Source organism: Rhipicephalus microplus, chromosome 2, assembly GCF_043290135.1.
Source record: "Rhipicephalus microplus isolate Deutch F79 chromosome 2, USDA_Rmic, whole genome shotgun sequence".
NCBI classification, from domain to species: domain Eukaryota; kingdom Metazoa; phylum Arthropoda; class Arachnida; order Ixodida; family Ixodidae; genus Rhipicephalus; species Rhipicephalus microplus.
Window position 1 is genome coordinate 197,681,272 of NC_134701.1, and position 124,245 is coordinate 197,805,516.

Below are 124,245 nucleotides of genomic sequence, written 5' to 3' on the forward strand. Positions count from 1 at the left end.
AAATTGTGGTCTCATGTTGAGTTTTTTTCTTTCATTTTCTTAATTTTGTTGGCTGGCTTGCAGAACGCAGGCAAAAAAAGCTTAGAACACGTCATCAGTCTCTGTGTGCCGGCAGGGTAATTAGAACCCTAATGCTCTCGTAATGAGTTTCGCTCGACACGTTTGCGTTGTCGGCGTCTAGACATGGATGGCATTATACGTGCTTGCACACTGGTGCACAGTCTAGCTCATGGCCCCTTTCGAGAATCCCACGCCCCGCATCCCCTCCACTACAAGGTTGTTCGACACGCCCTGAGGCTGCATGCATGGCGCAAGAACTCCGCAGTGCACCATTTGTTTGGCGCGACATTGACGTGGTAAAGCTTTCGTGCTAACAAATATGCTTCTGCGTACAATGAACGGAGAGTGAGAGGTGTTGTGTCACGCACAGACTAAGTAACACACGGATAGTTTCAGGCCGCATGGTACAAGGGTGGTAAGTGTTGTGCATGCGGTGAACATGGTAGGAGACAGGGCTATCTCGTACGTACAGTCCATGCAGACGCTTCGGACATCGTTAGGAAAAGCGCACGTACAAGGTAAACTACTCCATCGGGTATGGTTATTTCATGACATATATGTTCGCAGCACGGCACTGTTATATAAAAAGTACTTTGCATTAAAAAAACATCAGTAAAAATTGGCAATGTATACACTTATGTATACAGTGTAGCATACATACCTAGTGCGCATTCATGTATGGACACCAGACAGTGAGATAATGTCAGTGTCTCTTTTTGCGACAGGCACCGGTTTCACCCAATACTGTCCGTTTCTTTTGTAGATTCACGGCTGTCCCCAATCATCCTCACAGATTTATTTATTTATTATTTCTATTCTTTTCTATTTTTTCCTATGTGTTTCCCATGTTCAGTAGTATTCTTCTACAATTCTATAGTTAGTCAGATCATGATTGAACTGCTTTGTTTTTCACAATTTCATTAGTTCTTGTAAAGGTGGCTGTCACATTTACTCGCAATTACGTTTGTCGCGTTGGATGTAACCACTCAGCTATAACCACCAATAATGCGTTTCGGGCGTGGAAGTAAGCTAAAATTAATGAGAATAGCATACGCGACAAATTACACACAAAAAAGGCTTCCCAGGATGTACATACATGCAAGCAAAGAGAGAGAGAGATCTATAAATCTAATGCCAAAAAATTGGCACATCCCACGTACAGTGTGAATCAATAATTTGCGAAGCACAAATTAGAAAAGTTTATCTGTCACTTTAAAATCACCACAACGTTACCGAGTGGAGGTAAATTATAGGTCCGTTCGATTCATCTGCACCAGTCGGAACTGGTTCACGGCTGTGCACGCGAAGTTCAGGAATTGTACAGCGTGAGTTCAACGGTGCAGGCACAGCACTACACCCGAAACGAATGGCGATGTGCCGACAAGGTGCAGGCCTTATTTCTTTTCGCTTAATTTACACCTTTCAGCTAACACTGAATGATGATGAACCCCACATGCGGACAATTTATGAGGCGCGAACATCTTGGCAAAACACACAGTGTTGGTAAAGGCAGATACGGCGCATACGCCCAAGTGCTGCGTCGTCTGCTCAGTTGCATGCACGGCTGCACTAAGCCGGCACTATCATAGTAGGTGGTGCACGAAAATCGTGAACCAGTGCTGCACCTCTTCTGCACCTTTTGAAACGAATGACAGAATTTAGAGGTCGTCGATGCTGCACCACTGAAACGAATGGCAAAGTGCAGCACCCCATGAACTGGTTCACGTGGTGCAGGCGAATCGAACGGACCTTATGCCGTACACGACTTACGTGTCATGATTAGAATCTTTGAATGCATCGTTTACCTTCGTCATCTATTCACGTCACGAGATGACAAACTTAGTATATGTGAAGCTATCGAAACGGCCACGAGAACGCTATGAACGTGGTATGTTGTCATGTTTTTGCATGACACGCGTGTCATGATTATCATGTTTGCACCAGTCGTACACCTTCGTCATACATTGACGTCACGTAACACCAAATTTGGTACATGTGCAGCTAGCGAAACGGCCGCGAGTGCATCATGAAGGGCCCATTATACTCCAACGTGACGTTGACGCGCGTGCACGCTGGGCACAGCGACGCCATATGTTAGCAAAACGCACACGGGAGAGAGAAGCAACATTATTTATCACATCTTAAGGAGAGGGTCTGCGAGAAGGCTAGAGATCCTACTCGCGGTAGGCCTCTTCTACCACCTCAGTTCACCTCAGGATAGCCTCCTGGAGGTCGGGGTTGTAGCTGCGCATGGCCACCTTACCCACAGAACTCTGTAGTGTCACGCCAGGCGCGACCGACGCGACCAGCGTCCATCAGCGCGGCCCAGTGGCAACCGGCGCGAAATGCGACATGCTGAATTTTGCAACGATGCGTTACCCATACAGCACCGCGTCTACCTCTTTTCATGACGGAGGAACGCTGGGCGCGCTGGAACGCGCATGCGTCAAAGCAATGGAGTGCGGCGGGGCACGCGCCTGCAATTATAAGGAAGGACCGGCGCCTAGTGTGGCAACGCCGGCGTGACGTAGTGAAATGAACGCTGGCGAGCATGCGCACCGTGCCATGTCGAAATATATTAGCGTCTTGACTGTGCCATGTAGCGATGTTCTCACATGACACGCATCTCATGGTTGTAATGTTTTTTTTTTTTTTTTATTGATTTAATTTCAGACAACCCGTGTACACAGTTTGCCTAGGGGATCGGCGTAAAGGCAAAGAAAGCCTGACAAAGCGCCAACCCCCTATGTACACACATACATAAACAGGTTATATATAGCAGTACAAAAATTGAGAAATTGAGATACATACAATATCAAAAAACATTTACAATTTTTTTTTTTTACATCAAGCCAGTATTAACAAAGAAATGAACAGCAATTATGAATTAGCACATACCTTCGTGTATGTATGTGTAGCACATACCTTCGTGACGAAGGTATGTGACTGGTTTGCACCAGTCACATACCTTCGTCATCCATTGGCGTCGTGTAATACCAAATTTGGCATATGTGAAGCTAGCGAAACGGCCGCGAGCGCATCATGAGTGTGGCATGTAGTCATGTTGTTACATGACACGCATGTCGTGATTATCATGCTTGGATGTGTTATTTACCTATGTCGTCCGTTCGCATCACGTGATACCGAGTTTGGTACATGTGAAGCTCGCGAAACGGCCGCGAGCGCATCATGAGCCAGCATGTAGTCAAGTTGTTACTTGACACGCACCTCATGTTTATCATGTTTGCACCCGTATCATACCTTCATTGTTTATTCTTGTCCCGTTATACCAAATGTGGTACACGTGAACCTAGTGAAACGGCTGCCAGCGCATCATGAGCGTGGCATGTAGTCATGTTGTTACATGACCCACATCTGATGAATATCGTATTTGCACAAGTCACATATCTTCATCATCCATTCACGTACCGTAATACTAAATTTTGTATATGTGACGCTAGCGAAATTGCCGCGAGTGCATCATGAGCGTGGCATATAGTCATGTTAATAAATGACCCGCATGTCATAATTTTCATGTTAGGGCCTGTCGCTTGTTTTTACCATGCAATCATGTCATACCATACTAGTTTTGCAACATGCCATGTGAACGAAACCACTGCAAGAGCAGCAAGACCATAAAATTTAAATAATGACAATAATGACATGCATATCATGATTTTCATCTTATGAATAGTCAAATATGCTCGTCATACAGTCATGCTATACCATACAAAGTTCGGTATATATACCATTATCTAAACGTCCAGGAAAGTTAAAAGCCGTAGGCAGATAGATAGATAGATAGATAGATAGATAGATAGATAGATAGATAGATAGATAGATAGATAGATAGATAGATAGATAGATAGATAGATGGATAGATAGATAGATAGATAGATAGACAGACAGACAGACAGACAGACAGACAGACAGACAGACAGACAGACAGACAGACAGACAGACAGACAGACAGACAGATAGATAGATAGATAGATAGATAGATAGATAGATAGATAGATAGATAGATAGATAGATAGATAGATAGATAGATAGATAGATAGATAGATAGATAGATAGATAGATAGATAGATAGATAGATAGATAGATAGATAGATAGATAGATAGATAGATAGACAGACAGACAGACAGACAGACAGACAGACAGACAGACAGACAGACAGACAGACAGACAGACAGACAGACAGACAGATAGACAGATAGATAGATAGATAGATAGATAGATAGATAGATAGATAGATAGATAGATAGATAGATAGATAGATAGATAGATAGATAGATAGATAGATAGATAGATAGATAGATAGATAGATAGATAGATAGATACGCTCAAAGTCGCCGAAGTTCGCTAAGAAATGTTTCGCATTTAAAAGGCAAACAAGAATACAAACATTTGATTCGCTACCCTGCTCTGAAGATGTGTGAGGTGAAGCAAGAAGTATAAAAGGAATGGGAGAAAGGGAGAAAATAGATGAAGGGAGGAGCAAAACTAAGACACCTTTGTGCTAGGAGTGCCAAGCCCGATGAAAGTGCGGAGCTTAATGGCCTTTTTTTTATTTCACTTCTGTTTTTCATTTCTTTATTTCTTGCCTTTTCTCTTTTCCTTTTTCCTTTTTTCTGTCTTTTTCTCGTTTTTTTAAATTTTATTCCTTTCCCTCTGTTTATATATTTCCTTGTCTTTTTTGCTATTTTTATCGTCCTCGTATTTTCTTTCCTCTCTTTTTCTATTTCACATTTGCTTCCTATTTTTTGTAGTTTTATGCGTGGTTTTGTCTGCCTTACGCCATGCGCACCATATCTTTTTTGCTAAATATAATAAGTGATGATCATCAAGGCGATCAAAGAAAAAGAAGGAGCAGACTTCTCTTTGGCGCGAGCATGCGCTCAATATGCTACACGCGGGGCGTTATGCGAAATGACGACATACGACAGCATGCGCCCCTTAAATGCTCTGCACTCAGAAATGAGGAGATAGCGAATGGGACGAATAGAAACACACACACGCATGGCAGTGTCGTACTCGCTCAACAAGGCTGGTCACTCACAGGAATCGCCGCAGCGATAAAGCAGAGATAAATATAGTGAGGGAGAGAGCAAGAAAGGCAGGGGCTTTAACCGGTGTCGAGCTTCTAGTTTGCTACCATGCACTCGGAAATATGGGGAAAAGAAACAGGGAGAGATAGCATAGAGTTTCCTAAATATACACTATAGCGAACTCTGGCGCTAGTGTTTATGGCAGCTGCAACGCACGGCGCTTCAGCGAGCATGGAAATGATGAGTTGTACACGGATCTGTCTAATCTTCGTACTTCTGGCTCCGTGTGTGTTCGTGGGGCTTAGAGCTGTTTTCTCACGAAACAAAAATCAACATATGTTCAGCGGTTGCGCTTCACCACCTTATTATTTAAGGCTTATCATTTTAAACTGGGTCACGAAGATGGAAAGAGTTCGTTCTTTCCTTCTAAACGAAGCTGGAAGACTGCAATAAACGAAGCTACAAGTGCGATTCGCCCCCCGCAAGGACGAAGACTAGGCAAATGCATGTACTACTAGTCATTTCCATGGTCGATGAACGGTCGCAGCGCCACAGTCCGCTCTAGTTATTTTTAGGAAACTCATAGAAGAGAAAAGACGAAGTTCTGCACGCACACAGGAATGCTATCAGTCACCAAGGCCGTAGTTTATCTCCAGCCTCTTATCTACACAACTACCACCCTCTGGCACTCTATTGGGAAATAGCGGCCTTCAAGTGAGCCATGGTGGTTACTCGAGCACCGAACACACTCGATTAAGAAGCTGCAGCAGTAGCTAAACAGCTCTTAAAGCAGATAGTTCGAGACCGTTCGTCTCGTCGAGAAGCTCGTACGGTCGTCAGAAAGCGACACCCATGGCGCCGGCACAGCTCAAAGAATTCTGTGGAACATAGTTCATAGATGACACGTACTCCTCTGTTTCCTGAACCAGACGCGTTCTAGTCGACGTTTGAGGACTACAGCTCACCAAAACACGCGGGCATCATAGTGTCGCCGCAGTTTGCAAAGCTAAAGCAAAAACCATAGACGAAGTCACAAGAAATTCACTCCGCGAGTTTCAATAGTTTATAATACAAGTACAACGTGACTCCGGTTGCAGTGGGCAGTGTCGGAGTCAAACGCCGCACCGGCTTCCAAAGCCTTGCCCGAGTAAGACCACGCCATTGCTACAAAGGTTGACAACAGAACAAAAGGCCAGATTTTTCAAGAGTCTATATAGGAAATATTATTTTATTTATATACGGAGGTGCCGCCACCAAGACTCCCAGTTCATAGAGAACGGAATATCGCTCTTGATTTGACTAGGAGTGCTGGGAATCCCTTACAAAAGGAGCAGACAGCTCTCGCAGTAATTATTAAAGTAAGTTTATTATTTTCTTTTTTTTTCTCTACTGCAGATAACCCACCAGAAGTGAGTATAGGCGGGTTAAAAACAGCGTTCGGTGGAGTGACGTTTTCAAACCTCTTCTCACGGTTCCTCGGCGTTCTCGTGAATACGCTCGAGCTACGGATTCTGCGAACCGGGCCAGCTGGAGGAGAGCGCTGCAAGTCACCGTGCCGATTAAGAAGAGCAGAAATAGGGGGGTATAAGAAACGAAGATGTAGGGAGGCGTCCCGCAAAGTTCTCTCGAGGCGCACTTTATATCGCGGGACTTGTTCAGAAGCGAGGCACTGAAGCGAGCAAGCGCCATATGGCACGAGCACGCGTGGGGGCGCTGCAGCCGTAGCGAGATTCAGCCCGCCACTGAGCGCCCAATAAGCCTCACTAGTGGAGGAGGCAGTTAGGCTAAAGAGCGTTCTTTGGAGAAAAAAAAGCCATAAGAAGGAACACACACTGAAATAGGAATAAGCAAAAATAGCGGAAGCGAAATCATTGATTCGCGTTAAATTAAAATGACGAAAAATATGTGGACAGATGAAGCCATTCCTATTAAGAAAGCTGAACTTAATATGAACACACGTAGCGGGAAGGAGAAGATTAGACAAATAAAGCATGCACCAAGAATTCTTATTGGATAAAAGCGCGACCGCCATCTGTCATTATGTGTAGAACGTATTTATTAATTTGCTTACCTTTAATTTTTTCTATTACTTCGATTTAAATTTATTTACTATCTACAATCTAATTGTTAGCAATTTTAGTTATTCTTGTTTTATTTTATAAATATTGCATAACGGATGGTAGGTACGCTCAAATAATCTGACAATGCAGTACACGTTGCCAAGAAAGGAGGTGGTTCCACTGGGCGCTTGTCTCAGCCATAGAATAGTTCAAAACTATATATACTTTCATCAAACAAACCGATGAAGAAAAAGTTGGACACTTTGGAAATTCTAAATTGTGTTCGGCAGAAACCTGTGCATGCCTGAAGGAGCGTTGCTGGGCGCGCCACTGTGCCATCACGTGATTGGTTAGAGAAGATGAGGGCGCACGGACGAATGGATGGTCGGACGCCGCCATTGTGTCATTTCGCTACTGCCGAGAGAGCAAAAGGGGGAGAAGTCACATCTGGTACCGTTTCAGGGCACAAATGGACGGTCCTTTGGACGCCGCTAGTATGAGCCACTAAAGGCTTCGACCTTAGATCTTCAACGCTATCTCTAAGCTGAGGTCACATGTTGGAAGGAATAACGTTAATAAACTGGGGCACTTTAAAATTAAATTGCAGTTGTTGAGCACTTGAATGCGCTTGTGCACGACACAGTGTTAACTAAAGGCACCTTCACACCGAGCGTAATAAGGTGCCTCGCTGAACACGTGCTGCGTTAAGCCGACCACGCATGTGTGGCTCCTATGCCATGGACCACGGTGCAAGTTACCATGGCTGAATGAACAACCCTGAACGCTCCAACGGCAGCCGAGAACGTCGATAAGTCTAACAACGCCCAGGGCTGACGCGGCAGGCTTAACGTAGGAGACACAATGTTAGCGCCTGACGCATAGTTCAAGCCCTAATAGGAGGGGAGTGCTAGCTCTTCCTGATACACGACTCCTAATGCAATACCTCAGAAAAGCGCACATGAGCTGCGCTGTGGTCTCATATCATTGCTCCACGCTAAGGGAGCAGGAAACTTCGCGCTAGGCCGACAGATTTGCATTGGTCACCATGGAACATCGCTTTTTTTTGTGCTACATCACAAAACGAAAATAAAAGATTGAGGAAGGATGCTGCGAGGTTCGTGTTCTTGTTAGTGCAGTGCGCTTTAGTGAGTAGGTACGTGTCAAGTCATTACAAAATACTAATGTCTTTTACATACACAAACTGTACTCACGAGCTTTGTTCTCAATATAAACAGAACGACGACATGGGTGCACTTATCGTCGCCGCCCTAGACAAGCTGAGATCAAAATATGAAAAGGTTGTTTACTCACAATGATTGCTCTCGCGAAACTAAACAAGGCCAGCTGTTGCGGCTTCGCACTTCGGTGAAAAATTGTTTGTCGCCTTTATCATTACGCCTTTGATTTCACATACTTTTATTTGTGTGTATGCGCTATGCACGGCTTACCGCTGATCAGTATGCCAGGTCCCGATTTCAGCACCGAACCTTAGTTGCTAAAGCAATAACGCGATGCCTTCTCCAGAGCAACCTCTTTTCCAAACAAGCTGAGCGGATTTTCACTGCACGAAAACAAGTAAATTAAATGTCTTGGAAGTGTAGCCTAATCGACTTTAAATAAGGCTACGGAAAAAAATGAACACTTGAGCAATGAGTACAGACGCTTAACCAGCGAAATTGAAACGTGAGGCGGCAGTGTTTATCGCAGAGCTAATCCAGGTTGTATTAAAGTATTTCTCCGTTTTTAGTAAAGACTGCACAGAAATCGCAACTGATGTTCCCCGCTCATGTGTTCCCATCACATTTAATGGACCAGTGATCAGTAGTGATTGTATTCTCCCAATATTCGGGGGCACTTACGTTTCTGCCACGGACGACTTCTCCAGTTTTAATGGACCGAGGGTGAGGAGCGGCACTTGCTCACTAGCTTGGCACATAGTCACTTGGAGTTTTGTACTCGTATGGCGGACGAATATCGCTTTCACTTAGATATACACTGTGGTTCTGACAAAAAAAAATATATCGCTTATGACGGCGGTGTCCAATCAAAATCATGCTACAACCTCTATCGTTACAAACTGCAATTTCGACACTTTAAATCACAATGACACTTCACCGAAGGTGGCATCCCCACAAACAATAGATGATCATCATGGTGTAATTATGTCATTAGCGTCTCGACAATGTTTATTCAATTATTTATTTAGAAGTACTGCAGGCCCTACCTGAGTCAAAGAAAGAAGGGGAACATCATTGCACATAAGCAGTAAAACCAAGAGTAATTACAACTGTCGCTAACCTATGTGGTAGAATATATGTAGACTAGAATCAACAAACAAAGAAAAAAATTAGCTTGTCAAATTCAAACACGTACTATAACAGGGATAAACTAATAATACTTGAAATTACAACAATTCAACACATGAGGTTCTTTGCACACTATGCGTCAAAAGCTATTGTGTATATTATGTCAGTAATCAAACAAACGGTTCTCTCCCCGCGCCAGTCTATAAAGTGATGTTTCGTAAGCAACTTAATGCAAGCCCTATATCGAGCTGAAGAAAGCTACAGGAGCTATTTCCCGGATACTATAAGAGTCGATGCACACAGCACTGCCACAGGTGTGGTGTCAGTTTAAGTACAAATCAGTGACTATTTCTCAATAATGGTGAACACTGGGCACATATCAATATCAGTGGCCTATAGGGAACGCTAATACGTATCTACATACTAAAACCCTAACGCGCCCGGAATTCAAACCAAGTCACCCTACTGTCCCTACTCTCCAACCTGCGACACTTAGCTAGCCTCTCGTGATAATACATTGCCTTCTATATGTATCATTGACTATACTCAGCAAGACAACCGAAGCAAACATGAAACAGCAGGATTATGAAGACATAATTGATGCACACGGGGAAACAAAGAATTGGTCAGCTCAGAGGCCATCAGTTAACATACAGAAAGTATTCATCAGAGCTCACGTCAGTTGCGTCTAGTTAAACAGTCCACCTTTTTTCACTACTACTTGCAGCAAACGGATGACTGGCAAGTCATCCGTTTCGAAAATGCGGGCCACGCGTGACGTATGCCGTTGAATGTTATAACTATGTCAGTGAATAATAGAAAAAAAGTGCATTTCCACATTTTACGAGACAGATGATAGAGTAAGACGCATCAACTTAATATCGAAGATAATCTATGCGTGGTTGCGTTTATGCGAAACCTTTTGTGAAGGGAATAGATGAATGAAGAAGCAAGGACTATTGGAAAGGTCCAATAGTCGTCGTGAAAATTCGCAGGCATGAATACAATGCCTTCAAATAAGGCAAAGCAGAACAACTGAAAACAGGTTGCTCACGCTGATGAACATTTTCTCTACCGCAGGCGTAATTGTGAGGTACGGTTTGCCGAATTTCAATAGCCACGCATCTTCAAAATTCAGGTCATCGGTCACCACAACAGCTAGAAATTTCGCGACAAATGCGACCAGGGTTAATCAACACATGTAGCTATGGAACTGAGGATTTTATATAAGTTCAATATAAGGCACTGGCGATAGCTAAAAACCATAGAGGGGCATTTTGAACAAATCTCTCAAACAATTTCATCAATTTAATTAATCGAAGCTGAGGACATTGGAAAAGTCCACGATAAGGCACTGGTGGTAACTCGAAAACCATACAGTCCACAACTCGGCTAATGTGGTTTGTTGCGGAACACGATTCGTTCGTAATATGCTTCAATTAAAGCCGGGAACTCCGGAGTCATGAACACCTGCCACGATGTGCGTAAACAAAGCCGCCCCGGGAAAAGCGGCCACGCTTTGGCCCTCAGCGAGCGTGCGAGCTAGATTACTTTTCGTGGAAAGCCGGAGAACCGCAACACAGCTTGACGTAGTGGTCGGCTGATGCCACGGGAAAGGATGCAGTGGGCTGTCCAGCTGGGAGAGCATGATTACCCCTTCGCGGTGAGTAATTAACCTTTTTTGGTGATTAGGTGAGTCTGCATGTGCAAGCTTCGCGTTAAGCGAGGGCTAGGAGCTCGTGCGCGTGTGAGAGTGTGAAAGAGAGCTTTCCTTCTGCGAAAACAGTACGGGTATTCCCCGAGCATAATATTGCTTGCCACAGAAATCTTCTCAGAGAATACGAAAAGGTCAATTTTCCGTGGTATTGTACAACCGGTGAGAAATGACGTCGCTAATAATGTGTAGTGGGAGGTAACCGTAATAGGACGTGGTCGAATCCTAATGGCGAAGTTAAGAATGAAATAGACTTCATTCTGGGTCCACACCAAGACATTGTACTGTGTGTAGAAGTAGTTGGAAAAGTTCAATGCAGTCACCATCTATTGGTAAGAGCTCGAATTCACCGCCATTTTAAAAAGCAAGGGTATAAACAGATACGCAAGAAGCCAATAAGTGAGCAAGCGATGAGATGAAAAGCACAGAAATTCAGAGTTTCGCTTCAGAATAGACTCAAGGCTCTAAACGAGGCAAGCGACATTAGCGTTGACACAATGAATGATAATCTGGCCAGTATCATCAAAGAGTCTGTAATTCAAAACCGAGGTATACAGTGAGTCATTAGACACGGCACTGGTGAGCTATCTCAAGGGGGGAAAAATCTCATTAGGAGACGACAAATCATCAAATCCTCAAATGTAACCAGCAAAGTGGAACTAGTGGAGCTTTCTAAGTAAATGAATAGGCGTAAGGTAGCCGATATTAGATGGTATAACAAGGAGAGGATTCAGCAGGTTGTAAAAAAATGACACAAGCCTGAAAACTGTTAGGGCAAACTTGTGCATAGGCAAAACCAATATGAATATGATAATAGCTGTAAGAAACTGAAACAACCAGGATGATATCGTAAGATGCAATAAAAGCCCAGAGGAATTCAACATCCTACCAGTAACGATTGGCGAAGCTCTAGAAGTAATGTAAGGAGGCAAAGCCGCTGGTGAGAATAAGGTAACAACGGACCTGCTGAAAATGGCGGAGAAATTGTGTTAGAAAAACTGACCATTCTATATAAGAAGTGTCCCTTGACGGGAAGGGTACCAGAATCATGGAAGAACGCCAACAGCCCCTTAATCCATAAGGAAGGAGACATCAAAGACTTGAAAATTAAAAGGCCGATAACCTCACTGTCCATTATCTACAAACTATTTACAAAATAATAGCTAATATAGTTAGGGCGAAGTAGAGTTCAATCAACCGAAAGAACAAGCAGGATTTCATACAAGCTACTCCACAATAGACCATATTTATGCTATCAATCAGGTGATAGAGAAATGCGCAGAATACAACCAATTTTTTTAAATAGCCTTCATATATTACGAGAAAGCGTTTGACTCAGTGTAGACATCAGCAGTGATGCAGGCAGTACAAACAAACCGTACTACCACAAACATATTGGGAAGCAATCTACAGCGAATTCACAACGACCACCATCCTCCAGAATGCAAGCAGCAGAATCCGAATAAAGAAGGGTGTAAAGCAGGGACACACGATCTCTCCAAGGCTGTTCACGGAGTGCTTACAGGAGGGTTTCAAGGCCCTAGGTTGGGAAGAGTTAGGGATAAGTGTTAATGGAGAATATATTAGTGTGAACTGGAAACAGAATGGAAAAAGTACATCTGAGAATTATTATGCACAAAAATGAAGTGATGTTCAACAGTCTCGGCAGAAAAACAGTGTTCTGCGATAGGTGGAGATACGCTGTAAGTTGTAAAGGATCATGCCTACTTAGGACAGGTGGTAATCACGGAGCCGAACCTTGAAGGTGAATTAACAAGAATAAAGATGGGGTAAATTCCATTTGGCAAGCATTCTCAAATCATAAATGGTAATCTACCACTAACCCACAAGAGGAAGGTATATAACAGCTGCATCTTACTGGTACTTACCTATGGAGCTGAAACCTGGAAGCCCACAAAGAGGGTTCAGCTTAAATTGAGGACGACACAGTGAGCCGTAGAAAGGAAAATGATAGGTGTAACCTTAAGAGACAAGAAGAGAGCAGAGTTGGTCAGAAAACCAACCGGGGTTAAGGATATCGTAGCTGAAATCAAAAAAGAAATAGACATGGGCCGGTCACGTAGCGCGTTGGCAGAATAGCCACTGGTCATTAAGGGTAACTGACTGGATTTCCAGAGAAGGCAAGTGTACGAGGTGCGGACAGGAAGTAGACCAATGAGACTAAAGGTAAGTTCACAGGTGCAACGTGGCAGCCGATGGCACAAGACCGGGTTGATTGGCGGAGCGTAAAAGAAGCCTTTGATCGGCAGTGGCCATAGTCAAGCTTATTATTATTATTATTATTATTATTATTATTATTATTATTATTATTATTATTATTATTATTATTATTATTATTATTATTATTATTATTATTATTATTATTATTATTATTATTATTATTATGTGCAGTGGAGCTGAGCACGTGTATTAAAACCGGTAAATGAGGCAGCACTTCGTAGCATAACGTACAGTTACTCTTCATATACATAGCGGATAACTGTCATACTGAACAATTAAGGGAGTCAATGCAGTCTAGCTGGTACCTAATCGGAAGGTCTGGTTGCAAAACCAGCTGACGACGGAAAATTCCTTGAACTCTCCTAACGCCCTACAACCACAGTTCCTCTACGCAGTAAGTTTCAGCCACGGTCCACCAGTGATTTAGCTTTACGTGCGTGAATTTATTAAAAATGTACTTGACATTTCTTGCGATGCGTACGAAAAGATTTGTCACCAAATACTTTCGCGTGTTGACCGTGTTAACTGGCTGAACAATGGAGAGGCCTTTGTCTTGCAGTGGACGTAGTTAAGCTGATTATGATGATGATGATGATGATGATGATGATGATGTTGTTGTTGTTGCTGTTGTTGATAATGATGATGATAATGGTGGTGATGATGATGATGATGATGATAATATTCGCAATATTAACTTTAAAATCTATCAATGAAATAGCAACACTTTTCCTCTGTAGGATTTTGTGCGTGTCTCTAAAATTTCTATGCATTGGCCTCCATAGCATTATTTGTCTAAGAAGAAGTTACCGTCACTTGTTTTGCCGCTTCTTATTTGTTTGCTGTTAGCATAAAGTGATTATTGATATTTGTTTCCATGGTATGATGTGCTGTACCACGTAAATATCTGGGGCCGAATTCACGAAACTTCTATTTATTTAATGCATTTTACCATTGGTTAGCCGGCTTCGCTAATGATGTGTGTCGTACCGTGATTTGCTGAAATATTTTTTTCAAAAGATTTTAGCTTGAGACATTTTATGAACGTGTGCCTTGTTCTTACAAGAATGCATGCATGACAACTGATATAAAAAACGTCTAATTCTTCAGGTTGCAGGTAGAATTACTTGCACGGAATATTGGAATACTGGAACCTAAAGGATAATTGAGCTTTGTCCTCAAGTGTAAAACGCGACAGCGCAATCGGGCCCTGTTCTAATCATCCTCTGAATTGCTAGCCTGATTTCTCTCTTGTCAGTGACTACCATAAAATTGTCGCAATAAAACGAAAGTCTATGCTCGTGAGTTTGGCTCCTTAGAACCATTCAGAATCACTACTCCAAGTATAGTTTTGAACTGAAAACTACGCCGTAATTCTTCTCTTTTCGAGTGGATTCAAACACCACCTTTAGAAACCCTGGTTCAAACACGAGCCCCGGAAAAAAGTTATTTATTGTTTCTTTGATGAGTGGCAGCTGTAGGTGTGGAGGGTGTTTTAGAACACTGCCCAGACGAGCATTGGGAAGTCGGGTGATACAAGCTTCTATTGAATAATTCTGGGGTTTCATAAAGACAGCATTTGATGAGGAGCCGCTGTAATGTGGTATACGGATTAATTCTGACCTCCTCGTTTTGTTGAACCTTCACCTACATCTTGTGAAGAGGTGGAGGTGCAATCACCTTTGGTTCTTCATATCGTACCCATGAATCTATGTACGAGACCTTTTTTTTTTAATTCGGCCAAATCGAAGTCCAACGGCCGCAGCCAGCAGTGAAAACCCGCGTCCATCAGATTAGCAGAGCAGCACGTTCGTTTCTACGCTACAGCAAGTCCTTTCAACAGACAGTCTTGACTGATTTGACCGAGTGCAGAGATCAACTGCGTGAATGCTCGAAATGTGAAGACCGTCGTCACAGTACATTCTTCTCACCAGTAACAGCTTTAGAGACCGCTCAGCTGAGTACCTTATAAAGAGGGTGGTGAACAAAAGCCGACTCATGTTGCGGGTTGACCGACGGTTGCTTTGAAGTCAGTAGACAATGAGGAGCTCGGGCTCCAAGCGCTAGTTGTAACAATAAACCTGCTTTGAAGCCCTGCATTTCGTTCCTCATTTTCCTAATCCTTTCCACCATCCCAAAGAGCAGTAGGCCGCTAATGTTTACTGAGTAGCTCGACACTTGTGTCGAATTCATTTGACGGAATAGACCGCTATAAATAAGGAAACCATTCGTGTTGTTGTAGGAACGTGAAGCGTGTTGGAGTTTGATGCGATTCTATTACGCATAACACGGAAACCTATAACAGGAGCTAAAAGCTATGCTTCTTCATTTAAAAGCTCGTCGTATCTAGGTAAATGAAACTCTGTCGACGAGAGACCGCTGCTCCTATAGACGATCAAGACGTCGTTCTTCCAGAGAGAGAGAGAGAGATAAAGATGCAAAGAAAGGCAAGGAGGTTAACCAGACGCACATCTGGTTTGCTACCCTGCACTGGGGAAGGGATGAAGGGGAGAAAAGAGGTTGCAGAGAGATGAGAAGGTACACACAGTCACGAGCACACTCGGGGAGCACACACAGTCTACAGGCGGTCGCTCAGGTTTGTTGACTTTAAGTAGAGTAGCAGTGCTTTAGTCGCTTTCTGCGCAACTGAGGCAGATGCCCAAGGTCCTAGTATCTTCTGCACACAAAATGGTCCGGGGTCAAGTTGATTCAAAACCATCCGGAGCTGGCATCGCTGTGTGTCGTAGTAAGCGCAGCTGCACAGGACGTCTTCGATGGTCTCTTCAGCCCCGCAGTAGTCGCATGTAGGAGTGTCTGCCATACCAATGCGAAAGGAGTACACCTTTGTAAATGCAACACCCAACTAAAGGCGGCATAACAGTGTCGCATCGGAGCGGGAAAGTTGTGATGGTAGCTTTAGCTTGAGTGAAGGACCCAGTTCATAAAACTGACACCTTTGGAAGCTGGTAGACAACCAGAACGTGCGTGTGAGATCTCAAGCCAGCAGGTAAAGTTGTCTTGCTGCATCATTCCTTGATAGAGGAATCGGGACTACACGGGTTCCTTCATGGGCTGAGCGGGCTGCATCATCGGCTAATTGATTTCCGGTAATACCGATATGTCCAGGCAGCCATTGATATATAATATCATGCCCTCGTGCTAGAGCTTCATGATGGCAATGTCTTATTTCTTGTACCAATTGTTCATGACTCCTCCTACGCATGGCAGACTGCAAACTCTGAAGCGCTGCCTTCGAATCACAAAATATGACCCATTTTCCTGGACGTTCTTGAACGAGATATTGTAAAGCAGCCCTTATAGCAGCAAGCTCTGATGCCGTGGATGTAGTCATATGCGACAACTCAAATTTGATTGTCATTGCTGCAGCCGGAATTACAGCGGCACCTGATGAGCTGCTGGACGAGACGGACCCATCAGTGTATATCTTCGTTCGGTCTAAGTACAACTCATGTAATAATAGCAGTGTAGCTTGCTTCAATGCCACTCTGGAGTGATTGCTTTTCTTTTTGATTCCCGGAAATTCTAGACATACATGCGGCTGGTCGAGGCACCACAAAAGACATGCCATTCTCGCAGCTGGCGTATATCCTGAAGGAATGCTGTTTAGGTGCTTGGCTATGACGTCTGAAAACGTAGCACGTGGTCTTCCGGGGGGTAGAAGGGCCAAGTGGTGGTCGGAGACACCGCTAGCATGTCGAATGTGCGCTCTGAGGCAATCCACAACTCTATATGTCCTGACCGGCGGGTCTTTGGCAAGCATGATTGTGGCATAAGTAGAAGCGCATCGGTGCAGTCCTAGGCAGATCCGCAGTGCCTGACCCTGAAAACTCTCCAATGAATCAGTATTGGATTTGCAAGTGTTAGTCAGTACCGACAAGCTGTAGCGCAACAGACCCAGAAATAGGGCCCTGTACAGCTGTAGCATGGAGGCAACAGAAGTTCCCCATGCTTTCCCACACATGAATTTCATTATATGCACAATAGATAGCAGTCTCTTCTTCAAGTACGCACAATGCGGGCTCCACGAAAGACTTCTGTTGATTATTGTGCCCAGGAAACGATGCGTCCACGCATATTTGACACTCTGCCCATTGATGTAAACAGGGTATGGCGTCATTGGTTTGCGTGTAAACGCCATCAACGCGCACTTCACAGTTGATATATTTAGGCCTTGTTTCTGAAGGTAGGCTGTTGTGAGGGTTGCTGCCCGCTGTATTCGTGCACGCACCTGAGGGCGAGTAACTGCAGCACTCCAGAGGCAAATATCATCGGCGTATATGGATAGGCACACCGACTTTGGCAGAACCTTCACCAGACCAATGAGGGCAAAATTGAACAATGTGGGGCTTAAAACACCTCCCTGAGGTACTCCGCAGTAGGTGTAATGTTCAGCAGTTGTACTCTCATATGTTTGCACAAAGAAACCCCTGCCAGTTATATAATCTTTTATCCATTCAAACATTCGTCCACCAATGCCCATTGCTGCGAGAGAAGTGAGGATGGCATCGTGAGCTACATTATCGTATGCACCCTTCACGTCAAGAAAGAGTGCCACTGATATGCGCTTGCTTGCTGAACAAATGTCGATAAGTCAAGGACACAGTCGATAGAGGAGCGGCCCCGACGAAAGCCTGCCATGCAAGAAGGGTATTTGGTGTATCGTTCCAAGTACCACTCGAGACGAAATAGAACCATTCTTTCCATCACTTTTCCGAGGCAGCTTGCGAGGGCAATAGGGCGATACGCTGTCAAGTCCAATGGTGATTTTCCCGATTTCAAAAGTGGTATTAATCGACTTATTTTCCATTCTCGGGGAACACTGCCGCTGAGCCAGGAGTTGTTGAAGCTTGTTAAAAGTTCTTTTCTGGCTTTTTGTCCAAGGTGTCCCAACGCACTATAAGTAATACCATCAGGACCTGGCGATGACATGCGTTTAGAAGCAACTAACGCACCTTCCAGTTCTTCCATGGTGAATGGAATGTCCATTTCTGGTAATCGCGTCTCAGGAACGATCACGGCGTCGATGCTCTCGTTCATAATATTCCCGGCAACTCTCGTGCAAAATTCTTCAGCCACCTCGAGTTCTGTTTTTCCATGATGGAGTGCCAAAGCTTTAAAAGGGTGCCGTTGTTGTGTAGAGGAGCGAAGACCACGAACTGCTCTCCAGATATATGACAGCGGTTTATGAGGGTCTAGAGATTCGCAGAATGCTTTCCAGCGTTCGCTCTCCAGCTTGTAAATGCGTCGTTGAATCTTTTTCTGGAGCCGTCTTGCTTTCCTCAGATCGTAAATTGATCTTGTGCGTCTGTATCGTCGTTCAGCACGCCTTTGTATAGCTTGTAATCTTTCCAGTTCGATTTCAAACTGTGTTATTTTAGGCGAAAATGGTAATTTACATTTGGACGCTTGCATAGCTTCCGTTATGGTATTTTCCAGGCTGCAGGCAAGGCCTTTTTGGCAAGCGTTCTCAACACGCGATGTAAACAATGACCAGTCAGTGCCAATTGCAACAACGGAAGAGAATTTTTTTATGATACCATCGATCGTCACGTAGGTGGGTATGTGATCACTCCAATGAGTCTCAATATCGCAAAACCATTTAACTTTGTGAAAGAAGCACCGTGACACCGATGTCAGGTCAAGGCAACTGCCATACGAGAGACCCTGCAGATATGTGGGGGTACCATCGTTCATGATGGAAAGGTCGTAATCGGAAGCGAATGTAACAATGTTCCGGACCCTGGCATTCATCATAGTGCTCCCCCAAAGCATGTGATGGGCGTTGAAGTCACCGGTGATGATCCAAGGCCCATCGGTCCCCATTAGAATGTCTTTTCATCTGTCGCAGTCAAATCGCGATGACGGAGATATATATCCACCAATAAGCGTGAACGAAACTGCATTCTTGTTTACACGAAGACACACGTACTGATTCTCGTCATTTGAACTTATTTGGTGCGAAAGATAAGTCAAATCTGTGCGAATGTAAACAATTACTTTGCTTCGTTCTTCGCAAGCGGCTGAACAAAAAGCTTCATAACCGGACAATCTATAAGGCGTTGATACGTTTGGTTCACATATGACAAGTATAGGGAATTGATTGGCCCGAACAAATTGGCGAAAGTCCGAGATACGGGACTTCATGCCTCCGGCATTCCACTGAAAAATTGACGCACTTTTAACTTCAGTGTGGAAGATGAGATTTTGTTGAGCCATTGTGCTTATACGACGTTAGCAAGAACTGGATTCAGTGCATCCAGTATTTGCAGTGCACTCTTAGCAGACGAAGATTGTATGCTGCTCAGTAGCGTGCGAATCGTGGCAATTATTGATTGCACGATTGCAGTCACTTGCCTGTCTTGGTTGGAAAGATCTCGAACCGGGATCGCGGACTGGCCGTCATGAAACTGCTTCGGTTCGCTTGATGCTGCTTACCTTTGAAGTGCAGGCCACTCTGTCGCAGTTAGGGTATGCTCACAGGCTTTGTCCTTTACAGCCTTTCCCACGGCATGTAGTCTGGGAAACAAAGGAAGTGGTACTGATGAGGGATCTGGCAAACGTGTCGAGGAGGTAGCAGGCGTCCTTGAAGACTGACGTCGACGTTACCGACGCCTTCTGACTTTAGCTGCGGCTTCTCGATGAGATGAGTGATCGCGCACCATCTCCTTCAAGATGGCAATTTCCTTCTGAATCTGCGGGCAGTCCTTCGATGTGGCTTCATGAGATCCATTGCAATTAGAGCACTTCTTGACAGTTTCGACGCACTTATCCGCTTCATGGGGCTCGGCGCAGCGGTGGCGTACCACCGAATTCTCGCAGACGCTGCTCACATGTCCAAGTTTCATGCATTTACGGCACTGGAGAGGCTTTGGAATGAAAGGCCGCACAGCATGTCTGAAGTACCCAACCTTCACATGAGAGGGGAGTGATGTGATCTTAAACGCAATCTTCACACAGCGAGACTTGCCTAGCCGGGTGACATCAACAATTGGAGTATCAGTTGTTGACTTGACAAGAAATTGTAAGTCATTATTGGAAATAGCCACATCTATGTCGTAGATCACGCCGGTTACTACATCACATCCCAAGGGAACATGAGAGCGCACCTGGTTGCCGTCCAAGTCAGTTACACTGCGCAGAACGCCCAACGCACTTGCGTGCAAAACGTCAACAGCCAGTATATTCTTTCTGGCGTTCACTCTTATGCCCGTGATTTCATTTGGCACGAGCGTTTCCAGAGACCTCGACACAGACTGTCTGTTAAGGCGTTTCATGCTGACGGTAGGAAAAACAGGCAGAAACAGGATGGTATAAGTGTTCGATTTTGGCGCTTCACTTACAGTTTGAATAGTTGAGGATGAGGATGTCCTCATGTTCCTCCTCTTCGCTTTGCCGCTCAGCACAGGTTGGAAACCGTCATCTGAAAAGTCCTCACTGCTGAGATAGTAAGCATGAGTATCTTCACTGTCGCTGTCACTCGCTTGTCCCATCCGCTTCCTGGAGGCGGCCGCCGCTGACGCCGCTGGTGCCGGCAGGCGCCCGGGGTGGTCTACATCCATCCCCTCCAAGGGAGCAGCGAAAACCGATCAACAGACTTAAATTGCCACTGAAATACGCCGTAGTTAGCAAAAGTAGCTCCTGTTCAAAACACATTTCTTCGTCTTCATGAAGGAGGCTTCTAACTTACTGACTCACTCGCCTCGGTGATGAGGTGGCTACGGTTCTCAGTTGCTCACTCAGAATTCCTAGCTTCGATCTCGCCCATGCCGTGTTTACATGGAGCCGATATGCTTGAGGCTTGTGTACTGTACGCTGTCAGTACCGAAGAAAGGACACCAGGTGTTTTAAATTTCTCGACCTCCCCCACTACGGCATACCTCACAATCCTATCGTAGTTTCGGCAAGTAAAACTGTGGCGGTCATCGTTAATAATAATATTAGTATTAGTATTACTATTCATTAACCAGGGCTGTGTCATGTGTTCTCATTTTATACAAACCAAAAAATATAACTGAAGCATAGCTCCCGCAAGTGTGTAACAAAAAATTCGGCATATTCGAAGTATTCAGGGAATCAATGTAATGCGAAGTGTGTTGAAAGAATGTGACCTTGCTGCAATTTTTAGCTCTGAACAAAATATTATGAAATTATGCTAATCATGCTAACAAATGTTATACGCACATACATGCAGGTTATAGAGTCGCGTATGTGATATATAACCAGTTGTTTACAGCTGCATGACGATGCCAAGAGCAACGTGTGCATTACCAGTATCAGATGCGATAAGCTTAAGTGAAGCACTTGTGCTTGGGAGAATGGTAACCCTGGCTAGCGCTACGTATACCAGCTTAAGTAGATGGCGCTTGAGTAATAATTGACTTGAGCCTGACGGGACGCCTCTATTATTGCTATACCCTACATATGTTGTGTTTACAACATTGGGATTGCAACCACAATAGACGGTTCACCAACATTATAAAGTCTGCATAGGGTCTTTTTTCAAGGCATTCCCGAGACATGGCGTGTCTGTAATAGAATACTTGATTGCCACGCAGAAGGCTTAGATTTGATTCCTGCTGGGAGAGAGAGAGAGAGAGAGAGAGAGAGAAGTAAAGGTTTATTTTCGAAACAGTGCCCCGAGTTATGCCCGGTGTGACCCTGAGGTGGGAGGGCTCCTTAGTCCAGGAACCCTCTGGCTTTCACTGCACTCTTGGCCCTGGCGACGAGTTGTCGTTGCTTTTCCAGGCTCTCGAGGGCGAGCTTCGCCTCCAACGTTTCAGTTAGATCTTCGTTCGTCCGTCCTGCTTCATTATCACTCGTGTGTTGTTGCAGATTACGTCTGGCAATACACTGGCATGCAAGAAGCAAGTTTGCCAGAGGGTCCAGTACGTTGCAGAGCGGGCATATAGAGCTATATCTCGTTTGGTAGAGACGGTGTATTAGGGCCCCATGTATTAACTTTTTTTTTCCCTTTCTTTTGTCGGTTCAATTCTGCCGAAGTTTTTCTCAACGCTCTCACATTTAACCTATCAATGTCTGTTGTTTTTTTTTTCTTAACGCTCTCGCATTTAACTTATCAATTTCTGTTCTCGCCGCTCATTAAGAGATATAAACTGTCATACTTCTGTTACGCATGCCTGCATACCGAGGCCCATGGTATTTGGGTGTGTGCCATACTTGTACGAAGGGAAGGGTTTCACGTCGTACGCCACGGTATTTTCCCATTCAATCCTTCCAGTCGTGTTCGTCAAGTCCTCTCACCAATCGTCCAACCTTTTCTCCATGTCATACAAATTTTGGTGAACCCCAAGTTAAGAACGTGATCGCGAGTGCACCTAGACGTAGGCAGCAAGATAGATGCGTCAATAGAAACGCTGAAAGTGTTTGCAGTATGCAAAGAAATCGTTCGCATTAAAAATATACAAATGAGCCCGCAAAGTCATGACTGGTCACAGTATAACATATTTTAAACCATCACTTAAATACGCTACGGTGCAGTACAGCCGCTCGATCCAATGTTGAACATCCATCCCTCCCTCTCCTCTTTTCGTTATGTTTCTACATTCAGCAGTTTCATCCAGTTCGCACGTACCCAGCACATCAGTCATGCGACCTATGCGAAAGGCTTCCAGCGACCGTTTCGGTGCTAAAATGCCCCCGGTTTACAAGTCCGTGTGAGACCCTGTTGCCCTCTTGGTTTCAGTGAGATGGTCGTGTTATCTTTTTCTTTGTTTTCTGAATGGGTCGACCGAAACGGGATGGTCGTGGAAGAGTCATGCCCTTACTCCTTACGTATTGCCTAGAAACATCACCTTTTTACCCCCAAAAGCTCCTGCGTCGAAGTCAGTTTTGCTCACACGCATAAAAAAGTGTTTGCATGATCTCAATAAGTATCTGTAGTGGAGCATCCATTTTGTGCTCTTTATTGCAAAAAGTCGGCCGTCTCCCTTGGCAGGCAGCCTGCGTAACGAAACGGGAAATTAAAAAGATTTATCTGACGCCTCCCGAGCCCCACGTGGCCACGTTATTTCTTTTCACTCGCATAAGTTCGCGGCTGTTTTTCATGTCGGCTACGATTTATGAGACTCGGGCTGCTGGTGCCTTCAATGTTTCCACGCCCCCCTGAAATGGTTGCACGAGGACGACGAACAGGCTCGAGAGGAGAACGCAGCATCTTTAAGAAAATGCTTTTGCTGCGTAACGTTTTCAGATAAATAGCATGCAGAACTAAAACAAGAGCGAATGAAGCTTTACGGCGTAAGAAAAGCAACGGGAAGAAAAAATAAATAAATCATGCGTGACAATGGCGACGATGGGCACTGCCAGCGTTTACGGTGATAGTGCTGCTCTCTCTCTCTCTTTTTTTTTTTGTCTCCTTCCGCTCCTTCTTTTAGCAAACCAACATTCATCTTCAGCATGTTTTACCGCTTCTTCTGTTTAGTCTGTCGGAATACATTATAAGTCTCCACGCGGCCCTGAGCTTTCTCAACGCCTTAACTCGCACGCCACGCTAGTCGGCCTATGTACGAAAGGGCCTTCCTTCAAAGCGTGAATGTATGTGCTACACACGTCCACGCAGCATCCGCTCCGGACGTACGCCTCACGGATGCGTACATAACGTAAATGGCACAGGCGAGCGTTTTTCTGTAGCATTTTAACCTGGTATCATCCATCTTCTTCACAACCAGCTGGCGCAACAGTCCACAATGAACGAAGAAGGGCATTGAATCAAGCACTTGTTTCTTTTCTTAGACCTAATTTAAACAAACATACACTGAATCTAAAGGAAGTACAGGGATTATTATTCACAAATATTAACTGTGGTCTAGGAATTGTGACCTAACCGCAAAGAAATTTGAAATTTGAAAAATAACAAAAAGATAACTTTTCGCCAAACATGATCAAACCTACAACCTCCAGATTTGTTTACATTTGTATTATAGCCACTATGCTCTAGTTCAAAACCACAAGGAATGTCCTCGACACCTTTTTTGGCTTCAGTGCCCGTTTCATTCTTTTTCTTGTTGCGTTAGTTTGCCCGAACGGCATCAATACACATTACACAATATTGTCTGTTTCCTCCAGAAGCCCAGAAAAAAGTGATAACTCGGACCTGTCGGACGTCTATGCAAGTACCACTGTCTCGTGTGCTGAAGTTCCGCACGCCGTAAGTAACGTCGTAGAGCCGCTTGTAGCCCAGGGCATGAACATAAGAGCTAATTCAGGTCTACTATCCCGCAACGGTGCAGGACGAAGAGGGATTCTCGAAAGAATCACAGCCGAATAATCATGAATTCTTCAGATCGATACCTTCTCTTCACGAGTATGTCTATTCTGGCGGCCCCCACCACGCGAAGGTATGATCGTCTGATATGAAGAACGTCTTCGTGTTATCGGGTTGTCTTGAGTGCGTCCGATGACCTGGGCCCATTGAGTAAACCCCTTACTCACCACACTCCTGTAGTGAGAAGATGCTCTTTGTAAATGTCCGCAGTGCCTGAAAATTGCAGCAGGGGCTGAGGTAAGTGGTGCATGACCGTTACGCGATGGTAAGCGGCACTTGCTACGGCATGAGACAGGACACCAGATCGGTCACGAATAGCTGACACGAATAAGCCGCAGCACAACAGTGAAATTGCACTGCCATGCCCTCAAAAAGGTCCACGCGGCAGAGTGCGCAAACAACATGCGTTGAGTGCATGTAACAGAGGATCATGCTTAATGTGATTGTACGATGCCGCCTAATAATGTAAGTATGGACGTGTTTAGCGTGAACTTTTTCCGGCTACTGAAGACGCTATTTACCTGCGTCTCTCTAAGCTGCATTCAGCAAGTGGGAATGCTGTTCAGCAACGCAGTATGATGGTTTCAGCCCAATACAATGGCGATACTGTGCGCAACGTTGTTACAACACAATATAGTTATGTGAACAATTTAATAAAGAGGCTAATAAGCGGGGATGTGGAAAAAAACAACATTTCACATACTTTAAAATTAGTGTAAATAATGTGATTTGTTTGTCATGTCTTGAGGTTTCTTCGTCATGTGACAAAGTATATGGGGGCCAGTCTGGGAGCTGTGTCGGTGAGTGCCTTATAGAACGTTAGCAGTCTGTGTCGACTGTTGCGAACTATCATTTAGCTCAACTCTGTAAACAATGAAGGTGCTAAGCTATGTTTCATCAGACTATTGCGAAAATAAAGAAAAAAAACCACTTACTCAGCGCTTTCAGAAGCAGTTTTTTATACAGTCGGGTGGTTTCCAGTCCGCCAGTGTTCCTACAGTGCTCCCACAATAACTTTATTCAGAACAGAATTTTCTTTCGTACATTCTGCTTGATTACAGAACTGCGTTTATAAACGGTACTTGAGCTTAGAACTTTGGCCTATTGTTAGGACATGCCAGAACCTGACATGCGCGTCACGCACCAGGAAAACGCCGTTGACGATCTTGCGGGTCACAAGCCTTAAAGAAACTTGGTAAATAGTGTAACCTATCTGTCTATGAGGGCGGGGGGCAGTATGAGTTACGTGTTTTCATTGTGCACACTGTAATCATCATTCAGCACCTGGAGTACCGTGTCAGACGAAGAGCCAGGATAACATCCCCAGCGCTTTGCGAAAGCATTGCACTCTCTGTCCCTCTCTCTCTCAATGCCCTGGTGGTCAGTTCAAATAGTTCCTTCTTTGATCTTTCACGATGGTAATGTTTATTTCCTGTACGATATCAGAGCCTAAGTACCTTTATTCTTCATTATTGTAACGGGCGGACGAGCTTGACATAACATCATTGGTGTAGGTGCGGGGTACTGACTTCACGCGAGGCAGAGCTTCGTAGCGGGCGCCTAGTGGTCTCCCCCATGGCTACTGAAGTCAACAATGCCAACCCTTCCACGACTACCGTGAATTTTCCAGCCACTTCTGTGCTTTCTCCAACTGGCCCGTCAACCCTCATCTTGCAGCTCCCGAGAGATCCAGGTACCTTTCCCGGCGCAGATGCTACTGGAACACCGTCATCGCCTTTCGACGGCTCAAAAAGCAGTCAAAGCTGTCTTGTGCTTTTTGAGGACTACAGGCCTACGTGACCACCTTTAACTTTTGTGTAGTGCCACCACTGCATACGCGCCAGCCGATTGACTGACAATCCTTCTTTTTTCTCTCTCTCTTTCTCTTCTCTTTCCTCTCTCTCTCTCTCTCATCTTTATGGCCCCTTCCTATTCCCCCAGAGTAGGTTAGCAAACCGGGCATGTGCCTGGGTAACCTCCCTGCCTTCCCTCTTGTTGTTTATCCCCCCCCCCCCTTTCCCGGCACCGATGGCGTTGACGTAGAAGCCTGGCTGAAGTCATACGAGCGAGTGGGTGTACGTACGTCATGGGACCCAACACTCATGCTGGCCAACGTGATTTTTTACCTCAGAGGCACCACAAAGGTCTGGTATGAAACACACGAGGAAGAGCTGACCAGCTGGGAGTTTTGCAAGCAAAAGCTCCGGGAGCTATTCAGCAGGCCTGTGGGAAGTCAACGGGCCGCCCAAAACGAGCGCGCACGTCGGGATCAGACGTGCACCGAATCCTGCCTCACGTACATTCAGGACGTGCTCGCTTTGTGCCGCAAGGTGAACTCGCAGATGTCCGAAGCCGATAAAGTTGGTCATGTTTTAAAGGGCATAGCAGATAACGCCTTTCACATTCTTGTGTTCAAAAATTCATCTACGGTCCAGGACATTATTTCTGAGTACCGGCGCTTGGAAGAAGCCAAGAGCCGCCGTGTTCTTCACCTTTTTGCCCGGATTCCAAACACGGTTGCAACATCCACATGCGAAAACCCTCGCCTGCCTTCTACGGAAAGTCCCGGTGACGTTGTCTGTATTGTCCGTCGGGAAGTCGAAGCCGCAGCTCTACTCGCATCAGCCTCCCCTAACTCCGACAACTATCACGCCACCATCTCCTTCAACCAGACCGTTGTGAGGCGAAAAGTGGCCAGTGCTGGCTTGAACATCTGCTCCATTCATCGTCCAGACTACGCCCCACCAAGTCCACCCGTGACTGTTGCGCCCAACCGACGTTTCTCTGCAAGCCCACGTTATCGCAACCCGACGGAATGGCACACCCCAGACGACCGGCCGATATGCTTCGATTGCTGTCGTATAGGCCACATTTTGCGTCACTGCCGTGTTTGGTCCAACTGTGCTCAGTCGCCTCACCCTCCACCCAATCACTAGCCTGCCTGGAATTCACGCTCGTCACCACAAACAGAGCCGCTAACGCCTGGCGATTCCTCGCCCCCCTCGATCACCGCTCCCCTTCGCCACAGCGCCGTTTCTCCCGCTCGCTCCCATCTCGCCGATGGCCGCCCTCAAGACACGGAATTAAGGATTGAGCAGGTCTTAAGAAACTTTTAGCGCTAACAATGACAGGGACCAAGAGAAAGAAAACGAAGCCAGCCCCACTATGAACTCTGACGCTATTCTACTATCAACTCTGACACCGTCAAACAGTTTAAGCACCATCATTGCACGTCACGGAAACTTGCAGGGGAAGGAAGGAAAGAAAACGAGTGATTACGAATTACGAGTGAAAACATACAATAGGAACTTGCAAAAGCATTTTCCATTCACATTAGAAGGTCATCTTGTATAAGTCACCCGTCATTAAAGATTTCCAGCAAAAAGATGTCACTCCTCAACGAAAGCGGTTAGCAATAGATACGTTGTGATGTGCCTAATATTGCATCTTGAGCCTTGGCATGTGCAGCGTTTGCTCGTTCCAGGTATATTTATTTATTTATTTATTTATTTATTTATTTATTTATTTATTTGATTGATTGTTTGTTTGCTTGTTGAGCATTTTTACAAAATGCCTACGAAGAGAGCAAAGAGAGAGTGTATCCTGACTTGGCCCACTCTTCGTGAGGCACCTCGGGCAGGTACAGCAAAACAGTACACAAAAATATTTGATACCATACATACAAATATTATAAAAACGAAAAACACTACAACAATCAGAAAAACTTCAGTTAAATCTTCTAAAAAGCTGTTTCTTAGCGAAAAAAGCGACAAAAGGCATTATCTGCCCTAATAACGCATATTGAAATAGGTGAAAATTGAGTATAACACAAAAAATATAATGAAAAACAATGATTACAATAAATATATTACCTAAATTACTCATCTTCAGCACATGCACCTTGCAATGCCGTTTGACATTACCTAAAGAAGCTTTTAGTTGAGAATAGCATTTGTATCGTTGGCTCCCGCTTTGTCCCTGACATATTGCACGTTTTCAAAGTTTCAGGGTGTGTATGTACTAACTATACCAAGCAGATTCGGTCTGAGTCAAGACGCCTGCCACTTTTTCTTTTTCTTTTGCTGTATGCTTAGTGTATGCTTTCTGCATCGTACGGGCATGCGAAACCTATCGAGGGAAAAGGGAAAAGTACTCATTTTGCCTTCAACCGTTCTCGTGGTATCATGTTTTATTACGATTAGTTCTTAGTAAAAAAGAGAGTTAAATTAAATTTCGCAATCTTAGTGCTATTCTAGTTGTGCAATATGACGTGAAAAAATGTGAGTTATGCAGGGCTAATCGTAGCCTCTTAAGAGCAAAACTTCTTTCAACGTTGCTGCTCTGTAAACATCTTGTGAGGTTATACAGCGCTAAATTCTTTTTGTCATATACTCGCACACCTTTGAAATCTGGATTCCTTCGTAAAACGACTGCCTATATTTGAGCCCGATCATACCTACTTCATTAGCAGGATATATAAAATTGCTGCTTTGTCATGTCAAAAACACATTTAATGATAGAAACCATTTCCCAATTTTTCACAGTGGATTCAGACATTTTTCGAGAGTGTGCCGAAAGCAATCTGGGCTAATACAAGACGCCATAAAAGCTGCGAAAAGAATTCCTCTTTTCGTGACAGTTGGTTTTGTGGGTATTTATCTATACGAACAGTTCGTTTCACAACACCACAGTTTGGAGTTCGTTTCACAGATTACGTTGTACCACGTTTGGCATAAGCAGGCGGTCCATCGAAGGCTCGTTTCTAACGTGCACAGCAAGCGTAGTTTCGTCTTAGTATTCCCAATTTGAAGTTTTGTGTAATAGTAGCGCCGAAAACCTCTTCGTAATGTTCCGGCATCGCGGAGTCGTGGGCAACGAAGCAAGCTAGCTTACACTTTACCCTTTGATAAACGAGCAATGTCATCAAGCTGAAGGGGTGTCGTCGCCACGCTCCGAGTATGCGGCGCGAAATGAGCAGCGCGGCCGTGTGCGGCGTCGCACGCGACGCTTGAGTTAACTGTACTCAGTGTTGCCGAGAAACCGAGGAAATTTTCGTTCGGAGTAAATAACATACCCGATACCGCGCCAGACACACGCGACCACCACGAAGCCGACATTAGTAGCCGTGTTTCGCTCCGAGTTCCCACATTTTTCAGAACACTATAGCGGGAAATTCAGGCTCACGAAGCCTGTTTTTCTTCTTCCGTTTACGTCATTAATTGGAGCAGAAAACTTTATCAAAGTATGCGTGTCTCTTATTACCCCTGCGTACATATATAGGTGCAAACGCTACGCAGTGGAGTTGGGTGGTGTGACACGGAGCTTCACTTGTATCTCCTGCTTTGAAATTCATATTGCGAGAAATAGAGAAGAAAGAAAAACTAAGATATTAACTACGATAGCACGCGTGTTTTGTATATAAATGTAGTTTTTATTGGAAAAATAACTCGTTTTCTCATCAGACGTAAATTATCGTAATAAATAATATTGGTGGTTTAATTGGTTTTGATACTTTGAATCCTCGGCTCCTCCTGCTTTACTTTTAATGTTTCATGAAACTGCAATGTACTTCTTTAGGCAACCAGTACTTTTTTTATATAGAATAAAAATATATATACAGGTTTTTATACGTGCTAAACGTTTGGTATGATATGAAGCATTCCGTAGGAAATGGCTCCAAAATTCGAATCCTGTGGCGCTTTTTCTAACATTCGCTGGCATCGGCCAGTACACGAGCTTCAAGCATGTCGCCTCCCTCGAAATGGGACCGCGATGACCGGGATCGAACTCTCAACCTTCGCTCAGCATTCGTGCTCCACAAGCGCAACGCTGCCGCGGCGTACAACTAATATTTATGCTATACCACGAATATTAAAATGCAGAGTGTCCCAGATTATCATTCTAGAAAATCCAATTGAGCGGTTACAGTTTCTGTGATTAGAAAAGGCTGACATAAGCGGGCGATACGCGAGTTTTCACGAACCTCGTCATTATTGAGGTAAGAGCTTTCCCGTAATCTTGTTTCTATAGTCAGTTCTATATTTGTACTGAGAGAGAGAGAGAGAGAGAGAGAGAGAGAGAGGGAAATAAACGTTTATTTAGAAACAGTGTTCCGAGCGAGTCCTGATGTGACCCTAAGGTGGGAGGGTTCTTTAGTCCAGAAACCCTCTGGCTTCGACTGCAATTTTGGCCCTGGCGACGAGTTGTCGCTGGTATTCCAGGTCCTCGAGGATGAGCTTGGCCTCCCACGTTTACATTAGGTGGCCGTCTGTACAGAACATTAGAAAAAATAACAGCTGTTGCGTATGATGCGCCAGAAAGGACAACTAGCTGGTGTGATTCACTCGAAATGTGCATGTTATATATCATGACGTTACTCTAAAATTTACAAACTTACGCAAGCGTGAACCCACAAGGTGGTCTGTGCTGATTCTTGTGGATGCGCTCAGTCGGCTTTAAGAACAATCAAAAGACACGGAAACAAAAGACTATTGTGCTCAAAGCCCTAGACATCTCTCTCATCACGCCTTGTAATTACTTATAGACCTGATTCAGCGCAAGCTTACGCAAAACCTTGATACCGTGAACATTATCCAATGACGACGTGAATATGTGCCTCGTTATTGACAAACGTCTCGCGCTAAGATTGTTCACAAAGGAGGAAAAGCAACCCCTCCATTATCTGGACACTTCGGTGTAGGTACCCAAGCAATGCAAAAGAGCTTTCACGAGCAAAAAAAAAGTTTAAAATTCGATCACATCTTTCGCGCATCCGCTATGCTCATTTATGAAACCTATATTGTTTTATGGCCGAAGCAAAAAGCAACACACCTGCTTCTCTTCGAAGCACTTAAGGCGGACCTCTTTTTTTTTTTGTTTCACGAATGCTCAGAACATGTGCTTTAAAAAATGACAATGGTACGGGATCTGTGGCCTTCTTCAGATTCAGAGTTATATATCGCTTATAATATACGAGCATGAGTTTATTTTGGAACCAAATAACTGTCAGAATATTTTATGGAAGTTATTCAAAAAATAAAGTAAAACAGCACCGTGCTAGGACAAACACAAAGGACGAGATAAAGTTGGCACGTGCACTGCCCCGTCATCATCTTGTCCTTTGTATTTATTCTAGCACAGCCTCGTTTTGCTTTACCATGAAACCAAACCAACTCGCCCACCTATCTGCGGTCCTGCAACTTATTTAATTGAGTTCACCAAAAGAGCAGACGCTTAAACAGGAGCACCTGGTATCGTTAAGGTACCTGGTAAAGTAGATCCAACCAACGCTCTTTGCCCAACTACGCCTCTTTAATCAGCAGCACAAATATAGAGTTTTATACAATAGTATACCTAGAGAGGAATCTGGCGTTTCGATCGTGTACCCCCCCCCCCTTCCGAGAATTATGGGAAGTGCAGGCTTCGGATTGGATCGCGTTAGCTAGCGAACTGCCTACGGATATTTTTTCTCCAGTTTCAGTTTCGTTCTTCACGCAGAAAGGGTAGTGAGGTGCAGTGCAAAGCACTGAGTCCGCGCCTTTGTTGTTCAAAGAAGCTGAAGACCACTAGGTCTCTTGATTTGCTCCGGCATTGCAATGCAGGAAATTCCATCGCGTTCGTGTTTTTTCATAGTCGCTTCTTGCCAGAATTCGTTTAAATGAACTGCGAAACGAGGATGAAGCTGAGTAAACTCGTCGTCACGCTCTTGTGACTCAATTTCACAACAAAACGAGAGGTGCGTTCGAGACAGACCGCTTGGACAGACGCACCTGTCATCGCAATGGGCGATACGGTAAGTGTTTCTCACTTATTATTGCACTGTTGTTTCCATAAGTAGGTAATGCGCACTTTCGAGGAGCAAACAAGCATGTTTGTTTCAAGTGTTGTAAAAAATACTTCATTAAATTATTCATTTTTTACAACACCGCGCATAAAGTTTGACAAGACTAAAAATTTTATTTACACGGAAGCGGATAACTTAGGAGTTTCATTATAACTAAAATGGCAACCCCACTTCATTAGTGAAAGAATTTAAATATTCAGGAATATTCTTAAAATAAACTTCATCTTTGGATTGTCATATTCACTACGTAACAGTTAAAGGTTGCAAAGTATTGGGCTTTCTGTGGAAAACCGCAGAACACTTCCCAACAAAAACAAAAAACTGCTTTGAAGAACGCCCGGTCTGTACTAGAATATGCTTCCACAGGGTAGGACCCATGGTTAAAAAATTCCATCGTCAGTAGAAAAAAATAGAGAACTTAGCGGTGCGCTTGTTCTCTATATGATAAATGGCTGTTTAACATACCCCTTGCAAATGAGAGTTTAGGGTGAAATACACCGTAAAAACTGAGGAAAAATTGAAGACTAGAAATGCTGCATAACATATTTCATGCAATAACAGGTATAGATAAGGATAAGTACATATTTCAATCACACTACATCTCATCACGCAATTATCATAATAACAAGATCAAAGAATACAAGGGCAGAACCACGACGTTCAAAAATGCATTTTTTCCACGCACAATTTCGGAATAGAATCGCCTAACCAGTGGTGTTGCGAACACGAACTCTAACGCTGCCTTCGCCATGTTATCATAATATCTGTCTGTGTTGTCATCACGACTATCGAGTAAGTGTCAAATGCTTGTATATTCTACTTCATTACTCTACTTGATTCTTGAATATGTCTTTACCGATCATATACTGTGTAACCCCCTCTGTAAAGCCTTATGACGCTGAGGGTACTGTGATAAATAAATAAATAAATAAATTTATCTTGATGCCAAATTTTCAATTCAACGGCAGAGCAATGCATACCTTGGTGGTTAAAATTGTCCAGCTTTCCCTTCCATCTCATGGTCACGGGAACGTTTTGCAATAGATTTTACGTACGAGGTAATGTAGAAGGTTTGGATAGAAAATAACTTCATATCACTTTGTTTTACACTCAGCGAACAAGCGTCGTGAATCAAAAGAACGTGATCTACCCGAAGCAAATTCGAAGCCTGTACTTCCCATAATTTCCATGAAGGTACAAGCGCTGCTGAAAAAGTCCGCGTGGGCACTGTATTCCTCTAAGCATCATTTTACGAAATTCCATGAGCGCAACCAAACACGAAGTTAACCCGACGAAGACGTCAAGATACAGGAACACTGACGTCCAAGCACCACACTTACTTCAAGGATTATAGCCATATTGGTGCATATAGCATAAGCGGTACCAATCCATGAAAATATATTACCCAAACTTTGAACTATCCAAAACACTTATACTACGTACATGTTCGGTGTTCTGCAAAAAAAGTTTTGTATCAGATTCGCACACCTCCGAATGAGTGTAGCCTTCTGAGTGGTTCACTTAAAAAAATAGCGCCAATAACGAGGGACAAGAAAAAGAAGGAGACAGACAGCGGCACTGCCTTCTTCTCCTTCTTTCTCTTGTCCCTCGTTATGGGCGCTGTTTTTTTTAAGTGAATCATGTCGTACCAACTCGCCCAAGCAACCACGTTAGCTTCCGAGTGGGTCTGTTCGTTGTCTTGCAAGAGGCCACCACTGATCCATGATCCACATAAAACTGGACACTCGTTCGCCGTTCCTCAAATGGCAGACAAACCTTCGGTTCCCTCTGCAAGCACAAGGTAAAACTTGGCGTGTTTACATAGATAAACTTTCACACTGAGACACTGCCTTAACTAGGTTACGAGAGGCGCATTGTCCCTTTGGTACACAAACAATGGGGCAAGTCTCGCCTAAATGGAAGGAAGCCTACTGTTCATTCCTTATTCCCATGGCGTAAAACTACTTTCCTACCGAGCAAGGCTGGTTGCTAGTTTTCGATTTTGTCCGCACCGAACTTCTGAGATACTAAATCAATGTACTTAATGTTTCATCAATTATTGACGTCCCCCGCAACAACATTGCACACTCTCTCAGACAGTTATTTGCACGCTCGGACAGGACGATCATCACGAATAGGGAAAAAAATGAAATCATAATAAGAAATATGGGTACTGGAACAGCGCTGCCCCTACATTGCAGATCACAATGTTTTTACAGCGCCTCGTTGTCCGTGCTTGTTTCAAGTTTATGTGCTTGTGTTAACATTGAAGCACCGTAATATATATTCACAATCATATAATGGGCAGTGCCGGAACTTAAACTTCAGAATAGAACCTAAAGTATTTCGCTTGGCGAAACTGTGATGTGGCCATGAGACACACCGTGGTGGGTGACCACAGATTTATTTTGACCACCTGTGGGTTTTGATTACCCAAATCTATAAGATAGAAGACATAAAAATTATAAAAAGCCATATTGCACGGGGGGATCGTTTCTTCGTTAAACACAGCTAACGAATACAACAGGGAATCTCAGTTAATATTATTTGTTGCTTCCTTAACTGTAGGACAGTAACCTTGACTTCAACTGAAAGGAATTAAAGTGGATGAAAAGCGCTCTTTCCGCCGTTAGGATTCGAATCCACTACCTTCGAATGCCGCGTCCGAAAAAGTGCTGTTTGGAAGCATTTGTAACATTTTTTACGGTAAAAGCCACTTTGTAAGAGCGTCCAGGTCGAGCAACCATCAAGCATGAACATCTTTCTGACCTGGGTATTAAGAAGAGAGCTTTAAAGGCCTCTACAAACGGGAAATTTTACCCTCGGCCGCTACCGTCCTGCGGCGGCGGGGACGAGTTACAAAGAGTTATCATCACGTGATGACGTCACTACATGTCGTCGGCACGGCGTCGCAGATTAAAATGTGACCTCGCATATTCTGGCATGACGTCATGTGGCGTAACGCCCCACGCTGTTGTTGGAGGCCCTCCTGGAGAGCGCATGATTTCGAGAAACGAAAATGAAGACGGCGTTTGGCACTGGCACTTGTAGGCACCGTTTATGTTACCTGCTTCCTTATACATCGAATGACCCCGCCGCGGTGTTCTAATGGCTAAGGTACTCGGATGCTGACTTGGAGGTCACAAATTGAACCCCTGCTGAGGCGGCTGCATTTCCGGTGGAGGTGAAAATGCTGTAGGCCCGTGTGCTCAGACTTGGGTGCACGTTAAAGAACCCCGGGTGTTCTTAATTTCCATAACCTTCTACTTTGATAATTACATGGTAGTTTTGGGACGTAAAACAACACATATCAATCAATACACCGACTGAGAAACAAAGAAAGAAAATGATTTGCACCTTCAAGAGGGGACCCTGTGGCTTGTTCAAGAAGTGCACTTGGACAAGAAAGGAGGATTTGCTAGTATCGACTTCATCGCAGTACATAATTGAGGGATGTAAACTGTTTGGATAAAGCGGAAAAGGAGGACTTGAACAAGAATCCACTACTCTACACTCACAGTGGCACGAAAGTTGGGTCCGCGCAATAGACAAAGGCAGTGAAAGAAGCCAAACGAGGATATCTTAGATATTGAATAAATAGACATATGAGCATTCGGCGCTTGCAATCGCGCCAACATCTGCGATAAACCGTATCTGTAAAACAATCCCTCAGTTCTTACTGATTCTGTTCAATCTGCTTTTTTCCAAGAACACATGAATCTTTTCGTAATCGAATCACAAATAAAGAATATTGGATTCACTATTAAAACATGTAAAATTTTGCGCATACTCCTGTTTGCTATAAATGTTGGTCGAATGCGGGAGCAACTCAAAACAGCTTTGCAGGAACTGAGAAGAGATGCACTCCGGGTGGCCTCTTTTGGTGCCGTGTAAGACGATACAGGCGTGAATATGAAAATCAAGCACGTGAATTCATGACTGTGAGACGCGAGGCACAGCTTTCAGCAGTTTGAGGCAACAGCGGGCCCAACCATGAGAAAAAGACAGAAATACGTGTAACAGGACACTACCGATCCGACGTGCGTGCTTTGTTGCATCTTCTTGTCTCTTCTTTTTCCTGCTATCTCTTTTTAAAATCGCTCGCGCCTGAATATTGTTCTTCTATGAATAACTGCACTGTTTTCGCCACTTGTCAGCTTGTCTTTGCTTTCGTTTCCACGAAGTTGAGTGCACCAGAGATTTGAGCTTTCTCTTTCGAGTCAGTGTCACATTGCTAGGAGTTCTCCGAAATAGAGCGCGTAGCGTGAAACGCTATAGCCATACATACGCTCGCGTTACGAGTCCTTGTTAGGTGCCAGTGACATCTCAAAGCGAAGCGAATGTGACACCGTCGCACAGAAAAGCCGTGGACTTGGGCGCATTGTTTCGACAACTTGGTCCCTAACGTTGTCGGTGCCACATTTCATCCTACTCGGAAAGCTTTCTTTAACGTTACTGGACACGGCTATCGTATCGAGAATGCAGATTTTCGTTTAAATATTTGGAAAAAACGTTTCGTGGAATTCGAGGCCTTTCGGAGAGACAGCAGCGAATTGCTGGGCGGGCACGATTCGTGAGTGAGGCAAGAACAGATTTTATGACATGAGAAACTGTGCAGAGACAAACAAAAAGAAAAAAAGGAAGAAAAAGAACAAAAAAACACAATTGTTGACGTTATTCCTGTCGTAAAAATACCACATTTTCGCACACGATCACTGATAGTAGAGCTATTGGTAACAGCTGTCAGTATAATACTACAGTTTTCCTGTTGAGTCTCATCACCTTCTGCGTCATCAATGCCATTTCATACACAAACCAAAGCGATCTAAGCCGCATGAACAGGAGTAATCGCTGTGGTGCTCTCAAAGAGATGATTTCTTCGATGCATGGTGACCGCGTATGCTTAACACTAAGAGCACGATGTGTGTGCGCTGCTAAAGCCAAGGCCGTTAGTGACGGCATTGGCTAACACTCCCAGAACAAGTCTTAGACTTCTACCACCGAAAATTCTTTGAGCATGTAACTTTCGATCTACCCAACGCCTTTCTCTGTATGCTTAGGTCGCTCTCAGCTGGTTAGTAACTCTGCCGTTTCCCTCTACCATGTTTCCTTTTGAGTGCGCTGAAGTTCTCATAAAGTTGCTCGAGGAAACGGTGCTGCGGTAACAGAAGGCTAAGGGCGAGGCACTCAAACAGTTAAGGCATGAGCTTATCGGCCCCCTGCACCCTGCTGTTTCTTCATCCGCTTATGTTTCTTTTTTTATTGCAAGGTTATATATATTAATTGTAACTTACGGCAAGAGGAAACAAGGTAAAGTTACAAACAATTACGATAGCGCACAACGCAAATTCTTAGCACAGCTCTTTTTGGTGTTTTTTTAGGCGATCACTTGTTCGCATGATAACAATACGATATTGTATTTCTGTTCTGAGCATACAGCAGTAGCCATGTATACGTGGGAGAAAGAATCCTTGTGAAGCCGTAATCGAGTAGCTTCTTTTTTTTTTCACATGTCCTCAGCCGTGTATCTGTGTATGCATCTGTTAAATAAACACCGAGAATCAAACATGAGGCAAATGATTTTGCATTGGTGGCCCACACTTCTGAATTCTGGCATTGGCGGCGTTGTGTCTCCGCTCGGGCAGCTCGTTTAGCAGCAGTGATGGACGACGCACCTCCATCAGTGCCGGCGCTCAGCGTTCAGGAAACATCTGGCTCCAGCTATTTTGTACGCAAGTACACGGTTTGCACTAAGAGGGGAACGCCGTGAATAGCGTGACCAGCGCGATCAATTTCGTGAGGCTCGTTTCACATCAACCGCCACCGACAGAACGCAGCGCGACTGCATCGCTAACCAAGAGACCACGCGGAGGACCGCGCGTAGACACGTTGGACAATGGCCGACGCACGACGGCACATACTGTCGTGGCACCGCAAAACCTGCCTTCGCCTCACTGTTGTTCTCTCCTCACCTTATGTTTGCTATCATTGTCTTTCATACTCCACTGCGCACGACCTTAGCTCTCTTTCATCCTCATGCACTTCATCTGTTACGTCGACGGCGACACTATATATACTTCACGCATAAACGAACGGCTAAGTGCTGCGTTATAAAAGAGCAAGAGAGAGACGGCAGGAACGTTAACCAGTCTAGATTAACAGGTATTCTACCCTTCACTAGGTTGAGAAATGGGGCAAATTAAAATACTTAGGCCCACAGAATAAGAATGAGATGAAAATGAAGCGCACAGAGTTACAGTCAACCCTGCCCCAATATCGCTTTCTGTTTATAGCCGCCCGTGCGCGTCTTTCCTTTTCAATAATCTTCAGAGGGCTTTCGTCGCCTTGTTCTGGTATAACATCTCAACCTACATTCCAGGACCATTGTACGTCTATGTCTCATGAATTTGATTGTCATTTGTCTGCACTAGGATTGTTAAGAATATTTATTGGTGAAGTAGAAAGGATGCGACAACCGCACGAACTAGTCAGGGAAACTGTTAATAGGGACGTACCAACAAGCGGATGTTATGTTGTAGGAAAAATAGTCGCAGTACGCTTCGGTTGATGGAGTGAGAATCAGGGCAACAAAAACAAGAAGGAAAGCGCGCGGGGGAGTCAATGCACCGTGCAGTTCTTCGTCCGAAGGGCTAAGAATTGGCTTTAGGGCTGTTTCGAAACTAATAGAACACAGGCAGCCACTGGAGCACGGGTCGAAAAGAGCACCTACGGCAAATACCGAGGAGGCTATACGCGTGGGCACACAGGGGAACCCTTCGGAGTTTCGTTTAACGGCCTCCGGGTTTGTGCGCTCAACCATAACCGTTCGCCTGGCTTTGGAGGAGATGGCTCGGATTGTGCTTGTGACCGGGCTGTTTACGTTAGGTGCAATAGGATCCAAGTAAGCATGTTTTTATAGATTATCTTGTTCCATGTTTCGGGTGTTTCTAAAACCAAATGAACGCGTACAGTTCTTTTACAAGGCTCCTGGTCTCTTTTCTCTCTTACACGGTCAGCAACAGGAGTAGAAAAGATGATTTCACATTGGTAACTACAATAGCAAATGTGTTTACACAGCGAAAAATAAATCAGAATTTCAAATTGCAGTGTGGTTCTGAATTGCTTAATTGATATTCGTTACATCACAAGAGATAAACTTATGCATGTGTTTGTTTAGTCTGATTATCTCCGTTGTTTTGAATATCGATTTATGCTCTGATGTTTATTTTAATCGCTTCCTAATTGACATGATGCAAGCAGATGTTGGCGCCAAATTAAGCCGCTGGCTGCTCAACACATCTGGCATCTATCAGAAGTAGAGATATAGGCTCCGAAATTTCCGAGCATAAAAAAACATCCAGAGAACACAGAACATGCAACTTAGCAAACACTCAAGACCTAACATAACAGGTAGAATAAAATAATCAAGAATCACTTATGCATATATAAACAGTGATGCTAAAAAAAGAATGGGGACAAGCAGAACCAAACAAAAATACTCAATAGTCACATAAATGTACAGTGTGACGTTAACACAAAATGTTGCAGTATCCGTTGAAGTTAAAACTTTGTGGTTTGACTAACAATCCATCACTTCTGATTTATATTAAATATAGGTTCACATTCCATCCTAGCGTTCTCTCACCTTCATTCACTAGAGCAATGTGTCTTTTACTGCAGGTTATATGTCGCGCGTCGTCTACATATTCATTACAAAAATTAAGTTAGTATGTTTAATAGTAAGTTTTTTTTGGTGTTCGAAATCATACATGTTGAGTGCATTTTGTATATTCACCACGCAGTATATCATGGACATTATTGTAGAGTTCTCAGCGAGAGGATTACTTTTCCGAGAGATAAGGTTATGTTCTCCACCGTTTTCTATTTTATGTGCGGGCAAGCTCCCTGCGCATTTTCAAACGGTCCTTGCACTGACCCCAAGAAGTAACGGCAAAAGTTCACCCGATCCTTTACGCAGTCACATAAGACGACTTCAAGGGCAAAGCCATTTTTTTTTTCATTTTCTTCGCAGTAGATGTATTGATGCTCAAAAACATAGTGCGAGGTCTCGGAGATCGACGTCGGTGAATGTCGGTATATCGCTCGTTGGTGGACTGCTTTTTTGTGTAGCTGATGCTGACGCAGCGATGGAAAAAGTAAATGACCTTTGGGCTGCTTCTGGCGCGATAACGGAGATCGCTTTCATGAAGTGCAGTGAGGACCCTACATCATCATCATCATCATCATCATCACTTGAAGATCACTTGAAGGACTTGAAGATCGACATTCATATCAACTGTATTCGATCATTCCAGCGACTATAGGAGGCGCAGTGGAAGGTCGAAATAGAGGACGAGACGCTGATGTCGCCAGCGTTTACGTCAGCGTCACAGAGCGTGAAGACGCGTTCATTGGTTTATGACTACTGAGAGACCGAACTGCTTCGCAGTTTTATCACCGGGTGACAGCATCGGAGCATGGCTACATGGCGCCGCCTGCATTACTGGAATGACCAAATACACTAATGGAACGAACACAATGATTGATTGATTGATTGATTGATTGATTGATTGATTGATTGATTGATTGATTGATTGATTGATTGATTGATTGATTGATTGATTGAAACTTTATTTTTGATTGATTAAAACTTTATTCAACACAATGTTTCACTCAAATGGGATGCGGTCACACATTCGTGTCAGAAGGCATTGGCGCAGGCGAACGTGGAGCGAGAGGAGAGTAGCGGAGGAAGCAGAGGAGAACACGAAGCGAGGGACTGGCGAAAGTACAGAAAGAAGCACGTGCCGCGCGTTTGGCGCGCGCAAGACGCCAGCACGCAACTGAGCGCACGCAGCCAGTGAGCTCCTAACGCCGAAGGTGACGTCACGGTTTTCCTTACTCTCAACTGAAACGAAGGGTATATGTACTGTATACTTTGCGCTGTTAATAGAGCCGTGCCAATAACTACAACGACTGTTGCACGTATGCGTCGCATCGACAAATCATGTGCGTCACATGCACCCAAATCAGGCTACTCAACAATCGACCGCAGTCATAATATCAATCAGGTAATAAAAATGTTCAGAATACAGCCAACCACTATACAGAGCCTTCATAGATTACAAGAAGGCAATCGATTTACTAGAAATATCAGCAGTCAAGCAGGCACTGTGCAATCAGGGCGTTAACGAAGCATATCCTGGAAGAAATCTGGAAACCTGGAATCATCCTGGAAGAAATGTACAGGAGATCAACTGCTACCATAGTGCTTCTTAAAAAAAGTGACAGGATATCAATCAAGAAAGGTGTAAAGGGAGATACAGTCTCTCCAATGCTATTTACCACGTGGCTACAGGAGGTTTTCAGAGGCCTATAATGGAAAGAGTTAGGGATAAGAGTTAAAGGAGAGTACCTTTGTTGCCGATGACATTGCATCGCTGAGTACCTCAGGAGACAAATTGCAACTCATGATTACTGAATTAGACAAGGAGCGCAGAAAGGCAGGTCTCAAAATAATTTGTAGAAAATAAAAGTAATGTACAACCCCAAAAAGAACGGTGCTTTGATATAGGTAATAGTGCACTTGAAGTTGTAAAACACTACGTCTACTTAGGACAGGCAATAACCGCGGAGCTGAACCACGAGATTTAAGTAACTAGAATAAGAATGTGGTGGAGCACATTCGGCAAGCACTCTCGAATGATGACTGGTAGATTACCACTATCCCTCAAGAGGAAGGTATATAACAGCTGTACCTTGCTGGTACTCACCTATGGAGCAGAAACCAGGAGACTTGCAATGAGGGTTCAGCTTAAATTGAGGACGATGCAGCCAGCAATGGAAAGCAAAATGAAATGATGGGTGTAACCTCAAGAGACAAGAAGAGAGCAGAGTGCATTAGAGAACAAACGTGGGTTAAGGATATCATAGTTGAAATCAAGAAGAGGAAATGGACATGGGCCGGGCATGTAGCGCGTAGACAGGATAACCGCTGGTCAATAAGGGTAACTAACTGGATTCCCAGAGAAGGCAAGCGGGTTAGGCGGAGACAGAAGGTTAGGTGGGCAGATGAGATTAAGAAGTTTGCGGATATAAATTGGCAGCATTAAGCACAGGACTGGGTTAACTGGCGGAACATGGGAGATGCCTTTGTCCTGCAGTGGACGTATTCAAGCTGATGGTGATGATGAATACAAGAAGTCAACTAGCCAAAGAGCTAACAAAGCAAACTCCTCGCTCAATTTGATCATTATTATCTATCCTACACACTCAATCACTATAGAACTACCAGTACATTTCTATAAGGTGATTTTATTATTTGCTTATGAGTCTTTTGTTGCAATTTTAACGGCGCTGCTTTGGCGTCACGAGAAGTTGATCACCCCAGTCTACCCCTGCGTTCTAAAAGCTGGTGCCATAAAACAAAACGGGAAGCGGGCGATCTGGACACCACGAATGAGTGGCGTTTCGCTTAAAGGAAATACGAGACTCACTAACCACGGCGCTGTCTCTGTTCTGCCGTGACCACCCACACCAGAAGTAGACGTGTTGCGCCCGTAAGGTTATATACGAGCACACGAGAAAGGCCGCTTTTATTAAGAGGAAGAACAAAGCCGCGAGGCCACCTTTTAACTTCTTTCGTTTCATTTTGCCGTCAATTTTGCCTCCGTTTGGTTAGCCAAGTTGCCCTAATCTCACTCGGCATCGTCGAGTGTACTTTTACTGAAGCTACCCAATATGATGCCTTGCCGTTCGCGAGTGAAGCCAGGCCTGCGTGCCGTCGCAGCGTTCAATATATAGGCCTACATCTGGCGGGAACGATATGTGAAGGCACGCAAGCAATCTCGCAGAACTTGGTATCTATTGTTGAGCTTAAAGCTCTCGCTTTCTCTCGCCACGCTCAGCGGTCTCGAAAAAGCACTCGAAATTTTTACGCCATAACAGTTGAGCTTAGGCTTTGCACGCTCGACTGGTTGCAGCAGTCGAGGCTAAGGAAATAATAAATAAATGTCGCGGGAAACAACAAAAAAGCAAAAAAGTACGAAAATAATGTACAGTGAGCATGATAGCTCCCGCCGCGAAATAAAGGAATCAGTCCTGCCCGTACGAATGAAATAAATTTCAAACAAAAGCCAAGCTGGCGCTGGAGAAACTTTCCGCGACGTAAGAGCGGCTAATAAAGGCGGCGTCTCTGGGGAAGATATCGTTCTTCGCAATCCTCATTCAACTGACCACGCTTTTATACTTCCTCGTTTTTACAAATGTGTTTCTACTTTTGTTGCGGGTGATACGGAATTTGGCTAGAACACACGGTCCTAATAAAAAATAAAACTTGTAATCAAGCACCGCAAAGATAGTACCACTGCCCTAGATCAATATTGGAAGTTCGAAATCATCAAGAGCCCCTCATTGCAATCAAAGGCTGACATTCTTTTTGTCCTGATTTTGAACACGCAACTGTTCATGTGCGCTTTCGTGTGCCGACTTTATTCCGGCGGAGCCTGTCTAGCGCTTGTATTGAATTTCAGGGGCTTGTTTGGTGTAAGAAGCACAGCTCCTTAAGCACACAATTAAATTCAACCGTGTGACATGATTCTGATTTCCTCTGGGACAGCTATTTTGCGATATATTACAATCACAAGGAGTTTATGAGCTTAATATTGTTTATTTTATTACGGCCACGCGGCGTACTCTGGTGTTCTGATTTTTTTTTTCATGTGAGAGTGTCCAACATAACAAACAGCAAGCTGAAAAAATGGTGCGCGAAAATTTATGTATTTACAAACTGCACAAACTAAACGTCTGCCATGAAAGGCGTGGATGATACTGTTAGGCAATGAAGTTTTAGGGTATCTATAGACGTTAACTTACTTCTGAATATCAAGTGGTAGCATATTTACTAATAAACGTTCATGACAGCTAGTCCCGAAGGGTTGAACCACTCAGCGTGTCACTCATAAAATTTTTTGGTTGCATGGCTTTTTTTCTAACCTTACATTACCTTTTTACATCAAAACCTCGCAGAACATTTTTATCGAAATGGTCACTCGGTATGCTGTAAAAAGTATAAAATTTTTTCTTGCATTTGGTTTGACCACGAGTATAGCTACCACTAAGGTAGTCGCGTACGCAGCAAAAGAAAACCGTCGTGATTACGTGCAGTGCAGCAATACTGGAAACGGGACCGAATAATAGAAAACGCTTAAATTATTGGCCTCGAGGACATCCATGGCGCCACCTACATGATGACGTCACTCATAGGATGCCGGGTTGTGTTGTCTGCTAGCACACCGCATTTCCTGTGCTTTAGCTGTAGACATCATGCGTGTTTCTTTGTTTTGAAGCTCGCTGCTTGAAGAAGCAGTAAGACAGGATAATAAGGGCAAGCAAACTATAAATCGGTCTTCCCGGTAGCACTCTCTTGTCTAATTTGTGGGGTGCTGACACTCTTTGTAAAGTTGTTTGCGCCGCATAGCGCACATGCCTAAACCAAAAGCCGCATTTTGGGTTACAACCACCGGGTGATGGGTGGCGTTGTGTTCGCGTCTCTCATAATCATATAGTGGTTTTGGGACGTTAAACCCCACATATCAATCAATCGTGTTGAGAAAAAGGTTATCTGATTGGTGGCTAAAGTCAAGGCACGATTGAAAATTGAACCCATCGCTGCAAAATACGAGTCCTCTATCTCATCATTTAAAGAAAAAAATCTAGTTTTTTGGTTCACTAAGTATTACGGCTTGGTGGCGTTAGCCACCGCCCGATCTAAAGGGTACAGCCATATTAATCCACTTATCCATCCGTACCACTATCATCACCATGGTTGGTAGAGTGGTAGCACCGGCGGTGACCCCTGGCGGAAGGCAAGCCTTGGTGGCAGGCGAGAGTGGAGCGAGTCTTCTGTGCATGGCGGTTGCTGCCAATGGTTGTCTCTTGCGTGGGTCTTCGGCGCGTGGTACAGCGGCCTGCACACCGGGGGCCCTCGTGGTAATTCAAGTGTTGGCGACGCCGCCTTGGGTGTTTTATTGTGGTTATCATGTTATTGTATGTTTGTCGTCTGATTGTGTTTGTCATGGTATTGTGTTTGTCATGGAGTGTATGGTAATATTAAGTACGGATGTCCTAGCGTGTTGATAACGACTGATATATTGATTCGGCGGATGATATCGCCGTTGTAAATTAGTTAAATAAATGTATGTTGTTAGGTTTGTTCCGACCGTGTCTGCCGTGTCCTTTCACTCCAATAGCATGGCGTGGTGCTTGCCATGTTGTGACCCCACAAATTCGCACCGTAAAATCGCGGCTAAGAACCGGTGCAGCCGTGGGGGACCATGCGAATGGTGTCACGAAAGCAAAGCCTCGTGACACCACTTGCATCGTATTTCGCAACCACTATCCTATCTGCGACGTCAAAACGGTCGCAGCGCTGGCCTCTCCAGGGAAGGCCCTCGTGGACAATACTGGGAGAAAACACATCACGATGATCTTTCATAAAATTATTGCTGTATGGGTACACCAGTGGCTTCGGTTTTTCCAAAAATGACTGCAGTATCTCATTTGATCCCTTTTACATGCTATGGCTGTCCGTCAATCTTCACACGTTTTGCTGGCGAAGAACACTGAGGGAACTGGATAGTGTGTTCTGCTTCTTTGAACTCACAAATGAGTGAACTTCAAGGCACCCATGGAAATATTTTACTTAACTAAACATCCACTAAACTAAATATTGACTAGCATGTAGAAGCGCATGAGAGATCGTAGAAAGGAAGTCAAACGTGTGAAATGCAATTTAATTTGGCAACAATTCTGTGATTTTCTTTTGCACCGGTGTCGTTAAAGCACAAGAAGATACAAAGCTGTCAAGAGAGTCTACATTTTTGTGTTCTGCCTCTGGCACTGGTTGTTGTGACAGCTAGACTCGCAACTTTCTTATATATCCTCATACCTCAGGTACAGTTACAGAATTAGAGCATGTATAAGCCATTACAAGTTTCATGTCACATTTTTGGGGGTTTCGAGAAAACAGTAGAAACCATTTCCAAATATGATAGCTTCGCGCAGTTCAAGAGCACGTGTATCGTTTTACTCTGCCGCACGGCCGCTTTGTCTCGACGGTGCTGCATGTATACAAGCAATGTTACATGGCCGGTGACAGATAGGCAATGTCAGAGTGGGACACACCAGCTATGTCAGTGCGGCACAGCAAAAAACTTCGTTCATTGATCTCAAACGTGACCTCGGGTCCACAGTTGAAGTTCCATTAACTGAAGTATTCACTAATCAGAAGTTTATTCAACTGATATTTTTTGCATTGAATGCATGGGGAAACCGCCGAGAATTTTCTAAAGTTTTGTTATTCTGAAATATTCGTTCAAATGACGTTCTTACAAGTGAAAGTTCACTGCACCACAAAGCTGACGAATTGATATCTGTTCTATAACTCACAAAGTGATCAACACATCGACTTCAGGATATTGTTTATATGTAAAAATATTGTGTAAAAGCATAAAGTTGGAATTCTTCCGTGAGAGAATTACTGCAACCAAGCAAAATGTAAAACTGAACTGCATAACATGGGCACGATGTGAACAAAGAAGATAAAACTCTCAGAATAGAAAGTCAAACACCATACCTGACTATCAATCTAAAAAAGATATGTCAAAATTGTCTTTATCTTTTTTTTTACAGAGCAAGCTTCAACTGAGAAAGGCCGTACGAAGAAATGATAGATGAGTTCCGCAAAAGTAGCAACCAATATAATTGTACTCACGTATATTGCATGATGCTCCGAAAGGTCAATCCACCAAGTCCAGCACATTCACCACGTAAGCCGGCGCACACTGTCTTAGTTGCACTCATTATGTGAGGCGCTTTATCTTTATGGTCATCTGGGTGCAGCAGAGACACCTAATTAGTTGAAGCTCCTCAACAGTGCAATCAAGTGGGAACGTTGACAGCAGCCAAAGACACTGACATACCAACAGTAGGCATAAGGTCAGCAGCAAGAGGAGCATGAGCCGCAGAACACCAAGGAGAAGCGTGCACACTATTGTATATCTTCACATAAGGGAGGCTTCTTGTAGGTCTATGAAAAACTTTATCAGTGGCTGGAGCAATGGAATAGTACGTTCCGTTGTACGACTACTGCGCGTTAGTTGCGTCAAGCATGTCTAGTTGCCTTGTGGAGCACTTAAGAGAGAAAATGTTGTATGTGGAGGACAATACAGGAGGATGCTGATAGACAAAAGATTGTTTTAGCCTACGATCAAAGAAAAGAAACGAGAAAGCAAAGTAGGAGAAAAAAACGCAGAAACAAATGTCCCGCCTTCTTGCGCACTAGAAAAGTAAGTAGGAAGTGTTGAATGCGCAATAAAAACTTGGTAAGACGCTTTCAAATCCACAGTATGCATGGTCATGTGTTTTATGACCAGCGATTAGTAGAACAGGAAGAAACTATCAGCTGTGAAGGCCATACAAAGATAAAGCGCTTCATGTAGCTGCACCTACAGGTTCCTAGCTTATACATTTCACAATTCTTCGCGCATTCAGCGTACATAGAAACGACGTGTTAGTGTTTGCGTTTCAAATCCTACACACCGATAACTGAGGCGAATCGCGCTGGTTTTACGAGTTTCAGAGTGTCTCTTAGCGCAACCACATTTCACTGAAAACATCTTATCCTTCGTGAAGTTTACAAAAATAATCGACATACCAATAGCAGTCCTGCCGTTATAAGGTCAGGCATGCCACATGCACGCGCGACAAGACGCAAATATTTTAAATTCATCACTGTATTTCTGTTACTTCAGTTTCAACACAGGCATTTTTGTCCCTCTTTTACATCCCGTTCTCCACTGAAAACTTCATTTGCATACTACAGAAATGTAAGGCGAAAAGCTTGCTCCGGTGCTTGGAATTTGATTAAAACAATTTGCCGTCCAAGTAAACACTCAAGTGTATTTCGAATTTCTCTGCTAGACGGTGCTTGTGTCTTCTGTGCTGATTTTGCCTATTCGTTCCATATTCCTTTGTGCTACCATTGTGCACACTAGAACGCTTAATGGACGCTAACAACGCTTTCAATTAAGAAACCCTTGATTGGGCTTTGCCCGCAAAAGGCAGCGTCCCAGTGTTTACGTAGCACAGATAAGAATAATGGACGGTTCGCCTCACGTCGATTGTTTTTCTTTCATCGTAGCATTCGCGCTGTCTGATTCTCGTTGATTTGGCTCGGTTGCACTGCGTGACTTGCTTTTTCCTTCTGTCCACGCGAGACGCATTAGGCTCGTTTATGCTGACTTCCCTTACTACGTCACAGAAACTGAAGATCAGCAACAGAAAAAAAAAATCGCCTGTGGGTTTCGAATCTCGGCGGCTTCTCTGGGGCTCAACTACGAAACATCTTTTCTTTTCGGTTTTATGTTTTGCGCGAAAACAATTGTTCCGGCTTTCTCGTAGACAAACCGTGTAATTTGGTTCTAGAAACAAAGTCATGAAGGGAGGGGAGTTTCCGCGCGCTAGAACAATACAAACATAGATCTTTTTTTCCGCTTTTTTCACTGTTAGGTGCAAAAGTTATTCACGTGGTTCTTCGGCCGTGTGGTGCATGTATTCACGTTTTATTTTTCTTGCGTGAAATGATAGCTCCGGAATCTCACTCTTCGCATCGTCATTATTCGGTGTCCGTATTTTGAAATGGCCCGTGAGTGGACTTACCTTGCTTAGACGTTGCACGTGATCAAAATAACAGAAAATGTAAGTAATTGCAATTAACACTGAGGACATACTTTTGTTAGCAGCTTTGCAAACGCATAGCATCACTGCAGTCTACAGACATTTTTATAGGCTCGATTTCCCACAGAACAACAGAAATAGCAGCACTCTGCCGATTGATTCACTCCTACACGCAATCCTTTTATTTACTGTGCTTAGTGACTTCCCAATATTGTGCGAGCGAAAGCGATTTTCGCCCCACGAACATCTCCTTTCCAAGTCAGTAAGGTTACCAATGGCATACTAAACATTTTCCTTTCCCTGTTCTGCTGCGCTTTTCCCAAACTTCCATTCACAAGTGGATCTGTCAGAATTGAAATTCAAATATTTTTTTGCAAAAAATTGGCGGATCCCACGTATAGTGGGAATCGATTACATGCGAAGCACGAATGAAAAATGTTGATTTGTCACTTTAAAATCAGCACAACGTTACGAGGTGGGGGTAAATGGTGTCGTACATGACATTCGTGTCATATTATCATGTTTGGATGTGTCGTTTACCTTCGTCATCTATTCACGTCACGTGATACCAAATTTAGTATATTTGGAGCTAGCGAAACAGCCGCGAGCACGCTATGAGCGTGGTATGTTGTTTTGTTCTTACATGACACGCGTGTCAGGATTATAATGTTTGCACCAGTCATATATTTTGTCATCCATTGACGTCACGTAACACCAAATTCAGTATATGTGGAGCTAGCAAAACGGCCGCGAGCGCATCATGAAGGGCCCAATATACTTCCATGTAGCGTTGACGCGCGCGCACGCTGGGTACAGCGACGCTACGTTAGCAAAACGTGAGCACTCTGGAGTCGGACGTCAGGCGCGACCAGTGTCCGTTGACGCGGCCCGATGGCACCTGGTGCGAAATGCGACATGCTGCATTTCGCGCCGATGCGTTAGCCAGACAACGCTGCGTCTCCCTCTTTTCGTGACGGAGGGACGCCGAACGCGCTGAAACGCGCATGCATCAAACCAACGCAGTGCGGCGTGCGCCTGCGAGAATATGGAAGCACCAGTGCCTGGCGTGGCAACGCCGGCTTGACGCGACGAAATGAACGTCGGCGAGCACGTGAACCGCGTCACGTCGAAATGTAATGGCACTTTGATGGTGGCATGCAGTCATGTTCTCACATGACACGCTTCTCATGTTCATCATGTTTGCACCAGTCACATACCTTCGTCAGCCATTGGTGTTCCATAATACCAAATTTGGTATAAGGGAAGCTAGCGAAGCGGCCGCCAGCACATCATGAGCGTGGCATGTAGTCATGTTGTTACGTGACACGCATCTCATGATTATCATTGTAACGGGGTTTATTTGCAGAGCAGAACGCAGAAGGCTAAGCAGTCAGCAGCGTCCGGCCAAGCGCAACAAGCACGAGCTTATGCTGATGGCGATGCCCCTGAGGCGCCGAGAAATGCCCCTGGGGCCCCTCGTCTTCACTACAATCGCCCTCCGAAGAAAAAGGCGCCATCCTGGCGGATTAAGGAGAAGAAGCGACTAATGGGTCATAATATGGCTTGAGGCGAGAGACGTGGACAGTGTCGCGGCCGCGGTAGCGTAGGTCTGGGGATGGGATGATGGGCTCCACGATATAGTTGACGAGTGACGTTTGCTCTACAACGCGGTATGGCCCGATGTATTTGAGAAGAAGTTTTGCGGAGCGGCCAGGTGCGGTAGCAGGTGCCAGAAGCCATACCAATGAACCAGGTGGAAAGTTTGGAGCCGAACGGTCCCCAGTCTGGCGGGATTGCTGCTGCCACTGGTCCTCGGTAGAAAAAGAGCGGGCAAGCTGGCGGCATTCTTCAGCATGTCGGGCAGCTTCGGACAGAGTTGTACTTTCGGACTCATAAGGTTTATATGGAAGAGTAGTGTCTACTGTATTTGAAGGTTCTCGTCCGTACAGAAGAAAGTATGGCGAAAACCCAGTAGTAGCTTGTACGGCAGTATTATACGCGTAGGTGACGAACGGGAGAACTTGGTCCCACTTTGAATGATCAGAGGCGATGTACATCGACAGCATATTGCCAAGAGTACGGTTGAAGCGCTCCGTCGTGCCATTCGTTTGAGGGTGGTACGCTGTACTTGTGCGGTGCACGATTCGGCATTCGTTGAGTAAGGCCTTCAAGGCGTCAGAAAGAAACGCACGGGCTCTGTCACTTAAGAGCTCGCGAGGGGCACCATGACGCAGAATGAAACGTTGCAACAGAAACGTTCCAACGTCACGGGCTGTGGCAGTCGGCAGCGCGGCTGTTTCGGCATAGCGTGTCAGATGGTCTATCGCAACAATAATCCAGCGATTACTAGCTAGAGTTGATGGCAGTGGTCCGTAAATGTCAATGCCGACGCGGTCAAAAGGTCGACTAGGACAAGGAAGAGCTTGTGACGGGTAGACTTGCCCGGGAGGTAACTTTTGTCGTTGGCACTGAGCACACAAGCGAATGAATTTCCGCACGTAGTTATACATGCCACGCCAATAAAATCTGAGTCGAAGCCTAGCGTATGTCATGAAGAGGCCTGCGTGGGCGCACTGTGGGTCTGCGTGAAAAGCTTCGCAGATAGCAGCTCAAAGATGGAGGGGTACCACAAGGAGACACTTGCGACCGTCAGAAAGGTAGTTGCGTCGATAAAGAAGATCGTCCCTGAGGCAAAAGTTGCTAGCCTGGCGGCGGAGAGCGCGAGACGGGAAGGAGTGAGAGGATCAGAAAGAATGCTTATGAGGCCACTGATCCAGGGATCCTTTCGTTGTTCCGCCGTCATGTTGCGCAAGGCGGATGACGCAAGTGCAGGCTCGAGGGAAGAGAGGCAAACACCTTCATCCGATATGGGTGAGCGAGAAAGGGCGTCGGCGTCCGTGTGCTTACGACCGGATCTGTAAATAACGCGGATGTCGTATTCCTGAAGTTTGAGCGCCCAGCAAGCAAGTCGTCCTGAAGGGTCTTTAAGAGTGGATAGACAACAAAGGGCGTGGTGGTCAGTGACTACGTCGAATGCGGGACCATACATGTAGGGGAGAAATTTTCCAAGCGCCCAAATAATAGCTAAACACTCTTTCTCGGTCACGGAGAAGTTAGCCTCGGTTTTCTTCAAAGTTCAGCTTGCGTAGGCGACGACATATTCATCAAGCCCTGCCTTTCGTTGCGCAAGCACAGCGCCAAGTCCAACACCACTGGCATCAGTATGAACCTCCGTGGGAGCGGCAGGATCGTAGTGGCGGAGGATGGGTGGTGAAGTTAGCAGGTGGCGTAATTTGGTGAACGCATCGTCACATGCTGGTGACCAGGTGGAAAGGTCCTTGTCGGCGCTAAGAAGGTCCATTAGGGACGCACATACGGAAGCAAAATTCCTAATAAAGCGTCGGAAGTATGACGACAAGCCCTGCAGACTCTACCACTTGTAACGGGGTTTATTTGCAGAGCGGAACGCAGAAGGCTAAGCAGTCAGCAGCGTCCGGCCAAGCGCAGAAAGCACGAGCTTATGCTGATGGCGATGCCCCTGAGGCGCCGAGAAATGCCGCGGAGGCCCTCCTTCTTCACTACAATCATGTTTGCACCAGTCACATACCTTCGACATCCATTCACGTACTGGTATACCAAATTTGGTATATGTGACGCTAGCGAAACGGCCGCGAGCGCATCATGAGCGTGGCATGTAGTCATGCTGTTACATGACAAGCATGTCATCATTTTCATGTTACGGTCTGTCGCTTGTGTTCTCCATGTAATCATGCCATACCATACCAGTGTTTCAACATGCCATGTGAACGAAACCACCGCAACAGCTGCAGGACCATGAAATGTAAATCATGACATCCATGACCTAAATGTCATGATTTTCATGTTATCACAAGTCAAATATGTTCTTCATACAGTCATGTTATGTCATACCAAGTTCGGTATCGATACCATTATCGAAACGGCCAGGAGAGCTAAAAGTCGTAGGCGGCTAGATAGATAGATAGATAGATAGATAAATAGATAGATAGATAGATAGATAGATAGATAAATAGATAGATAGATAGATAGATAGATAGATAGATAGATAGATAGATAGATAGATAGATAGATAGATAGATAGATAGATAGATAGGTAGATAGGTAGATAGATAGATAGATAGATAGATAGATAGATAGATAGATAGATAGATAGATAGATAGATAGATAGATAGATAGATAGATAGATAGATAGATAGATAGATAGATAGATAGATAGATAGATAGATAGATAGATAGATAGATAGATAGATAGATAGATAGATAGATACGTGCAAAGTCGTCGAAGTTCGCTGAGAAATGCTTCGCATTTAATACATTCGCAATGGATTTAAGGGCTAAAAAATGGCAGCATATCCACGGAGTGAATGATGGGGAGTGGGGCGAAGCATTCGTCCGTCCATTCGTTCTTGCTTCCGTCCGTTCCTGCGTACGTCTGTGTAACCGTCCATGCGTCCATCCACCCGTCCGTGCGTGTGTCTGTTCGTGCGTCCGTCCCTGCGTTCGTCCATGCATCCGCCCCTGCGTCCGTTCTTGCGTCCATCCATGCATCTGTCTGTGTGTCCGTTCGTCCATCTATTCAGCACTCCAAGTACCACCATCTCGCATCTTTTCATCATATATTCTCCATATAGAAGCACCGCCATCCAGCGGACATTTCAAGGACTAAACGGGAGGTGGCAGATGCACACTTTCTTACGGCTTGCGCTTCGGGTTTACTTCCCACCTTTAACCACCTCGAGTTCATGGTATATACTAGTTCACTGTATTCATGGCTATGCGGCCCAACGCTCGCTAAACCTTTCTAAAACCAAGGAGGTTACACCCAGCGAGTATAACGTAGCAACCCTTTCTTGTCAGATCGTGCTCAATGTACATGCCAATAGCTGCTAATGGGGATCGCAGCGTGCGCGTTACCTAAAGGCCGAATGCTCCTGTCTCTCATTCCCCCTTAGCAGCCATTAACATGTGCATTGAGCACTATCTTTTATTGTTCAACAACGCACAGAAGAAATCTCTCACCGGAACCACCTTGGAGGTCAAAATCGTAAGGACCACTATTTCTGATATGTGCCACTGGTGGTTACGTACTACGAGGGACGCACAAGCCACGCCATAAGGAGCTTCGCCCCTAAAACTGCAATCTGCAGCTTGACAGAGACCTGGAAACCAAGATTATGAGGCGAGGCTAGACTCAAGGCACACGTGGCGCCTAACCTTGATATACATGCTTGGTAAATAGAAACATATCAGATAAAAATATGTCAATGGTAACAGGTCATCAGAATATATGACTGCGAAATATATAAACGCCCCACCGCGGTGGTCTAGTGGCTAAGGTACTCGGCTGCTGACCCGCAGGTCGCGGGATTGAATCCCGGCTGCGGCGGCTGCATTTTCGAGGGAGGCAAAAATGTTGTAGGCCCGTGTGCTCAGATTTGGTTGCACGTTAAAGAACCCCAGATGGTCGAAATTTCCGGAGCCTTCCACTTCGGCGTCTCTCACAATCATATGGTGGTTTTGGGACGTTAAACCCCGCATATCAATCAATCAAGCAATCAATCAAATGTATAAACACTCAATAAGTGAATATAGTATTTTTAACAGAGTAACGAATTGTATTTTATTCATACAAAAACACATTGATAGGAGAAAAACAACAGGCTCCAACTATTTATTATTGGCGGATGCACATACATGCGTACATACACATAGATTGAAATATGGGTAAATATATACAATGCACAAAGGAAAATAAACATCAACAACATGAAACACTATACTTTGTAGCGAGTTTGCTACGCAATTTATTGAAAAAGATGTAGATGTCCCATTAGAAATTCGTCATGGACCTAATGAACAGTTAGTAGATGAAATAAGGCTTCTTCATCACCAAGCAATGGAGAACCAACACAGAAAAGTGTATCACTGGTTACCAGGTCATTGCGGTATATATGGCAATGACCATGCAGATGAGGCTGCTAGATCTGCACACGGCAGTGTTCAATACACAGGCATCCCGTTCTCAAGGACCGGTGTAGGTACAAGACTTCGTTGGCTTGCTCGTGATGTCACGCTGGTACAGTGGAACTCCACAGAATTCACAAACGCAGCCTGCATAACTCGGATCCCGATCTCCAGCTTCGTCTTCCCTCAGGAATATCTCGAGCTGAGGAGTGTCTTCTATACCACCTGTGGCTTGGAGTGGCCTTCCCAAACGCATACGCCTATCTTATTGGAATGGCCAGCTCTTCTACATGCACTTACTGCAGTTGCGAAGAAACCATCGCGCTCCTTCTATGTGAGTGGACCCATTTCAACGGGCCAAGACAAGAACTTACTGCAGCTCTGGATAGACTAGATGATGAGCCTTTGTCGGAACAAGAGATTCTAAGTCATTGGCCGAGCCAATCCTCAGCCCAGGAGGCTTTGAAAGCTTTGCAACGTTTTTTGTGGACAACTGGCTTCAGAGACATACTTTAGTGTCTTATTCTTTTTGATGTTGTCTTTACTCTGTCGCTATTTTTGTATTCTCTCTCTCTCTCTCTCTCTCTCTCTGCAATATTTTTTCTACCTTTTTTATTCCCCTCACTCCTTTCCCCAGCACAGGGTAGCCAGCTGGTCTAGAAACTGGCTAACCTTCCTGTCCTTCCGCTTAATCTTTCCTCCTCCTTTTGCCTGTAGCCTAACGATGTACTCATACTGATGATGTTAAAAACATTTGATGTACCGATGTTAACATGGGCTTTCCTATATCTTTGTATCGATTGAGAATTGAGGTAAGGTTGTGTTTCAAGGACTGCAGTTTATAAAAAGGTCAGAAACGTGGTATTAGCCAAAGATGCGTGGGTTACTGTATCGCTGAGGCGATGCGATTGAAGTGATAAAATGCGTGACAGTGGGCGAAGACACATGAAATGAACGCATAACACGGAATGCGTAAAGGCAATGTATCTTCATAATGTTGTACGACTCGAAACAGTATCCTGTGGAAGACAAGTAGTCGATATTGGCAATGTGGCGCACGGCTTTCTTATAACTAAATTATCGTGAAGTTGCGTTGTGAAGTGCTCTATCATATTAGACTACAATAATTAATATATGGTACCAAGAGGGCATAATCAATTGGCATATTTAGTTGCAGTGGTGGAAGAGTGCGACAACGCGACATAGCTCCTGTGCTTATGGTTAGCTTCTTGCACAAATTATCGATGTGAGTGTCCCATGATAAGGTCGAGCTGAATGCAACACCAAGAATTTTACATTTATTAACAATTTAAATATTGCGTTCCTCACAGGAAATATCTTGTTCTAAATCAACCGATTTATTTTTGGCATCAAAAAAGAAAAAGTACCTCACTTTTCATTGGATTAATTTTGAGGCAGTTAGAAAGATTGTTAGCTTTATGAGCCCAGGAGCCAAACGCCATTCTTGCCTTTCTCTTCTGCCCCGACCAAAGTAGTGAAGAGGTCTGTCGCGCGAATTTGCCCTTTTAATTCCTTGAATAAGTCTTGTTTTCACCTCATGAAGAAGAGCTTTGAGCAACAGGTTTTGCGACTGCAGGCATCATGGTTACCCGCAACGAATGGCTATAGGCGTCGCTGAATCACTACATAGGGACCTAGAGAGAGAGAGAGAGATAAAGATACAAGGAAAGGCAGGGAGGTTAACCAGACGCACATCCGGTTTGCTACCCTGCACTGGGGAAGGGATAAAGGGAAGAAAAGAGGTTGCATAAAGATGAGAAGGTACACACAATCACGAGCACACTCGGGGAGCACACACAGTTTACAGGCGGTCGCTCAGGTTTGTTGACTTAAGGTAAAGTAGCAGTGCTTTAGTTGCTTTCTGCGCAACTGAGGCAGATGCCCAAGGTCCTAGTATCTTCTGCACACAAAATGGTCCGGGGTCAAGTCGATTCAAAACCATCCGTAGCTGGCATCGCTGTGTGTCGTAGCAAGCGCAGCTGCACAGGACGTGTTCGATGGTCTCTTCATCTCCGCAGTAGTCGCATGTAGGAGTGTCTGCCATACCAATGCGAAAGGAGTACACCTTTGTGAATGCAACACCCAACCAAAGGCGGCATAACAGTGTCGCATCGGAGCGGGAAAGTTGTGATGGTAGCTTTAGCTTGAGCGAAGGATCCAGTTCATAAAATTGACACCTTTGGAAGCTGGTAGACGACCAGAACGTGCGTGTGAGATCTCGAGCCAGCAGGTAAAGTTGTCTTGCTGCATCATTCCTTGATAGAGGAATCGGGACTACACGGGTTTCTTCATGGGCTGAACGGGCTGCATCATCGGCTAATTGATTTCCGGTAATACCGATATGTCCAGGCAGCCATTGATATATAATATCATGCCCTCGTGCTAGAGCTTCATGATGGCAATGTCTTATTTCTTGTACCAGTTGGTCATGGCTCCTCCTACGCTAAAGAAACAAAATAGGCAGCGTATTAACACTTCCCTGCAGCAGTATAAATCGACTGTTCTCCCCTATATCCATGGTGTGGCACACAATCTTAAAAAGATTGGAAATAAGGTGGGCGTCCAAATGGTCATGTCTGCTCCAGGGAAAATGTCAAGAATATGTCACAAAACTTGTCCTGTCTCGAAAGAAAAGAAAGAATGCCAAATAAGCATCGCAATAAATATGTTGAGTGTGCACTGTAGGTTGTTTACAGAGTGCCCTTGTCATGTGGTCTTGTTTATGTGGGAACAACTGAAAGATGCATAAATAATAGGTTAAAAGAGCACCACAATAAAGTGCAAAAGGGTACCGATGGTCACTTGGCGATCCACTGTAAGGAGTGCGGTTGTGTGCCGTATTTCGATAACACGAGCGTGTTATATCGGGACAGAGATTTATTAACCCGTTTGATAGTATACAGAAGCTGCGGAAATGACATGTGATGATTTTGAGTGTGCTAGTGCACCCTCTATCTCGCCCACGCAGAAAGAACTTTGTTTTTTGGATGGGGTGACAGATAATAACGAGTAATTAAGATACGGCACTAGCATGTGTGCTTTTTGTTGTCTGTCCTTTATTACTATTTTTTTCTCTTTCACCCCCTTTATAAACTCTGACGTTTTCAATAAACGTTTAGTTGAAGTTAAGCGCTTGTGTTGTGTGTTCTGTGTGATAGCGGCTGCGCTTCCTACCAAGATGGATTCATACCAACTGGCCCGATTCAAGTGTTTATTGAATTAGAATGAGACCAGAATACTAGTTCTTCCAAGGGTTTGATTCCATTTTGACGCTAACAATTTTTCGTCAGGTCTGAAAAGCAAGATAGTGCTGTCGTCTACGCAGGTAATAAATTACGAGCTTGCATCAATACTTACAATATCGTTAATGTATACGATAAAGAAAAGAGTACCGAGAACAGTACCTTAGGGCACGCCACATTTTATAAAAAGGGGAGATGAACAATGTCTGCTAATACACACACTTACTACTGTTGATGAGATATGGACGAAATAATTTCAGCTGCTTACCACGAATCTCGTAGTCTGATATGTTTAGTAAAATAATGTTATGGTTCAGTGAAATGAAAGCCTTACTCTAAACAATGAAGAAACCGAGAGTTATGTTTGTTTTCAATGTTTTGTAGCACACACTCTTTTAGGGTCAATAAAGCTGTTTCAGTAAAACGTCCTTTCCTAAAACCAAACTGCGCATAAGAGAGTAAGTTCATTTTGTCGAAGAAGCGATTCAGTCAAGAAAACAAGACTATTTTTAGGCTTTTTTTTTTTAAGTAGAATCATAGATACTGATCTATAATTGTTTGCATCATTTCTATTCTCTCCTTTATAAAAACAAATACCTTGCATTTTCTCATTGCATCAGGTAATTCACCTAACTGAATGGCGAGATTAAATAGATAAGCGAAGAAGGGTGCTAGATGTTCAATAGCGTATTTTAATGGCCCAATATTCACGTTATTTATGTCTAAAGCCTAGCTGTTTTTTAGACCTATAAATGTACGAGAAATTTCACCTTCGCTGATATTATATACAGAGCCTTTCATAGCTCTCCTAAGCAAAAAGATCAACATTTACGCTGAGTAGGCTTCGTTTATTTCACGAGAAGCGAAAAGCTAAAAGCGACAAGCCATGCCCATCCTGTGCGAACAATAAATACGCGATTTTATGAACACTACGAGTGAGAATTAACCAGCGGAGCGACAGTACATCAGTTTTCATGAAATACAAAATAAAGTATTTTTTATTCCTCACCCCGTCACGCAATGTGTAGCGTTCGGAGCCTATATTTCTCCTCTTCTCGCCTATAAACACGTTTCAACCATTTATTCGGGCTAGTCTAACATGCAGCGTTAAAACGACAACGTCTGTTTCAAACCAATACTTCCTCCTTTAACATGTCAAACAAAAAAACACTAAAGCCACTAAATAAGACACTCAGATTCACGAAAAATATGAAGAAAACAAGTACAAAACCAGAAGTACAATATTCTCGGCTATAGCATTGGGGCGAGCGGCGCGAGTCGTAATGTCACTCCGGACGCCCATTCTACGCGTTATCACATTCTGCCAGGCTCGGTTACGCGCTTCCAGTTTACGTTCAAATTCTTCCTGCTGTGCAGTCTTTCTTTTTCCACCAGAACATTTCGTATGCGAATAGCCAGTATCCAATGCAATAAAATCTCATGTAGTGTTTATACGATAATGTGAGCGCGCAAATAGCGAACTAGGAAATGAGCAAAATGAGAGTTCTGCTCAACCAAACTAGTTCAACTGTTTATTTTTGAACAACATTTCAATATCTGCTGTTTGCCGTCCATCTTCGCAACAATGAACGAGAAGCGCCAGCGGCAGCTGCTGCCGTAAACACGGAGGGAAAGGCTCTGGATGTGGAGCGCTCCGGGCGATCCCCCGAGGTCCGCAGATTTTTTTTTTTTCGAAAGCCGGTCGCTCACGCGAACCACAGGCGTGACGGCTGTAGCAGAGAACGGGTGTAGGCGCCATTTCCCAGCTCACTGGTTCGGCGACCCGAATAAAGGGAAAACGCGTGGCTTCAAGCGTGGCGTTCTCGCCTTGACCCAATTACGTTTGAACAAAGAATTAACAAAGTGAAGTTTTTATAGAGTTACGGAAAAGATTATTTAGTCATAATAGATGCTCTCGAAACTCAAGCCTTTCATACTGACGTTGTCTTTCTGAACAAGCTCGATTGATTGATATGTGGGGTTTAACGTCCCAAAACCACCATATGATTATGAGAGACGACGCGTAGTGGAGGGCTCAGGAAAGTTCGACCACCTGGGGCTCTTTAACGTGCACCCAGATCTTAGCACACGGGCTTACAGCATTCTCGCCTTCATCAAAAATGCTTCCAAGCTTGACACTATTGAGCTCAGCGGCATGTATAAAATAACCCCCTGCATATATAATATTATCTGTGGTTTTACATGTCAAAAGCACGATGCATGATAATAAGGCACACCTTTATCGAGTGCTGCGGAAATTTCGGCCATTCGGTATTCTTTATTGGTCACTAACATCGAATGGCACACGGGGTCCAAGCATTTCGACTCCATCGATATGACCCCGATATGACAATATGATCCTTGAGACTTTGGTGTCAGCTGCCGAGCACCATGTATATTGGAATATGGGTCCAGAGACAGTATGGCACTCACGCTACAATCACGGCGGACAAGATCCCCCTCCGTAAAGCTGCAAAGCTAAACCCGGCATTCAAGGTGTATTCCTATATAATTATGTATCTCACAGCACCACAACAATGACGGAAGTAGGCATCTTTGAAGGCACATGTACTACCTAATAATAAACTAAGCCTGGCCAATCAAAGCTTTATTATCTGCAATCGCTTGAAAGAATTCCTAATTCTATAACAATTTTACATATTCTGGCCACGGAAGGCCCCGCACAAGTTCATTTGGTAACAAAAATCACCCTAGCATCATGCAGGTTGTGTTCATTACGTCACAACTCGTGTCAGGCGAGGAGGATAAAGAAGAAGGTACGTGACATTGTGTTACTGTTTCGCAATAATGATTGTAATGTAATAATACCTTGTAATGTAATAAGACCTTGTAGGTCTTAGCCCTATATTGCAAGACGATTATGTTATTATAGGGTACGCCGTAAAAGAATACTCGTGAAATTTCGGCCATTTGGTGTTCTTTCAACGTGAAATCAACAAGCAGAGCACACGGACATCCATCGAGACTGGAGGGTGGCGCCCGAGAACGAACCTTCGCGTTAGCACACGAGCACCAGAAGTATTAATGGAATACTAGAAAAACAATTTATTTTCGGTGTAAATTATTCTTTCACAATACGCCATGAACATGCTTGCCGCGAGAATACGCGAAAAAAAGAAGTGCAGGTGGTGACGTTATATTGAAGTTCCTGCATAAATCACTGTGACTTATATGTTTTGACGACGCCTACGGATCCCTCAGTGATGTAAATTCCTCCATAATAGAAATCGGTATAATAAGAAAGTAAGACATGCCTCTATAGAGGTCACAATGTTTAGCGTACATTGATATAGGGAAGTTTCCACAATGTATACTAGGGAGTTATAGAATAACGTTTGCAGGCGCTGCCGCCGTCGCGGGCGCCACATGAGTTTCAGAATAGCGTTTGCTCCCCTTAGAAAAAGTTCTAGGGACTTTCGCCCTGACCACAAACCTAAATGCACGGAAGCAACACACAGCAGTTCGCGGGCCTAGCGCGCCAAGATCACGGCACACTATTTCGGATTTTCTTCGGGCGGGCCAGAACGCGAACGGCGACCCGCGTTACGACGCATGCGCAGTGGCACCGACTGCACCACAAGGACTCGCGGTGCGCTATTCCAAAACTCTTTACTGTTGTTTGGCTCTTCTGGCACCATTTAACGTGGATGTACACACGGGGATGTTTGATGGTACATCAATCCTGACGACTAACGTCTATGATCAATGATTGCATTAAACATTCTGGTAGCTGTAAATGTTAACAGTGATAGCGTAATCAGAAAAAAAAGCGTGATAGCCATAATGGCGTCGCATATGTGACGCAGAACTTACATTAAAGTCAACACCACACATCATGTCAAAGTGTGATTGAATACCGTGGTCGGACCATGTCCAACATCACTAGCGCGTCGTGACGCCGCAGCAGGCCTGCAGCGATTTTTCTCGGGACAGGCGTAAGCCAGGCATTCGATTACAGCCAGGCAAGGCAGGCGTGCGTCAAAAAGATATTTTTGGTTTGGATGGGCACTATGAGTGAGGGTAAGGCTTTGGCTGAGGTGTCTCCTCGCCATGTGTGAAGTCGTTGACAAAATTACACTTGTATTGAAAACTCGCCCAGTGGGACGGAGGCGTAGCAACACGCGTTGCAGGTGCCAATCGTAGAGGCCACAGTAACGAATTGACTTTGTCGCGCCAAGAGGTTGTACCATATGGCAGACCAAGAGCACTATAGGAGAAATGTAGGAAAAAAATTGGCCCCAGATCTGCATGTTACACTGAAAATGTCGTCGAAAGACGATAGTCTTGGGTCCGGAGAGAGTGAACAAAACATTTATTTCATGTTCCGCGCAAGAAAATCCGTGAATGGTATTCTGGAGGCGCTGCGTTAGAGTGCCTCGAGCGTGCATCGAGGCACGTTAGACACGATCACAGTATGGCAGTTATTTCCGAAAACGAAGGAAGACTTGCGCGCCTGCGGAAACAGATGAGTGCCATTCTCGGGGCGATAAGGTGTAGAACGCGGACAGGGGCCACCACCGTGTCGTTTTCGCCAAGCGTTGGTAACACTTGCCTTTTTGGGCATTGCGTTGCATAGTCAGCGCAGCGTGTTTAACGCTACGGTCCTTAGAATTACTTGTGCGTGCCTTCCTAGTATCAAGGCACACATACAAAACATCGATGTGTTGTTATGGTACCTCAGATAGGCGTAACGATTGCTTTTTATTTGACAATCGCACAAGTATGGACGCTCAACCTTGAGCAAAATTGGTGGGCGCTGCGGATGGGTCGGCCGTTTGAGGTATCGCTAAGGGCGGACAAACAGACAATTGTACAGACAGACAGACAGACAGGCAGACCAAAACTTTTCCGTCGAAGGACCGCAAGAAAGACTATCGTCTTTAATATAAAAGGCGCGCTTGTACTGCAGTTAGAGTCGGTGGCCATGGGGTCGCGGATAGGCTGCTCGGAATCTGTAACTGTGGACTCAGAGGTGACCGGTTCGATGCTCGCTGATGTAACTTTAGGCGCGAAGCTCCTTATTAATTGTCGATGCTTCTCCCCCCACTACCGTAACCAGCCGCTAATACTCGGAGCGCTCACTTGCGGCGCAGCTGTGCTCTCACTTTTAGTTTAATGGAGACTGCTAGATTGCTCTGCAGTACTCGCTCCAGCGGTTCGGACTGGCACGGTGGATGGACGTGTTTTTAGCGCTCCCGATTGACTGCACAGATAAGTGGCTTTGCATGTTTCGAGCTTGCTTTTATAATTAATAAGACAGCAGTGTAAACCTTTGTAGCACTTATTACCGTGTACGGCTTTTTCGGGGGTCAGTCACCAGGTATTTACTTGTTTGTGTGTGAGCGTGTTTTGTTTGTGTTTTTTTTCTTGCCACCCCGTGGGGAAAGTGCACGTACACCGAACACGCCAATTTTGTAATAGAGCTTCGACTCTTTTTTTTCGTAGGACAAAATTCGTCGTACGCCGTGTTTTGTAATAATCGAGTGGGACAACTCATAAGGACGATTGGTGACAAAAAGACATGGTTAAAAAAGCTGTAAAGTGTTCATGATACGGGATGGGTTTGAAAATGGATGGAAGTGCAGACGCGGATGGAGAGGAAACTGGCGCCAACTGTAGGCAATGTGGGGTCGAGGAAAAAATTAAGAAAATAATGGTTGCCCAGAGTGAACTACTGATGAGAATCACCGAGCTGAAGACTGCGTTGGCGACAGAGAAAGAAAAAACGAGGGCCATGGGAGAAAGGCTCAGGTCTGCCGTGGAGGCACGGTGATGGTGAACAAAGGAGCGGCCGACGGAAAAAACGGTAGGGCACCGGCAACTAAAACGGCGGAGCAGAAAGAGCAAGCAAGTGCGGGAAAAACAAGTTCAGCTGGTGCAATGGTCGCAAGGCCCAGCTTCAGCGAAGTAGTGGTGGCGTTGGGAGGGGACAAAGCAGCCGGCGTCACAGGTGCGAGTAACCCTCAGGTGCAGAACGCTCCAGCTGAAAAGTCACAGCACGTGATAATCACTGGGGACTCGAATGTAAATCGATGCGCAGAAGCAATCAAAGAGAGGGTAAGAGTTGACAAGAGGGTTGCAGTAGGAACGTTCCCAGGACGCAAGCTGGAAGCAGTCATGAGGCAAGCGAGCGCAAAACTCAAAACTACAGCTGATGGACGAAACCTAGTGATAATTGCAGCCGGCTTAAACGATGTCTTCAATGAAGATACGACAGGACTAGCACCCACCCTGTCGAAAGGGGTCGATGACATGTGCACCGAAAGGGGTCGATGACATGTGCAACTGAGGGAACTCTTTGACAGGTGGTATAGACAGATACGATTCCAAAGTGGCACCAATATCTAAGACATGTAGAGTCCGGGGCAGAAATCGACGTAGCCGCGAGGGCCGAGCCAATTCAGACGTAGGGTATATTCACATGCAGAATGGCAGGAATAGGCTGAAGTGGGAAGAAATAGAAGAACAGGTAAGGGAGGAGAGGTTGATGGTATATGGTTTTGTAGAAACACATCTTAGTGACAAGGAAAAAGCACCTAACAATCCGGACTGTGCATCAGAATATTGTAATAGAACAGAAGGCAGCAGAAAGGAGGGGGTGGTATTGGGGCATTCATTTATAAAAGTACAGACTGTCAAAGGGTGAAGCAGGAGTGCAAAGAACATTCATGGCTAAAAGGGAAAGTGGCAGGGCAAATGACGCTCCTGGGTTTTGTATACTTGTGGACAGGGGCAAAAGCGAGAGAGGAAAACCAACAAATGGGGCAGTGCATAGAAAATGGTATTGACGAACTAGGAGAAGAGTGTGAGGTAATTATAATAGGAGGTATGAATGTGCACATAGAAGATATAGATGGATAAACTGACCCAACAGGCAGAATGCTAATGGATATGTGTGAAAGGCATGATTTAATCATTTGGAACAGCACCGAGAAAGCGAAGGGCAGATAACATGGAAGGCTGGAGTCGACGATAGAATACGCAATAATGTCATATACGGTGTATGATCGGCTAAGGGTGATGACCGTACATGAATATGGGTCCAGAAGCTTAGGTAGTGATCACAAACGTATCAAGCTGAGTTTTGGAAGAGAAATGAAATCGGAAAGGTGACATTACGAGCAACCACACGATAATATTTATTCAGAAAGGCAAATATAGATAGCAACTTAAGAGATTGAAATAATCATCACTGAGGATACTAAAACAGAGTGGACGTACACAAATCTAACTCGATTGTTTGAGTTAGAGCTTGCTATGGTGCGAGTCAAATCAACCGGGAAGAGCAGACGCAAACCCAAGAGCTGGTGGGATGAGGAAGTTAACCGAGCCACAGTAAGACGTCAGGAAGCCTCCAGAGAACACAGGTATACTGAACGGAGGGGTGAACCAGAAGATGATGTCAAAAGAAAATTGGATAACTGTTTGAGCTGCAAAAGGGAAGCGTCCGAATGTATCAGTGACAAGACTAGAAGAAAGGGGACCCAATAACTGGCGGAAGTAAACAAAAATGATAGAAACGCAGCTGCCAAGTTTTGGAACCATCTTAATTCTCTTAGTAATAAGACAAGCATGAAACAGAGGTTTATAACTACAGTTCAAAGGGTCAGACTAGAAAAGCATGACGCAATGTAATAAATAAAAGCAATGATGACAGAAAATTATAAACGCCAAGAAGACGCTACATGCACCATACCAGATGAGGATAGACCAATTAGCTCAGTGGCTCCACTGTGACAACGAGAGCAGGAAAGGGCAGATAAAATGGTTCCTAATAGCACATCAACAGGCTCGGATATCAAGCCAATCATGCCAATACAGAAACTAGGAACAAACGATAAGCAAACACTAAGAGAGGCAGCGAGCAAAGCAATAAGTTCTTGTGCTGGACCACTTGAGCACCGTGTACCGCGGCCACCTACAAGTGTACACTGACGGATCAGTGTGCACACAAACGGATAGCTCCGCAGCGGCTTTTTGCATACACTGTCTTGCCGTGTCATGGTCGGGCTGCCTGGGTCGCGTGGTTTCGTCCACAATGGTAGAAAGCGCTGCAATCACGGCGGCTTTGCGAAAATTGCGATCCTTTTCTGCACGAGATGTTGTAGTGCTGACGGACTCCAAATCGGCGCTACAAAGACTGCATCGTAGCCTACCTCAAGAAAAGTTCACCAGGCAATCTCTGGTACTAATTAAACGCCTAATTGGCAAGAGCTTTAATATAAAGTTTCAGTGGATCCCATCCCACAATGGCATTGAAGGCAATGAAAAGGCTGATGCCCTTGCATGCGAAGCACGGACTTCTGTTCCAAAAGTAAGAACTTCCAAGACTTACCACAACAACAAAGATGTGATACGCAATCATTTCAAGGCGATCTACAAGTTTCCACACCAAGCATGTGTAATTCATGGACTTTCTCGTGAAGAAGCGGCGCTGTTGCACCGCATAAGAACCGGCTCCGCATACAACCCGGCCTGGTCATTCAAGACTGGGAGATACGCTTCCCCGTTCTGTGCCTTCTGCGGTGACATCGGGGATATTGAACATTTCATTTGGCTTCGCCCACAGTTTGATGTGCAAAGAGCAGCGATGCAAAAACCTTGCAAAAAGGCTGTCATAGGCACCAGACAGTTGATGACGTCATTTTTCCTGAAGGACCCGCGGCAACTAGGAGGAACGTGCAACGAATTTTGTTGGTCTTCCTGCGAGACGCTGGACTGTCTAACACGTGGTGACAATTTCCAAATTCAGGAGATGCTCATGCGGAACAATTGCCGGCCATGCAGGCCAGGCTAACCCCGCCTGCTGCAACACCACCACCATCACCACCACCAAAGAAATAATGGATGTTGAAGCTCCAAATGGGTAGAAACTGAGCAGGATGAGCATGATCTATAAAGAAAAGGGGGACAAAGTCGATATAAACAACTACCATCCTATAACAGTGACGTCAGTAGTTTACAGGTGTAGATAGTAAACGAAAGACTACAGACAAAGGCGGATAATGAGAGGGCTCTGAGAGAACTACAAAATGGGTTCCATAAACAAAGGAGGTTGGAGGACAATCTGTTTTCAGTGATGCAGTGTATTGAAATAGCGGAAAAAGAACACAGGCCCCTGTGGTTGGCAATTCTAGATATCAAGGGAGCTTACTATCATGTGATTCAAGAAGACTTGTGGAGTATACTGGACACACTAGATGTGGAAGATGGAATAACTAATGTTCTAAAGGATATCTACAAAGGTAACAAGGTAGCTATTAAATGGGAAGAACAGGTATCTGGACCTATAGAGATACAACGCGGGCTTCGAAGGGAGTGTCCCTTGTCACCTTTGTTATTTATGCTGTGTCTCAAGGGACTAGTAGCCAAATTAGAGGGGAGTTGACTCGGCTTCAGCCTCTCTTTTGCCAAGCAAGGAAAACACATTGAGCAGTCATTACCGGCATTGATGTATGCAGATGATATAGTACTAATAGCCGACAACAAGGAAGATCTGCAGTGATTGATAGACATCTGTGGTAATGAGGGAGATAGGTCAAATTTTAAGTTCAGTGGGGGAAAATCGGCAATCACGATTTTTAATAATAACAATGGCTGTGAGCATAAGATACAGGAGTGAGTAAAAACTTTATTGAACATGTCCGGCGTCATTGAGCGGGGTGGGGCTACAAGCACCCCGGCCTAGGTGACGGCCTCGAGACCTTGGACCCGGGCGGCATCCTGGGCATGCCGGACGGCCCACAGTTGATCGGCAAGGTCGTGGCTGAGCAGAGCCGCCTCCCATCGCGCCTCGCGGTTCGAGACTGCCATGTCTACCGGGTTCGTAGGGGACTGCTACGCGTTACCGGTACACTTCCACAGCATGTGCTGCAGCGTCGCTCTCGCTCCGCACGCCTTACACGCGTCGGACGTATAAATGCCTGGGTAGCAGAGGCGAAGGATCACCGGATTCGGGTACGTGTGTGTCTGTAGTTGTCTCCACGCAACCTGCTGTTTCTTGTTTAGTTTGGCGTGGGGTGGTGGATATTTGCATCTGTTCAGTCTGTAGTGTTGCGTGATGTCTCTGAAAGTGGTCATGCGATCCCCTCACGTCCATTCCCGCATCGCTGTCGAAGTGTGCGAGACATCGGGACTGTCGGCAGGCGTCGCAGCTCGGCGTGTAAGTCCTCGAGCCGCGGCGTGGGCAGTCGCGTTGCCCGCAAGCGGAGGGTCCGTGTGGGCGGGGGTCCATACGAGGAAACTGTCGTTTTTGCGGCAGATGTTGCGTTCGTGAATTTGGAGAATGCGGGCCGCTTCGCGGGAGATCCGGCCGCTGGCGTAGTTGCGTATCGCCGCCTGCGAGTCGCCTATTATCACCTCGGCGTCCGTGGTGGCTATCGCGAGGGCTATGGCAGCTTCTTCGGCCGCCTCCGTCTCTTCCGTGCCTATCGTCGCACTCGTGACGCAAGTTCCTACATGATCCGTGATCGCGACCGCGAAGCCGCGGTGGCAGTCGTAACGGGCCGCGTCCACGTAAACTGTGTCTTTGCTATTGCCGAATTTCTTTTCAAGGTCTTGGGCGCGCCTGTTGCGCCGACCGATGTGATGTGTCGGGTGCATGTTCTTAGGCAACGGCATAACGACGATGCGCTCGCGAATACGTCTGGGTATCCCGACCTTTTCGCCGCGCTGCGTATGGTAGTTGATACCCAGTGTCTCGAGGATGTGTCGACCAGTTCTAGTCTTCGCCAGACGTTCGTACTGGGCGATGTTGTGTGCTTCGATTATCTCATCTAGGGTATTGTGCAGGAAGTCACGCAAGAAATAGTGGATAAATACAAATATTTGGGCGTGTGGATAAATAACGAGGCTGAGTATCTAAGGGAGCACGAAAGATACGTAATGACTAAGGGCATCAGGAAGGCAGATGTAATGAAAAATAGGGCACTGAGGAACTACAATATGTATGACGTTGTGAGAGGGATTTGGAAAGGTGTTATGGTCCCGGGTTTGACGTTCGGCAATGCGGTCTTGTACATGAAATCAGAAGTTCAAGCAAGACTGGAAATTAAACAACGTGGCATAGGTAGAGTTGCTTTGGGAGCACACGGAAATACCCCAAATCAGGGGGTACAGGGTGACATGGGATGGACATCGTTTGAGTGCAGGGAAGCTAGCAGCAAGATAGATTTTGAGCAGCAATTGAGAAAAATGGGAGAGGAGCGTTAGGCTAGGAAAGTTTTCAGCTACTTGTGCATGAAGAATGATGATACTAAATGGAGGAAGCGAACTCGAAAACTGTCAAGCAAGTATTTAGACAACAGCAGAATACCAAGCCAAAAGGAAACATTGGTTTAGAATAAGGTGAAAGAGACAGAGAGGGACATGTGGAAGATGGGAATGCTTACGAAATCATCACTGGAGACCTACCGAACTTTTAGGCAGGAAATCGCAAGGGAAAAGATCTACGACAATTCTCGGCGTAGTTCTCTGCTCTTCGAGGCTGAAACGGGAGTATTGTGGACCAAGACGTACCGAGCAAAACACGAAGGCAGAGACATGGTATGTAGGACGTGTGGAAAGGAGGGGTAAACGGCTGAACATTTGATAATGTTCTGTAAAGGGCTCTGCACTATAGTCGAAAATAATGGCGCCGAATTTTTCAAAGCATTGGGGTTTAGGGACAGTGAAGGCAAAATGGACTTTAAACGGGTAGAAATAACCAGGAGGAGGCTAACTGATATGTGGCTACAATCAAGGCGCGAGTGAAATTCAATCCACAAACACACAATGATAGTACTTTACGGCTAGGTGGCGCGAGCCACTACCCGATCTGAAGGGCGCAGTCGGATACATCCATCCATCCACTCCAGCGTGTGCTTTAGTTTGATAGGAGACCACTAGGAGGCCAGGACTGCAACCATGCTCTCTCTCGGCGTGCTTTCTCCCTCTTTCGATAGTCGTCAGTCAGTGCACTTCGATAACTCGGATACAGACAAGGCGGCGGAGCGCAGGACTCACGAAGTAGCTGCAGCGCGGGCTCATCGTCAAGCCGACCTAGAGCTTAGGGCCCGAGAAGCCGAAGCGTGAAGCCAGCGTTGTGCGGACCAGGAGATGAAGCTCGAGAAGGATCCTGAGGCGGCGCTGGCGCCTGAGCCCGCGGGGAATTCAAGGTTTACCAGATTACCTCCGGAGTTTCGCGCACTCATCATCACTCACCTCGTGGATATGCGGTATTTTTTTAATCTGATCGTGTATATTTTTAACGTCATTTTTGTGACGTAAATACGTCCCTGAAGCATTAATAAACTTCGGCATAAAACACTTGTATAAAAAAGCTTTTTTAAACGCATGTTTCCAAGTTCTACATAAAACTTGGATTTTTTCATAATGCCCCAGATACTGCAATAATCCGACTGAATCGCTCAAATGGTCATCTCCGTTTTTGTTACTTTTTTTTCAGGCGTCTACAGACAGTCTAAAAAAGGCGCCACTAATTACTAGCCGCTAATCAATTCACAATCTTTGTTATAAATGACAACTAAACAAACTTTGTGTCCAATAAAGCTGACGAAGCGGACGAGGTTGCCATTTCCAGATAAAAAATCACAGCATACCCATGGACTGAATGACGTTCAATGGGGCGAAGCGTCCATCAGTCCATTCGTGCGTCCCCGCGACTGTCCGCACGTCTGTCCCTCCGTGCGTTTGTCTCTCTATCCGTCTGAGCGTCCGTCCATCCGTGCCTGCATCTGTCTGTCTGTCCACCCGTCCATCTGCCTGTCTGCTTGTCTGTCTGTCCACCCGTCCGTCCATCTAGTGAACACTCCAAGTACCGCCATCTTCGCATCTTCTCATCATATATTCATCTTATAGAGGTACCGCCATCCAACGTACATTCCAAGGCCTAAATGAAAGGTGGCTACCTATTACTACTACATAGTACATGGCGGACGCATGACCCACGGCATAAGGAGCTTCACCCCTAAAAAGAAATTACTGGTGCCCTTCTTTGTGAGGCGACTTAGATATGAGGTACCCCTCGCGGCGTGTTTCAGCTTGGTCATAACACTGGAGATTGATGGCACTCACTTTGAGTGTGATCTGCTATCATCCATGTGATGCATACATGTATGGTCTGTAAAGTGGGCCCGCAAAGCGGCAAATACCACGCTCAGTATCCTCGTTTTATTTTACAGGCAAAATGTATTACTGTGAAAAACCCGTCAGAATACGCCGCTCTCGCCCAAACTTCCCCATTTAGGTTTCATCGCGAGTGTTGAAAACGCAGCGCATATCGGTGTAACAGCCCACGCGCACTCTCTCGCATAAGCGTATTTTTATTGCGTTCGCACGTGCAGCCCATAAAAGTGAGAGGATAGCTGGGCAGCGTCATAAAATTGATACATTGGTGTCGCCAGAAATTGGCGATTTAGCAAAGTCTTGAGCACCACTTTCCATGCACTTATTGAAATACTGTTACTAAAAATAAACAGCGCTTAAAATTGGCAAGGAAGAAGTGTTTGGTCATCGTAAAATAATGAATATACGCTGTCAAGATAAAACTACAAGGTTTTGATTGATTGATTTGTGGGGTTTAACGTCCCAAAACCACCATTTGATTATGAGAGACGCCGTAGTGGAGGGCTCCGGAAATTTTGACCACCTGGGGTTCTTTAGCGTGCACCCAAATCTGAGTACACGGGCCTACAACATTTCCGCCTCCATCGGAAATGCAGCAGCCGCAGCCGGGAATCGAACCCGCGACCTGCGGGTCAGCAGCCGAGTACCTTAGCCACTAGACCACCGCGGCGGGGAAAACTACAAGGTTATATATATATATATATATATATATATATATATATATATATATATATATGTGTGTGTGTGTGTGTGTGTGTGTGTGTGTGTGTGTGTGTGTGTGTGTGTGTGTGTGTGTGTGTGTGTGTGTGTGTGTGTGTGTGTGTGTGTGTGTGTGTGTGTGTGTGTGTGTGTGTGTGTGTGTGTGTGTGTGTGTGTGTGTGTGTGTGTGTGTGTGTGTGTGTGTGTGTGTGTGTGTGTGTGTGTGTGTGTGTGTGTGTGTGTGTGTGTGTGTGTGTGTGTGTGTGTGCGCGTGTGCGTGTGCGTGTGCGTAAGAAGGTAGCGATGGTTGGTAGAAGCCAAAGAAGAAGTGCTTTAAGGAATAAACATGGCGTATGAGCTAGGTCACGTCTCCCATTCATTATAACGTCAGACGAGTCGACAGGATGAAGACCTCCCAGCCACTTCATCAGTGTCTCATCATAGACACAGTTCTCCAGAAGGCGCCCTGACCATACATCGACTACGGAATCATCTCCAGGCCGCACAAAGCAACCAGCACCATGACAGCACCATCAGATGACCTTGACATCGCCAAGTACACAGGATTAGCGGACGACGGACCCGTACATGATTGGTTCAACCTATTCAAGCTCCACGCCGCCGCTGCATCCTGGTCGGAACGGGAGATGGTCACAAACTTCACTGACTACATCTCCGGTGAGGCATTTAAGTTTCATCTCACCCACATCTTTGAAAACGACGAGTCATGGCAAAAGTTCGAAGAAGAAATGATCACTCGTTTCAACAACTATGACCAAGACCTACTTTTTGCGAACCAGCTGGAGAAAACAGCACTCTACCGTCAATTTCCTAAGCATTCTTAAAGCATTAGAAAGCTCGGCGCAAATCGACAACTGCCACAAGACGAAGTGGAACGCGAGTTCACTGACAGGCGACCATGCGTACTTCGGGAAAAAATCAACTATCGAGCACGCCTCCCTTCTGAACGAAAGTCGGCATTTTGAAAGTCCTCGCTCCAGCATATGACACGAGACGTTGCTCCCCGACCTGACGCCCTTCATTCTTCGTCTCGCATACGCGGTCCACCACGTGGTTTTCCATCACGTGGCTCCTCAAGCGCTCCTATCACTCACCATTTGCCTCATAAGGACACCGCGACCATGGTAGACGACCTGACGCTTCACGAAAATACCCTGTCAAGCCATACTCCTTCCGAACGGGTTCATTAATTACCATCCGGTGCACACACACTAGACAGTCGAAGCAAAGCATAAGGCGCAGATGCATGAAACATCCCACGCTACCAGGCGCAAGAACCACTTAGAGTGAGCAGCGAAGAAGAAGCCCCTGATGAACTACCTGTCAACTCTGAATGTTTTTCGACGCAAGACTTCATTTTTACAGCACCGCAGAAGTGCCAAAATCTGCAGTTTGAACATGGTGACGCCACGTCACCTGGGGTACACTCATGCAGTGCTCACTAATTGAAGAATCAAACCATTTCAGAAGTACATCATACATCAAACCTCGTACGCAGTTGTCTTTCAGAAGCATCCGTAATGAACCACGCCACCGAAGCGTCTGAGGAGAATGCTAGCCATGATGACGCACCACCAACCATGCCCGATAAGCAACACACCAGTTCACAGTGCACCAACTGTCTACAGGACACGTCAACTTGCGAAAGAAATGAATGTCCAATTCTGCAAGAGGCTCCACTACAGTCATCCCCAGAGCATATCAGCAAAGCAAACAAAGCCCACAAACTCATGCGACAACGAGAGAGACTGCAACGAAGGCATCGACGAACGCGAAATTCAACGGAAGCATACTCACCAATTGAAGAACAGCAAAAAATAAGATCTCGAACCCAAAGACTATTCCAACACGTCGAACTTTCTTGCGCAAAGGAAAGTAACCAGACACGCTCCCTGCGCCTGCAGTTACAGACCGCAACACCACAGAAAACGCCAAGAAAGATGTGGAAGCACTTCTTGCATACCTCCAGCATTCAGGCATCACGCCGTCAAAATCTCTCAAGAAGCACAAATTCTAGAAGCAAAGCGTCTGCCGCAGCCACAACTCAGAATCCAACGCATGAGACATCCGACTTTCCAACGCTACAAGGACTCCCAACCTTGTTCGTTCCTCACTACTAACCAGGCTGTGTCATCATTTTCCACGCTCAAGGCATGGTTATGCTCTCCAGAACGCAACAGCCAACCAAGCCCACCTGAGGTATCCTAGATATCACCGGACTGCCTTTCCTGTGAACGTTTTGTGCAGGTGCATGCAACCGCCGTGTGACATGGAACTACTGCTTTTTCTGGCATTATTCTTTTTATTATAGGACTCCACTTGTTCATGCTTTATAGATTGCAGCTGGCGCATTCTTTCGGGGGGAGGGGGAATCATGTGACGTAAGAAGGTAGCGATGGTTGGTAGAAGCCGAGGAAGAAGAAGTGCTTAAAGGAATAAACATGGCGTATGGGCCAGGCCACGACTCCCAGTAATAATAACGTCACAATGTATTACTGTGAAAAACCCATCAGAATACGCCACTCTGGCCCAAACTTCCCCCTTTAGGTTTCATTGCGGATGTTGAAAACGCAGCGCATATCGGTGTAACAGCCCACGCACACTCTCTCGCATAAACGTATTTTTATTGCGTTCGCACGTGCAGCCCATAAAAGTGAGAGGGTAGCTGGACAGCGTCATAAAATTGAAACATTGGTGTCGCCAGAAATCGGCGATTCAGCAAAGTCTTGAGGACCACTTTCCATGCACTTATTGAAATATTGTTACTAAAAATAAACAGCGCTTAAAATTGGCGAGGAAGAAGTGTTCGGTCATCGTAAAATAATGAATATACGCTGTCAAGATAAAACTACAAGGTTTTATAATATATATATATATATATATATATATATATATATATATATATATATATATATATATATATATATATATATATATATATAATTCAAAAAAATAAATTCTGTAGGCCCGGTGCAAATATAATTAGGAATAAAGGAGCACACTTACGAAAATTTGATAATTGTTTACTCTACGTTTCGGCCGTGGCACGGCCTTCGTCAGGATTAACAGAAATACGAGTATGTGGCCGCTTTTATGGGCAGGCATGAACACGTCAGTACAAAACACGTGCGATCAGCATGTGAGTGTCACAAAAATTTTTTGAAACAGCCGTGACTACACTAAAAAAACCATTAAAAATGTAATACAATAGACAAGATTGTGGGCATGTAAAAGGCATTTGTAACATTCACCATTGATGACGAGGATCACGCATGAAGTCCTCCTTTATTCTTAATTATATATATATATATATATATATATATATATATATATATATATATATATATATATATATATACGCCACAGTAATTTAGTTTGGTTAAGCAACAAAGTCTTCCCGACGCTTCCTTTTTTACACAATGTTTTAGAGCTGATTGACTATCAAGGATTACTCCATTTCATTGCTTCTTTTACCTTTCCACTGCATCATACTTCGTTGTATTGGCCAAATATTTCTGAAAATTCTCAGTACAATTGATGTGGCAACTCAATATGCCAACCCGCCTAAGTGGTTGGACACTTCAGTGTAGCTTGACATGCATGAACGCCAGCTTTATTCAAGTGCTGGCTCCCTTAAAAGGCTCTTTGTCTAGAAAAGAAATAACGAGTGCGGCTTGTTTTATAGCCTGAATGCTCGCAAGCACATCACAGCCATTCGCAGTGTTTTTTCACTGGGAGTCTTCATAACGATCAATATAAGGTGACTGGCAGAAAACACCTTTCACAGCCAGCACTCACGTCGGAAAGATGGGCACCAAGTACGAGCGAAACACCACGATTCAACACCAGAATTCACGAACTTCAGCATTGCGTCACGCGAAAGCGTGCCCACGGAAGTGGATATACCAGCCATCTTTCTTAATCTGAACATCGTTGCCAACAGAAGCAGAAGATTCGGTAGTTGCGAATAGCTCTGCTTTCTTTAAGGAAAGCTTCACAACGCTGCTCTCGACGAAGCGACGATCCATCATCGTGAATTATATAGCCGCGGAGCATGCATTTCTTCTAGCATCCTCCACGGCACGCTATACTGTGCTACACTTGTCGTTACGGGGGAGCAAGGCCTTATTCGAAGAAAGAAAATAAAATGTGTTGCAGAGCTTAACAAAGCCTATGCGGAGTATAATGCTGAAGCCCGTTAGATTGCTTCAAACTCCGCAACAAGTATTTCACGCATGCGGGAGACTGACACTACTACTCGATTGCTAGCCATATTTAGCATTTTAGGCTCTGTCTACCACCGCTGCAACGCTCCAGTACCTTCACCCCTCGTTTGCTGTTCTCCTAATGCTGTGTCTTTTGCCTCAAATATTCGCCGCTGATGCTTACTTTGGGTTTATTTCGATACTTTCGATACTGTTCGTGACGGTAGTTGTGACGTCCAGCTGTGACGCCAGGAAACGAAAGGGTTTCCCGATGCACAAGCACTGAACATATGCAGCTGCGTATATGTATAAGTACCATGCTCACTCGCTCGTTCGCTCTGCGAGAACGTGATCCATTATTCATTGTTGTGCTTCCGGCAGGGAGATGAAGAATCGATGCCTGCAGGACGCCCGCATTCTACGCCACTCACGAAGAACCGAGGGTGCCTCACCCATTTCCCAGCATTTTATCGAAGCAGTCGCGCTGTCCATTCGAGTTTCGTGTTTCGCCTTCACGGTCGTCAGACTCTTCGGACGTTTTGTGCGCTCTCAGTCGGCAGCTCGATGTCGTAAAAACGCGTTTTTGAATCGCATACCATTTCTTTTGCCCCAGTTGTAATTTGACGCTATAAGCATGCGTGAGTGCGAGCTTATTTTGACGAGGCGCTCTTCGTCAACAAGTGAAAAGTCATAGCACCAAGTTCCAAGCGAGATCGTTTTGAGAGCAGACCTCTCTCAAACGAGTTACAAAGCCCCTATCCCCCTCTGTTTATAGTCGAAGGTGCTTTCTCGGGCGTCAGAACGAAACTAGGTGTTGAAATGTCTGTAAACAACCCATAATATGTTCATAGTGATGACTTAAAACTCCCTCTATTGGTTGCCATTACCAAATTTGAAGAAGAACCTCACATTACGCCTCCTTGGTTTACATCATAATCTTGACGTTCAACAAATATTTTGAAATGACAGAAACAGAAATTGCGTTTCCTTGAACAAAAAAAAAACAACGCCAAGCGTGTGCGGAAGGTGCAGCACAACCACAGCGAAAGCTAGAAGAGCGTCCTTTCAGGGCATTTTCTAAACACTCATAGGGTAACTGCTAAAATCACACTTGCCTAATACCCACTAAGGAATCAATAATAATTTTGGGGGGTAGTAGGCCGGCACTCTCTAGGCTACTGTTCGTCATTCTTTTGAGAAGCGTAGTATCCGCTAAACACTTGCAAGGAATTTTGTGCCAATTGTTCATGCAGTGGCTGAAGACCATGAGGAATTATGCCTGAAGTAGGTATGCGTCACAGTTATTTGGTGAACAAGAACATGCTTTTGTAATGGGTTGAATCATTGGACGACCCACTCGTTACACTATTCGCATTGTGCGATGACTGATTTTTCTTTCGCTGTTTTAAAACGCTTTATAAGTCGTATTAACGCGATCGCTTTCCCGACATCAAGCCTGCCTAAGGCAAGTTTGCCAACAAGTCACAAGCACTGGCGTGGCTCGATGGTAGAATACTGGCCTGGCAGACAAGCAAAAAACAGGTAGGCAGGCAGGCTGGCCTACCTACCTGCTTACTTGCCTGCGAGCCCGCTTGCCTTCCTGCCTGCCCACCTGCCTGCCCATTTGCTTACCTGCCTGCCTGCCTGCCTGCCCTATACTCGCTTGCTGAGTGGTGCCTGTCCCCCAGCCCCTTCTAGTAACTCTTCGCGCCGCTCCAGATTTGAACTGTATTATAACTACAAGCAAACATATTTAACCTACATGCAGAGACTGCGGAATCAGAGCGTCGACGAAGCATATATAAACATCCTGAAATGAATCTACATCGTATCCACCCCCACCCCATAATTCTCCGTATTGAAAGCGACAGAATACCAACAAAAGAGTATGCAAGACAAGGGGATACAATCTCCTCAATGCTATTTACCACGTGCTTACAGGAGGTTTTCATAGGCCTAGATTGGGAAAGGTTAGGAATACGAGTTAAATGAGAGTACCTTATTAACCTGCGCTTTACCGATGACATTGCATTGCTGAGTAACTCAGAGGACAATTTCGATCCATAATTACTAAATTAGACAAGTAGAACAGAAGGATCGGCCTTAAAATTAATGTGCAGAAAACAAATGTAATGTACAACAACCTCGGAAGAGAACAGCCCTTCAATATAGGTAGCAGTCTACTTGGAATTGTAAAAGAGTACGCCTACTTAACCGGTAGTAACCACGAAGCTGAGCGACGAGATTGAAGTAACTACAAGAATAAGAATGGGGTGGAGAACATTCGGCAATCATTCTCATATCACGACTGGTAGACTGCCACTATCCCTCAAGAGAAAGGTATATAACAGCTGCATCTTACCGGTGCTTCGCTATGGAGCAGAAACCTTGAGGCTTATGAAGAGGGTTTAGCTTAAACTGAGGACGACACAGTGAAAGATGGAAAGTAAAATGATAGGTGTAACCTTAAGCGACAAGAAGAGCACATAGTGGGTCAGGGAATAAAATGGTTTTAAGAATACAGCTGAAACCAAGAAGAAATGGACATGGACCGGACATGTAGCGCATAGGCAGGATAACCACTGGTCATTAAGAATCACAGAATGAATTGCAAGAGAACGCAAGTGGGTGAAGAAGAGACAGAAAGTTAGGTGTGAAGTTTGTGAGTTATGAAGTGCCAGCAGCAAGTTCCGGACCGAGTTGACTGGCGGAACCTGAGAGAGACCTTTGTACTGCACTGGGCGCATTCAGGCAGATGACGATGATGGTATATGAAATATGAATGTGAACTACTGTCACAAGACTAGGAGGTAATAAAATGAAATATTTTATGCGAACATTACGATCAATGTTGTCAGTACAACCACTTTGAAAGGTTGAAAGGAAGACCACATATACAGGAAACTAGATCATAGCTATAGCGACATTCTATAAACGAAATTTCTGAGAACAGAGCCAAAATTTACATTAACGGAAAGTTAGCTTAATATTGCATAGGTTATAACAAATATCAAACTAAATTACCTTTTCTTGTGTGAAAATCGAACGATCGCGCAAGGTCATTGAGCACGTCACCTGTAGAACACATTTTTGGGAAAGATTTATTGACGTTTCGTACAAATCAAAGTATACACTGAGGCAACAGAGTTATAAAGACGTTCACGTGAGTCTAGGAGAGCACGCTGAACAACAAACACGTCTTCGACACTTCCTGTAGTGCTATCACTGCTCCTTAATTCAGCTTTCCAAGGAAGAACTAGAAGTAATGTTATGAATTTGAGTGGCCGGTCACCTACTTTCAGAAATTCCACATAACTAAAGTAATTAACGACCTAAATAATGCTAGCAGACCTAAATCTAAAACGCTAACAAAACGCGACCGAAAACGCTAACAAAGTTGTAATAATATTCATATGCTGGGGCGTTGATTAATCTCAATTAATGTTCACAAATGGACATTCTAATCATTCCCATATTTATCTTGAGCTCATATTTATGTACCTGCATAGCTCAGAATAACATTTCGAAGAAAAATTGAAGCTGAAAAAAAGATCAAGCTGGGCAAAATTGCCTTCTTTCCCGTTCACGCAATAAGCACGTCATCATCATCATCATCATCATCAGCCTGACTACGTCCACTGCAGGACAAAGGCCTCTCCCATGTTCCGCCAGTTAACCCGGTCCTGTGCTTGCTGCTGCCAATTTATACCCGCAAACTTCTTAATCTCATCTGCCCACCTAACCTTCTGTCTCCCCCTAACCTGCTTCCCTTCTCTGGGAATCCAGTTAGTTACCCTTAATCACCAGCGGTTATCCTGTCTACGCGCTACATGCCCGGCCCACGTCCATTTCCTCTTCTTTATTTCAACTATGATATCCTTAACCCCCGTTTGTCCCCTAATCCACTCTGCTCTCTTCTTGTCCCTTAAGGTTACACCTACCATTTTTCTTTCCATTGCTCGCTGCGTCGTCCTCAGTTTAAGCTGAACCCTCTTTGTAAGTCTCCAGGTTTCTGCTCCGTAGCTAAGTACTGGCAAGATACAGCTGTTATATACCTTCCTCTTGAGGGATAGTGGCAATCTACCTGTCATAATTTGAGAGTGCTCAAATTTAACAGCGGCGATGGCGTAGTGGTTAGAGCATCCGCCTCACATGCAAGAGGTCCGTGGTTCAAATCCCGGTGCCTCGCAGTTCCCAACCGGATAAAAAAAAAATCCGCGTGTTGATGGAACTGCATTAAGAGGCCTGGGGTGCGGCCTCACCAGTAACCACCGCCGGGAACGCACTCCCTCACCAGAGAAGGATTGGCCACCCTGGTGCAGTATCTGGCCACTACCTCCCACATGCTTACGTCAAATAACTCACGGCCCTCAGTCCCCAGCAGCTGCGAAGCAACTGACCACGGCGGCGGTCAGATCTGCAACGCAGCAGAGGGTGCTAAGAATTAGCACGTAAATACTCTTAAAAGCTAGAAATTTCACGTTGTGTGCCTTCCTGCGTGTTTCCCTAATCAGACTATGTCTAACGAGGAAACCAACGCAGGATCTATTTCATTTTTGCGCTTTCACAGCAAGGGTTTCATTCAGGCAGACAGGGTGCTATGGGGTAGCCTACGAGCATTTATTTCTCAGCTTGCCAGCTCCCAATGACACCACGGGCTACGAGGCGCCTGCCGATAAAAAAAAAGTGTTGCACGCACGCTACAAAGGCTACGAGTAGCACTGGCTGACACGCACAAAAATACCCAATAATTTGCACGGGAAAGCGGTCACCACCGTAACTTAATTCCTATAGAGCGTTGGATGCGTGGTTCTATGGCTGTCTGTATAGTACCAACCAGGGCAACATTGCTGTTCATACACTTTGATTACGTACCATTTGTTTGTCTGCACTTTCTGTTGTCGCTCACGTGTTTTAACTAACGAAAATCCGAAAGTGCTGCTCCCATATCTTTCAATCATTTAGCCGCTTGCCCACACACAAAGTCATCGACGCATTGTTAAAAGAATTTGTTACACGTGTTGCCATGAAATAACAATCGTTTGACTTTGCCTGTTTGTATACACACAATATTGGCTCAGCTAAATTACTTCCGAATAAGCATTACTGTTATATACACTTCTTTCAGCACAGAGAACAATGACATGCGCATTTTGTCACACGCTCTTGTAAAAGTTTGTAGCAGATTCACGAGCCACACTTACGACCTGCTCTACTCCTGACCTGCCCAGATAGCCCCTTTCCAGCGTCCACGTTCTAGTTCATACCTTCTGCCGCTAGAGTCGTAACCTATGAGCGGCGTGGCGCTAGTGAGCACCTGTTCGCTGACGTCCCCTTCAGCATTTGTAGCCATATTCGGCCAAGAGAGCACTCATAGTACGCAATTATTATGCACAAATAAATAATTCAAAGGTAAATATACTAAAAGTCAATCAGAATTTTTTTTCGCAATTAAATGAACGTGACACTACTTAGGCTGCCCTACACCCTGTAAGTCAACGGGTTCCCACATTTGTCAAACAGTGTACAATAAATACGTAAGCACACTGAACAGCTTACTTGACCAGCCATATAGGTGAATAAATAGTCACATATATGCAGGCAGTTCCCCGCAGAATGCAGGCATTCTTACTCCAGGGTCATTGAAACAACCATCAAATAGCAGACGAACAGGTTATAGGTAGCGCCACCAACAGTCAGTTGTTGAACGAGATCGGGGACACACGCTCTCATAGGAACCCCGCTATCTGGGCAGGTCAGGAGTACAGTAGGCCGTGGCCACACTTTCACAGAAAGTACTTACGGTAAGCCTTACGGCGAAATAACAAAGACCGTAAGAAAATACATGACTGCAAGAAACGCCAATACAATGAATGCACTTCGTTGAAAAATATGTTTCTGTTTTCAGCCCCGCCGCGGTGGTCTAGTGGCTAAGGTACTCGGCTACTGACCCGCAGGGCGCGGGTTCGAATCCCGGCTGCGGCAGCTGCATTTCCGATGGAGGCGGAAATGTTGTAGGACCGTGTGCTCAGATTTGGGTGCACGTTAAAGAACCCCAGGTGGTCTAAATTTCCGGAGCCCTCCACTACGGCGTCTCTCATAATCATATAGTGGTTTTGGGACGTTAAACCCCACATATCAATCAAATCATGTTTCTGTTTCCTTCATTACATAATAGTAGGCACGTACAAACAGTTTCTTTCGGTAACATGGCGGTACCAGCTTTTCATTCGGTTAAAAGTAAGAAAGAATGTCCCCGTAGCAGAGCACTGTTGCGGCAATGACCCGTCGACTGAACATTGTTAACTGCAAGGTTGTGCTCATAGTTTAGTGCATTCAAAGTCTCCAGTCTTCAATGACCAATCTGTTTTAAGCTAGATGAGTATAATCATTATAGTACAATTGAATATTGTGGATGACGCGTTCAAAACGAGAAAAGAATTAAAGAAAACAGCAAAAGCAATGTGTTTAAAACAATAGTACAGGTTTTTTCAAGCATCATTGGAATGAGAATAGTCTAGGAACAAAAAAGTGCAGAAAATCAAAGTTAATGGTGTTTTTGTAACAGCACCTTTATCTTCACCAAAGCCGGGAGAACGAAGAGAGACAAGCAAGACGTCTCAACAACAATATTGCAAAGAATTTGCCCAAACAAATTTTAGTGATTGGTAATTGATTAAAAAGGCAACGAGAAAAATCCACCAGCGCAGTTGGTCTACGCTGTAAGTACACATAAGGATAAAAGGTTTTGTCGAAAATAAAAAAAAGTTCTGTAAATGTCTGAAGAAACGATCAAGCTCGAAAAAAACCTTGTTCTTTGCTCAGGATTTTTCTTCTGTGCAAACCATTGTTTGTAATCGACAAAAAGGCGGTGGATATAGATTCGCCTGATGTTGTTCTCGTATCATGATTGTATACAATTTCGCCATGATTCACCAAGCACGATCAAAACTATCGAGACGTCATTCGACCCCACATGCCATTAATCTTACTTGCAAGATGGAAGCTTGCATCATTACTCGATAGTTTTTCGAGAAAATATTTGCCTTCTGTAGCTGTGTTTACTTACTTTATTTACGTTAGAAGACATACTAGGAACATCTACTTTAAGTTTTCGATGTGCTCCAGTACCCTCTTTTTTTTTTTACTTTCCAAAATACCTCGTCAAATCAGCAACGTTCACATTTTTTATCTCTCATTTTCTAAACTCTGCGTGGCTCCCATCAACCTTATGTGGCTCAGAGTATTTTATTGATACATGATCCGAAGCCTACGAACACGCTCGTGCTATCTTAAGTTCTGAGAGCCATTTATCTCTGTACCATTGCTCATAAAAGGCTGCCTCTTACGTGCGTCGTCAGCTCGGTATTGGGGGAAAAAAAATGTACGTCACGCTCCGCCGTCAGAAAGCAGGAACCATTTTGATACATCTTCAGAACGGTTCGCCATCTTGGTAATGTGACACATATGACTGCGTGCTTCGGTGATGTTCAATGCATATTCAGTAAGCCAGTTAGCACCGAGGCATGAAAGCCACGGCGATTGTTGTAACAATGCCATCTTCCTTCTCTTTTCGAAACACTGCCGTCATTTATCATTTGAACAACTTTGGCTGTAACCAACACTTTGCTTTTTTTTTACAAAGCTTCACAAGCAAGAAGTACAGCTGCATTGAGGTCAATGGCAGCAGGCGATCAACAGGTGTCAGCCTAATCTACAATAAATGCCGACCATTTGAAGAGAGGCGTACCACGTCGTTGTTGACCCAGCTTACACAATCGGGAATAAATAATGGACAAACGTTGTTTGCAAGTTGGTTTAGGCCCAAGCAACAACTGGGTATAGGCGCGCGACGACACGCTGACACTGCAAGAAAGTTCCCGATAACTGCCCAGAACATGAAATAAGATGGCGTGCGTGGAGAGAACGATTGTCCCTTACAGTGACTGAAACCAACTCTTGGTTCTTTTCGGTGAGAAGTATATATTTTCATCTCTTCATTTGAATTCACCAAAGATTGCCTTTGGCGCCTCTGGTGGCAAAAGCCTAAATTATTCGATGTGCCCCGTCACGTGACAGTGGATTATTGTACACGCAGTGAACAATGTTTTCTGTTAGTATTGAAATAGTGGTCAGTTTTTCATAATACAATATAATATTTCATAAAAGTGTACATATAAGCCGGCGTTTTTAGTACGCGTTTAAGTGCGGCGCTGCCTTCGCGTGATGTCACTATCTTAAGCTCGTCGGCGCGTCTGGGCAACTTTTTTGCGTGCTCATGAAACCGTGTACGCAGTTTCCAGGTGTTACGTCATTCGTCAATCCCTGTGCGTTGGCGCAAGCGAAGTAGACACAGGCTGACAAGCTGGTAGAATTGGCGTTTATTTGCGGTGTACGTTTCAATATAAAGAAAAAGTAAAAAGGGAAAGGGAAACAACGTAAGTGAAACAAAAGATAGAAGCTTTGGCTATAACTGAGCCAAAAACTGATAAAGGTTACACTTCAGTTACAACACTTCTCCGTCAATAATATTGGAGACGCTTCACAGGTTTCCGCTGTCGTGTTGAGCGCTGGAGTTCTGTGGTGACTGTAGGTTCCCTGGACTCCTGCTTTTCCTGGCCTTGGGTTGGGGATGATGACTGCAGCTGGTGTGGTGGCTCACGGAGTTCCGCCTTTACGTTTGGCCCTGATCCGGAAGTTTCTTGCGTAGTTCTCAACATAGGCATACTTTCCCCTTCCCTCTCACGGTGGGGTTCAACCGAGTCTCTCCTTGTGTGAACTTCATCCACATGTCTCCGAACAAGGCCCTCTGGCGTCTCGACTGTCACCATCCTCGCTCCGTAGGCTGACTTTACCGTGCCGGTCTTCTACTTTTCACCCTTGCCAAAGTTGCGGGTGTAAACATTCATGTCCTGTGCCAGGGTCCACTCATCTGATTCTCCGGATCTTCCTGCAATCAAGGGGGGAAAGCACGTGTCCAGACGAGATCGAATTTGGTAGCCCAGGAGAAGCTCCGAAGGAGACTTGCCCGATGCGAGTGGTGTTCTCCGGTAATTGAAGAGTAGTCTGCAAAGGCAATCTTCTTATCGGCCCGCGTTATTCTTCTTCAGCCCATCTTTCACGGATCGAACAGCTCTCTCTGCAAGGCTGTTTGACTGGGGATGAAACGCAGCCGTGCGCAGGTGAGTTATGTTGTTCTTATTCAGGAAATCGGCAAACGCTTGACTTGTGAATTGCGTTCCATTATCTGAAACAAGGATGCGCGGAATGCCGAACCTGCTGAACAAGCTGCGCAGGTAAGTGATAGTCGAAGATGTGGTCGCCTGGTTCACTGATACGGCCTCGATCCAGTTGCTGTGAGCATCTACAAGAACAAAGATCATGCTTCCATTTATTGGCCCCACGAAATCTACGTGTACTCTTGACCAGCTTTACTGGCATGTCGGCCAGCTAACTGGCGGGGCAGATGCCGGCATTGGTCGATTTTGAATACAGCTTGTGCACCTCGCCGATATTTGTTCGATGTCGTTGTCCATTCCAGGCCACCAGAAAGCCGACCGCCGAGCGATTGCCTTCATTGCCGATGATTCTTGACGAGTTTCGTGGAGCATGTGCAACATTCTATGCTGCGCGCTCTCTGGGATGACAACCGTACGGCCCTAATAGAGCAAACGGTGGGCCAGCGGAAGCACGAGTCTGCGGTCGAAAAAAGGGAGTAATCTTCGTTCTGGTGTTTTAGCGCTTGTAGGCAACCCATTCCCTGTGTGCTGCACAACCTTGGCCAGCACTGGGTCACTGGCGGTTAGCGCCTGCAATTCCGCCGTCGATACTGCACTCTCCTGTACGGATGCGAGGGCCAGAACGTATACTCAGGTGGCTCGCCGTCCGCGGTTGACTCGGAAGTTTTTCATGGCAACCTACTGAGGGCGTCCGCGTTCAGGAGCTGCTTGCCTGGAGAATACTGCAGCTTGTAGCGGAATCCGCCCAAATACAGCGCCCAGCGCTGTATACGAGCAGCTGACAGCGGTGGAGTTGGCCGATCCGATCTCAGTAGGCCCAGGAGCGGCTGGGGGTCTTCGACCAGTATGAATTCTCGGCCTAGAAGGTAATCACAGAACTTCATTACTCCAAATACCAGAGCTAACGCTTCTCCTTCAAGTTGTGAATAATTTTGTTCCGCTTTCGACAGTGTTCTCGAACGGAACCCAATAGGCTCGTTCCTGTTCACTTTTGTGTGAAAAAGCACTCCGCCGATTCCTCTTTGCGATGCGTCGCACTCTAGTTTCAGCGGCTGTAAAGGGTCGTAGTGCACTAATACCCGTGCCTGCAGCAAACACCATTTTGCTTTGCCAAACGCGGTTTGTTGTTCTTCTGTCGATTCCCAACATCTGTTTTTTTTTCCAGTAACCGATACAATGGAAGAAGCAGAGACGATATGATCGGCAAAAACTGAGTAGATACCGATCATGCCAAGAAACAAACGAAGCTCGGCTACATTTTTCGGGCTGGGAGCATCAACGATTGCTTCGATATTTTCTTCTATTGGGTGCAGCCCTTGCTGATCGATTCGATGGCCAAGATAGGTAACAGACACCTGCCGAAATTTGCATTTATCAAAATTGCAGCTGTCCGCGATTCGGCGAATCTCAGTAATGAATTCTTAAACAGACTCACCGCCCAGCTGGCAGCGGTTTAAAAAGCGGAAACTTTCTGCAATCTCGTGGCGCTTGGTATCAAAGAACTCGTCCAAGGCTTTCACGACGTCCTCGTACTCCCAAGAATCAGGCTTCTTGGGGCGCTATTCTTCCTGATAGTATCGGGACAGCGCGAGTACTTAAGGCTGCCACCAACAACGCCCGTTTCTTGGCTGACTCTGTCACCCCTGTTGCTTCAAAATATGCTTGTGCCTTGATGACATACGCCTTCCAGTTGTCTTTCTCGTCGTCTAAATCCGGCAGTTGCTGGTGCGCCATCGTCGTAGCTGACGTCCTGGTTGAATCCAGGGTTTTAAGTGTGAATACACTTTATAAGCGACCCCAAACCATCCACCGCCGTCGGCGGCGTCCGCAGTCTTCTCTCTATCTTTAAAAGAAAGAGGACTTGGCGGGCCGCAGCGCGACGCTCTACCGAATAAGCCACGGACGCGACGCTGATATCGGTGTCGCTCCTCCGCTCTCCTCGCTCGCTGCAGCTGGGCGCGCACCCCTCTCTCTCGCGCGCCCGCCTTCTCTCTCAGTCTCCCGTCGAGAGTGGCTCGTGCGATGGATGTCCCGGAGGCAACGCTACCATCTGGATATAAGGCGCGTTACTGACACCGATATATATATATATATATATATATATATATATATATAGAGAGAGAGAGAGAGAGAGAGAGAAGACTGCGGACGCCGCCGACGGCGGTGGATGGTTTGGGGTCGCTTATAAAGTGTATCGCTTGTAGCTTCGTTAATATTCTACCGGGAAACTTGTTACTTATAAAGTTGAAAGTCCTTAGGGTAGACCTGACGCTACTGAAGTTTGATCAGGCGAGGTTTAATAGTTCCAGAGTTATTCCGCAATCAAAATTAAGCCTAATCACTAAAAAGATTAAATTGGTAATATCACCTCACAAACGCATTTAAATTTTGTCCGCTTAATATGATAATAAACCGCACCCCATAGGCTACCAGGAGGCCCAATTCCGTACACTCTAGGCCCTTAATTAAGGTGGTAATCAGCAAAAAGCTCATTTCATTAAAACAAATTTTCAAAAGGAGCTACAAACGCCACCGAAAAATAGCTAATATCTTCTTTTAGAACACAACAGTCCGGTTCTTTCCGTGTAAAAATAATTTTGATAGCTTAAGGTAACCGGAAGATACAGAGTTAGAAAGAATATAACGAAAACCGCTAATAAACGTGCGGCGCCCGCGTCTTCCCTCGCTCAGAGGAGGAGGGTGGCTCAATGCTCGGGAGAAAGGTACGCCAGTCAGATCAGTCTTGAACCACGTGTTTTTTTTTTTCCTTACGATTGTTTTTAACTTTGCTAATAACCTACCGGGAAACTTCTAACTCATACAGTGCAAAGCCCTAATTGTAGACCTGTCGCCGCTCAGGTTTCATCAGGACAGGAGTAATAGTACCGGAACTATTTCGTGACTAAAATTAAGCCTCATCACTAAAAAGATTAATTTGGTAACATCACCTCACAAACGAATTTAAATTTTGTCCGCTTAATATATTAATAAACAGCACCCCATAGGCTAATCGGAGGCCCAACTCCGTACTCTCTAGACCCTTAATTAAGGAGGTAATCAGCAGAAATCTCATTTCATTAAAACATTTTTATAAAAATAACCACAAACTTGACTGATACACCGCTGAAACCTACATTTAGAACATAACAATCCGGGTGCGGCGACGGCGTAGTGGTTAGAGCATCCGCCTCGCATGCAAGACGTCCGTGGTTCAAATGCCGGTGCCGCGCAGTTCCCAACCGGGAAAAAAAAATCCGCGTGTTTATGGAACTGCATTAAGAGGCCTGGGGTGCGGCCTCACCGGTAACCACCACCGGGAACGCACTGCCTCACTAGAGAAGGATTGGCCACCCTGGTGCAGTATCTGGCCACTACCTCCCACATGCATACGTCAAATAACTCACGGCCCTCAGTTCCCAGCCGCTGCGAAGCAACTGATCATGGCGGCGGTCAGATCTGCAACGCAGCAGAGGGTGCTAAGAAGAATCTCTGGACTACAGGCCGCCTTTGGAACCTGAACTTGGCAACGTTTAACGCTAGAACCTTATCTAGTGAGGGAAGTCTAGCTGTACTATTCGAGGAGCTAGAGGGCGTTAAATGGGATATAATAGGGCTCAGTGAGGTTAGGAGGACAGATGAGGCCTATACTGTGCTACAGAATGGGCACGTCTTTTGCTATCGGGGCTTGGCAGACAGAAGAGAACTGAGAGTGGGGTTCCTAATTCACAGAAACATAGCTGGCAACACATAGGAATACTATAGCATTAATGAAAGGGTGGTACGTATTGTAATTAAACTGAATAAAAGATACAAGATGAAGGTAGTACAGGCTTACGCGCCTACATCCAGCCATGATGACGCTTCAGTTGAAAGCTTCTATGAAGACGTGGAATCGGCAATGAGTAAGGTAAAAACACAGTATACTATAGTAATGGGCGACTTTAATTCCAAGGTAGGGAAGAAGCAGGCTGGAGACCAGGCAGTAGGAGATTATGGCATCGGCACTAGAAACGCCAGAGGAGAGCTACAAGTATAATTCGCAGAACGCAATAATTTGCGGATTTTGAATACTTTCTACCGAAAACGAGAAAACCGCAAGTGGACATGGAGGAGCCCTAATGGCGAAAATAAGAACGAAATAGACTTTATAATGACTGCACACCCAGGAATCGTGCAGGATGTGGAAGTGGTTGGCAAGGTACGACTGCAGACCATAGAATGGTACGGTCTCGAATTCGCCTAGACTTGAAGAAGGAACGACAGAAACTGATACGCAAGAAGCCAATCAATGAGCTATCACTGAGAGGGAAAGTACAGGAATTCAGAATGTCGCTGCAGAACAGGTACTCGGCTCTTAGTGAGGAAACCAACCTTAGCGTAGATACAATGAATGATAATCTAACGAGTATCATTACGGAGTGTGCAGTGGAAGTTGGAGGCAGGGTAGTTAGACAGGACACTGGCAAGCTTTCCCAGGAAACGAAGAACCTAATTAGGAAGCGTCAAAGCATGAAAGTGTCAAGTACAACAGACAAAATAGAACTGGCAGAGCTTTCGAAGTTGATTAATAGGCGTAAAGTATGCGATGTAAGAAGGTATAACATGGAGAGAATTGAACACGCTCTGAAAAACGGAGGAAGCGTCAAAGCAGTGAAGAGGAAACTTGGGATAGGCAAAAGTCGGATGTATGCACTAAGGGACAAAGAAGGCAAAATAACAACCAATATGGATAGGATAGTTAAAATAGCGGAGGAGTTTTACAGAGATCTGTACAGTAGCCGAGACAACCACGACCTTAATACTATAAGAACTAGCTGTAACCCAGATGACACCCCACCAGTAATGATAGAAGAAGTCAGAAAAGCTTTGGAGAGCATGCAAAGAGGCAAAGCTGCTGGTGAGGATCAGTTAACATCAGATCTGCTGAAAGATGGAGGACAGATTGTGTTAGAAAAACTAGCCACCCTGTTTACGAGGTGTCTCCTGACGGGAAGGGTACCAGAGTCTTGGAAGAACGCTAACATCATCTTAATACATAAGAAAGAAGATGACAAGGACTTGAAGAATTACAGGCCCATCAGCTTGCTCTCTGTAGTATACAAGCTATTTACAAAGGTAATTGCTAACAGAGTAAAGAAAACATTAGAATTCAATCAACCAAAGGAACAAGCAGTATTTCGACCAGGCTACTCAACAATTGACCACATTCATACTATCAATCAGGTAATAGAGAAATGCTCAGAGTATAACCAACCACTATACATAGCCTTCATAGATTACGAGAAGGCGTTTGATTCAGTAGAAATATCAGCCGTCATGCAGACACTGCGGAATCAGGGCGTAGATGAAGTATATATAAATATTCTGGAAGAAATCTACAGGGGATTAACTGCTACCATAGTGCTTCATAAAGAAAGCAACAGAATACCAATCAAGAAGGGTGTAAGGCAGGGGGACACAATCTCCCCAATGCTATTTACCGCGTGCTTACAGGAGGTTTTCAGAAGCCTAGAATGGGAACAGTTAGGGATAAGAGTTAATGGAGAATACCTTAGTAACCTGCGCTTCGCCGATGACATTGCATCGCTGAGTAACTCAGGGGACGAATTGCAACTCATGATTACGGAGTTAGACAAGGAGAGCAGAAAGGTGGGTCTTAAAATTAATCTGCAGAAAACGAAAGTAATGTACAACAACCTCGGAAAGGATCAGCGCTTCGAGATAGGTAATAGTGCACTTGAAGTTATAAAAGACTACGTCTACTTAGGGCAGGTAATAACCGCAGAGCCTAACCACGAGATTGAAGTAACTAGAAGAATAAGAATGGGGTGGAGTACATTCGGCAAGCACTCTCAAATTATGACAGGTAGATTACCACTATCCCTCAAGAGGAAGGTATATAACAGCTGTATCTTGCCGGTACTTAGCTACGGAGCAGAAACCTGGAGACTTACAAAGAGGGTTCAGCTTAAATTGAGGACGACGCAGCGAGCAATGGAAAGAAAAATGGTAGGTGTAACCTTGAGAGACAAGAAGAGAGCAGAGTGGATTAGGGGACAAACGGGGGTTAAGGATATCATAGTTGAAATAAAGAAGAGGAAATGGACATGGGCCGGGCATGTAGCGCGTAGACAGGATAACCGCTGGTCATTAAGGGTAACTAACTGGATTCCCAGAGAAGGGAAGCGGGTTAGGGGGAGACAGAGGGTTAGGTGGGCAGACGAGATTAAGAAGTTTGCGGGTAGAAATTGGCAGCAGCAAGCACAGGACCGGGTTAACTGGCGGAACATGGGAGAGGCCTTTGTCCTGCAGTGGACGTAGTCAGGCTGATGATGATATATATATATATATATATATATATATATATACTGGTTTTTTCTTTCCGTTTCTCGTCACCACTGTTACGTCGTTCGTCGATCCCTGTGCGTTGGCGCAAGTGAAGTAGACACAAGCTGACAAGCTGGTAGAATGGGCGTTTATTTGCAGTGTACAGTCGAATGCATAATTTTAGAGACCGCGGGAGCGCGTGCCGAGGCGCGTCGCTGCGCCTTCTGGCGGCTGCACGGCCCTGTCCGGGAGCGCGTACTGCGCACGCTCGTCCCATATCACCCGGCAGCCTGCCCTTTCGCTCGTTTCAACGGCGCGCATCTCGAAACGATGCGGACGGTGCAAGGTGTCACTTCTGCAGTCGCTGTGCAAGCACGGGTACTCCCGAGAGATAATATAGCGGCGAAAATGCCCCTAATGTAATAGCATGGCTCGAGCGCGCCATGCAATATGCTTTCTTCCTTGATGCAGCGCGGAAAACATGCACTTTCTCAGCTTTTTTCAAACGGAGTTGCGTGATATGCTCATCTTGCAGTGATGAATTTTGTGCTCTGTCTCGGAGACGTTATGCCAGCTCCATTTCTTGGTGCTAATATCGCGCGTGCAGTGGTATGCAGTAAACCACTGGATATCGCGCGTCCAGAATGAATAGCCAGGAAACGCGATAAATAAACAGTTTATTCTTATAAGCCAGAAAAAAAAAGAAAACGATAGCTATAACTGCTATCCAGGAAAGATCACTACTTTCAGTATTTAATCAAACACCCATCGGCGGCAATCACTTGCGCCACACGAGATGGCATCGAATTGTAAAGCGCGGCCACGATCTCGGGGCGTGAACGAAGTGCTTCCCACTCCTCCTGTATGGCCGCGAATAGAGTCTCCGTTGAACTTCCAAGATTCCTTGCCACAAGTCGGCGTTTCACGAGACCCCAGACGTTTTCAATGGTGTTCAGGTCCGCTCCTCCAGGTGACCATTCCTATGTGCGAACAGCAAGGCCCTCAAGCAAAGATTTCACCCTGCGAGCAGTGTGAATCGGGCTCCTGTCATGCTGCTACACGAAACAACCATCCTTGAACGGCCCATTCAAGACATAAGGAAGCAATTCTCTCCCTATTATAAGGGAGTACTTGGAGGCTGAAAGGTTCCCATCAATAAGAACCAGTGGTCCAAGTTCTTCCCTGGTCATGGCGGCCCAGACACTCATAGAGCATCGGCCACTGGCAAAGACCGACTGCGTGTACTGTGGTAAATACCTGGCGAGGAACGAAATGCTGGATTGGTTACACGGATTTATAAGAATGACAATGGAACATAGTCCCTTTATCCCCGAACAATTTCGTCTTACTTGAAGATCCATATAATGAAATTTTAATTATGCGAGATCGCCAAGATGGTGCGAAATATTCGACATGTTGGTAAGGCACCCTCAGCGCGTTCCAGAAGGCCTCGCAAACTCAACTGTATTTTTCTAAGGTAATGAGGTACAATATATAAACATTGGCTAAGGTGCTTAAGTTTGGCGAGCTGCTCACGATAAGAAGTAACACAGCTTAAAGAGAATCAAAGCTAAGCAACGTTCGACGGCAAGTTCGAAGACAATAAAGTGCTGGACTTTACTTGCCTTAAACACAACGTAATTAAGGCGCACTGTAGTGGGTGACCTGCCAATAATTTTTACCAGCTGCGGTTACTTACCCTGTGCACTACTCTTTCTACACATTCAATGGTAAATAGTACAAGGATGACATTTATGTAGAAGACAAACCGCAAATGTTACCTCGAGTTCATTGGACGCCATACTCGCCGTTCCTGATCCGAGCGACTTGAAAAAGTTGATTCATCGCTGAACACGACTTCTCCCCACTCTTCTGATCCCCATGTCTGCACAGAACGCGCAAAGTGCAGTCGCATGGATCTTTGCCTGTCCGTGATGTGGGGCTTCTGGGCCGCGACGCAGTTGGCAAGCCCTGCTTCTGCCAACCTCCCGAATAGTCCAGACGGTCGCGGTGAGATGCAATCCATCTTTTATGCCTTTCGCTGTTATTACGGCGGCGATAATTAGCCTGTCCACTTCGTCATATGTGCATCTTGACCTTACAGCACGGCCTCTGTCACTGATCCCCCCTGTTTGTCGGTACGCTTGAATGGCACGACTCACCGAATTTCTTGACCTTTGAAGGAGCCGGCAGATGACCCGCTGAGAAAAGCCTCGGATGCTTAACTCTGCGATGCGTCTCCTTCCATCAGCTGGTACTCGTGGCGACATTTTTGAAGACGAATGTGGGGGCCTTGAAACCCCCGGTCTTATACTCTTTCGAGAATGGCACTGTCCAATAGCTGTCTAACAGCTTGGTTGTGCCACGATATGCTGCCATTCAACATTTGCTGTACGAGATAATTTCTTATCGTCCCCAAGCCCGAAAGACCACGAAACAAAGCAAAGAATTGACAAGAATGACAAAATGGTACTGCGCCTGCGTCGCAAGCACGCGTGAACCTTCTGAGTGCCCAATTTTTCTGAGAGAGTTATAATAAAGAATCCCATTTCCACGCGGTCAGTAATGAGTACAAAAGGAGCGGTGTGCCACCGTGTGAGGTATTTGGTCGAACAGCTTAAGCAATTAACTTTTGTTTCCTTGTGGGGCCTCCAACACTTGAGCACTCCGAACTGAAATGTGCTCGCCTGTAATTCACTGTAGCATTTTACATAACAACGTGACCAGAATACCAGAATACACGCTGATGCTCGAGCGACGGATGTTACTGGAGGCAGTTGCAATTCCCGACTACTTCGCGTTCGAGAATGTTCCGTGCATATGTCATGGGTAGAGTTCTATTGAAATACTGAAAGCGGTGACGCCCCTTTCAACCTTCATGATTTTCTCTGGTTTCCAGAAAAAACATTCCCAGATACCCCCAAATATGAAGACTCCAAAGTGAAAGCCTATGACAGCTCTTGCACGTCTCAATCCGCTATAATTCACGCTTACTTGTCTTAATCTACTATAATGCATCCAATTAATGGGTTGACTTCAATCGGAGTTTATGGTTGATTGATAGATATGTGGGGTTTAACGTCCCAAAACCACCATATGATTATGAGAGATGCCGTAGTGGAGAGCTCCGGAAATTTCTACCACCTGGGGTTCTTTAACGTGCACCCAAATCTGAGCACACGGGCCTACAACATTTCCGCCTCCATCGGAAATGCAGCCGCCGCAGCCGGGATTCAAACCCGCGACCTGTGGGTCAGCAGCTGAGTACCTTAGCCACTAGACCACCGCGGCGGGGCAGGGGGTTTATGGTTCGAGTAGTAGAAGACGACACATGAATATCTGAAATTCGAATCCTAGAAACTCTTGGGTCGAGGCTCGACTCCTACCAATAATAAGTGCGGGCTCTCGACGTGACAGAACCACGATATAGAGAGAGAAATAAATTTTATTATATAGATATGACATAGAGCTCCACCAAAGTAACGTCTTGGGAATGTTTGCTCATTCAGGGTTCTTTAACGTCCACTCAGTATACTAGTTTCAAGTATCTCTCCTCTATCGAAATACGGCATGCGCGACTAGATTTGAAGATGCGTCTTTCGGGGCAGCAGCCGAGCATCGAAACCACTGCACCACCGCAGCGGCCTTAATAAAGGATTTATCCCTAATAAACCGAGTTTGTTTTCACCTTTCTTCCTCGGCTCTTTTCTGCAGCTGTTGAACGTTTGGTGGTTTCATGCATGTTCATAGACACATGATATTTGGACCGAGTATTACTACGTGCGTTCGGCGAATGAGAGCGCAAAAGGCAACACTGCTGGCTGAGCTTATTGGTTGCCTAACTCGACATTCAAAATGTGATCACGCCGCGGATCGCCTAGGAGTAACGTGCAATATGTGCAGCGCGCCGAAACACGCAAATGATGTGCAGTCGTCACATTAGCCGCTCGGCTTTTTTCATTGTCTTCACAGTGACTACAGAAGTGATACCTTGCACCGTCTGCATCGTTTCGAGATGCGCGTCGTTGAAGCGAGCGAAAGGGCAGGCTGCCGGGTGATATGCGACGAGCATGCGCAGTACGCGCTCCCGGACAGAGCCGTGCAGCCGCCAGAAGGCGCAGCGACGCGCCTCGGCACGCGCTCCCGTGGTCTCTAAAATTATGCACTCGACTGTACGTTGCAATATAGAGACTCAAAGTAAAGAGGGAAAGGGAAACAAGGTAAGTGAAACAAGAGATAGAATCTTTGGCTATAACTGAGCCAAAAACTGATAATGGCTACACTTCAGTTACAACACCAGGTCACTAATATTTGGGAGCGACGTGGTTTTTACAGCTACACTTTGTCTCAGAAATGACGTGTACTGCTACTCGGCCCGGTCATGCATATGCGCAGTGACGTTTTCGGTGACTTGGCTTGGCTCGAGTGTGAAGACAGTAACGACGTTGGGACAAACCATCCACGACACAGACGCAACAGAATTGGCTGCAAACACACGCAACGCGGTATACAAGTACAGGAACGCTGTATAAAGCCACATCATCTCATAGTAACGCCTTGTTATTTTGAAAAATAGTTGTAAAGCTCAGCATAAACTTGGTTTATAAGCACAGCTACAGCAGCAGCTGCGAAAGCAGAACAACGACAGTATGCAGAAGTCGCTAGAAGGGCTACCGGCAATATTGTCAACTCCCAGCGTTCCTTGACGAAAAGGGACATCCATGTTCAGAGCTTTCAGATCGAAAACTACTGTATCTAAAATAACTCAACTAATACGTGCTTTTGGCAATAACTACTACAGCTACGAACACTATACGAAGGGTAAGCTGTCTGTTGCGCCGGAAAAAAATGGGTCGAACAAAATCAATCAGTGGTCGTTTCCTTTAAATTCTTTGCGTTATCAAAGCGTCCTTCGGAGTCGTCTTCTCTCAACGTACAAAGGTAGGTGGTTTTGCGAATAACGATTGTTTTGCAAGCAATTAACGCAGCTCGCACTAAATCAAACATGATTGCGTCAGAGCCGAGCTGGTGGGCAGTTTGCTGGTCCTGACTTGGCTAGGCTTTTACCCTCTCAATGATTTCCTTCCCACCCCTTGTTATGCTACACTCCACATTGTCAAATATCCTTGCTTTTTTTTGTTTTTTTCTTTACCTAATTAGTTGGGACTCCCCATCAATTCGTTTTTTCGACGGCTTCGATATTGGCTAGCACATGACAACACAAGCGCAATTAGCAACAGAACATTACAGGATCACCACACTTTTATGATGCTTAATTCAGCATGCCAAAGCACGTACGAAATCGGGAAGAAAAGAACACACTCGACGAACGCTGGCCATTCACTGAACTCTGAAAAAAAATGGCTTTAGTCATGTCTGTTGCTCCTTGTTTTCTGGTTTTGTATACGCTGTTGTATGTAACGACCAAAAATTATACTGACTCCCTCAAATCACACTATCGTTATAAGACAGTTCAACTCTTAGGATATATAGTAACATACAACGAATTCACAGAGTTCCTGTTTTAGTTTATTCGCATTCTGCGGCAATGAAACTTACAGCTTCCAGAGCAACTTTCGGCAAATCCAGGTGAATAACAAAAGCATACAAAAGAGCGCTGCTAGAAACATTCGACGAAGGCATTGAAAACTAACTTTTATCGTCATCAACAAAACAACAACGACCACAACGGTAACTACAACAAATGTGCCTGATTCAACAACCACTCAACCACCAGAAACAACGTCTGCTGCTTATGAAGCTTGTTGTACTACGCAACAGCAGCTTTCCGAATTTATTAGTGCTTCCAATTTTCGTTCCCGGTGGACTGAGGGCTGTGCCAACGTGTTGTCAGCGGAAGCGAAAGGCTGGTGTGCCATTAATTGCTCATTAGTGATCGGACCAGGCTGCCCGGCTTGATGCCTGATGCCGCCCACTCCGCTTGCCGCCTGTACTCAGTGCTTATCTCCCTCTTGCTTCTTGGTTTGTCCAATGTGCAGCGGAAAAACACACCCACGACATCTCGTCAAGAACCAGGGCAATGTGGAAGGCTCCACCCCAGCAAGTAAATATAATTTAAAGAAAGGAGGGGAGGAGGCAACAGGTGTTACAACGCATTCGCTCTATACCTTTTACAGCGCGTCCGCCGCTATTTCGCACTAGCGTTCTCGTTTGGACGATGATTTCTCCGCACATTCATTTCACGTGTCTCACAGTATACCTGAATACAAGTTTTCGCAGGCACTCTTACACCACAAGATGTTTAATAGCAAACACGCAAGTTCGCCCTAACAGCGAGCAAAGGTTTCAAGCTTCGTGATCAAATGCTGTGCCTCGGCGCTGTTGCGATATTTGTGATTATCAATACAATTTGTACAGTAGGGTAGTCTTGGGCGTCATTCTCGCGGTGTCCAGTGCACCGGAGCGCGTTCAGTTAGGCAAAAATACGGCGAGTCGTGAAGTCATGGCGCTCTTGACCACGTCAACGAACCGAACCCGCCAGCACATTCGCAGCTCATTATGTGCTTTTCCGCCCTACTTAATTTGTTTTACCATTATTTTGTTCTTTTTATCATTGCAAGAAACTTTTTTTCATACAAAAGGTACATTGTAGGCCCAACATTACCAATTGTCACCTTGCGCACAGTTCGCAAATAACAAAGTGAACAGCCTTCGGCAGTAATTGAAGCATTTACACAAGATATACGCTATTTTTGTTTGTTTTTTATTTATTTTTGTACCAATTAAGTGGAAAGGGGTAGTTGTGGCCAAGTAACGGTGACAACAACTCTTTCGTTTGTTTTTATTTTAATAAAAAAGAAATTATACGCAATCACCCAGCTTATTTGAACGATTGCTTAAACATTAACTAGTGTATTGAATTGTACATGCATTTTTGCTATGTAAAAGGAAGAGTGAATGCACAATAGCCTCATATAGTAACGCTATAGATAACTTATATATTGCATCCAAAATTTTATGAATATTTACCTAAAGCTTTATTCTGAGCGCTTCAGTAAAAAAAAAACGACAATAAACTACCGCATCTACCACTTCTTTCATTGTCAGTATTGTAGAGAACGGGAAAGACAGCTGAGACTCGCTACAGCTCAGCGACACAAGCTTTGCGGCTACCGACATTCCGCCAAACATTCGTCCACAACCAACGACGCCAACACCGGTGAAACCAGCACTTTTATGAACAAAGCAACCGAAATGCTCGGCCCTCGTCGACATCAGAAGTCGGATATCCATCACACAGCTTGTGTCCCACCACGGTGGTCTAGCGGTTACATGCTCGACTGGTGACACGAAGGCCGAGGACTGAAATCTCGGCCGCGACAGTCATTTCGATGCAGTTGAAGTGCTATAAGTCCAGGTACTAACATTTAGGAACACGTAAAAAAAACCTATGTTCAAATTTTCTGGAGCCTCTTACTACATCCTCCTTCATAATCACATCCTGCATTTATTACGTGAAATATTCAAAAATACTTTATACTTCGGTCCGATTCGAATTAAGTACAGATTGTTATTTAGTCAGAAAGCTCCCGTCATCTCTTACAAGCCGCAGTGAAACGACCAACTATGACCGCTATAGATACGTGGCTACAGATCCCACACGACACTGATTTCACTTCACACGCGACACCGGCCTGACGGCTCCACACCTAATTCGTCTATACATATAAAATAGTATGCCTGTAAATAGTATGCCTATGACGCAAAAAAAAAATAAGGAATACGAAATGTTTGTGATTCACACTGCTGTCGAATGCTCCTGAACTTTCGTGCTAAGACGTTGTCACGTAAGAAATGATTACAAAAGTGTCTCAAAATGATTTTTTATCACAAAACATGCAATTTTCAGCACGTGCAGTCGTATTACATTTTGTTTTCACCGCAATCCTGTTACTTAAGGCCCATTTACGAAAGATCATGGCATGCACGGGATGACTGAATTATTTTTTCAAGTGATTTTGGGCATAGATAACTTCATTTCTTGAGCACAAGAAGCTTCGTTGCCCTGTAAAATAGAATTGTTAAGTTAATCACTTTGTTCTACTGATAAATTAAGTATCTCATAAACTGACTATCTGACTATCTTCAAGTCTTTATTTTGTGCTGATATCTATTCCGAACAAAGCCCTATTGGATTTCCTGATATTGCTTTCCCACACGCTTGGATGATTTATGCTACTTTTACTGCCTTTGGCTCAATATGGCTACTTTCTGGCCTGTTTTTAGAGCTACCTGGCTACTTTTAGTCGCTTTTACTTGGCATACCTGGCCTTCCTTAGTCTAAGAAGCGACACATTTCGGTGATTGCGGAGTGTGACGTAGCTTGCCATGGAGAATATTCGCTACCTAATAGGTAAGAACATCTGTTCTGAATGCGTAGCAACGTTGAATAGTGACTCCATTTAACGAAATTCACACTCGACCGGTGAGCGGCATCTAGGTTGCAAACAATGACGTGCTAGTGTTAATAACACGCTCCCGACTATTTATGCATAGACGATGTTTGCTTTGTGGCTGTTCTTACCCCCGTATTCACAAACGCTCCTCGACTCGACTTTCACCCTTCACTTGACCAGAGTTGAGCACTGCGCCACCACTCGGCTGAAAATGACGCTGCGCTACTCAAGAATCGCAGAAGACTATCACTGATATGCAGTGACATGCCGTACCTAAAGATAGCGCTCCCATCGGCTTTCTCAAGTGAAGGCGAAGCGTTGAGTGAAGGGAGGTTCTAGAATACGGGGGTAAGATACCCAGTCACACGACAAAAACTGGCCCCTTATCTGCATGTGACACTGCAAATGTCGTCGAAAGACGATATTCTTGCCTGCGGAGAGAGTGAACAAAACGTTTATTTGATGTTCTGCGCAACAAAATTGGTGAATGGTATTCGAGAGGCGCTGCGTTAGAGTGCCACTAGCGTGCAGCGGAGGCGAACGAGCGCATCAAGTCACGTCACACTCGAGACATGAGCGCTATCTGGCAGTAATCTTAGAATACGAAGCGCGCGCACCATGCGCGTACGTCTCGGAGGTGATAAGGTGTAGAACTCAAGGCGACGACTAGGTGCCACCACCGTGTCGTCTCAGCAAAGCATTAGAAACACTTGCGTTTTCGCGCAAGCATTGCATGGTAAGCGCAACATGATCCTTATAATTACTTATGTAATGGTCCTTAGAATGGTCCTTAGAATTACTTATGTAAGCTTTTTCTAGTAAGGTTCACATACAGAATAATGACGTGTTGTTATGGTGCCTCAGGCATGCGCAATAATTGCGTTTTAATTGACAATTGCAGAAGTATGAACGCTGAATCTTGCGCAATATTGGCGGGGGCTGAGGATAGAGTCGGCTGTTTGGAGTATCGTTAGGCCACTCTGGTGCCGTTTAGGGTACTGTTAAGGCCGTACAGACAGACAAATGTACAGACAGACAGCTTGACCAAAATTTTTGCGTCGAAGGTCCCCAAGAAAGACTATCGTCTTTAAAAAGTACCATTGGTTAGTGCGCAAGGTCAGCAAAGAAAAGGCGCTCACCAATACTTATTTCGGCTTGAAGCATTGTGCGCAGATATGCATGCCCATAAGACTGTTCATACTCCTGGGCACCACACGCCAGAGCCCGAAGGTGATGCTCCGCGGAATAAATCCGGCTGCTCACGCGCTTTACATAGGCTTCGTGCAGACGTAAGTCGTAATGATGATGCTGATATTTGGGGTTAAACGTCCCAAAACCACCACATGATTATAAGAGACGCCATAGTGGAGGGTTCCGGAAATTTATACCACCAGGGGTTCTTTAACGTGCACCCAAATCTGACCACACGGGCCTATAGCATTTTCGCCTCCATTGAAAATACAGTCGCCGCAGCCGGGATTCGATCCCACGACCTGCGGGTCAGCAGCCGAGACGTAAGTCATGAAGGCGCTTCTAGCGGCCACGAGCGCAGATTTCGAAGGATGCTCAGACGGTCGCAAAAAGCAGCATTCGGGGAACTACGTTTTTTTTTTCGACGCTAATGCTTTCTTTATTCAACCGCTGGTCAGAGCGATGGTCCGTCTGCGTTATCAACGCACTGAGCCAGCCGCGAGTGTTGAAGAATAAGCATAACATAGCACAAGGGGTTGCTTCGCGATAGCCCCGCTGCAGCGACCGTGACAGCGCAATCGCTGTTGTCTGTTTCAAGCTGCCGCCGAGTTTCCTGCCGTGTTAAAACCCGATAGTGATAAGCTGGGATTGTTCAGTCGGCGAAGCATCCCGCACTACACGCGTGCTGTCCCGCTCAACGGATTCGTCATCTTCGTTGTCGTTTTCCCTGTCTGATGCGGCCGCGTTCACCTGGGGCTGCAGGAAATCTGGCGAAAGAAAGCACACGCGCTAACACGACGGTTCTGTCACAGCTGGCGAAAATTTACTGTCTTTTGAGATAAACGGGAACTAAAACTCGTCAAGTACAGCACGAAAGCACGGTGCAGTGGCATGTGCCAGCGCTTGCGTCATCTGCTCCCCTATCCTGTGAAATCTGCTGCTGTATCTAGAGTTGCTGAGGGCAGCGCATGACTGTGGCGGCTCCTAAGGTATTCACGATGCCTGTAGGCACGCGCGGGGCTGTACTTTATGAATGATCACTAACCTTGAGAAAGAAGCAACTGAAAAAATAATTTTCTCTTGAGTGTTCTCGAGGAAACGCTAAATATTTCAGGACACGGATGATATCATTGATCTTTGTTATACAGAACACTGTCCAAAGAGACCTGACCAAAATGGCATGTGATTTATTGGCGTATAAACGTAAATTGACGATGAGGGACGTCAAAGGTGAACTTCACGGAATGGTGGGCGTCAAAGAGCCGAACTATAGACAAGCGCGAGCTCGTGTCACGTTGCTAGCACTAACGCTGTGGCTTGCTCGCTTCCCTACTTCATCATAGTCTCGTATTACTCATTACAACATACTCAAGGACTTCGTAGTTGAACACACAGCCCAAAAGATACACCTATTCTCGTAGTCTGAACAAGCTTCGACTCGTATTCCAACCTTCACTTGATTCATCGAGCCGAGCACAACGCCGCCGAACAACTGAAAACGATTCAGCGGTCCTGATGAACTGCTGCCGAGTATCACTCATATACGGTATACATTTTTGTCAAATAGTGGATCTGCCATCGACAATCTCGGGGCGGTGAACTGCCAAGTGAACGGGTGTTCTACAGAATGCGGGGGCAAGACGCCGTACCACAATGCGCAAAAGTGTCCATTTGAAAGCTTTTGAACGAACTAACATTTATGAGAACGCTCGTAAAAGTTAGGCATATGCTCACCTCTCGGTTCCAAAAGATGGTGTGGGAATCTTGAATGCGCACCGAGGAAACAACATGAATAACACTGACACAAATTGTGAGCGCACTCTGTGGTGAGGCATGGCATGAAGAAAGCACATTGTGCTAGGCAGTAGCGGAAAATGCGAGCTTGCGTAGCACCCTCACGAAAGCAATCGGAACCAACGTGGTACATAGCTGTGGTCAAGTGAATTTGGCGCGCGCACAGAAACAAACCCAACTGTCAAAACCAATGCCTACTGAGAAGCTACGACGGTGTTATCACCGGCGTCGATCTCGCTCACTTCTTCCAATGGCAATACCATCGCGCCGTGGACTAGCATTACGTGACCTCGACGGCAAGCGGGAAAGACGAAGCTCGCACGACATATGCCAAATGTCCGGAATCGACGCATCGTTCAGATGACCTTCACTACTTTTATCCGTCAGTACTGCCTGTCATGCCTCGAAGGCGCGAACAGAGCATCGAGACGGAAGGCATTCGACGCCTGGCGCCGAAAGGGCCGTAAATGTCTATCGTGTAGTCAGCTTGCACTGTCACCGCTGCAGCGATGCGAAAGCTTGCGAAAAGTTGCACATCTCACTCGAGTAGAGATATGTGAGGATTTCAAGTAGAGTTCACGGAGTCAAACGAGAACGAATCGCGCACGATCCCGCCTTCGTTTCTTCCAACGTACTCGTGCAACGTGCGCGTCGTATTGCGGCCGTCGCCGCAACTCTATAGCGATTTCCTTTCAGTTTCCGTCAAATTTTCTTTCTTAATCAGGGGAGATATTCTCGCGCAGACTTGTTGGAACCGGGCTCCTAAATAGAGTTACGAAACTCGGTTCCAAAATCTGAAGGCGGAATTGGCCCAGTTTTTCAGAAGTTAGCAGGCTGTGGCGTCATCTGGGAGCAACAACACAAAACAAATGTTTATTAGTGGGTGTGATGTTAAAAAGGTGGCGCGACAATCTGCTCACTCCTAAAGTCCCCTCTCATTCCCAACAAATGGGCCAATGACGTGTCCGGATATCGATACATAGAGTCTATGGGGAGTTTCGCAAGTCATAAGTATGATTTAACAACTCGCGGTGTCCACTTAACGGACATGCCCGCTTGGGCCTCCACTCAGTGGCTGGCACTGGGTGAGCAGTACGCCGCCTGGTTCCGGTCCGATTTCTGCGACGACATTGTTACGTCACGCAGCTTTCGCAAGTCTCGACTCAAATCAGGAAAACGGAACACCTTTCGCCACAACGAATGCGGCGCCCAGAGATCCGCGTTTGAACGCTCGTCTCGGAGGCTGTAAATGAACTAGTTGCGATTGGGGGTGTTTGCCTCGAACCGGAGTCGTTGAAGTATCAGGGCGAAGACGAGCACAGGAGCCGGAGCTGGTAACAGGAACGTTTATTTACACCATTTTACATGTCCAACGTAGCGTGATATTACAACAATGAAGGAAGCATCCTAAGAGCGACTCGGCGCACGCGTTTTTCAGCCTGGGTCTTTGCAAGGTTCCCTGCAGGGTAAAACGATTTAGCCGCGGATCTCTCGTTGAATCATGCCTAATGTATCGGCAGCAGGATGTATTCGTCGGCAGTAGTTCCTACAATTTACTAAAATTGAATTTACAGATTTCCTCTTTCGCCAAGAAGGGGCATCCGGTTCGTAAGTGGTGCTCTCGGCCAAAATGGTTACGGGTTACTGGCATAAGCGATTACATCTGCACAACACCCGAGCAGCCACAAAGCGGCACGCAACCCATCCCGAGATAGGCCGAGCTACTACAGAACTCTTAGCTGGAACCACCCGTTATTGCCAGAAATTCATTACTATCAAATAATCAATTATTAAGAAAAGGAAAGCTAACAACTAAACATATCAAAGTCTGCTTGTTAGTTGACGAGTAAATTACAACTTACAAAAAACTTAACGTATTTCTTGCTCATCAACTTTACAAAACAAAAAGCAATTGACGTTGTTCTTATGACGAATTCTTATTCTGTGGTTGTCCCACGTTGTCTCCCAACGCACCCATTTCACACTAGCTCAAGGCGTCATAGTTTGGCGAACGAAAAAACTGCTCACCTGTCCGAAGCACTCAGTGGCAGTGACCTTTGTTCTACGACACCCAAACTCTGGCAAAGTGGCATACCGACAATTTCGCTTCCTCCCAGTCAAGCGGTTACCCTGTCGCCGCGGTGGGGAAAGGCTTTAGCCATTACTCCTGTGTACGTGTCACCTAGCTTTGCTGCACTGTGAGTCAACATGCGTATAGTCTGCCCCGAAGGAGATGAGACCAGGCGGCCACTTCTACGTCTCAATTTCTTTGAAATTATTTCCTTCGTGATGCACTTCTCGCCTAATCTCAATCTCTGCGGAACCCTCGCGAGCATCAGCGCTTCATATCAGCTTCTGGTGTTGGTAGTACGCATGTTCCTGTTGGTATCGTTGCGCAAGTGCAGACAACTGGTTATACAAACATCTGCAACTCTTCAACATATATATGTGCATGCGAGATTTGTACATATATTTACCGTCCTTTCATGACGTGTCACTCAACGAAAAAAATTGCCACACGCTCTTCTTTCCTCCGCATGCTTCGCATAACGTCGTTTACCCAAGTACGTGGGATCTGCCGATTTTTTTCTGCTAGGCAGCTATAATTGTTATCTATCTGGCATGCTTTCATTGCGTCATTTATGCGCGGTCCACGCACTTCTATGTCAGAACAAGGTGCACGTAATCAGCGTAATGAGGAATTCTTGACAATAACTTGTAAATAAAACAATTGATGAGGTTTAACCTCCAATAAACTACGATAAGGTCATGAGAGACGCTGTAGTGCAAGGCACATGCAATTTCGACGACCTGTGTTCTTTACCATGCACTGACATTACACAGTTGACGACTTTCCATCAATTTGTCTCCGTCAAAATGTGGGAGATATTGAACCCACGGCCTTCAACTAAGCATCCAAGCACCGTAACAGAGACACCACCACGGCGGTGAAGGGGGTACTCACGTTGTTTTTAAGAATGCGCGCGCAAACGTGGGGGCAATTATTGTTGCAAAAGCAAAAAAAAAAAAACTGGGGGACCCTCGGTCTCAATAGTTGAACGCAATAGTTACATCCTGTGCCTATAGTGCTTACTGACTTCAAAATAACTTGTGTCAGCGAAGCTTTCGCATACAGCTGCAGTATGTGTTAATGTGTAGCATGCTTTAAATCACGGGTAATTGTGGGCGTGAAATCTTTTCAAGCTTGCAATGCACCCACTACGTAGTCTTAAGGAAATGGTGCCGTAACGTGTGTGGCTTTTGTAGTGGACGGCCGCCTTCAAACCATGAAGTCATGATAATCGAATGTTCTGACGCCCGATCGCAGTGTACGCTTGTACCACGCATCATTACGGCGATATTACACGTTGCATTGTGAAGCATGTATACGGAACGCGTGTGTTTGTAAAGCATGCAAGTTACTTTCGCTGGATTTTCATAAAGAGAAAAGTATATGTTCACTTTATTTTCAAGCAGACGCGCAATTCTGTGCGTAGAACACCCGTTTGCCACCAAAAAATGACGCGGGTTTGGCCCTTACTCAAATCCAGAATTATTTATTTTATTTGCATCTTTTTCGATATTTTGGTCACGAATAAGAGTGATGATTTTTCGCTCAAAACCAATGAAGCCGCCGCCAATGCTGACACTGATGCCGGAATTTGTGCGAAACATTAAAATTCGTTTCTTCTTTCTCTCTCTTACTCGCTCACTCGCTCTCAGAGTGTATGGCAGCAACATGGAGGAATGGGCAGCAGTCGTTTAAACATGCCAGCGCTAGAGTATACTGTACCAGCGCATTAGGCACTTCTATGAACAGCGGCGGCGCACTGCGGAAGAATAGTGAGCGACCACCATGGTCGTCTCTATACTTAAAGATAGATGGCGCCAGCTGTCCATAACTTCACTTTGTGCGGGTGACAAACATAACTTCACTTTGTGCGGGTGACAAACATTTATACACATCTGCGCGCCTAATGTGAATTCTGGGCTCCTTTGAATCCTTCATGAAAAAATGCGGTGCTTACGTTCCTGTCGCCGAATAATCAGACATGTGGATTGTCATCGCAGTTTCGTGCACGTGTGATGGCAATGAAAATACGAATTAATATCGACCTCCTATTTCGCAGAAAGGCTGTGCTTCAAGGACGACGCTTTATTTGTACAAAAAGAACTTTCAGCCAAAACATGTGTCGACGGCACCAGATGACTGAACACAGCGGGCATTCCCTAGGGCGTAGGCGCTTAACGTGTGAAGAAACGATGTCGTGCATAGGGAGGTGGAGCTCTCGGGTGGTCCTACTCGCGTTTCAAATACATTGTCACGTGCTCGTGACGTTGACGGAGGCGGAAAACGGCAGGTTCAGAACAAAACTTTTTTTCTTTTGTATACGAATCTGTGTTCGGTAAACGAAAACTCTACAACATAACTGCAAGTGATAGGTACACGTTATACACTGAAGCCCAAACTCCATAAGCGCGAAAATGCACGCGACAGCGACGAGCGACGCTATGAGCGACGAAACAGGGCGTTCGCGCGACGTGTCGCGTGCTCGTTTTCGCGCGATCGCTCGGTTCTCCAGATTTGGAAACCGTCGCTCATCGCCCGGAAGTGCTGGGCTCAAGCAGCCAATAGCGAAAAACCGGAAAAGACGAATACTACATAGGTGCACGTGACCCTGCCCGAGTCACGTATGCGCAACAAGAAATAACGCAAAGTTTATTACGCATGCGCATATAAAAAATGCTGCAAGGCAATAATAAACACTTTCCGTTCCACTACACAACAATATATCTTATTTTTTAATTGGAAACCGCTCGCTACGCGGTTTTCTTGGTGCGAGTTGACGGCTGTTGACGGCCTCATGCCAGCAACAGTGGAATTCGCTCGCCGAAGCCGTCGCGTGAATGAGGTTTGCCTGCGCTAGCGACTGATCGCGCGACGCCGATCTACGTCGCGTCGCTCGTCGCTGTCGCGTGCATTTTCGCGCTTATGGAGTTTGGGCCTGATAGTGGATGGAGAATGTAGCGTCGACGGTTGATAATGTGCTCTGCGTTGGGATGTGTCGGCACTAATACATGTGGCGTGCAACTCTCGAGACTTATCACTGGTTCTCGCGCAAGCTCTCGAATGACTCGACTATGCACGTCCAGCCCACATAGTCTAAACAGAATGATCTTGAACAATCGGGAAGCGTCTCGAGCATTGCGCCGCGGTCTGAGCCGAGCATCAATTGCTAACACTCTTTCTGGGTGTAACCACAACACGTCAAAATCTAGCTTTAAACACGCGCGGCAAGATCGGCACCTCGGCATGCCAAAAGTGATTCAGTTTTGGAACATGACAATAATACGACGCTTAATTTACTGAACATTACTGTCCTTTAAGGCTATCTATTTATGTGCATAACTACAGCTACAGTAGTTGCTCATCTGGCAGTCAGCTGAAATCGTTCTTGTCGCACGCTAACGATGCCTATTGTCTATTAAGCACACCGGGACTCCGAAGAGTCTGGGCTATTAAAAAAAAACACCACCCAGAAGCACAGCGCACGGTTGGTTAAACAGCGAAACTGAATCGTGTGGCCCCGCGGTGTTATGAAGTGGGATACCGACAATGTATTGAAGCCTTTCTCAATGTTGGTATATATGGTTTGAACAGTGACATCCACTGGTCTACGAAGACGTTGAGAATTACGGCGAAGAGCTTGTTCGTGTACATCGCGCATAACAGTTCAATGTCCCAAAGTTCTGCCTTACGCCGCGGACCGCACGAGCAGCTGGTACTGTAGAGACAGCAGTGCTTACACATCCCCTGGTTGAAAAAGGACTCCAAATTAAATTTCCGTGGTTATCACTGCGGGATAATCGGCAATGTACGGGCCGATCAAGCTACCCACTCAGCCCTCCAAAGCTCTCTCTCTCCAAAGTACTGAGCATTCAAGGAACCCCAATATTACTCGAAAATTTGGAAAACTAGCCAGAAAGTGGCCAACTTGAGTCAAGCACTGTAAACGTTGGCAGAAGAAGCCAATCGTGTGCAAATAAAGCTATAAGGTTTCTATTCAAATGACTACATTCAACAGTTCTCCGGGCAATTGTAAGTAGGCGCAGCAAAAACCTATCAAAATTCTAGGTGTTGGGAGAAAAGCAGCCATCATTTCGAGCATGATGACGAAGTGCCTTGCGTGGTTATGCCACTCTTTTTAAACGTCCTGTGTTATGTAGCTTTTCATAAAATGTCTTGAACTACCAGCTCTGTGGCGAGATTAAAAATGACTACTGCATAGGTGAGCTCAATATGACAGTTTCTCGGATTGAAACATAAACTGTAGTCACAGTCGAAATTATTTGCCGCATGATGACGAATTCTGAGAAGTTAATGTTTCGAAGCTGTGCTTCTTATGTTTATTTGTAGGTCCCCCGCGGTGGATTAGGGGCTAAGGTACGCGGCAGCTGACCCGAAGGTCACAGGTTCGATCGCGGTTGTGGCTGCCATTTTCTTTTTTGTGTGTGTGTGTGTGGAGGCGAAATGATGGAGGTTCATGTACTGTGCAATCTCAATGCACGCATCAAAAAACGCCAGTTGGACAAAATTTCCGAGGCCGTCTACTGCGGCGTCACTCAAAGTTATATCGTGATTTTGGGACGTAATATCTCAGATGTTATCAGGTAACTTTAAGAAGTATCACAATAACTTCGGCAATCCAATGTATAATGGCGAGGAGTGCAGTTTCCTGGTTGCGGAGCGCTTTCGTTAAAACCTTCTCAATAAATATTACAGGCGGTACCAGTGCACGACACGCGTCTGGTGATAGTAAGGAGTGCATCCCCATTTGAAGACTTCACCATTCGCGTCGCAGGTCATTCATGTTCTCTATCTATCACACTAACAGACAAAGAGATTACCTATCTCCGCAGTTGAGCAGTCCACGCTTCTATAGCAAATCACGGCATGTGCGTACAAACTTAATGTCTCTCTCTTCCCAGACAACACACAAAATTCGAAGGTCATACCAATAATACATAGACATCTCACATCCAAGTAACGATGTCCACGGAACGTCCTGCACACATGTTATTGCGATAATCCCTAACACATACTAAGTTGGTGCTTTTCAGGACTAAGTTCGTGCACGACAAGTTGCAGCATTCTCATTAGCATGGTTATTACATCACATATGTTAATTGGCAAATTAAATTTGCACGCTCACATTTCATTATTTACAAGGTCATATATGCGCGAATTTTTATGTCGCTGAGAATTACAAGCTTGACTCTTCAGCATATTTTTTTTCGCTACTCTGTTGCAGGGAGATCCGCAGTCAGCTGTAGCGTGCAGCAAGAACAACAAAAAAAGAAAAGGTAAAAAGAATACTCCGAGAGTGAGTGTACCCGCTTAGTACGCAAAAAGCATGCACGCACGCTCCTTCTGACCTTTTTTTCGAAATTCTCTTCGTCTGTAAAACATCGGACCATTAAATTGTAATTGCCTAAAAACAACGTGGCACTGTGGTGGGCTGAATGGTTAGCTGCGTAAGTTTGTTCTGGTCAAAGGTAGTTTCAGTTTAGCGGCGTGAGTGGTTCTTAAGAAAGAGAAAGGAAGAGAAAAGTGAGCCCCGTTATTGTCTGCTTCAGTGAGCGACACCGCCACAGAGCTCACAAGGGATGGGGGTGAGGAGGAATAAAAGGGTAGAAGTAGAGGTGTAGAAAAGAGGAAAAAGAAGCAACAACAAACTGGGGGGATAGGAGAGACAGGAAAGATGGAAGCACGGTCACTGGAGTCCGAGGACGGGGTACACTTGTGAGTAATGTTGTCGGCGTCTGTAGATGGCGTAGAGCAGGTCCAGTAAGTCAGAGCTACACTGTCGTCGAAAGTCGCCGGCGGCAGGAGGTGACGTAGGGCGAGCCCAGTCGGCCAGAGCTACGCTGACGCCGAAGATCGCAAGCGCGCGGAGCGCGCGGGCGCACAACCGGTCGGCACGGAGTCCAGCGAGCGACTCCGGTTTAGCGGCCTTGCGCAGGGGGCGTACAAGTAGCGGGGGTCATGGCTTCCAGCTCCTGGCGAACAATCCTGGTGATGGTAGAAGTCACGTTTGGGCATGGCAGCGCAGGATCTTCGCACAAGGAAGTCGCAGTGGTGTTCAGAAGGCGGTTTAAGCGCTGAATAATCCGTCTGATTTCTGCTTGTTCAAAGCGCCGACACTCGGTGATGATGGAGTCAACCGTGGCACAGTTCTTACACATAAGCATATTGAAGGCACCGTCAGCTATGCCTTTCAACACGTTGTTGACCTTGTCTGCCTTTGATAAGTCTTTGTCGGACTTGTGGCACAGGGCGAGCACGTCTTCAATGTAGGCGACGTAAGACTCAGTGGACGATTGAACACGTGAAGCGAGTCCCTGCCAGGCTGCCACTTGTCGAGCAACAGACCGGCCGAACAAATCGCGAAGCTTCTGTTTGCACACGTCCCAGCTGGTAAGGTCTTCCTCGTGGTTCTCATACTACACGCGTGTCGTACCCTATAGGTAGAAAAGGATATTGGCAAACATAAACGCATCCTCCCACCTGTAGTGCTTGCTCACATGCTCGTATAAGGCGAGCCATTCGTCGACATCAGTTGTGTCGGTTCCGTAAAGAGTTCCGGGGTCTAGAAGGTGAGGAGGGATCACAGGGGACGGAGTTGGCGTGGACTGCAAAGAGGTTGAAGACTGCGGACCATCTTCAGGCATGGTGGCAGGACGAAGGTGGCGGCGATGGCGGAGATTCAGAACCGGGTTGACCCACAAGCCCTACCTCTACAAAAAGACCCACAGCCTCTACGAAAAAAAATATTATGGGAAGTATTTATTTAGGTATCGTGAGTATGTAGGAGAGCGGTATCACAGTGCACAGGGCGCACAATATACTGCATTCAACAGGGCAACCCAGACTGAGCTCCACAGGACCGACGTCATAGTCTTCTTTCATTGCGTGACATTTTAGCGGCTACACTGGTGAAGTATTTACACACCCGTGACAGTATTGCATGCCTTGCAACTAGTCAAGTGCCTTATCTATATGGGGCATCGCATATGCATCTTTGCGGGTTATCTTGTTGAGCACACGGTAGTCAACCAAAAATCGTATCACCCTATCTTTCTTTTGAACCAAAACAACGGGTGATATCAAAAGCTGTCATAGGGTCGGATGACGTTTCTCTTTAGCATGTCGGTCACGTTCTCCTTAATGATATTGCGCTTGGCCAAAGAGACTCGGTAGGGAAGACGATGTACATCGCTGTGGCCATAAGTGTCGATACGATGAGACGAAACTGTGATCTGTCCAAGGGCAGAAGCATTGGTGTCAAAGGAGGCCTGGTGTTTCGTGAGCAATTCGAGCAACGCAGCACGCTGAGGAGCAGGAAGGTCAGAATTTATCTCTATAGCAAAGGCAGAGAAAGAAATAGGTGTACCTGGTTGCGGCTGAGCTGGCAAGGCATTAAGAGGGGCCAAAGGTTTTGGTTGAGTATCCCCATAACACAGCACCGCATAACCTTAGAGTAGAAGAATAGTTTCAATAGTGGTGTTAAGGTCGATGATTGCCACAGCACCGACTTTGAACCGCATGAGGCTGGAAAGTATTACAATGCTCGGAGCTAGACAGTGACCGTAAGGAGTGATGAACACGTCACCATTGACAATATACGCCGAAGTGATGGTGATGAGCGGCTCCTGACCGGGCGGCAGTACGGTATTGGAGGCAGTCAAAAAGCGCAGTCGTTTCGCGTCGACACGTTCGCTGCAGTGATCCGTGTCGGTCATCTAGACTACACGTTGGCGGCAAGAAATTGAAGCACTCACGAAAGAAAGTCCCAACCGTACAATGAGTTCATGGGCCCACGAAATTTAAGCGGAGAATCTGATGTGATAAAGAATATTGTCAATGAAGAAATGTGCTGTACACTGGGGCTAATGCACGGTTGAATCATCGCTCCACTGGTCCAAACTAAGGATGATCCAAGGTAGAGCTTCCTGACTTTCCGTAAACGAGAACATAAGTCCACACGCGAAACAGAAAATAGCTGCTCCCGTGTCTATCAAAGCCAACACCTGCACACCTTGTACGGTCTGCAATAACATATTTGATGGTCGTTCAGGACGACTTGTATCATTTCGTGGCGATGCAGTTTTACCTCCAGGAACTGCCCTGTTTAGTTTTCCAATCATGTGACAGGGGGAGTCTAGACAGGCCGTATGGTTGAAACAGACCGTCGGAGTGGCAATGGGGAGCGTTGGCAGGAACAGCGTGTATTGGTGGTCGTATTGCAAATGTGTACTGGAGACGGAGGTCGGTAAGTGTATGCGTTTTCGGCATAACGGTGGTAGCCCAGAGAATATGGTTCGTCGCGTCCAAAAGCGGCTTGACAATGATGTTCGTCTTGCAGGCGGCGTCGGCAAATCCGGGAAATGTGGCCCCGAGTTCCACAGTAATAGAAAACAGGCCGTGGGGCACGCCAGGCGGAATGGTGGGGCGGGTTCGGCACACGGGCAACTAGAGGTGCGAGATTATGCAGACACTAGAGGTGCAGACGCAGGTGGTGTGACTGGAGACCACGAAGTTTGCATTGCAGCCATGTGGGCGTATACGAAGCCGGTTGGGGGCAAGGTGAAGCGTTGGTCTGGTGGGCGCTCAGAAATCCTAATGTTTCTTCCCTAATATTCATGCCACCCAGATCGGTGGTAGCGATGAGTTGAGCGGGATCATTGTTGAAAGGTGATGAACCGTAGAATTGCAACCCCTCACGAATGATGGCTCGAATGATGTAGTGGAGCTCCATTTTATTGGCCCGGGGGGTTTTCAGAAACATCAGGTCGTAGGCGGATTGAGGCACACAGCGTCAACGTCGGAAACCATCGAGCGGTTGTGCGTGGCGAGGGCATTGAAAGTGGCAAGTCCGATACCCTTCCGAAGGTGTCGTGCACGATCAGCTTCTGGCATGGTGTCGTTGATACGGCGCAAAGCACCAGCACGTCTTCAATATACGAGGTGTAAGACTCACCGTAATGTTGGATGCGTTCAGCCACTTTGTTCTTTCGCGCAACTTCCGAACGAATGGCCGATGTGACAAAAATCCGTCGTACCTAGTTCGTGAAAGAAGAGCAATCACGGAAGTCGCTCTCGTTATTCAGGAACCATGTCTTGGCTACTTGAGAACGTAAAGCTGGACTCGCGATAACTTCGATGCCTCGTTCCAGTTGTAAACGCTGACACGGTTGCAGGTGTCGAGCCACTCCTCGACATCTGCTCCAGTCATACCGGAGAAGATTGGAGGCTCGCGAGAGGGGTTATTGGCCGGGTTGAGCTTGGCGGCGGGTAGTTGGAACGAATGGGTTTTCACTGTCGGTTCACTTTGCGACATTGTACTCTGCTAGGCTAAGCAGCGTCCCGAACGGAGCTCCAGGAGAGGTCGTTGAATGAAGAGAGGTCGAAGGAATTGTGAAGCACCTCCCCCACTTGAGGTTATATGGTTTCACTGAAGCTTTATTCAGAACAATATTATGGCGCTGACGACGAGGCCGAAAGACGCAAAGACTTATCATGGTCATTTACATATGAGGAAGATGAAATCTAATAAATGCTGACAATGTATATGTCATAATCATCATCATCATCAGCCTGGTTACGTCCACTGCAGGACAAATGCCTCTCCCATGTTCCACCAGTAAAGTCGGTTCTGCGCTTGCTGCTGCCATTTTATACTCGCAAACTTCTTAATCTCATTTGCCCACCTAATCTTCAGTCTCCTTCTCTGGGAATCCTGTTAGTTACTCGAAATATCAGTGGTTATTCTGTCATATATATATATATATATATATATATATATATATATATATATATAAGGAAGAGAAGTGTATCTCTAAGGGCTCGTATTTCCGTGTTTTAACACAATAATAATGAGATATAACAGACAGTAATGCCAAGGAATGTACAGGGGAAGTTATTAGAACCAACGGAATGTAAATAAGAAGAAAGAAGAAAGAAAAGTGGATGAAAAAATTACCAGCTGTCGCTTGCACCCGTCGCATGTCAGTCATGTCAACACAAGGTTCTGACAGATTACCATTTTTTTTCACTTTGATTGTCCTAGCTGCTGTACCGAGAGTTCATCACGTGAGCCTATAAAAGCGGCTGCATTGTATCATACCTACTTACTCTGACGAAGGCCGTGCCACGGCCGGAACGTTAGTAAAGACAACTTCCTTTTCAAATGTGCTATCTGCAAGTTCATTCAATATATATATATATATTGAATGAATTCCTCCTGCGCAATGAATTCCTCCTGCAATATATATATACATATTGAATGAATCCCAATTCCTCCTGCGCGCCCTGCAAATTTACTAACTGTTTGTGTAGAAGGCATTTCGGTTCACGCACTCGTGGACACTGGAGCAGCCATTTCGGTCATTGATCGCGAACTATGTCATCGTCTACGAAAAGTGCAAACTCCATATGTTGGTCCGGTGTTATGTGGTGCTAATGAAAATAGAATTTACCCTATTGGACAATGCACTGTTCGTGTTCTGATCGACGGAATTCGTCACCATATACAATTGGCTGTGCTTTCTTCATGTGCTCATCCGATTATATTGGGCTGGGACTTCCTGTCAGCCGCTTCCGCTGTCATTTCGTGTGGTCCGCCCGTTATTCGCATTACGGACACTGAAAATTCTAGTGCTTACGATTTTTCGTCGCCTCACCTTGTTGCAGCTGCAGACTTTGTACTGCCCCCGGCCCAAGAACGTATCCTCACCATTAGATCCAGCGATACCATTGACGGTGACGCAGTGGTTGTCCCCGATCAGCGCTGCATTTTCCGAGGAATCGCCATCGCATGTTGTCTAGTGCGGTTTTCGCGTGGTCATGCCAGTCTCACCGCCTACAACACGACAACAGAGCCACAACTACTGCCAGAGGGGTCCACTGTTGCCAGCCTTATCGACATAGCACCGGTATGTGTCGTCACTGTATCGTCTCCGCCGTCAGTCGCTAAGTGTACGCCACCAGGAGGCTCATCTAATGCGCTTAAAGCCACTTTGAGTCCATATCTCACTCCAACGCAAACTAATGACTTAATGGCCCTTTTAACAAAACACAAGACTTGTTTTGACGTTTGTTCGGATGGCTTAGGTCAAACTACGGTGACCTCTCATCACATCGCCACAGACGGTTCTCGTATTATCCGCCGTCGCCCTTACCGCGTGTCGTCTTCAGAACGCAAGGTCATCGAGGAACAAGTCAATGACATGCTCGCACGCAACGTTATCAGACCTTCCACAAGCCCTTGGTCTTCTCCTGTTGTCCTAGTTAAGAAAAGGGACGGATCAGTGCGATTTTGCGTTGATTACAGGGCACTAAACAAAATTACGCGCAAGGATGTATATCCTATGCCTCGAATTGACGATGCACTTGACACCTTACAGGGTGCAGAATATTTCTCAAGTCTCGACCTACGATCTGGGTATTGGCAGATCCCGATGCATGAGTCTGATAAAGAGAAGACAGCGTTTGCTACTCCTGATGGTCTCTTCGAATTCAATGTGATGCCTTTTGGGCTCTGCAATGCCCCAGCCACATTTGAGCGGATGATCGATACGGTGCTGCGTGGCCTAAAATGGAAGACCTGTCTTTGTTACCTGGATGACATCGTCATCTTTTCATCCAGCTTCTCGCAACACCTAGAACGTCTAGACGAGGTGCTCACATGTCTAGCCAAAGCCGGTCTCCAGCTAAATACCAAGAAGTGTCGGTTTGCGAGCCGCAGCATCAAAGTGTTAGGCCACGTTGTCAGCAAGCTTGGCATCGAACCTGATCCCGACAAAGTGGCCGCTGTGCTGCACTTTCCTAAGCCCACCACGCTCAAAGACCTTCGCAGCTTCCTCGGCTTAGCCTCTTACTTCCGCCGTTTTGTCCGTGATTTTGCCACTATCGCGGCTCCTCTTCACAAACTCCTGACCACAAGTGCATCATTTCTTTGGACAGATGACTGTGAAGCTGCTTTCCAGACCCTGAAGCGATGCCTCACGTCAGGGCCAGTTCTTCGCCATTTTGATCCCACAGCCCCTACTATATTACACACTGACGCAAGTGGGCACGGAATCGGCGCTGTTCTGCTGCAGCGTGACCAGGCTTCACAAGAGCAAGTCGTGGCTTACGCGAGCCGTACTCTCTCCCCAGCGGAACGCAATTACAGCATCACTGAACAGGAATGTCTCGCTATCGTATGGTCCGTGCAAAAATTTCGCCCCTATTTGTATGGCCGCCGCTTCACGATCGTCACGGATCATCATGCGCTCTGTTGGTTGTCATCATTAAAAAACTTGTCAGGACGCCTCGGTCGTTGGGTGCTCCGACTGCAGGAGTATGACTACAGTGTCACATACCGGTCGGGCCGCAAACACCAAGATGCCGACGCTTTGTCACGCTGTCCGCTGTTGCAAAATCATGACGCATCTACCTGCTGCGCAGCACCTCCCAGCCAAGAGACCACGCAGATGACCAGTCTTAGTCCCATCGAGCCCACTGCACCGGATGACTTCCTTCAATCCGCAGACCTCACCTCGCTCCAACGTGCAGACACATACTGCCGTACAATCATCGATCGGCTCACCGGCTCATCTCGTGCTCCCAACAGCCGCTTGCGACGACAACTCACGCGTTTCAAACTTCATGACGGAACGCTACTTCGACAAACTTACCATCCTCTCGGTAGCCGATGGGTCCCGGTCATACCTCGCTCACTTCGACTCCAAGTCTTAGAAGCCTTTCATGACGACCCGACGGCTGGCCACTTGGGTTTTCATAAAACCTACGATCGCATTAAGACTCGCTGCTTCTGGCCTGGCCTCTCCACTAGTGTTTCCAGGTACGTCACTTCCTGTTCATCATGTCAACACCGAAAACGTTCGACATCTCTTCCCGCCGGCCCTCTACAGCCTCTCCCGTGCCCATCCGCTCCCTTCGAGTTCGTCGGCATAGACTTATACGGACCCCTTCCGCTTACCGCCGCCGGTCACCGCTGGATTGTTACTGCCGTAGACCATCTTACTCGCTACGCTGAGACGGCAGCTCTTCCTACTGGAGCTGCCAGCGAAGTAGCCGACTTTGTTCTGCGTGCCATTATCCTGCGCCACGGCGCCCCTCGTGTTCTCCTGAGTGACCGTGGCAAGACATTTCTTTCTCGTGTGCTCGCTGAAGTTTTACAGGCCTCTGACACAATCCATAAGACCACCTCGGCATATCATCCGCAAACCAATGGTCTTACTGAGCGTTTTCATAGAACTTTGTCAGACATGATCTCTATGTATGTCCAACCCGATCACAAGAACTGGGACACAATACTACCTTTCGTCACGTTTGCCTATAACACTGCCATACAACGCACTACAAGTTACAGCCCGTTTTTTCTTGTGTATGGCCGTGCACCATCTTTTGTTCTAGACACCAGCTTTTTGTCCACGCCTTCTGTCCCATCTGCGTCCCTTCCGGAAGAATTCGCTGCCCGTGTCAACCACTGCCGCACAATCGCCCGCGCCAACACCTCTACCATTCAGGCCCAGCGAAAAGTTCGTTGTGATGCGACACGTCGAGTTGTGTCATTCTACCCAGGCGACGAAGTGCTCCTCTGGACACCTGTTCGCACACCCGGCCTCTGTGAAAAATTCATTCACAGATACCTGGGTCCTTACACCGTGCTTGAACGAACATCGGCCGTAAATTATCGCGTCGCGCCGGTTACTTCGGCTTCTGATCGCCGTCGTCGCGGGACCGAGATCGTCCATGTGTCTCGCCTGAAACCTTATATCCAGCGCTCATACACTTACTAAATGAACGTCTTGCAGACCGCTTTCGTGTAGGGGGGAAATAGTGTGAGCGCTGATTGTGTTGCTCATCATTTTCACTTTCACCTGCGCATACAAAGCACCGTGATCATCATCATCGTAGCGGCTCGCTGCTTGTTCGGTTGCTGGCTCGCGCGTCTGGGTTGACAATAAAACGGTCGCTCCTTCGTACCTGACGTCGTCTCACAAGATATATATATATATATATATATATATATATATATATATATATATATATATATATATATATATATATATATATATATATATATTGAAACGGGGTGTTGAACAAGGAGGGGTTTACTCGGTGAACGAAAGATTTATTTAGCGCAAGGGCTAACTGAATGCAAACCTGCAATCACAGCGCGTCTTCTTTTCTCTACTCGAGCTCCGTGTCCGCTGCCCTCGTTACAATCACCTCTGGGCGACGAGGGAGCCATCCGGCAACCTAAGGACAGGTATACACAGAAGGGTCAGGGTACGGCTTGAGCCGAGAGACGTGTATATGATTTCTTGTCCCCGACGGCGCTTGTCCGGAGATGCGTCCAGCGGCTCGACAAGGTTGTTGACAAGGAATGTTTGGCATACAACTCGATAGCGACCATGGTACCTGGACGAAAGCTTGCGGAAGAGTCCCGGAGGAGTAGAAGGAATCCATAGCCACACCAGTGAGTTAGGAGGAAAGCTCATAGGCGTGGTTGACGCGTCGTGGCGATGTTTCCGACGCGTCTGGTCGGTTAACGTTAACGCACGAGGAAGCTTCCGACATTCTTCAGCGTGTGCTGCTGCTCGTGAAACGGTTGTCAACTCGGAAGGGTCCAGTCGATAAGGAAGAATAGTATCCATTGTTGATGATGGCTCGCGTCCATAAAGAAGGAAGAAAGGCGAAAATCTTGTGGTGCTTTGCGTTGCATTGCTGTAGTCATATGTCACAAAATGCAGTATGCTATCCCAATTCGACTGATCGGATGAAGCGTACATGGCCAGCATATTTCCAAATGTATGATTAAAACGCTCTGTCATCCCATTAGTTTGCGGGTGATAGGCTGTGGTAATGCGGTGTATGATGCGACACTCGCTCAACCACGCTCCAGATGGTTTGCGACGCACGAGCCTGCGGGGCCCAGCTGCGTGCGACCCGTGTTGGAAAAAAGAAAAACGTGGAGGAAGAGGCAGAAGTGAATCGTCGAGACAACTAGGAGATTCCGTTCTAGCTGTGTTATTATTCTCGGGCACGAGTTCACCCTGCCTACGTTAGCTTATTGAAAGTGTTCACTGAAACGTGCGTTACAATATATATATATATATATATATATATATATATATATATATATATATATATATATATATATATAAAGACGCTGGGGCTCCGGCGCGTGGGCAGCTAAGGGAAGGTAGAGGAAGAAGAAGGCAGAATAAGAACAGCTGCCTCAGGATCGGGTGTTGTCTCTTGCTCTCTGTCTAGTACATTACAATGGCGCAGTCCACGAAGAAGAAGTCTTACGTCCCGGCTTCGTCATCCAGGACAGCCGCGATAAGTGCCGCTTGAAGACGGGACGGTGTCAAGGCCTCCTCGGCAGCTGTTCACCTGCCGCCACTGCCACCACCGTTCGTGGACGTCGTCAATGCCTCTTCGGCGGCTGCAGTACACGTTACCGGTACCATTTCACAAGGGACGCCGTCCACGCGTCCTTGGCTATGGATTCTGCCGTCAGCGCAAGCCGACAAGTGAACCCTCTGCGGGAAGCCACCGGTACGTGTCTTCGTGGTTCATCGGCAGTGCGGGCTTCTCCATCCAGGAACGCCGTTCACGCTTCTTTGACGATGGAGTCAACAACCCGGCCGCCACTTCAGCTGCCCATCGGACCATCAATGGACGGTGTCCATGCCTCCTCTGTGGTACCAGGGCATCACTCAATAGACACTATGCTACCACTTCGCGGCCGTAATACGCACGTGCTCCTGTCCTTTGGGAATGCTGTTCAAGCTTCCCATGGCCTGCATTCCTTGTCTGGTACTCTTCCAACACATAAGCCACCAAGAAACGCTGTTTATGCTTCCTTGGACGTGCGTGTCACCATCGTGAGTACTACTAGAACCACGTACTTCACGTACGCGAACCAAAGCGGTTCAGAAGCCTCCTGCGACAGTGCCGTGAAGCTGCGGCGTACCGTCGCACTGCTCCGCGCCGAGGCTAACAAACTGACAGCGTTGATCACCGAGCGAGCTCCTATAATGTTGCCAGCATTGTGTGACATTAACGTATTGTTGGATGTAGCTGCTTCATACGACCTTGAGGCAAGCACACCGGAGCAACGCAGGCAGCTCCGGTCTTCTCTGATCAAGCTCTCACACCAGCTCGACTGCTTTGCGTCAATGATCTCTGCGTTGCCACCTGCCACCTCGCAATCACCAGCCGTCTGCGAACTACCGGAATTCCACGGGGTCCGGAACGACGCCGACAGCTGGGTGGCAACCGTCAACGCGATAGCAATGCGCGAGGCCTGGACAGAAAATCGAAAATTGACCGTGGCTGTAGACCGTCTTCGGGAAGGTGCAGCGGCGTGGAACCAGTATGAAGGTTGGAAGCAGCAGTCATGGGCGGAGTGGAGCTTCAACCTCATAGCTGCTTTCGGTCCAATTCCCTGTGCCACCTGTCCATGTAACTCGACCTTCTCTCAAGACGGAACTCGGGAAAAGCCCGACCTAGAGGATGCAATTAGAGCCCCTACCATCCTATCATCTCTCGGTGACCAAGATGTAGGGAACAATCACGATCGCGTAACTCTGCATTGCACAGGCATTTCTGCTGTCATGGAGCAGCGGCCCGATGGTTCACCTGTGTCCGGTAGGTCTCTCACGGCAAGTTTTGCAAAACTCCCTGCGACAGGCCCCAACGAACGCCATCCGGAGTCGTCAGACCATTCGGTAGACGCTGAGGCGCCAGCCTCCATCTTACTGGACATTCTACCGCGTCATCAAACGCACGTGCCTGCGGATTTCACCATGATCATCCTTGACCAGACGAAAGCGGGTCTGCACGCTTTACATGATTCAGTAACGGAACATGAAAGCAATTCCACCTTGTAAAAAGACGCCTCTCGAGAAATGAAGTATATCGAGAAGTTTCCTGCTGCTTACCCTGACCAAAGTGACCACAGTCCTCCTCTGCAGGTCGTGAACTTTGCATCGGTATTAAACCCGGGAATATCACCACCAGACCTTCCTCAGGAGACACTGACCTCTCGCTAGTTGTCGTTTGAGGACATGGAGGTGCTCACATCTATCGTACCAGACACAACTGAACACCACTAGACCATGATCGTCGCAAACAAAATGCACTCCTTACCGCTTCACAAAGCAGGCGTTTCCGAGGATGCGAACAAGATCAGCCGTAACCTGACAGAGTCATGTTTGCAGACGACTCATACATTCATTTTCGAAGACGCACATACGCTGAGCCGCGCAGACACTTGGCTCCCAAGGGATGTTTCCTTTGAGAAAATCCAGACACCTAGCCAGTCTGAGGCCACTGCGATTGAGAACTTGTCGAGGACCAGCCCTCGTGCTGTTCCCTCCCAGCACACCAAGTCTGCCCGCGACAGTTCGCCAGAAGCCACCAGCTGGACAACTTCAGAGAGTTCTGCTGTGGTATTAATGCCCAACCATGAGCTGCGTTGCAACTCATTTCGAGAAGTAGCACAAACGTCCACACGGCTGCCCCACAGATCGTCCCACTGCAGTTCAGTCCACCAACGGCGGTGGGACAAACACCAGCATTTCCAGGTTACTCTGCGACCTTGCAGGAACGGTCAGGGCCATCCGCCTGAGCGGTATTCCACGAGTTGTCAGGAAACGTTGTACCATGGACGAGTTCAACCGCAGCGACAAAGCCATTTCCGCCCACCTGAGTACACACTGACGAGCAGAGGCGCACCGTGGCGTTGACCAACCGGCTCGAGGCAGCCAGTGTCGTCCACCAGAGACGCTTTCCCCAGACCGTCACTTCATGTTGCATTGTGGTTCGGGACGACCACCACGATGCAGCCAAGCCCACCCAGCAGAAACTTTGCCGCCAGCTCCACGCGCGCGCAGTCATGGCCAAGTGTCAAGCCGAAGAAAGACGCTGGGGCTCGGGCGCGTGGGCAGCTAAAGGAAGGTAGAGAAAGAAGAAGACAGAATAAGAACAGCTAGCCCTGGATCGGGTGTTCTCTTGTTCTCTGTCTAGTACATTACAATATATATATATATATATATATATATATATATATATATATATATATATATATATATATATATATATATATATATACATATATATATATATATATATATATATATATATATATATATATATATATATATATATATATATATACATATATATATATATATACATATATATATACATATATATATATATATATATATATATATATATATATATATATATATATATATATATATATATATATATATATATATATATATATATATATATATTTATTTATTTATTTATATGTATTGAATGAACTTGGAGATAGCACATTTGAAAAGGAAATTGTATTTACTAACGTTTCGGCCGTGGCACGGCCTTCGTCAGAGTAAGTAGGTATGATAGAATGCAGCCGCTTTTATAGGCTCACGTGATGAACTCTCGGTACAGCAGCTAGGACAATCAAAGTGAAAAAAATGGTAATCTGTCAGAACCTTGTGTTGACATGACTGACATGCGACGG

At 45.7% G+C, this 124,245-nt stretch overlaps 1 long non-coding RNA gene across 1 annotated transcript; it reads right to left on the reverse strand.

Moving 5' to 3' along the window:
- Positions 1 to 30,812: 30,812 nt before the first annotated feature.
- On the reverse strand, positions 30,813 to 103,739 carry LOC142796479 (uncharacterized). Its single transcript, XR_012893866.1, has 4 exons — positions 103,562 to 103,739; positions 47,352 to 47,469; positions 34,228 to 34,366; positions 30,813 to 31,003 (listed from the first exon to the last, which is right to left on the reverse strand). It is a non-coding gene; the product is annotated as an uncharacterized LOC142796479 (long non-coding RNA).
- Between the last annotated feature and the right edge of the window lie 20,506 nt (positions 103,740 to 124,245).